Consider the following 144,179-nt stretch of genomic DNA (forward strand, 5'->3'; position numbering starts at 1 on the left):
ACTACAAGCAATCGGCCACAGCAACTGACAGTACTTGTAGTTCATTCATTCACAGAACACTGAAAATAAATTACATGGGCATGCAGGCGGAGCCCCACTGTTTTTAAATTGACTATGGGTGCCAGGAGAAGATCCCCTGCCCGCTGTCACAGGGAGGGGGGATTAGGGAGAGAGGAGGCAGGAGCTGAAAAGTTCCATGTTCCCCTCTAAATACATGTTCCAAAAGTGAACTTATCCTTCAAATCTAAGACCCCGCTCACACCTAGCATAGATGGAATGTGTTTTTTTTTTTTCATGTGTTTTCACGCAACGCACATAAGGCAGCACTTTTTCTGGTGTCTTCCTTTTTTTTTTTTAAAGAGCATTTTGGCATATTTATGGCGATTTTGCTGCAAGCAAAAATGTGCATCTGCTGGCCATATTTGGGGTGTCATGAAAAAGCACAACATGCTATTTTCACGCATTCTGGGAATGCACGTATTTGTAGAACACACAAGTATGAATGCAGCCTTAGTTGCTGGTCAAATCGGGCAAATTTTGGGGTTATGTTTTGCCCCTTTTAACTACAGTAGATTTTAATACTGACAGTCATTGCAGTCAGGGGCTAGTTGAAGCACAACTTGTTTTTGTTTTCAATGTCCGGCAATGGTTTTTCTTAGTCTTTTTTTAGGAGATGCCTCTGTATCTTCAGTACGGTTGTACCACCCAGGGCTGCTCTATAAGATGTATTTTATGGTCTTCATGAACATCCAGAGCTCCACTTCTGTTGTTGGAATGCGTCCATTTATTCCTGTGAAGAATCGGAGTGATGACATCAGTATGATAACATCACTAAGGCCCCTTTCACACGGGTGTTCTGTTTTTTTTCCATCAGTTCAGTCACGTTTTTTTTTCCAAGAAAAAACAGATCAGTTCACATCAGTTATTCATCAGTTTATGTCAGCTTTTCATCCGTTTACATCCTTTTTTTGTCCGTTCTGTTTTTTTTTAACGGAAAAAAACCCTATTTTTCTTCCGTTAAACTGATGTTAACGAATGTAAACAGATGATCATCTGAAATACACGGGTGTCTGTTTTTCATCTGTAAACGGACAGATTAAAAATGGACGCTCGTGTAAAAGGGGCCTATGCGCATTGAACATGTACTCCAGAGAAGATCATGCCAACAATCAGCAGAACTCTAGCTTTAGAGAAGGGAAAGGTAACCCCCTGCTGGGGTCATAGATGGAAATACAGATTATATTGATTTCAGGTAGGATCAATAAATTCCCTATGCAATGCATTTTGATTTGAAAATGTGTGAACTTTTTGTCCTAATTGTATAACATTCTGATGACACAACACCATTCTGTGTATATAGCAAACACTTTATTATGTGTTTTATATTTACATCTATTTACATATTGCACATGTCACTTGGAATGTTTTTATACATGTAATGTACAGGCCGATGGTATCATCAGCCAGGATATGTACAAATCAGCTCCCCCCAGTTTATTGGCTCACAAATGTCTCCATAAAGTGACTGGTATGCAGCACTAATATCATATCATGGTCTCTGCATATAAATGTACATTGTCTCACATGGACAATGAGCAAGGCATTTGTCATGCAGTTATAAAGATCTATGGGTTTATTCAATTAAGCAAGTTAAAAAAAAGAGTGGACATATGCTGAGGTCAGATGGCTGGCTGTATTTTGTTTTTTTTGCCTTACTGAATAAACCCAGTGCTCTGTGACCAGAAATGTGGAACTTTGGAAATATATTTCCAGCCAAATTTTATTTGCATAAGCATTAAATACAATTTTGCACCAGTATTTCAAAGCAGATTCTATGATGGGATTTGGATATACAATTATTAACAGAAATGGTATATAATACATACTCAATATAAAAGCTAACTCTTCTCAAGAAGGTCACAAACTAGTCTTTTTTTGGCAGTAAAACATAACAAATGTAAAAGTGTAACTCATTTTGTATACTGGAGGCAGTTTTCAAACTAATGCAATATGTAGCTTTGATGTTTCACATGGGCAAAATCAGATGTTTGATTTCAACCTATGGGTACTGAACAGGGTCCAGCACATGTCTTCTCTGTAGCCTGGGAGCCGTAAATCCCCACCTTTTACAATTTACAAGGTTTAACGCTTTCGGTTTGTGTTGATTGCTTGCCAATCTTCTTATGTTTTTGTGCCAGTAGCACTGCCCTTTACAGTGATGTAACAATAGGAATATACCAAAGGATCAGAACTAATGGTCAACATTTACTATAAAGCAAGAGTCTCCAGACCTTCTAAACAAAGGGCCAGTTTACTGTCCTTCAGATTTTAGGGGGGTGGACTCTGGTCACTGGAAGTAGAAAAGGTCCCAATATTATCGGGAAAACACAATGCCCCATTTTTTGTGCCAGAAATTGCTGGTGTCAGTGGGAGGAATTGTGCCCCTTCATTGGTGACAGTTGGGGGAATTTTTTTTTTCAGGTACTTGTATAGCACCCTCAATTTATGCAGCACTTTACATATTTTGTACATTCACATCAGTCCCTAACGCTCAAGGAGCTTGCAATCTAAGGTCCCTGGCTCACATTCATACATACACTTACTAGGGCCAATTTAGACAGGAGCCAATTAACCTACCAGCATGTCTTTGGGGTATGGGGGGAACCTGGAGTACCCGGAGGAAACCCACCCAGGCACAGGGAGAATATGTAAACTCTGCAGGTAATGCTGTGTTTGGGATTTGAACCAATGACCCTAGTGCTGCTAGACTGGAGCGCTGACCACTTAGCCACTGTGCTGGCCATAATTTTGCCTCGTTGGTACCAGTGGATAAAATAGTGCCACAGGGGCCATATAAAAGCAAACAAAGAGCCACAGTTTGAAGACCACTGCTATAAGGTGTCAAACCCTGCAGATTCTGGGCTTTCCAGGTGCAGTACAAAATATCTAAAGGTATGTGCAGGCATTGGTTGGTGATAGCATTTCGGTACTGGATTCTGTTTCTGTATCTTATGGCAAGTTGTCATGTCCTATTGACAATTTTCCAAGATAGGATCACTTAAATCATCACTTTTTATTTTCTGTGGGATTTTTCTCTCTCTGGCTGGACTTGCAAAATGTTTCTACATCGCTAAACCCATTTTAGCGAGTTAATTTCTTACACCTCTAGTGTGTTGCCAGCAGCAGAATCACCAGTATGTCATCAGCATTACACTGCTGATGTGCACTCTGCTTGGGATTCTCCTATACTGTACCTCAAAGAAGTCATCTACTCTTGCTGCCCCCTTGCAAACAACAATTGGTACCTCATTTTGATTTTCATTGTTTAGAACAGCCTTTTTCAACCAGGGTTCTTCAGAGATGCCTTGGCAAAATGCATAAAAATTGCCAAAACATTGTGTACAAGCCAGTGGGTGGATAATGTCTGCTTTATGTTACACAAAGCCACAGGTTTTCATTGGGCACTGTGCAGGCCAGCCACCAGGTTCCTAACAACTGCTGTCAAGAATGGTTGATAAGGAGGACATTAGGCACCTGTACAGCATCCTTATTTGACCCCCACCCCTCTTTGTCAGTACTGGAGTCACTTTTAACTGCATGGGGGAGAGAAACTGAGGAAGAAATACTGGAATACTAGTCAGTACCACTGTACAAAAGTGTATTTGCTTTAAAAGAATCACTTCTAATATTGGGTGTTCTATGGGTGTGGATGCTGCTGCTATACGTAAAACTATTAGTTTAGTTTTTACATTTTAGAATGTGGTGCCTCGAGAACGTCCATAACTAAAGGGTGCTTTGACTAGAAAAAGGTTGAGAAACACTAGCCTAGAAAACTGAAGCTCATCAATTGATATTCAATACTTTCCATAGGCAACACTTTAGTACAGTATGGCTGTGAAAAAAGATTTCACCAGCAGCTGGCGCTGTCAACATTATTACAATTGGAGCTTCTGGTGTTGATAAAACCCAGCAGAAACTCAACAAAAATACCAGGATAGAAATATAGGATTTGCAATGGCTTCTCTTGTTGTTTTTATAGTTGCGAGCTTAAGAGCTGTCATTATTACCTATTCGTTACTTTGTGCATCACTAACCCAACCCAAGCATGTGCATATCAGATGTTGGTATATCCAATAAGCAAAAAAACTGGTGCTGTGTCAAAAACAGACGAAATAGTAAAGCAAGGGTAAGGATAACCTTCACAAACAATTCAGCTGTGGCAGCTCCCATTTTCTCATCTTGACGGGTTACTGGTGATTTTGTATAGGAAATATTAATTACGTGTAGCCCTGGATCTGCTCACTCGCATTTGTGAAAAAGATGGCCTACTGCTTAAGTTCACATCAATTATGAAGTACATGCTAATTTGTGTTTTTCAAAATTTTGAATGTTATTTGAAGTCCATCTTTCAGTTGATTTCACTTGGAAACTGAACCACAGTGCTATAATATAGATTCATCTGGTGTGGAATAAGCATATATGTGCATGTCTACAAGAATCTAATTTGCCCTGAAAATGTAGGACCATGCTGGCTGATGTGAGCAGGTCCTCGTGCTTGTATGGGCTTTTGAAGAACCCATGGAACATTTGGGTACATGCTGCCTTCACAGAGATTCTTCTAATTGACTTTGCTAAATGGCTGCTGAAAACCATGCCTGTATTACTTCTTCAATCCCACAAGAATGCCTTGCTTTAGAAGAGAATCCTTGTATGCACAGAGTGGCAACCAACAAAACTGAAAACATTGCAGGAGGCACAGTAGATACATAACCTGTACCAGTACAGGTTCATAAATACCGTTTAGGTGTGAGCAGAGGATTGCGCTAATTTGAATTATAATTTTACATTTAAAAGAAGCTGTCCTTATTACACTTCTTGGTGTGGCTACAAACCTCATACATATTGGCTGATTTACAGTCATTGAGGTGTTAAAAACATGAAACTATCAGTACATTTGGCAGGTACAGTATTTATACACAACATCTGTAAAATGGACATAAAATTGCATGTTTAAAGAGACATGGAAGTACATTATTTTGTCAATATGCAAAAATAAATTTATTTGTTCACAATGGAATATGATATAAGTGTTCCCTGTTAGTTTCCAAGGCACTCTTTTAGTTCTCAGGGTGTTCTGTTTTCTCTCTTATCTGTGAATAAAAAAGACAAATTGTAGTTAATGGTTTTATCACTATATGATGTTTGTTTAAAGCAAGCAATTGGGTATCTGCAATATCTTAAACAGCCATTTACTATATCTTGCAGGAACTTCCAGGTGCCTGAATGCCAGCTTTCATTTCCTTTACAGGGCCCTAAGATAGGTGAGCTCTGATATGCAAATAGCAACCACCTCCTGCACTCCTGGAGGTGCCTGCTTGAAAAAATGTGTCAGCTTAGGATACCACATAGACATGTAAACAAGAATTTGCTGGACACCCAAATCCATTAAAGTATGGCAGTCCACAATAGCAGGTACCACAGTGTCCTCACTTGTACCTTTAAATCTGCCTAAAGATTATTTTGTGTGCGTAAAGATCCTTTGAAACTTCCTGAAGTTGAGAAATTAAAATAACCTTTAATCTGTTAATCAATTAAGCCTCATACTGAACCACTGTGGGAGTAGCAATTGGTATGCACTACAGTACAAAATACTAATTCATGTATCTGTATCCATCTCACTCATGAAATTGTACTAACGGCACATCTTAGGTTGGCCATACGCTAGAAGATTTTTGAAAGAATGTTTGAAAGAAAACTTTTCAATGACTTACCGAATGTTGTACGAATGTAAACATTATATGCTTTTAACCTTAAGTTTGGGAATGAATGGACTTAACTGAATGGAAACCACATTGACTGTTAGAAATTTTCCATCCCGCTCCTTCAAATTTTGTTGTCAGCGTGGTCAAAAACGAACGTTGATTTGACCCCACTAACAATTAAAAAAATCTATCAAACTTTCTTATAACAGAATTCTACTGGTAAATGGCCAGTTCAAATCCTTGGCGCAGGCGCCTTCCAGACCTTTAAGGGGTTTCAGATGCTGGCAGGCGGGGTGGGGTTTATGATTGACTGTCACAGCAGGTCACATGATTGGAAAGCTCCTGATTGGGAGCTTTACATTGGTCACCAGTAACTGTGGCGGGAGCGTGCAGGGAGCACGCTCTCGACACAACTGTGTTTACATTACGGTATGTATATATGCGGCCTCTCTGCATTAAGGCCCACCCACTGAGAGGCCGCATATATGCGTACTGTAGGTGCCAAGGAGTTCAGATACACCAAAGTGTAGAAACTGCCATCTTTGTTTTTCATCATATCTTGTTCCAGGCAGTACTTGTGAAATACCAAGCCCTAGATATCTTAGGGCTACCTACTGACCTAATGAGTTTGCACAAAAGAATTAAAGCAAACCAAAATGTACAATTGGTTAGTTCTTAGGCATGCATAAAATGAGCGCAGGCAAAAATAATGTTCTGTACCCAGAATAACCTAAATTACTTTTAGTCACATTTTGATATAATTAGTTGATTTGTACATACTTTATTACATTCTATAAGGAACACCTCATATAGAACTGATACAATTTAAAGGCCAAATGCTAGCCATGATCATGTCTTGAGGAAGTACACATAATGATATCAAAGCATTTGTGAAAACAAAACTTAAATGAATATGAAGATAAGTTTTACAATTGCAGGTAAAAGGGAAGAAGAGAGAGAGAGCACAGGAAGCAAGGAAAAGAAGGCTTAAACCAGTGCTAAAAAGGGGGCAAGTTATGTTAGGACCCTATGGCTTAGGACCCTATGGCAAGCTGGGTCTGAGGAACTAGTACTCTGTTGGTTAACTTTAAACAGAAATTTGTGGTTAAAGAATAAGTACGACAAGCAGCCCTGTTCCAATTAAGTGCACAAAAGACCAGTTGGTTAATTTTTGAAGACTGGGCTCTGGGTCATTGTGGATCAATGCCTTTTGTGTTAGAGCATCAAATAATATCCAGCATGGCTTTACCCTTCATCTTCAGGTACAGCAAGGGAGGTTGTGTTACCAGATAAGCTGTGTACACATGCCAGGTGCTGCATGTATGTGCATTCCAGCCTCACTGTGCAGTGCTGCTGTCAGCTGACAAGCTGTCATGTACCCAACAAGTCAAATTTAGAAAGGCAAACTGTGGGTCTTTTTTTATGAGCATGCATAAAATGAGAATTGTCTGTTGATCCACAGTCAACCATTTACTATAAAGTGACAGCTAGAGCATGCATAAGAAATGAATGATCATATTTCAGAGATACAGAGCTAGTAAAATATGTGTCCCTAACATGGTAGGGATGGGGAGTTTTGCAGTGCTTGAACCTCTGTAAGAATGGGTCCAGTGCCTAATGTATTGAGGTTTTAAAAATGTCTAAAGTACTTTGCCACTTCTATCACTGACCTTTATGATGTTTTTAAAAGAACCCGAAAGCAGGGTCCAATAAAATATAAAGAAACTGGCTGCAAACATTACTATTTCAATGTAGATGAAGTGTACCAGGAACAAGCAACAGAGAACCCTGCCCTGGGAACTGCTCCTATAATGGGCTCTCTGATGCATTAAATTCCTTTATCTGAGTTGGAATAGTGTGATATGTAGCTGCCTTCTTTCTCTTGCGTGGTGGATCTTTTTTTGAGCTAAGATGATGTCTCTGCATCGGCACCCAATGGTCCGATGAGCAGACCATTTTTGGGGCTTGTGAGTGCTACTCATTCTCTCTTTGTAGCAGGTTTCAGTATGTTGGGCTAAACGTCTTCTCCCCTAGGGTGTAGAGGTAGGGTTCTTTGTAAGTTATTACTGCATCAGTCATGGGGGAGCAGGGGTGGTATTGGCAACCAGTTCCGTCATACAATGGCACAGTACCAGCACTTAGAGTGCATTGATTTTTAATAGCACTCTTTATGCTTAGGTCTAGTGGCTACATCTAATTTGGACTTCTTTATGACATACATATCAGAGAAAGGATACTCTCATTGGGTTCTAAAGGGGAATGTTGATGCCTACATAACCATTTCTCTTGAGTTCCAGAAATGATATCTATTAAATAGGACTTTGACAGTTTTGCTTTAAGGAAATAGGTTTTAAAGTTAGGGACAATTTTCACTAGGATTTTTCCCCTACTGCTGTATACAAAAAAAAATCATAATGGCAAGGTCAATGCACAGACTGGCAGAAATGGCAGAGAACCTTTTAAAAGAAGCTGTGAAAGCAGGCCTAGAACTTAACAATATGAAGTTTGAATATACAGTATGAAAGAATACAAGAAACAAGATGGTGAAATAGTTTTTTTACCGTGCGACTCAGTTCCTATAGAACACAGTATTTCCAATATTTTGAAATGCCAGTAACACATGAAATACAAGCTAGACAATCTGCAGCAGATTGTGGTTATTTTCCACCCTGCAACACATTACAGTTGGCATCTTGTGCCCATAAAGATTACTATATATAGAATGGTGATAAATCCAGTTGTAACGGAAACATAGAGCCTAATAAAAAAAGTCAGCTGGGTACATGGAAAAAAATCTATTGTCCCACCAACATCAAGATGAAAAGATTAAAATAGATACAGTATATTTTTCAAAAACCACAAATAATTAAAATCCACATTGTGTCCACCAAATGCTTTTGCAAACCCAGATTGTAACTTGTAAAAGTAGCAGTGATATCATCACTGTGTTGCACATAGCCTGTGTACAGAGTGGGGCTGTTGGGAGGATCCAGCAGGCTTACCAGTGTCCAATCCTAATAAACTAGAGAAAATTTAGAGGCTTATAAGTATCATTCATCGCTAAACGTAAATTATCTGCCCAGTAACCAAAAAACATACAGCAAAAAAGAGGGGATGCGAAAAGAGATTCACAGAGAGTGGTTACATCATGGACAGAATGCGATACTCAAAGTAATTCTAAAAATGATGCTTTATTACACAGTACAAATGTGGACAAATGAGATAAATACCTCAGTATGAGATAATACAAAGACAGACCTTAAAAACATAAAATCACACATCAAGACCAGTCTAAGTAGTAAGGTGCTGCAGACATAGTGACGATTGTCTAATACATTTGCAGCACCAACACAAAGGTTACGCCGCCAAGCAGGAGGTATATCAAAAAATTGTACCAATATACGTATGGCATGCAGTTCTGTAAATGGCTTATAACCAGTACCAAGTAATGGATATGATTGCCCATGGACCTAAATGTGTAGTGTGGGCTAAAATGCATTTAGATATATAGAGAGAGAGATGCGGTTAGCCTCTATGGTGGCCAAATGAGGCAATAATGACAATGGATAATGGCAAATGTAGGTGGTAGAGTATCAAGCAGCAATATAAACGTCCATAATTATATATAGAATGAGCTGAATAAACAGTATACAGGTCACCATTTGGCTTCCTCAATGTAGTGGATCTGGCAGGGCCCTGCCTTAAGGGGTTTCTTCACCGCAAGATGCGGGTTGTGGACCACCTTAATATTGATGTTGTAATATAGAGTGCTGGACCTTCCGTGCCTTGTAATAAGTGTAGGGTGCCATGCACCTATATGATGAAGCATGATGTCCCCATCCTGAAACAAATACGTGACATGGAGAGTCAATATAGGAGTTCTTGGTAGTAAATATGCAATGGGAAGCATGCACCGTGTTCCCTTTTAGTTATGCTGCTGTTCACTCACCACCCTGGCCATAGGTGATACTCTAACTGAGTTTCCTTCGTCTGGATATCCAGCCACAGTCCCGGAGGCCGCTGCCACCATTGGGACTAATGTCCAACGGGCTCCACTCCCGCCCCGGCGCTTGTTCAGCCTAGCACCGCTGGTGGCCAGCGTGTATGGCTGCCTCCCCTGATGGTCTACGTGTATGGCGCCAATGTGTCCGGCTGGAAGTGACGTATCTGACGTATGACGTCAAAACAATTCGCTGATGGGTGTATCTCACTCAGCTTCATCAGGACCAATGAGATGCCTACCTTCCATACACTATTTATAATGGGCTTGTGACCGCCCATAAATGCAAATCAATTGGTGGCAATTATACTCAGTGGAAGAAAAGCTAAATAAATAGCAAATTGCTGGTCATATAATACAAGTAAAAAGGCAGATACCTGGCTACACAGGGGGGAGAAAATTGCTTTTTCATTAACATAGATGCCTTTTAGAGGAATTATCCAATAGCCTTCCTATTCACCACCAGGTGGCGCAAAGGAATTTTACACTATGAGTCTTCCCATTTTTGCAAAAACACTTGGAGGTCACATTCAATATTTAACCCTTTGGGGGATAAAGTATCACGTTTATATATGTTTTTCACATTTTTCACATTTCAAGAGTTCTCTATCAAAATCACCTCTCCCCTGTGGGAAGTTAAGTGCATATATTCCTTTGACTTTAGTGCCCTCTAGTTTTCCCTCATGGTACTTGGCATAGTGTTGCGCTAAATTACTCTCAGGATCATTTGATTTATCTCTAAAATGTTCACCTATTCGCACTTTAAGCTGCCTTTTAGTTTTACCAATATACATTTTTTTACATGGACAAATCAACATATAGAGTACTCTAGCTGTAGAGCAATTTATAATGCTTTAAATTTTAAAATGAACTTTGTTATTTGAATCAGAGAACATATCAGTACGATCTACAATTTGCAAATTTGACATTTTCCACATTTATACATCCCTTTTGTGCGTGACTTCAGCCATGTTGATTGTTTTAATGGCTGATAATCAGAGTGAATAAGTAGGTCACCAAGATTTGGTGCTCTCCTTGCCACCATTAGTGGACGGTCGCCTAAAATTTTACCTAAATTGGGGCATTGTGTAAGAATCCTCCAGTGTTTTTCCAATACATGTTTTACTTCCCCCCACTGTGCTCCAAACTGGGTTATCATCCTGACCGGTTGTATGGTTTGTTTCCCTTGGCCTTCTTCCTTTTTTGAAGATAGTAATATTTTCCGATCGGTTTGGTATGCTCACTTTCTTGCCCTCCTAATCTGGGAGTGGGAGTATCCTTGTTCCCTAAATCTTTTATAAAGGTCTTGGGCCTCCAGCCTAAAGCGATCAATATTGGAACAGTTTCTTCGACACCTTAGACACTGTCCAACTGGAATCCCAGTGATGAGTGAACGTGGGTGATAGCTTTTAGCTTCAAGTAAAGTATTAGCTGCTGTTGGTTTTCTAAACATTTTGGTGACCAGCCTATCGCCCTCAAGTCTAAGGTCAAGGAAGGAAATGCGCAATTTATCAAAGTTGTATGTAAGTCTAATATTCAGGGGGTTATGATTCAATTCCTCCAAGAAGAGTTTTAATTCCTCCAGTGACCCTCTCTAGACGAGGAGCACGTCATCAATGTATCTCAACCAAATTTGAACATGTGTGAGAAACATTGATGACCTGTAGACAAACCTGTTCCTCCCTAAAGCCCAGATGTAGACATGCATACGCTGGGGCCCACGGTGCTCCCATGCTGGTGCCTCTAATCTGCTGGTAGAAGATATTATTAATTGAAAAAAGTTATGATGCAGAGCAAAATCTAATAGCTCACTTATAAATTCGTTTTGCCCTCCCATTTCAGGATATGACTTATCGAGAAAATGACGAGCTGATCTTAGCCCACATTCATGTGGAATAGACGTATATAATGATTCAACGTCTACTCCAACTAAAATAGAGTTTCCATCAATTTTTAAATGTTCAATCTTTGCTAGTACATCTTTAGTATCTTTCACATAGGAAGATAAATTCGGGACCATATCCTTGAGAAACAGGTCAATATATTTTCCTGTCTTCTCATGGGGACCCTGTATTGCGGAGACTATAGGTCTTCCTGGAGGATTTACCAGATCCTTATGGATTTTCGGAATAATATAAAAGGTAGGATAATTAAATTCCTCAATCTTAAAGTAATCATATTTCTTTTTAGCAAGAAGGCCAGCTTCTTTGCCCAATACTAAAGTAGAATTTAGTTTCTTAACCAAAATTGGAAAGGGATTCACACTTAATTTACGATAAGTGGTAGTGTCACCTAGTTGTCGTTTTACTTCTTTCACATAATTCTGTTCATTTAGAATTACTACATTACCACCCTTATCACTTCTTTTAATAATAATATTTTTGGCTTCTTTTAATTCTCTAAGTGCTCTTCTTCTTTTTTGGTAAGGTTATCACTTATTGGCATTTTCCATTCAAGATTTTTAAGATCTGCTGCTACTAGATCCAGAAATGCTGCTATCCTCATATTGGAACATATTTTAGGCATTTTTGTTGATTTAATATTTAAATCAACTCTTCTAATTATATCCTGATGACTACCTTCTTCCTGATCATCCTCATCATACAGGCCACCCTCTTCCATGAGAGATATCAGCATTTCCAATGCTTTATTGTCCTCCATGGGTGTATCTGAGTTCATCTCACTTAACATTTCAGGTTTGTCATGTACCAGCCTCCAAAATACCTTTCTCAAGAACAGATTAATATCCTTGAAAACCTCAAATTCATCCATGGAGACCACTGGGGAAAAAGACATCCCTTTATTAAGTAATGGAATATGTTCATCTTTGAGTGGAAAATTTGCCAAATTAATAATCTTATTTTGGGGGTTATTAATTACCTCTTTTGACTCCTTGTGCTGCCTTTCTCCTCCTGTCGTTTCCCTTTTAAGGATTCCTCTTTACTCTTTTTGGTCCCTCTTCCGATTTGAGATTGATCAACACAGAGTAAATCCCCATTCTGTTGATCTAAAAAAGATACTGATTTGCCTAAACTCTCTGAATCACTTTCACTAGAGATTGTTTCACCCATTGATCTAGAATGTGAACGAAAAAATCTTTGCCTAGATCGACTTCTACCTCTTTTTATGGTGAAATCAAATATTTCACCTGTTTCCCAATATTTGAGATCCCGCTTAACTCTAGTTTGTTTTTTGTACTCTTTCTGCTGCTTTCCTAAGTTGTTCATTTTGTTTCTCAAAAGTATCCATGTCTTTAAAGGGCTCTAATTCTACACTTTTTTTGATAGCTAAATCTAGTTCCTCCAATTGCAATTTTTCCTCTTCAACAATAAGTTTCATGCCGTTACCCCCCTGTTCAATGCACAGAGCCTTCCATTTATCCAAGAATCTCTCATTATGTAGATGTTCTGCTGGGACTACCTTACTTCTAAGGCCACGTGGAATAATATTCTGTTTGATGTAAGCTTCCAAAAAGCAAACATCCCATTTCCGGTTAAGGTGTTTAATAACTAGTTTTTTATGTTCTTTAAACCTAGTTTTAATTTCCTCATCCTTAGTTGTTATTTTTGAATCCTCTGACATGAAGACCCTGTGCATTTCTAGTTCAATTTCCTCACTGGGAGTAAACGCCATGGAAGATCTCCCCACTGTGTACACCAGGTATCATACAGATAAATTATATGTTCAACACTGAGGTGATGGGTGACCTGATGATTTGTCAAGCCTCTATAGGAATAGGTCCATAGGAACCCAAATATCAATGCTAATAAACTAGAGAAAATTTAGAGGCTTTTAAGTATCATCATCGCTAAACCTAAATTATCTGCCCAGTAACCAAAAAACATACAGCAAAAAAGAGGGGATGTGAAAAGAGATTCACAGAGAGTGGTTACATCATGGACAGAATGTGATACTCAAAGTAATTCCAAAAATTATGCTTTATTACACAGTACAAATGTGGACAAATGAGGTAAATACCATTCACCATCACCTCAGTATGAGATAATACAAAGACAGACCTTAAAAACATATAAAATCACACATCAAGACCAGTCTAAGTAGTAAGGTGCTGCAGACATAGTGACGATTGTCTAATACATTTGCAGCACCAACACAAAGGTTACACCGCCAAGCAGGAGGTACAGGGGCGGACTGACCATTTGGAAACCCGGGCACTGCCCGAGGGCCCGGGGTCAGTAGGGGGCCCCATGAGATGCCCCTGGTACCTTTTTCATAGGCTTTTTTGAGTTTGGGCAAGGACACAGGGGCCCCATGATCCCCTATTTAAATATAAAAGATGTGGCGAGCGCTTCTTGTATAACAATAAAGAATATATAAGCAGCTAAAGCACTGAAAGGAGATCACAACAGCCTCAGGTGAAGATAAATAAATAAAGTGCAGCGCTAAAAATAAACAGAAAATTCGATCTAGAAAATTCTGGTCTAGAAAATTTGATCTAAAAAGTTCGTTCTGAAAATATCAAAAGTTCATAGAATCAGCGATAAAGTAGATATGACACAGCTTATGAGAAATCCGGAACAAATGGCAGAAGTGCGCACTCACCGACCGCGCATAGGAAATGCGCATATGTTTAATCAATTCTGCAGAGTATCGATCTCCCTCAGGAAGGGGTGTTATCATGCGATGGTCAGCTGGGCTCACAGAACCTCCCAAGGATCGGGATAGATCGGCCGGATACAGACTCCAGGTGAAGGCTTCCCTCCTCTGGATGAAGTGGAAAACGGTGTCTGCTGACCCCTCAATAAGGGGCAAAGAGTGGGAGAGTACCCATAGTGTAGTATTTCAAAAGATAATTTTATTGGTAATAAACAGTGCAGGGTATATCAGTAGTGATGCTAGGCAGATGGCCAGACATATAAAGTGAATCACATAAAATTAGATTAAAAAGCAAAAACCACTGACCCTGAATGAAGAAGCCGCCAGACCTCCTCGTGGTCTAGGCGGCAATAAGGCGTCACAGGCTGTCAGTTCCTCCTGAGGCCTTTCGTGCTAAGGCACATCATCAGACCTGGACCTGGTCAGTATCCCCTCTGATGATGTGCCTTAGCACGAAAGGCCTCAGGAGGAACTGACAGCCTGTGACGCCTTATTGCCGCCTAGACCACGAGGAGGTCTGGCGGCTTCTTCATTCAGGGTCAGTGGTTTTTGCTTTTTAATCTAATTTTATGTGATTCACTTTATATGTCTGGCCATCTGCCTAGCATCACTACTGATATACCCTGCACTGTTTATTACCAATAAAATTATCTTTTGAAATACTACACTATGGGTACTCTCCCACTCTTTGCCCCTTATTGAGGGGTCAGCAGACACCGTTTTCCACTTCATCCAGAGGAGGGAAGCCTTCACCTGGAGTCTGTATCCGGCCGATCTATCCCGATCCTTGGGAGGTTCTGTGAGCCCAGCTGACCATCGCATGATAACACCCCTTCCTGAGGGAGATCGATACTCTGCAGAATTGATTAAACATATGCGCATTTCCTATGCGCGGTCGGTGAGTGCGCACTTCTGCCATTTGTTCCGGATTTCTCATAAGCTGTGTCATATCTACTTTATCGCTGATTCTATGAACTTTTGATATTTTCAGAACAAACTTTTTAGATCGAATTTTCTAGACCAGAATTTTCTAGATCGAATTTTCTGTTTATTTTTAGCGCTGCACTTTATTTATTTATCATGATCCCCTATTGCCCGGGGCCCCATGAGTTGTCAGTCCGCCCCTGAGGAGGTATATAAAAAAGTTGTACCAATATAGGTATGGCATGCAGTGGTGTAAATGGCTGATAACAAGTACCAAGTAATGGATATGATTGCACATGGACCTAAATAAGTAGTGTGGGCTAAAATACATTTAGATATATAGAGAGAAATGCGGTTAGCCTCTATGGTGGCTTAAGTCACGCACAAAAGGGATGTATAAATGTGGAAAATGGCAAATTTGCAAGTTTGTAGATCGTACTTATACGTTCTCTGATTCAAATAACAAAGTTCACTTTAAAATTCAAAGCCTTATAAACTGCTCTACAGCTCAATATGTTGATTTGTCCATGTAAAAAAATGTATATTGGTAAAACTAAAAGGCAGCTTAAAGTGCGAATAGGTGAACATTTTAGAGATATTAAATCAAATGATCCTAAGAGTAATTTAGCTCAACACTATGCCAAGTACCATGGGGGAAAACTAGAGGGAACTAAAGTCAAAGGAATATATGCACTTAACTTCCCACAGGGGAGAGGTGATTTTGATAGAGAACTCTTGAAACGTGAAAAAACATTGGATATATAAACTTGATACTTTATCCCCCAAAGGGTTAAATATTGAAAGTGTTTTTGAAAAAATAGGAAGACTCATAGTGTAAAATTCCTTTGCGCCACCTGATGGTGAATAGGAAGGATATTGAATAATTCCTCTAAAAGGCAGCTATGTTAATGAAAGAGCAATTTTCTCCCAGCTGTGTACCCAGGTATCTGCCTTTTTACTTGTATTATATGACCAGCAATTTGCAATTGATTTAGCTTTTCTTCCACTGAGTATAATTGCCATTAATTGATTTGCATTTATGGGCGGTCACAAGCCCATTATAAATAGTGTATGGAAGGTAGGCATCTCATTGGTCCTGACGATGCCAAATGAGATATGCCCATTGGCGAAGCGCGTTGACGTCATACGTCAGATAAGTCACTTCTGGCCGGATACACCGGTGCCATACACGCTGGCCACGAGCGGTGTTAGGTTGAACAAGCCCCGGGGCGGGAGCGGAGCCCGTTGGACATTAGTCCCGATGGTGGCAGCGGCCTCCAGGACTGTGGCTGGATATCCAGACGAAGGAAACTCAGAGTATCACCTATGGCCTGGGTGGTGAGTGAACAGCAGCATAACTAAAAGGGAACATGGCGCATTCTCGCCATTGCATATTTACTACCAAGAACTGCTATATTGACTCTCCATATGTCACGTATTTGTTTCAGGATAGGGACATCATGCTTCATCATATAGGTGCATGGCACCCTACACTTATTACAAGGCACGGAAGGTCCAGCACTCTATATTACAACATCAATATTAAGGTGGTCCACAGCCCGCATGTTGCGGTGAAGAAACCCCTTAAGGCAGGGCCCTGCCAGATCTACATTGAGAAAGCCAAATGGTGACCTGTATACTGTTTATTCAGCTCATTCTATATATAATTATGGACGTTTATATTGCTGCTTGATACTCTACCACCTACATTTGCCATTATCCATTGTCAATATTGCCTCATTTGGCCACCATAGAGACTAACTGTATCTCTCTCTATATATCTAAATGCATTTTAGCCCACACTACCTATTTAGGTCCATGGGCAATCATATCCATTACGTGGTACTTGTTATCAGCCATTTACAGCACTGCATGCCATACCTACAGTTGTATTCAAAATAATAGCAGTCAGACATCACTAACCTGATGACATCACTAACCTGATCAATCACTGTTTTGTTGTAGAAATTATATTTCTACATGGCAAATAATTTACTAGCAGGTGTAGTAGAGTTATAGAAATCCAACAGACCCAACAGTCATGACATGCATGCTGCTGATTCTGTGTAATTGAATCACTAATTGAAAGGGGCATGTTCAAAATAATAGCAGTGTGGAGTTCTATTAATGAGGTCATTCATTCTTTGAAAAGCAGGTGGCAATTATTGCCCTTATTTAAGGAAGGAAGGCAGCAAATGTTGTACATTCTGGTTACAGTACATTTCTCTCTGAAATTCTGCGGAAAATAAGTCGTTCCAGACATTGTCCAGAAGAACAGCGTACCTTGATTAAAAAGTTGATTGGAGAGGAGAAAACATATAAAGAAGTGCAGAAAATGATAGGCTGCTCAGCTAAAATGATCGCAAATGCTTTAAAATGGCAACCAAAACCTGAAAGACGTGGAAGAAAGCGAAAAACTACCATTCGAATGGATAGAAGAATAGCCAAAATGGCAAGGACTCAGCCAACAATCAGCTCCAGGAAGATCAAAGAAGGTGTAAAGTTACCTGTGAGTACTGTTACAATTAGAAGACTCCTATGTGAAGCCAAGCTATCTGCAAGAAGCCCCCGCAAAGTCCCACTGTTGAAAAAAAGACATGTGCTGAAGAGGTTACAATTTGCCAAAGAGCACATTGACTGGCCTAAAGAGAAATTGCGCAACATTTTGCGGACTGATATAAGTAAGATTGTTCTTTTTGGGTCTAGTGGCCGGAGATAGTTTGTCAGACGACCCCCAAACACTGAATTCAAGCCACAGTACACTGTGAAGACAGTGAAGCATGGTTGCGCAAGCATCATGATATGGGGATGTTTCTCATACTACGGTGTTGGGCCTATTTATCGCATACCAGGGATCATGGATCAGTTTGAATACATCAGAATACTTGAAGAGGTCATGCTGCCTTATGCTGAAGAGGAAATGCCCTTGAAATGGCAACAAGACAATGACCCCAAACACACCAGTAAACGTGCAACATCTTGGTTCCAGACCAACAAGATTGACGTTATGGAGTGGCCAGCCCAATCCCCGGATCTTAATCCAATAGAAAACTTGTGGGGTGACATCAAAAATGCAGTTTCTGAGGCAAAACCAACCAAGAAATAGAGAAGAACTGTGGAATGTAGTCCAATCATCCTGGGCTGGAATACCTGTTCACAGGTGCCAGAAGTTGGTTGACTCCATGCAACACAGATGTACAGCAGTTCTCAGAAACAGTGCTTATACAACTAAATATTAATTAAGTGATTCAAAGGAAAGCAAAATCTTCAAACATTTTTCAGTTTATATAGTGAATGTTTGAGTTTGTAAAGAAAAATACAAACACTGCTATTTTTTTTGAACAGTCTAATATTCACTTTTCTTCACTTTTTTTTAGAGGAACAACACAAATTTGATATATTTTTCTTCATGTTTTGATTTGGAATAGAATGTGTAGTGTTCCCAATGCATTTGTGTGTATGGAAATAAAAGCTATTAGAAGGATTTTGAGCTTTATTCACTTTTTTCAACACACTGCTATTATTTTTAACACAACTGTATATTGGTACAATTTTTTTATATACCTCCTGCCTGGCGGTGTAACCTTTGTGTCGGTGCTGCAAATGTATTAGACAATCGTCACTATATCTGCAGCACCTTACTACTTAGACCGGTCTTGATGTGTGATTTTATATGTTTTTAAGGTCTGTCTTTGTATTATCTCATACTGAGGTGATGGTGAATGGTATTTACCTCATTTGTCCACATTTGTACTGTGTAATAAAGCATCATTTTTGGAATTACTTTGAGTATCGCATTCTGTCCATGATGTAACCACTCTCTGTGAATCTCTTTTCACTTCCCCTCTTTTTTACCAGTGTCCAATCGCCTGAAGGTATAAGCCTATAAGTCAGGATTTATAAATACTTTGCCTGTGTCGTGTACTGTACTCCAAGATATGAAATTTACAGGTAAGTCAAAATTTCTCTTTGGTACATTGGTTGTCAGTGGAAAGATTTGTTCTTACATTGGTGGTCAATGGGAAAAAAATACTTCTTATATTGGTGGTCAGTGGGAAAAATGGCTCCAGATAGCTAAAAAGGGCATTGGTCTTACATATGAACCTCTAAGAACCTCTGGAGGAACCCTAGGTTTGCACAAAACTCTGGTTAAGAAAGGCTGCTGTAGGACCAAGCTACAAGCAGTCTGTTTACTACCAAGTTCATTTCAAATTATGCAATACATAGAGTGTAAAAAGCCAGTTTAAAAAAACGTAATGCTGTCAGGGCTTTTATATATTCCCCAATCAATTCTGACATTATACTGACATTCACTGTCAGAATAAGATCTCAAGATAAAATGCATTCAACCTATTACCAGATCACTCTGTAAATAAATTGTTCTGAGATAGAATATAGAATACATCTTGCAGAAAGGAAGGACATTTTAAATATTTACCTTTCAGGTCTATTTAGTACGTTCAAACCGTCTGACAATGATCAATAGTACATATATTGTAAACTGAAGTTATATTTTACCTCTACACTATGACAGGGAATTTCTTAACCTGCTACAGTCACTGAGAAATTCCAGGGCATGTTAATGTGTAAAGCCGGAAAAGTTGATATACGCAATATCTAATCCAAAAATAAACTTTCTCCATGAGCCAAAACATCAAACCAATCAATAGTGAAGCCTGGAGAATGTGGAATGTTAGTGGGGGAAGGCTAAGTAAGCATTCCTGACCTGTGGTCAATACACCAACCTATGTTTTCACATCACACTATTACAGGTACATTTGTTCTGAGCATTCAGTTCAACACAGAAGAGAATCACTAAAATTATGAGCAATATAGTTATTGTAGGTAACCGACTATACCATTCTGCCAAACTGATTATAAAATTGCTAGCAAAAAAGCTGACTATATATTTAATGGTCATTCTATATAACATGGTGGTTGAGAATGTCGCCTTGGCAAACTAAAGTCCTGGTTTAGATTCTAACCAAGCCTCTGTATGCTTCAAGTTTATATGTTACCTCTGCTTTTGAGTCTTCACCTGTGTCCTCTGGGTAACTTAATCCAGTGGAGGAGATGAGAGGGTGAGGGGGTACTGCCTAGTAGGCTTTAAACTAAAAGCTTGCAGGCAGGTAAGGTCACTTAATATAAAATAGACCCTAGGCTATCTCTAACATTGGGCTGAGTCTTGGGGGTCGTGTATGCCCTCTACTGTCTCACTGTCTTTTGGGGCATGCCAACATTGAGCAGCAGTAAGTTTCCCGAGTAGTAACCATGTTGGCAGGATCACGTCACATATAGGATAAGGCTAGGGGGTGCAACAGGCTAGTTGTGCAAACTGAACAAATGTGTGTAACACCATGCTGTAATACTGGTTGCATGATGTTAAGTGGATGCTAGATGGCAGTGTACAGACTCTGTTGAAAAGCTTTGTGAGATTTGTAGGCTGACTGCAGGACTTTTCTGTTTGATGGATAGCTAACTAACATTTCCCCAGAGCAGCTGGCGTGTGGTTGGAGGCCAATAAATACAGAAGCCCAGGAACCTGGGGGCAGGAAGTGAATGGGAGAGCTGGAGATCAGGTGTGAGGAGGAGGCTGTGCGAGACGCTGGAGGTCCAGGCCGGGCCAAGCCACCGAGAGTGCAGGAGAAATAAGGAATTGCTGACCGCTGACATTGCTGATGAGTCTGCTGAACAGCCCTGTGAGCAGGCTGACTGGAGTGCTGTTGCCTGGATCTCTGAAGGAGGTACCACGAGAACACTGGGGCCCCTGTCTACAGCGAGACTGTCCGCTACCTAACCAAGATCGCAGATCAAATGAGAAAGTTCCACTTTCAAGCCATTTAGGTTCAAATGACACTACTCAATTCAGCTACTTTCCACCCAGTTTGACTGACATTGTTTTCCAAGTTACATGTGTTAAGGCCCAGTTGTCCAGCCTACTAGTTATTGCATTCTTAGCATATCCAATCACAAGACCCTACAGCAGTGTTTGCCCTCTGCAGGCCAAGTTGTGCTATTGCTTTCAACATAGCAGACCTCCTTTGCCAAGGAGCTCCTTCATTGCCACAGTTTGCCACTGTGGTCCAAAGAGGAACTAATCCCTATACAAGTGTGTCTGGCCCATTTATTAATCCTTGCCTAATCCTACATCTCACCTTGCAGGAGTTAAAGGGGTACCATCCAAATTTAAATGCCACTTAAAGGGTCAGCTCCTTTTCACTCTCCAAGAAGGAACTTCGACCTTTGCCTTAAGGAAGATTTGAATCTTTATGTGCACCAACTAGGGCCCTGAGGGGTAGTGCTACAGGTGAAAGAGCCAGTGAGCAAGCAGGGGACTGGACTTGTGCCACTAGATGCTTAACATCCTGTCTTTATGTCCCTTACCATCTGATACTGGGGAACTCCCAGTACAAGTTGTTCAGCCAGCTGAAGAAATGTATAGCCTGAGATTGCACTAATTCTATGTCTGTCAAATAGTTAAAGTGTTACTAAACCCACAACAGTAAAATCAGTCTGTATGCAGTAAAGCATGCTTGTTATACTCACTGTGGAACCTAAGGGGTTAATTCTCCACATTGTGTAAAAGGCAGATTGATCCTCTCTTCTCTGATCTTCCCCTTCTTCCATTGTCCCCTAACTATCTCCTGATAGAACAGAGGTTTGGAGTCACTCTGCACAAGCTCAGTTTGGTGTGTATTGCTAGAGAGGTTATTTGTGTTCTTGAGAGAGTGAATGTGATCAGCACAGGGCCAATCAGCACTGTCCAGTCAGAGGTCAGGAGACCTGCATCCTCCCAGAAGAGAAAAAAAACTACTCCTTCAAGCTTTATCCAGTGCTCTGCTGGACATTTATAGAAGTCACAAGACTGCTCCAACTGCTGATGAGAAAAGGTATTTAGCAGTTTATATTTACTAAAATAATTGCGCTTCCATGTTCTGTGTACTGTGGGAGACCAGATATAGTGAATGCAGGGTCCTGGGTTTATTAACATTTTAACTGTAATGCTGTTTCAAAGTCCAGATGTTACTGAAAATATGTGAAACCATGTACATTTCCTTTATATGTATGTATATAATTAAGCTACCTTTGGCAAAACATACACATGTTTAGGCTTGCACACTTATTCAGCTGTACTTATAAATTCATCCATGACGTGTGTTCTACTCTCATAGAGAAGGAACATACATTATCAATTAGAAGATACTTTTTCTGAGTGTTTCTAATGTTCACTGCTTTTTAGATCCAAGTTTAATTCTACATGGGATCATGCTGGCCCAGTTGTAGATAGTTACTTTGGGCTTCACATATTAGGACTATTAGGAGATATTTGTTTTAGGTGTTTTTATGGGTTGGGGTATTATATGTAACCATACTTTGGTCAGACCCTAATCCAGTACTCTGTGCTATGTTTGTACCTTCAGGGCATCTTATTAGTGACTATGGCAGTACAAACTTTTAAAATGATATTGAAGTCTATTTTTTCAGCTGCAGAGGTCCAGACTTGCATTAGATGCTTCTTTTTCTTTGTCTTTCTTCCTTCTTTACCTGGTCCCATTATCACTGCTTCCCATTCTTCTGTGGAGTTACTCCTTACTCTAGCATTGTCCAATGAAGCCCCAACATTGTTACCTGTTCATGTGCTATCCTGTGAACAGACTACAGCCCAGTGTGAAGACACTGCCGGCCCTGACCATGGAAACCAAGGAAGAAGAATGCTTTCAGTCTTAATGTGCACTCCCCTAGTGAAAGTTTGAATAAGAGACTCAAAGGAAATAGTATGATATGTCTGGAAAATAAAGGATATGTTTTCTAGCCTTTACTATAAAAAATCATTTGTTGTAATGTGTTGTTTTAGGCTAGGCAGGTGTGGTTGTGAAGAAATCAGGGAGCAATGAAACCCTAGGAAAGGAAGGTTAGGGACTTATGTGAATGTACAATATATATATATGTAATATGTAAAGCACTGCGTAAATTGACAGCGCTGTATAAGTACCTGTAATAAATAAATAAAATAAGTGTGTAACTCGGGGAGAACAAAAAAGCGTGAACAGGGTAAACTAATGCAGTCATCACATCTGAGGACTGGTATGCGGAAATGTGTTACAGCTTTGTTTTCAGTAACTGTATCTGGACCTATTTACAGCATAGAAAGTATCACAGCACAGCAAAGTGACAGTGAATCCATCAGCTTGTGGTGCAACTGCTTGATGGCCTTTACCTGAGCCTTAACAGTTGCTTAGCAATATGGACGCCCCTAGAAACAAGTGAGTATACTTTCATATTTTATAATTAGCATAACAATTTCCCATTAGAGTACTGTACCCCCAGGGAATGTAACTGTCGCTTTCAGTTATGCTACTAATGTTATAAGGAAACAAACTAACATCTCTTGAGTGTTCACATTGTTACATTCTGTATTAGAAAAAAATCAATATAAAAAAAGTAGGAAAATAATCTCAACAAAATGACTTGCCAGGCTTACCCTGATAGCCATTTTGGACAATGCCAAAAGGATTATACCAACAATCAGAATTCTTTGATCAGGAGGAAACACCCAAACAATGATAATTGCAAATAAGGAGACACGCTTTCAGTCACTAACTTGCATCAGCTATGATCGTTTTGTTATAATGCATTTTCATAAATATTTAAAATATTTCAATCATTACAGATGCATTTGCTTCAAAAACTAGCTAGGTTGATCCAACTGATCTTTTATTTATGAAAGGAAGCCAACACCAATGATTGGCAGCTTTGATGGACCAATGATGGGCAAATGTATCTGGGATTGATTCACCAAATCTCATTCAAAGTTCATCTAACCCTAACGTAGAAGCAAATCCCATTGATGTCTATGGAGGAAATCTTGTAGTTAAAACCTGTACATTTTTGGGGTTAATAGGTAAACTACTGTCAAAAAAGGTATAGGGAGTTTGGCACTGCCATGGGGGGCATGTACCAATGCAAAACAAATTAAAAAACATAATTTCCTGAAATAGCATATTTGGGGGATGTCTTATTCTGTACGTGGTGTTACGCAGTATGAGTTTTATGTACAGTGTCAGCAACAGCATACACTGCTGGCACATATTTGGCTATGAAATTGATTTTTGTCTCTTACAACTAGCTTGGCTTACCAGCAACAGCAATCAAATCTGAGTAATTACAGTACGAAAAAGGTTTTCCAGATGCTTTAGCATCAACAAATGCATATTCAACAGATATTAATAGACCCACTTTGATCAGCGGATATAAATTAGCCAGTAGTTCACTATGGCCATCCCTGTTCTAGCTAATACAAAACTGTCTTCCTGCTGCCATCCACAGTCTTTTAATTCATGTAGTAAAATACCCACCAGTTTTTTACCTAATTCCAAATGAGAAGCTTGATTATAGTAGTGTAACACCCTCCTAGTTTAGCTAGGGGGAACTAGATCCTAATAGTTAGACAGGAGCTGTAAGCAGCTCAGTTGTAATAGCCAGATGGGTCGAATTGTGGTCAAGGCTGCAGAGCACCCCCTCTGGAATTTCCCTCTGCTCTGAGGCTTTCGGAGGAGGGCATTGGAGGCAGTGGGTGGCTGCAGTCTTGAGGGACCTCAGCCAATCCCTAACACAAGGCTTGGCAAGGGGCTGGGACTCTATTGAAAGTGTAAGAGCCTGCTCAGTAACAGGGGTGGGGAGAGTCGGGTGGAGTGAAGAGAACTTGAGGAAGATGTGAGGCTGGAGGAAGAAGGCTGCCAGGAGACCTAGTGGAATGGAGCCTGCCTGTGAGCCTGGAGTTGGAGGGGAGGAAAACTTAGAGCTCACTGGCCTCCTGAGTGAGGACCACCTCTAGGGCAGTGATAGAGCAACCCAGCTGTTAGGACTGATAGCAGCATCCAACCTGCAAGCCGTACAAGAGAGGATCCGAGTGAGTACACCTGCACCCCCTGGGTGAATAGGGGAAGGAGCACTCTGGTGGGAAACCAGATTAGCCCCCTACTAGTGACTGTTCTGACTGTTCACCACTTAAAGGGACAGGAGCAAGATCTCCTGCTCAGGAAAAGTCTCCAGATTGCTGGATGAAGAGGAGTTCATCTAGGGTCAGGGGTGGTACAACTAGGAGATACTGGCTAGCACTCCAACAGAGACTGCATTAGAGAAGAAGAAGCTTGTGAATAGCTCAGGAGGTTGTCATGAGATATCGGTTCCCTTGGGCATCATATACCCCCTTACCCTATCCAAGTGCTAATCCCCTTATTAAAACTACAAAACCAATGCTCTAAGACTGCTTTCTGTCTCTGAATGCAAGCTTGTGTGGAAAATTCAGAAAGACCGGCTGTGCAGGACTATAGGGGGACCCAATTCATCAGCAATCCCTAAGGGGATAGTGCTACAGTAGTGTAAAATTGGCCAGCAGCAGGACATTTTGATTAAGGGAAAATTGGCAGAAATGTAAAAGAGAAAATAAGAGAACAGGCAGGGATTTTACTACATGAATTAGTACGCCACTGATGACACAGCAATGTAAAACTGGCCAACAGCAGGACAATTTGAAATAGCAAGGCTAGGCCCAAATTTACTAGAGAGAGAATGAGCACAGGCTGAGTTTGTACTACAAGAAATAAGATACTGAAGAGCATACAGCAGGCTTCATGCACGGGAGTATTTGCTTAGCTTATCTGGATGCCTTTTCTTCTGGCAAGAGAAAAGCAGCTTTAAAAACACCATATAAGCGAATGAGCTTCTGAGATTTCACGTGTGTTTATGTGTGTATGCACAACAATGCATTTTATTATATTAATAAATGTTAAATTATTCAGGCCACTAGAGTGCATTAACACGCAAATGTGCATAAATGCACCTAGCGTTTAGGCACGATTAAGCTCGTTCCACATTTTTTCTGCCCAAAAGCTCTCTGATACATGGTGGTAATGGTTTTTTGTTCTACCTGTAAATGCTACTCTTCTAATATGCCTATGAACACCTAAGTGTGCATGGACACATAGGCTGACATAGAGGTACTTCTACACAGAAAAACAATACCAAACACCAGTAAAAGCAGCATTTTTTTAAGCCCAGTGTGCCGAAGCCCTTAAATTGCTCAGTAGCAGGACAGTTTTAATTAGGGATAATGGGCCTAACAGGTGTCTGACAAATGTGAATGGCAGTGATATAATGTGAGGGGGTCTGGGTGCACACTGTTATTTACTTACTATTTTTTATCTTCAAATGATGCAGAAGAGAAGGCCAGTAACAAGTAAATGTTCCACTTGGAGCATTCCAAGCGTATAAAAAGCCTTATCAATAAATAATAAAAATTGTAGCACTGCGGTACTCTGTCAGGGTCTAAATAGAGGTTAAACCCAGCATTCTCAACTGAGCAGGTTGATGGGCTCCAGGGGGCTTGCTTAATGCAGAGAAAACTGGCTTTTCAGTTTCCTCATTGTTTTGTAAAGTTTCCTTTTTTGGCCTGGAGCCTGCAGATGTCAAAGTGATCTGGGAGGGATGAAATCTCCAATCCTGGATTCAGGTTTTGTGAAAAGCTAGCATACAACTGGTCAGGTTTGTGCTGGGCTTTTAGTAGTAACCTGACCATGGTTCTGGGCTCCACTCCAGCAGACAGAAGTGGTCAATGCCAGGAGTTAGGAGGGCTCCATTAGGGAGCCAAAAGCAGTAAGGAGATGCAAATTATGTGCACAGAGCTGTATATGAAGACAGTCTGTGGGAGGCAGACAAAGAGCCTAAAGGGTAAGGCCAGAGCAGAGGAGTGCTGCATGTATAAGCCTGGAGGCTGAATATGTATTTTTTTGGATGGAAATACTGAAAATGCCTGTGAGGGAAACTCATTGATTTTCTTTTTTGGAAGTTTGTTGAACTTTGTTTTAATAGACGTGGGCAAGAAAAGCCCTTAAAAAGAAAAATAAAATCAAGTGGCACTGTCCTTTAAAACTTTACTGTTTCATGCTAGTTCTCACAAAATTAAAAACCCCACAAAAAATTATAAAATGACATCAGTGAAAAATAAGCTCACTTTTTAACCACCTCCCGCCCGCCATATAGTCCAATGACGGGCGTAAGGTGGTTCTCTCGTTTTGGGAGGACAGCGTGGCGATTGGAGGTGCAATGTGTCCCTCGGACACAGCGGATCACAGATCCACGGAAAGAACCGAAGACGTCGGCTCGGTCATGTGATCAGCTGTATCCAATCACAGCTGATCACATGTAAACAGGGAAATGTCGGTTATCGGCATTTCTCTCCTCACGAGCTGTTACGCTGGCAGCTCGAGAGTAGAGGAGAGTCGGTAATCGGCATTCTGTGGAGGGGACATCTACACTGATCATCAGGGCACTGATGAACAGTGTGCCCTGATAATCAGTGTGGCCCCAGAAGTGCCACCTGTCAGTGTCCATCAGTGCCTTGTGTCAGTGCTGAACAGTGCCACGTGCCAGTGCCCATCAGTGCCACATCAATGCCACATATCAGTGCCCATCTGAGCTGCCTTTCAGTGTCACCCATCAGTGCCAGTCAGTGCCACCTATCAATGCCAATCAGTGCCACCTATCAGTGCCAGTCAGTGCCGCCTATCAGTGCCAGTCAGTGCCGCCTATCAGTGTGCATCAGTGCCCGTCAGTGCCACCTTACAGTGCCAATCAGTGCCGCTTATCCGTGCTATATATCAGTGTCATACAGTCAGGTCCATAAATATTGGGACATCGACACAATTCTAAAATTTTTGGCTCTATACACCACCAAAATGGATTTTAAATTAAACAAACAAGATGCACTTTAACTGCAGACTGTCAGCTTTAATTTGAGGGTATTTACATCCAAATCAGGTGAACGGTGTAGGAATTACAACAGTTTGCATATGTGCCTCCCACTTGTTAAGGGACCAAAAGTAATGGGACAATTGGCTTCTCAGCTGTTCCATGGCCAGGTGTGTGTTATTCCCTCATTATCCCAATTACAATGAGCAGATAAAAGGTCCAGAGTTAATTTCAAGTGTGCTATTTGCATTTGGAATCTGTCGCTGTCAACTCTCAAGATGAGATCCAAAGAGCTGTCACTATCAGTGAAGCAAGCCATCATTAGGCTGAAAAAACAAAATAAACCCATCAGAGAGATAGCAAAAACATTAGGCGTGGCCAAAACAACTGTTTGTAACATTCTTAAAAAGAAGGAACGCTTCAGTGAGCTCAGAAACACCAGAAGACCACGGAAAACAACTGTGGTGGATGACCGAAGAATTCTTTCCCTGGTGAAGAAAACACCCTTCACAACAGTTGGCCAGATCAAGAACACTCTCCAGGAGGTAGGTGTATGTGTGTCAAAGTCAACAATCAAGAGAAGACTTCACCAGAGTGAATACAGAGGGTTCACCACAAGATGTAAACCATTGGTGAGCCTCAAAAACAGTAAGGCCAGATTAGAGTTTGCCAAACGACATCTAAAAAAGCCTTCACAGTTCTGGAACAACATCCTATGGACAGATGAGACCAAGATCAACTTGTACCAGAGTGATGGGAAGAGAAGAGTATGGAGAAGGAAAGGAACTGCTCATGATCCTAAGCATACCACCTCATCAGTGAAGCATGGCGGTGGTAGTGTCATGGCGTGGGCATGTATGGCTGCCAATGGAACTGGTTCTCTTGTATTTATTGATGATGTGACTGCTGACAAAAGCAGCAGGATGAATTCTGAAGTGTTTCGGGCAATATTATCTGCTCATATTCAGCCAAATGCTTCACAACTCATTGGATGCCGCTTCACAGTGCAGATGGACAATGACCCAAAGCATACTGCAAAAGCAACCAAAGAGTTTTTTAAGGGAAAGAAGTGGAATGTTATGCAATGGCCAAGTAAATCACCTGACCTGAATCCGATTGAGCATGCATTTCACTTGCTGAAGACAAAACTGAAGGGAAAATGCCCCAAGAACAAGCAGGAACTGAAGACGGTTGCAGTAGAGGCCTGGCAGAGCATCACCAGGGATGAAACCCAGCGTCTGGTGATGTCTATGCGTTCCAGACTTCAGGCTGTAATTGACTGCAAAGGATTTTCAACCAAGTATTAAAAAGTGAAAGTTTGATTTATGATTATTATTCTGTCCCATTACTTTTGGTCCCTTAACAAGTGGGATGCACATATGCAAACTGTTGTAATTCCTATACCGTTCACCTGATTTGGATGTAAATACCCTCAAATTAAAGCTGACAGTCTGCAGTTAAAGCACATCTTGTTCCTTTCATTTCAAATCCATTGTGGTGGTGTATAGAGCCAAAAATGTTAGAATTGTGTCAATATCCCAATATTTATGGACCTGACTGTATATCAGTGCCGCCTATCAGTGTCATATATCAGTGCCATATATAAGTGCTGCCTTTCAGTGCCCATCAGTGATGCCTGTCAATGCCCATCAGTGCTACCTATCAGTGTCCATCAGTGCAGCCTCATTAGCACACATCAGTGAAGGAGAAAAATCACTTATTTACAAAATGTTATAACAAAAACTGAGAAGAAAACTTTTTTTTTTCAAAATTTTCAGTGGTTTGTTTAAGAAAAAATAAACCCAGAGTTGATTAAATACCCCCAAAATAAAGCTCTGTCTGTCAAGAAAAAATGATAAAAATGTCATATGGGTACAGTGTTGCATGACCGCGCAATTGTCATTCAAAGTGTGACAGCACTGAGAGCTGGAAATTGGCCTGGGCAGGAAGGGGGTATAAGTGCCCTGTAGGCTAGTGGTTAACCACATGCCGCCCAGCCACTGCAGAAATACGTTGACAGGGTGGCACGGCTGGGCAAAACCATGTTTTAAAATGTGTTTGCAAAACAAGTGGGGGCCGTGCACGAGGTGCGCCACCGCCCTACCTGTCAGTCGCCAGGTCACAGCCGGTCGTTACTGGCTGTGTCCTGGCGATTAGCGGCAATCACTGACAGAGAGCAGGGCTGCAGTAGCTCTGCTTTCTGTCAGTTCCCTGTCAGCTCCTGACATGCTGAGCTGGAGAAGATTCCGATCAGCGTGTCTTCGTGCAGTACACACCCCCGCCCCCTAGTAAAACACTCCCCTCACAAAGTTAACCCTTTCAGTAAATAAAAAGTTAACCCCTGATTCCCCAGTGCCATTAGTACAGTGTCAGTGTTTTTTTTTTTTTGCACTGATCACTGTGTTGATGTCACTGGGGATGTCAGTGACCCCAAGTCAGTCCCCCCCCCCAGTATCAGAATGTCCGCTGCAGTCCCGCCATAAGTCGCTGATCGCCGCCATAAGTCACTGATCGCCGCCATAAGTCGCTGATCGCCGCCATTATTAGTATAAAAAAAAATTAAAAATCCCAGTATCTTTACCGCTATTTGTAAACGCTATAACTTTCACGTAAACCAATTAATTTGCATGTATTTGGGTTTTTTTTAGCAAAGACATGTCGCAGAATGCATTTTGGCTTAAATTTATGACGAAATTTGATTTTTACATTTTTTTTACTGGACATGTTTTATAGCAAAAAGTCCAAAATATTGTTTTTTTTCTCAAAATTGTCAGCTTTTTTTTTATAGCGCAAAAAATACAAAAACGCACAGGCGATCAAATACCTCCGAAAGAAAGCTCAATTTGTGTGAAAAAAGGACACGAATTTCATTTATGTACCGTATTGCATGACCGCACAATTGTCCGTTAAACTAGCGCAGCGCTGTATAGCAAAAAAATGCCGTAATTGAAGTATCTATACCATAGTTTGTAGATGCTATAACTTTCACACAAAGCAATCAATATACACTTATTGGGATTTTTTTACCAAAAACATGTAGCAGAATACATTTTGACCTAAATTTGTAACTAACTTTGAGTTTACTATATATTTTTTATAGCTTAAAGTAAAAAATGTAGTTTTTATTCAAAATTTTGGGGGTTTTTTTGTTTATAGCATGAAAAATAAAAAGCGCACAGGTGATCAAATACCACCGAAAGAAAGCTCTATTTGTGCGAAAAAAGGACGTAAATTTCGTTTGGGTGCAGCATTGCATGACCGCGCAATTATCAGTTGAATTAGTGCAGTGCCAAGTAGCAAAAAGAGGCCTGGTCATTAAGGGGGGTAAATCCTCAGGAGGGCAAGTGGTTAAAGGGAAGCCAGTAAAAAAAAAACAACCAAGCAATTTAACCTAAAATAAAAGTCCTATCAACATAAAAACAATATATTTCCTAAATAGGTGAAAGCCCCAAATTAAAACCCCTGAAACAGAAGCCTTGCAAAAGACAAAAATGATGTGAACGGGACAGCCACACAAAGTGAGTGCTAATCTCAAATTAACCACAAAATAAAATGAAAGACTAAAAATCCCCAATAATGACAAAAAATAAAGCAGAAAAGGGGTTTATTGCCCAAAGAAAGCAGATTTAAAATACAGTTTCCTAACTGACCCTAATGTCTCCAAATGTGCAGTTTGTCTTCTTTCCCTATGTTGCCATGCAATAACTTCCAATTCACTGACACTATGGGGTATATTTACTAAAATTGGAGCACTCAGAATCTGGCGCAGCTATTCATGGTACCCATTCAGCTTCTAACTTCAGATTGTACTGTAACTCCCTCCTCACTGGCCTACCTCATAACAGGCTATCCCCACTCCAGTCCATCATGAATGCTGCTGCCAGCCTCATTCACCTTGCTAACCGTTCTGTATCTGCCACCACTCTCTGCCAATCCCTCCACTGGCTTCCCATTGCCCAACAGATAAAATTCAAAACACTAACACTGACGTATAAAGCCATTCATAACACTGCCCCAAATTACATCACCGACCTTGTCTCTAAATACCACCCAAATCGTACTCTCCGCTCCTCACAAGACCTCCTACTCTCTAGCTCCCTTGTCTCCTCCTCCCATGCTCGTCTCCAGGATTTCTCAAGGGCTTCACCCATCATCTGGAACTCCCTACCCCAAGCTATCAGGCTGTCGCCTACTCTGCTCACTTTTAGGCGCACTCTGAAAACCCATCTCTTCAAGGAAGCCTACCCGGACCCCAGCTAATACTGGAATCCCCTACTCCTCCTACCACTCCACCCCCACAGCTAATTACCTCTTGTACCACTATCCCCTCCCTCCTAGATTGTAAGCTCCAAGGAGCAGGACCTCTAATCCCTCTTGTATTGAACTGTATTGTTACTGTACTGTCTCCCTCCATAATGCAAAGCTCTGAGCAAACTGTCGGCGCTATATAAGTCCTGTATAATAATAATAATAATAATAATTGTTCAATTAAGCTTTGGCAATAAAACCTGGAAGCCGATTGGTTTCTATGCAGAGCTGCACCAGATTTTGCACTCTCCAGTTTTAGTAAATAACCACCTTTGGCTGCTTCGTAAATCGTACTCTTCTTTTAAAGTGAGGGGGCTGGCTTAACCAATCTTTTCTCTGTCAGCCCTTCTAAGCCTGCTGGCTGTAGTTCAAAGGCTATACAGTGTATTATTCAAAAAAGATTTCTTCTGGATGAATCTGCATACAAATTTGCCGGGACTGCAAATTTCAAATCTGTCAGATTTGCAGCAAACAAAACCTTATCCCTTATCAATAAGGTGACATTGTGCAAATTCATATGCAACTAGAATCTGTGACTAATATTGCAAAACAAAAAAAAAAATGTAAAAAAAAAATTTTTTTTGAGCATACCAAAAGGTGACATCATGATTGCAGAGCGTATGCTATTGGAGTATGGATTATGAAGCAGTGGAGGCTACATAACCAGATCTGACCAGACCTATGTGAGAGTGTCTGATGCGTTTTTATGATATACAAATGCGCATAAAGATTGCGTATCTGGTGAGTGCGCAGTCTTTACCTTATTTTCTCACCTTTTTCACGTTTCCGGTTATTGGACGCCTGAAGATCATCAGCGATCTTGTTCACATTTTTTGGACTCATTTAGATTGGTTATAGATCTTTCATGATATTAGCCACATAATATAGTGGCATGTATGCTTGCACAATGTCACCTTACTTATCTATTTATATACAAGGCTCATTAATTTGTGGACGTCTATGTGTCTGTCTGTGATTTCAACCACACTGTCACCTTTTGGTATGCTCAAAATTTTTTTTTTTTTTGCAATATTAGTCACAGATTCTAGTTGCATATGAATTTGCACAATGTCACCTTATTGATGATTAATTATCTATATATGAATTTAGCATATATACATTATATTTGTGATTTTTACCAGAGCTGCACCCTTTTAGTATATTACTGTTTACCTGAAGGTCTTATATGGTGCCTTTGGTGCATGGTCGCTATTCCCTGTGTTGATTGAGCGCTCACTTATTTTCAACTTCCTGTTTAAAACCCTATCCCTGTTGGGGTCATAAGTGATTGATGAGCTTAGAAATCCTGCCCTCTTCACTGTTGTATTTCCCTGGATAAACTGGCATGGGTAGCATCCTCCAATATCCTGCCCACTTCTGAGCACACTATAAAGTCACTTAAACTGGTAAGTTTGATAGGGCCAACATGTAAATTCCCAGAGTATGCTGCTTAGGATTGCCACCTCACCTCTTTAAAACTGAACATATTAATTACACAGGTTCTGTGGGTAATTAAAGTGATAATTAAACTCAGTGCCTTATCTGCATTAAATTAGCGTCAGAACCTGTGTAATTAATATGTGTTCAGTTTTAAAGGGATGAGGTGGCAATCCTAATTCTACTATGCTTTGAAGATTTTATTTTATTTTTTTTACTTCAGTGGAAGCTGGATCATGCGTTCATATCCAACTACTCTATAAAATCCATAACCAGCTTCTTACTTTCACCAAACAACAACCCTAGGTTAGTTTAGCAATACCAGGAGGCAATTAGGGTGCTGCTTGTTATCACTCATGCAGATTTTTTAAATCCACATCACTGGACTGATCCTTCTCTCTTCCCACTGAGAACTGTGCGTATGTGTTGCTTTCTATCCATTTGGTGTGTCACACCAATAACCCAACAGGTCCTGGCAAGTCTCCACCTGTCAGTCTTCTGAATGTCTGCGTCTAGCCTAACCACCAGTACACCTGACCTAAAATAGCCTGAGTGAGCCAGAACTGCTTGTAAAGTTCTGAATAGGAACAACTGTTATCACTTATTAAAGGCATGTTCATAAAAGATTTTACTACAATGTTATCTCTGTAGACATAAGTTCTTTCTCAACTGAGATAACAGCAATGATTACCAGGAAAAGCAAATCATTCATGTTTAAATTGATATCATATGTACATTGGCCATGATGGTTCTATACAGTTAACCATCGTTTGTAAACAGAAGACTATTAGACATGTTGTAATGAGCAAGATTCCACACAGATGGAAGATTGTTCAAATCTTTTTATATACACAATTCCCAGAATTCACCGCAGGTTAACAATGAAAGTGCCTATACTGGCTGCAGTGATTGACAAAGTCGGGTTGATTTATGAAAGGAATCAACTGTGTTTATTTTGGAACATGTATGCTCACTTTGCAAAAAGTAAATGTTTACTTAGTGTAAAGTGGTAATAAAACCCAAAACAAAAAAAAAGGTATATTTGCAGCTTACCAATTCTTTGATGTGGTGACTGTATTCGTTTTCTTTCTTTTTGTTTTTTTTCCTTTATTGTTACTGGGGTGATCATGCCAGTGAGTCCAGCCAGTGTTATTTTGTAAACTTCTGTAAAGTGTTACTAAACCCAGGACCCTGCATTCACTATATCTGGTCCCCCATAGTACACACAACATGGAAATACATTTTAGTAAATATAAACTGCTAAATACCTTTTCTCATCAGCAGTATATAGCAGTCTTGTGACTTCTATCAGTGTCCAGCTGAGCGCTGGTTAATCTTGTAGGAGTTTTCATTCTCCCCTGATTATCCTATGAGGCTGTAGGATCCCTGAGTCTCTGTCTGGACAGTGCTGATTGGCCCTGTGCTGATCACATGCACCCACCCAAAGGAAAAATAAATGCTCTAGCAAACTAAACTGAGCATGTGCAGAATGACTCCTAGAGCTCTGTACTATCAGTAGATGGATTGGGGACAGTAGTAGAAGGGGAAGATCAGAGAAGCCAGGATCAAACAACCTTTTTACACAATGAAGATTAACTCCTTAGGTTCCACAGTGAGTATAACAAACATGCTTTACTGCATATACAGACTGATTTTACTGTTTTGGGTTTAGTAACACTTTAACAGTCCAAGCAGGACACCAAGTGTACCCAATCCATTTTGCACCCATGCTTCACCCTATACTGCATTTATTCCAAATCTAGACTGCACCTATCCCAACGCTATACCGCATTATACCTAACCTTTACTGCCTCTAAACCACATCCGTGCTCGAACCTGTGCCAAGACTATACTATACCTATATTGTACTTATACTGCTTATACTTATACTGCATGCAGGTATACTAGGACTGTTGTTAAGTGCACTGACACTCCTAAAAAGCCACAACAATAGTGGTCAGGAGAACATCTCAAAGGACTGCCCCCCCTTAATAATTATTCTGCAAGCATCTCCTCCTTTCCCCTCCGTATCCATCCTCCCATTCTTTTAAACAGAGCATACCGAGCCAGTCTAGGACTAGTATCACCATAAATGCACTCTGACAATATAGTTCCAGCACTCGGTAGATTAAATTCTGCTACTGCTCACTGCTGCACTTGTTGTGGCCTTGTTACTGTTTATGCTGATCTGGACGCCAAATGCAATGTTATGCCTAGTCCTTACTGATAATCATTTTGTATGGTAAATTGTGGTATTACCATTGTTAATCCATTTCATGCTTGCCTAGTTACCAACTATATTGGGTGACAATATATATTAAGTATGTCTTTACTACCTGGTTTAGTACCTGTTTTTTTATATAACGTTACTACTGGGTGCTAAGTATTACGTTCAGTGATTTCCTGGAATATTGTACGCTTGTACCCTCAACCTGGTGTGTCAGAGGGGCTGAGGTTCTTGAGAAGGTTGAGGTGCAGAATACAGGATCCATCATATCCATCAGCTCTTATGGTAGCGCTACACAAAGATCAGAAAGTTGAGGCACCTAGAAAATAACTGCAGGCGTATAATATAAAATTCCCAGTCATCAGAATAAAGCAGCTGTAATGCATTGTAGCTGAAGTCAACGGATGATATATTTTACATACTTACATTAAACCAGCATGGCACAATATGCCAAGTATATGTATGCATATGTGATACCCGACTGGCCTCTGTGGAAACTGTAAATCACTGTAGTAGCCCGAGCTACTACAGTTAAAGCAGCAGTCTTCTGGGTGCTGTGCCATCTGCATAGTAATCACAGGGGGTTGCTTGCTCGGCTGGGCCTCCATTCAAAAATCCCTTGCATTTTTCTTCATTAATGCAAAGCTTCTCTGACTGGGTCAGGTGGAGATTGTGACATCACCACCCTTCCACTCCACTCCTTTCAATCAGTGAATGCTTTGCATTGATTGAAATAAATGCAGGACATTCTTTGGTTGGTGGCCAGGCCGAATGAGTGACCCCTATGGTTAATATAGAGAAGTTTAGGTCAGGTCAGGTCAGATAGCATGGCACCTGGAAGATCATGACCAATACTATAGTACCTCTGGGTACTATGGTGATTCATAGCTTCCACAGAGACCAATTGGGTATCACAGATGCTTACTTACTGTATATTGTGTCAAGCTGGTCCATTGTCTGTATGAAAAATATATCATTCCTGCAGTTTAGTTTTAATCTAAATGCAAGCTGAAATTACCAACTCCCGGGAAATACTTTCATTTCAAAGAAACCCTGTCACTATCTGTCTTAAGTGAGACTAGCATAACCCTGCAAAGAAAAACTCTTATGCCTTCCTATCCAGGAAGTGGTAAGTTAAATTGTCCTCTATTCTCTTTCATGATCTCTGGGCACCACTTCTATCCGACACTTCCAGGTGTGTCAGAATAGTGTAAAACCAAGTTTCTCAACCAGGATCCATGGAACCCCAGGGTTCCTCCAGAGGTTGCTAGGGGTTCTTTGAGCAATTAGCAATTTCTGCCTCTCAGATAAATTCCCATTCATACCATTGATCGTTTTAACTATCTGTAAGTGGGTAAAGAGCTGTCCATCACACTATCGGATGATGAGTTGTAGCTATAGTCGTTTTTAGCAGGGGTTCCCTGAGACTGGGAAGCTATTTCAAGGGTTCATGCTGCAAATGTTGAAAGAAGATGGTGTAAAACATTTACCTGCCCTTGTCTCTACTAAACTAACAAAGGGAGATTACTCTCGGTCAGCCATCCACGCTAACCAACGTGTATGGATGAATCTCTCCTGCTGGCCATTGTATTTTGGTATCCACAGCTGTCAGAATACATGAATAGTAGCTGCTTCTGATTGGATGCAGCTGCTATTAGACTGACAATTTTCTACCTGGCTTCTGAGATTTTCAGTTGGACTGCTCAAATTTTGTCCAGTTCTTCATGAAGAAGCTGAAATTCACTCTGTGTATGGCCAGCTAAACATTACCAGGATACATAGAATAAATTGCGCAAAATTCATAAAGACTGGAAAAAGGAAAAATTATATGCAGTGGGTGTTAGTGCAATCTTAGTGACACCCCACACAAGCCGTAAATGCAATGCATTTGCCTGCACTAGATTGTATGGTACAAAACAACCATTCAATCTGGTTGCAGCGCTGTTCCAAAATCAGTGCATGCACAACTTTTGTGCGATTTGAGCCTTTCAAAATGAATAGGCTCAAATCGAACCACCCTGAATCGCATGTGAATTGAACAGCAATGAGGGGTGGTTCCTGTGCGATTCATATGCGGGTCATAGTGTGAACTGAGGCTTAATCAATCCAGTTTGGCTCTGCCAGTTATGCTGCGGTACTCACAGTTGAGTCAGAGAGCTGAGGGAGAACCCAGTGAGCATCATAGCATAGCTGCCAGTGTCAGGTTGGACTGCCAGTAACACAACAGCAATGGAAAACTCAGCCAAACCTGAGTCATTAACCATTTGAAGTCCAGGCCTATTCTGACACATCTCTCCTACATGTAAAAATCAGAGGCCCTAGAGAATAAAATGGTGGTTGTTGCAATTTTTTATGTCACGCAACATTTACGCAGCGGTTTTCCAACACAATTTTAAAATGTAAAAAATGGTGTTACGCTGAGTAAATAGATTCCTAACATGTCACAGAATGGCGACAAACTACAATACCTAAAAACCTCCACAGGTGGTGCTTTAAGAACTTTTATAGGTTACCAGTTTAGAGTTACATTAAAACATTCACAGCAATACCTCACATGTGTGGTGCAAACACTGTTTACATATGCATGCGTGACCTAGGTATGTGTTCACCACGAGGGGTGACGGGGGCACTTACAATACTCATTGCTACCAGTCTCCTAGACCAGTGGTCGGCAAGCCGCGGCTCGCGAGCCACATGCGGCTCTTTACCCAGTCTAATGCGGCTCTTCTGTGTGCCGGGCGCCTGCTCCCCTCCCTCCTCTCGGTCGGCCGCTCCCCTGCCTCCTCTCGGTTGGCAGCCCCAAAAGTCCGCGCGGACCTTTTAATCCGGCTTGCGGATGTGGCTGTCAGGATGTGTGTAGGCGGGGCAGCGTGCCGAACGTGAGGGGAGGGGAGCTAGGCTCCTCTCACAGTCCGCCCTGAAGACCCGAACGGCGCGGGAAGACAGCGAGAGGAACGCAAAAGGTAAGTGAATTGACACGGGGGACTTGGCTTACTAGAAGGGGGGGGGGGAATAGTACTGTGGGGGATGAAATACTATATGAGGGATGAATTACTTTATGAGGGATGAAATACTATATGGGGGGATGAAATACTATATGGGGGATGAATTACTATATCAGGGATGAATTACTATATGAGGGATGAAATACTATATGGGGGGATGAAATACTATATGGGGGGATGAAATACTATATGGGGGGATGAATTACTATATGAGGGATGAAATACTATATGGGGGGATGAAATACTATATGAGGGATGAAATACTATATGGGGGATGAATTACTATATGAGGGATGAATTACTGTATGAGGGATGAAATACTATATGGGGGGATGAAATACTATATGAGGGATGAAATACTATATGAGGGGATGAAATACTATATGGGGGGATGAAATACTATATGGGGGATGAAATACTATATGAGGGATGAAATACTATATGAGGGATGAAATACTATATGAGGGATGAATTACTATATGAGGGATGAAATACTATATGGGGGGATGAAATACTATATGGGGGGATGAAATACTATATGGGGGGATGAAATACTATATGAGGGATGAATTACTATATGAGGGATGAAATACTATATGGGGGGATGAAATACTATATGGGGGGATGAAATACTATATGAGGGATGAATTACTATATGGGGGGATGAAATACTATATGAGGGATGAATTACTATATGAGGGATGAAATACTATATGAGGGATGAAATACTATATGGGGGGATGAAATACTATATGAGGGATGAAATACTATATGGGGGGATGAAATACTATATGAGGGATGAAATACTATATGAGGGATGAATTACTATATGGGGGATGAAATACTATATGAGGGATGAAATACTATATGGGGGATGAAATACTATATGGGGGATGAAATACTATACGGGGGATGAAATACTATACGGGGGATGAAATACTATACGAGGGATGAAATACTATACGGGGGATGAATTGCTATGGGGGATGAATTACTATATGGGGGATGAATTACTATGGGGGATGAATTACTATATGGAGGATGAATTACTATATGGGGGATGAATTACTATATGGGGGATGAATTACTATGGGGGATGAATTACTATGGGGGATGAATTACACTATGGGGGATGAATTACACTATGGGGGATGAATTACTATATGGGGGATGAATTACTATGGGGGATGAATTACTATATGGGAGATGTATTTTCAGTTTTAAAAATGTGGCTCTCAAAATAAATTTCAATCATGGTTTTGGCGAGATTTGGCTCAGTTGAAAAAAAAGGTTGCCCACCACTGTCCTAGACCATAGAGAAGATTGGCGATGTTCTGTTCCCCAGTCCCCTCTACAGCCAGCCACATCAACTGCCAGATTGAATGGTGGGCTCTCTGGTTGGATGAAAGAGCCTGGAAAATCACAGAAAAGCTGTGGGCGGGGGGAGGGGAGTGATCTTTCCTGCCACTTGTAAAAGCGACCCATTCTATGCATTAAGGTAAAAATCCTTTTGGGTGCAGCTCCCTTCCCAGCACCCCCTTATACATACTTGAGCCCCATTTTGATCTAGCAATGTGCATGAGAGCAGTGGCTCTCCAGGATCTCTCTCTGCTCATTGGCTCACATTGTCAATCACAACCAGTAAGCCAATAAAGAGAGAGCGGGGGTTGGGGCCCAGCAGGGCTCTGAAGCGTGCCTGTTTGAGTGCCCCCATAGCGGAGCTGGTCTGTGCAAAAAAATTGCACAGAGCATAATAAGCATGTTTGTTATTATTTTTTTTTAAATCTTTCTGTTAGATGTACTTTAATAAAGATGGCAATGTTGGATTGGCCTATGGAAGTTCAGGACTGTGTATATACAGCAGGCTTGGAAATACTAGCTTGCCACCGGCATCCCTGGAAATAGGTAAAACAAGGTGTGAATATAAATAAGTATGCTATTAATATGTAAGTGCTATATAAAAGTTTTTATAAGTGATTAAAAAGCAAAATGTTGGATCTCCCCAGGCCATGTCTTAGTTAGCTTTGTTAAGACAGGAAAGAGAAATCTGCCCAGCAAGACCCAGATGCTAATACAAACTTGAAATACATTTTAATCATTCACCCACTGTAGCCAAATCAAAATCAAAATAAAGTATTTGGCTGGAGTTACACTTGAAGTCACACGTTTTCTTTATATATCACATTCATGGGATATTTATTGGATAACCTGGAAAATACTGCCTGTAGGAGAACACAAATGTTTACCAGCGGCATGTATATGAAACCAAATTAGCAGCAGAATGGGATTTGGCTATCATAAGAAAGAATGTCAAGCAAATATACCCATTTGCCAAAGTTCCAAAGAAGCAATAATGTGGGACTGTTAAAGACTTGACTTTACCTTACTTGTCAATGGCACATTTGTTGCTTTTTTTTTTTAGAGTGGCATATAAGGATTGGTTTACACAGGGTGGTGTTTAAAAAAGAAAATGTGAATAGATATTGCATGGGGGAAAGAAGAAGTTCACTTTATGCAGTGCAGCTTCCCCCACCTCTCCCCCCTCTCATCCTGTCATGGCTCTTTGAAGTTGAGCCACCCAGGATGAGAGGTGGGACTCAGTTGTCACGTGTGCCCGGCTTGCTCCCTTCCCCCTCACCGCACACAGCCTTGAAGCAGGCTGTGCAGGATGAGGGGAGGGGACCACTGTGACCCCCCCTCGCCAGGAGACCCGGGGGGCCGCTGGGAGGTCTCTGCACTCCCCCGGTGGGCGCAGCATGGGCGCAGGGCTTCCTGCGCTTTGTGCTCCCCAGTGACAAAGGCCGCGGTCACGAAAGCAAGGCCCGAGTCAAGGGGGCAACCCAGAAGTGTCCCGCACGGCTTTTAAAAGGCCAGCGTGAGACCAGGCTCACTCTCTCTGTCCCAGAGGCCACCGCTGCCGGGGGAGGTCCCGGCGGGGACCGGGCCCCCGCAGGCATCCCCGCTGCATGCACTGCAGGAGCCCCTTCCCAAAGGTGAGACCCCCAGGCTAAGGGGAGACTGCCTGCCCCCACCTGAGACCCTCCAGCTACGGGGAAACTGCCTGCCCACTATCTGAGACCCCCAACCTAAGGGGAGACCACCGGCCCCTTCCTGAGACCCTCCAGCCGAGGGGAAACTGCCTGCCCACTACCTGAGACCCCCAAGTTAAGAGGAAACTGCCTGCCCCTACCTGAGACCCTCCAGCTGAGGGGAAATTGCCTGCCTGCTATTTGAGACCCCAGTCCAGGGGTAGGTTGCTGCCTGTTGCCCGAGACCCCAGTCCAGGGGTAGGTTGCCCGCCTGTTGCCCGAGACCCCAGTCAAGGGGTAGATTGCCGCCTGTTGCCCGAGACCTCAGTCCAGGGGTAGATTGCCGCCTGTTGCCCGAGACCCCAGTCCAGGGGTAGGTTGCCCACATGTTGCCCGAGACCCCAGTCCAGGGGTAGGTTGCCTGCCTGTTGCCCCAAGCCCCGGTCTGCTGTGCAGTCACGGAGGGAGCCCAGCTGAGGCGGGACTCTCGTGACCAAGCTCTGCCTGGGACCCCCCAAGCCTAGGGGGGGAGATCGCCTGCCTGTTGCCCGAGACTCCAGTCCAGGGGTATATCACCTGCCTGCTGCCCGAGACCCCAGTCCAGGGGTGGATCGCCTGCCTGTCACCGAAGACCTCAGCCTAGAGGGGAGATTGTTCGCCTGCTGCCAAAGACCCCAGTCCAAAGGGGGAGAAGACCGCACAAGCCAGCCTGCTGAGACCCCTCGCCTGTCCCGGACCTCCAACAGGTATCTGTGTCTTACTTTCTTATCCCTGGGGGACCAGACACCCTGTTGGATCCATGGGCACATGCTTTCCCTTGTTTTACCTTAACTGCTTCTGGGTCGATCCCCGTTTTACCCAAACTGTTCCTCTGATGACCCTTACCCCTTGTGGGATTACCATCAGCCGCAGAGACTCTTCCTTTGCCCTTGGTGCTGAACTAAAAGTATCTTAGCCCCTCCTTGCTGTCACCCCCCTATCGGCCAGACCACCCGTGCCAGGACTCGTCCCTAGTTTGCGCACAGATCACCCTTCCTGCCATTTCCCCATTGAGTGACTGTCATTTGTTGTCTCAATAAAGCTTTGTGTGTTCTCCATCCTCTTTGTGTGTTCTGTCCTGCCAATGCTTCCGTCACAAAGTACACTTACATTTTTGGTTGTAACATGACAAAATGGAACATTTCAAGGGGTATGAATACTTTTCTTAAGGCATTGTATCTCTTCTCATGGCCTCCTGCATAGAAAGAAAATAGCTGGCAATGTGGAAAATGTCAGTGAGTCCTTACTACCCCTTATAGATTTTCTTCTTGCCAAGAAATTCAGCTCACTCATTTCAATATACCCATAAAGATGTCAACAGAATATGTGGTTCTCCAGTCATGTTGCATTATCTTAAAAATAGCACACACAAAAAAATGGTAGCTTAATTCCACAGTCTGTAAAAAGCATGAAAACGCATGTAAAAGAGATCTGCAAATTGCATGTCACTTGCACACCATTACCACTTTTTGTTACTTTCTTTTCTCACTGTGCATCAGTTATCCTATTTAATTAAACAAACGTATTTAATATTAATTAAAAAATGTAATGTACATATTTAATGCTTATGAATTTAATAAATAAGCGTTGATTCATAATTTATAAAAGCTGGAGAACTATTCAGACCTATCCTGTGCCAGAAGTAAGGTTCCGGGGGGGGGGGGAATCAGACGCTGTCCCCTTAGGCAGCTAGGTAGAATTAATACCACTAGCAATTGAGATTAATATTTTATTAACTTTTAGTAGAGATTAGCAGAAGGTGTGGTGTTGCTTGGCAACAGATGGCGGAACTCCATTACATAGCTAATAAAGTTGCTTCACGTTACATCTGTGAATGGAAATAAAAAAATTCCAGGATGAATGTAGTCTGACAAGATAATTAAGCGTGGTAAAAGAATAAAGATGTACTAAAAGATATCAGGAAAATTATGTAAATCCTCTAGTGTTTTGTGAATGAAAAAAAAATTCCAAAGTGGGTTCAGTTGTATGGGAATTGTGATTTCCTAATCATATGTCCGTGAACTTTGAAGCTCTCTTGGTTCCATCTGCATGCTTACACCTTTCTTCTTTGAGTGGCATGGCCAGGGGCGGACTGACAACTCATGGGGCCCCCGGGCAATAGGGGATCATGGGGCCCTGTGTCCTTGCCCAAACTCAAAAAAGCCTATGAAAAAGGTACCAGGGGCATCTCGTGGGGCCCCCTACTGACCCCGGGCCCTTGGGCAGTGCACGAGTTTCCAAATGGTCAGTCCACCCCTGGGCATGGCCATGCCTTATCCCTTTCTCGATTGTTAGTCCTGAGATATGGGTGTCTGGGAAAGGGAGGCTACACCTAGGCAAACACATCAAGGTGACAACTGTCCATAGTTACTAAACAAACATTCGGGAGCAGTTTCAATTAGAAAAACAGTCACACAACCTGCGTTTTTCATAGTATTGAAACAGAAGCTTCATTACAACAACCACGATTAGCAAACCACTTCTTAAAGAGATAACTGGGCACATATTGCTGAGTTTAAATATCCCACATTTATAATTAATTCCATTAAAACGCTGACTTAAGTAGTCATAACCTTTATAAAATCCATAGCAATGTATTCACAATTTCAGACATCACAAAGAAGTGGGAAACAATGAGACCTGAGACAGTCGATACACATATTGTGCCTATTGGCACTTTTGGAAGACTTCACATACAGCACATACCTTTATAGACCTAACATAACAGGCTATAGATATCAAACAAACAATGTACAGTAGACCTCCACTTTTTAAATAATTGCCTCACTTTCCCCATCCCATGGAAATATTCATAACTGACCCCAAATCAGCTGGCAGACTCCTATAGCTGCCTTGCCTAGCTTGGACAGCTATAGTCCCTTTTAATGAATTTGGAGCCAAGGTGTACTGACTGTGCGCAGTCATTTTTCCATAGACCCTAATGTAATTTAAAACTCTGCAAGCAGATGTCTTCTGAATTAGGGCCTATGGAGAAACAGACATGCATGCACAGTACACTATGGCACGCCAGCTCACTGAAGTACTAGAGCCACTTGAGACAGCGTAGGCTACAGTCACTTCATAAGCCTTACCTAAGAAAGGAGCAGGGCAGGGTGGCAGTTTGCCCAAACCTGTTTAAAAAGTGGAGTTTCTATGCTCCTTTCAGGTTTGTCAACAGTTTTGTGGCTGACAAAGTGACCAGATTGATGCCTTACCTGATTATATCTGAAATATCTATCTGATTAATTAGCATTTATTAAGCGTTAACACTTGAAATAAAAGCAAACAGGATCCCCCAAATTCACTGAAAGTGTACCTGGGTCCTAACTGCCTTTTATGATCTTTAAAATTTCATTTCATTTGAATTAGTGAACTTACAAAGTTTTCTGACACACATTTCTAGTTTGTATGTTTTTGTGAACTTGCCTGCCCACACTGGAATGTCTTAACTATTCCTTACAGTGAACCAATAACAGTTTCATCAATATAAGGTACATTTTTAAAATATAAAAACCAAGAAGATTGAGAGCAGAAAAAGACCAGCTGATCTATTGAGTTTGCCCTTTTTTTGTCTGAGGATAGAACTAAGCTTAAGTCATCAACCAGCATTTCTTTTGGGGAACATTTCAGGCCAATTTAGTGTATTTGTATCTAGTGTATATTTTTTCTTATGGACAGTCTATTTAGACATGTAGTTTGAGCATTTGCATTTTTTTCAGACTGGTGTTTGACTTTACTTGGATCACGTTGACCTCTCAATGGCTAGCTTGTGCATTAAATGTTATATAAGTGTGTGTGTATGGGGGGGGGGGGTATTAGATAAAAGAGACAGCAACATTGCTTGGTGGCACCAGTTCATACTTTGAACCAGTCATGCAACACCTCAACTTATAAGTACCTAACATAAACAAAAATACATGTTAGCAACATAGCAAATTTGTGTGCATGTCTCTCCTTACCAAACACATTACAATGATGTCCCAAATGGTGAAAGGGGAAGAAAGATGTACTCAGGCTGTCCGTTAAAGCTGGCCCCTCTCCATTACACTTGGGCTGGAAGTAGATGATAGTGCTTCTTCTGCTACGTCTATTGCTATCCAACTGCAGTCCAGGAGTTCAACCATTTATGAAGCTTTAGCGTCTGAGTTATCATTTCAATACTGTTGTCCAGGGTACGGGAAGGCAGCACAAAGTGGAATAACTCATAATAATCGAATTTAATTTTGTTGAGGTCAGTGCAGAGATGAGTTTTGATCAGCTGCTAATGATTATTGCACTTCGCAAATTATTATTGCTCTTTGTGCTGTCTTATTAAATAGGCCAATGTTTTAACACCTGGTACTGTTTCACAATAACTGCATTTTTAACTTAGATTGCCTTGGTGAAAAACATGATGTGACTTCTAAATAATTACATGCAATGTTATGTTTTCATAGCCGAGACGAATTGTTTTATGACATATAGACAAGATTTATGAGAATGAGAGGATTTAATTTATTCCTTTTACAGTCATGATATATACTTTTGATCTCTGGTTACTTGAGGACATTCCCACCAGTGGTGCAGGATGCTTGTGAGACATTGAGCATGTAGTGTAGTTCTGTAAAAGAACATGCACTGAATCATGCCTAGAAAAAGAAGAGAGGTTTGATCCATTTCACCTGTAAATGGCCTGCAGCTAAAAGATTTAAAACAATCAGGATCTAATTTATGTGCTGCAGGATTATTGCTTATTACTCTTTGGTGTATTGTGTTGACTTGCAAAATCATGCTTATATGCATACTATCTATCCTTTTTTTGCAGGAAAATTATTTCTAAACAATATGGGAATTGAGCTGTACCACTTTGACCACACTTTATATGGCTAGATACATGCATTCTGTTAAGGCGGACTATTAATTATGAACGGGATGGCAACACACCAAACAGAACAAAAATCAACAATAAGCCTTTTTTTGGGAACAGCATGTGTGTTGTGATGCACTGCCATAAGTTGGCAGCATGGTGTGTTGTGGTGTCCTTCACAATGAATGGCATTACACCACAAGACACTGTCCTGTTGGAACATGTTTCAGCATTGTATTGATGTGATTATTATTATTATTATACAGGATTTATATAGCGCCAACAGGTTGCTCAGCGCTTTACAATATAACGGGAGACAATACAGCAACAATACAGTTCAATACAAGAGGGATAGAAGGGCCCTGCTCCTTGGGGATTACAATCTAGGAGGATTAGGCCCAAATGAATCAAGATAATATGAGACGCAGAGTTTTAATTCTTTGTAAGACTTAAATCTCTTTGTAAAATTCTCTCAGGGGCGGACTGACCATTTGGAACTCAGGCACTGCCCGAGGGCCCGGGGACAGTAGGGGGCCCCATGAGATGCCCCTGTGCCTTTTTCATAGGCTTTTTTGAGTTTGAGCAAGGACACAGTGGCCCCATGATCCCCTATTGCCCGGGGGCCCCATGGGTTGTCAGTCCGCCTGTGAACTCTCTACACAATGTTTTTTTCTCACTGCAAACCCTTAAAGACAATCTGTCTCTGAAAATCTACTTTAATATTGGCCTCCATTGGAAGCAGCTATACGCAAACCCGAGTGCAGCAACCAACTCTGGAGCAGAGAAAAAAAAAGCCTATATAAAGCCTACTAAGTCATCACCCTGGAAGTAGCGTGAGGCACATAATAGTCAGGCAGTGAGCTTTCACAATGTAGATAATGCTAGATGCAATAAGCAGCGTCAATATCTCCCTTATCTTTATGTAGCTTTAGAAAGAGAGCACCTCCATGTTGGAATCATAGTGCATTTCAGATTAGAATTTAACAAGTTTTATGCCAATTTGACATTTTTTTTAGATTCGTAGAAGGTACCTTTTTAAACCACATGAAAATGCACTTATAACACACCACAACCAATAATGCCAAAAACACAGAGGTGTAAATGTACCCTTACAAACAATTACAAAAAGATTTTTTAAAATTATTTACAGGATTCAGAAATTTTATATTTTCCATTTGTCATGGTACTACAAAGTATACAGGCTAAAATATCCCGAATTTAAAACATCCCCCCCCCCCCTGCTCCTATCAATGCTGCATCAATGCTAAGAAATTACAGTGTAAATACCATTTTTTTTTAATCCTCTTCACATGACCACCCTGCTCCTCTGAATCAATGAGTGGTTCAACAGTGGGGCTGAATTCAGAGTTGTGATGTCACCTACCGGATTCCACTGCTCACCCGTTGTCAACAGGGGAAAAAGTACTCTTTCACCAGTCATGGCAGCCACTCATTGGCACAGAGCTGCACCTGTGTGATCATGTGACCATTCAGAAGAAAATTAAAAAAAAGGTATTTACACTGATTTCCTTCTTCAAATAGTATGCAGCATTGATAGCAGCGAGCAGTGAGGGATAACTTTTGGGGTTATATAGCCTTTCCTTCTACTTTAATAGATATTCTGTAAAAGCAGATGTGGTGAGAATGCTTTGCAATCAACTAGCTGGTAGATTCTGAACTGTATTTTCTGGAGATGTTCAAAAACAAAGATTTTCAATTTTGACCATAGATACCCTGTAAGCGACTTTACTTTAAGGCACTGGAATTCATTAGTGGAACCAGAACGGTTACAACAGGCAACACCACTTCTTTTCTCCTATTCAGGTTTTATCTATATATTATTATAACTAATAATAACAATATTAATAAACATTAAGTACTACTAAGACAGTTACAAGATCAACACACAAAGCAAGTTGAAAATACTCTATCTATCTATCTATCTATCTATCTATCTATCTATCCCATTATAAAAAGGTTAAACACCTGACATATTTTAAACAGACCACAGTAGCAATCATCGAGCCATAAGACTCCTTGGTGTTAAGAGGGTTTTTTAATTGCAAATCAGGTAAGGTCTCATCAGTCTTGTGTGAGTAGTACACTGACACCAGATCAGTCATGGAATGCTTATGTGACATCATTATGGAGTGTCTATAGATTTAGCATCAGTCAGGAAATCTGATATTTTCTGTGTCCTCTTATATCTATCTCAAAATTGTAAAGAAGTGTGGGTGTTTAAGATGGACAAAGATTTAGTGCCAGTAATTCATCTTCACTTCCTTCATCTTCAATGTTATTTAATAAAGTCAGTGTTATACACCTATTTGTCACAATGACATTATAGTGATCAAAAGTAATTATTATATAAAAAAAACATAAGATTGTGACTTCCAAAAATTTACAGAAGGTTGAATATACCCCTTAACATTTTTAATATATGTGATTGTGGGACCATTTTATGATGACAGGCATGATTGTTTTTATTACAAAATGTGAGTGGTTTTAATTGTTTTTTAAGAAAATATGTCAGTAAGCACTATGGGATCCTATGGCAGATGAATACAGTGGTTGCAAATGTCTAAGGAATATTAATTCCTGAAGGGAAAGAAGTGCTGTAAGAACCCCTAAACTTAAGAAGTCCAGCCAAAGAGGTGAGAGCACATTATTTACCATGGAGGGTGTGAAGATTAATGGTTCATAAGATTGATTGTGGCACAGCACTGGCAACGCGCACGCAGATACATTTGCGGTCTTTTTGCACATGTCATTTATGATATATGGACTGTTTGCTGCAAACATATTGTTCTTTTGTATTGTGTGTGTGTATATATACAGTCATGGCCGAAATTGTTGGCACCCTTGATATTTTTCCTGAAAATCAAGTATTTCACACAAAAAAGGTATTGCATTAACACATGTTTTGCTATACACATGTTTATTCCCTTTGTATGTATTGGAACAAATATAAAACAGAGGCAGAAAAGCAAATATGACATAATGTCACACAAAACCCCAAAAATGGGCTGGACAAAAGTATTGGCACCCTTAACTTAATATTTGGTTGCACACCCTTTGGAAAACATAACTGAAATCAGTCGCTTCCTATAACCATCAATAAGCTTCTGACACCTCTCACCCGGAATTTTGGACCACTCTTCCTTTGCAAACAGCTCCAGGTCTCTCTTATTGGAAGGACACCTTTTCCCAACAGCAATTTTAAGATCTCTCCACAGGTGTTCAATGGGATTTAGATCTGGGCTCATTGCTGGCCACTTCAGAACTCTCCAGCGCTTCTTTGCCATCCATTTCTGAGTGCTTTTTGACGTATGTTTGGGGTCATTGTCCTGCTGGAAGACCCAGGATCTTGGACGCAAACCCAGCTTTCTGACACTGGGCCCTACAGTGCGACCCAAAATCCTTTGGTAATCCTCAGATTTCATGATGCCTTGCACACAGTCAAGGCACCCAGTGCCAGAGGCAGCAAAACAACCCCAAAACATCATTGAACCTCCACCATATTTTACCGTAGGTACTGTGTTTTGTTCTTTGTAGGCCTCATTCCGTTTTCGGTAAACAGTAGAATGATGTGCTTTACCGAAAAGCTCTATCTTGGTCTCATCTGTCCACAAGACGTTTTCCCAGAAGGCTTTTGGCTTACTCAAGTACATTTTGGCAAACTGTAGTCTTGCTTTTTTATGTCTCTGTGTCAGCAGTGGGGTCCTCCTGGGTCTCCTGCCATAGCGTTTCATTTCATTTAAATGTCGACGGATAGTTCGCGCTGACACTGATGCTCCCTGAGCCTGCAGGACAGCTTGAATGTCTTTGGAACATGTTTGGGGCTGCTTATCCACCATCCGGACTATTCTGCGTTGCAATCTTTCATCAATTTTCCTCATCCGTCCACGACCAGGGAGATTAGCTACAGTGCCATGGGTTGCAAACTTCTTGATAATGTTGCGCACTGTGGACAAAGGCAAATCTAGTTCTCTGGAGATGGACTTGTAACCTTGAGATTGTTGATATTTTGCCACAATTTTGGTTCTCAGGTCCTCAGACAGTTCTCGTCTCCTCTTTCTGTTGTCCATGCTTAGTGTGGCACAGACAGACACACAATGCAAAGGTTAAGTGAACGTCTCTCCTTTTTATCTGCTTTCAGGTGTGATTTCTATATTGCCCACACCTGTTACTTGCCCCAGGTGAGTTTACAGGAGCATCACATGCTTGTAACATTCTTATTTATCCGCAGTTGTGAAAGGGTGCCAATACTTTTGTCCAGCCCATTTTTGGAGGTTTGTGTGACATTATGTCGAATTTGCTTTCTTTCCTCCCTTTTTTTGTTTTGTCCCAATACACACAAAGGGAATAAACATGTGTATAGCAAAACATGTGTTAATGCAATACGTTTCGTGAGAAATACATGATTTCCTGGAGAAATATCAAGGGTGCCAACAATTTCGGCCATGACTGTATATATATATATATATATATATATATATATCTTGGAATATATATGATATAAATATATATTGTTTTCACTAATGTTATACTTTACCAGATATACAGTGTATGCTATATGATTGAGAAAGAATGTGAGTACATTTTTTTAAGTGAAGGGATAGATGCTGCTCAATCAATCTCAGGAGTCCAATGTAGAGGAATGGCCTCAGCCGCCATACTGGCCACGCCCTCTGACACGTTTTGCCCCACCTGCGGGGCTTGGTCACAGAGGCCATTCCTCTACACTGGACTCCTGGGGTTGGTTGGCCAGTGTCCATCCCTTCACTTGTATTGACTGATACTAGATACTAGACACTAGACTAGATCGCTCGGACTCATGCTCCCCTCTTCACACTTGCCAGTGGGGTGATCCTTTTCCTTCGATCCATACCTTGGAGCAGCGCCATAAGATATACTTTTCACATTTCTTTTAAGGTTATAGCCCTGCACTTTAAATATATCACTGTTTATATATGTGATTCACAGATAAGTGCCAGCTAGCTGTTGCACTGGGGAGAGTTTTAACATCAGAGGTTTACTTATTTGTTCAATGTCAAAGTTTACAACAAAGACTTTGAAGTCAAGTTTCAGTTGGTTACAGCATCTACTGTTTAAGAGGCTGTATTGTTAAAAACTTTTTTACTGCTTGTTAAGAATATGCAAATACTTTAATGTCCATAGTCTGGTCACAAGTGCATTGTAAATAAGCCCCACCAATTGTTTCATGCTTTTCTTACATGCCGGTGGGAGAGGAAATTGGTGTATCAGAGACCAGATATCTCCCAATCACAGAGAGCTTGGATACTCAAAAAATCCATTACTACAATTACTCACAAATAAAGCTACAAACAATTTTATTCATAATAATATTTGTAGTAAAAAAATATACAGAAGATACACTTACTATTTTGTGTTATCCATCCATACACATTGGACTGACTGCCAATCTGGTAAGGAGTCTTGCACATCTTTTATAATCTGTCATAGAAAGAAGAGATCTCTAAATTCAACTTAATTTACAGAAACTTAAAGATAACCCATTATCACCATTACCTTGTCATTTTTGGAGTGTTTATTAAAGCATAACTAAAGTCAAAACTTGTTTTAGTTTTGGACAGAGTAGAAATGGATTATGACATTTATTATGTTTTTTTTGCAGTCTGTACCCCCTGTTAAGGAGACTCACTCTGTCTATTTGTCCTGATTACCATTATCATTGAAAGTGAAAGTAAAAGAAATCCCCAAATTTGGGATTTTCCCCAGAAAATTAATGGGGGGGGGCTTTTCCAATGGGGACACTAGTTCTGGTGACATGGGGTTCCTCATGAAATTCCTTTAATTGGCAGAGATATTTACTCACTGTTTTGGCTATGGGACAGAAAATGAAGGTAAATATCCCTATTGAGACACAGATGGCATAAAATAAGCTGGCAGTGGTCATAACCCTCCCTTATGCCATCAAAAAAATGTTTTGCCTATAGTTCTACTGTAAATTATATCTTATTATATGTAAAACTGTTTATTAACGAAATAAAAAAAATAAATACTAAATACTTGAAGCATTAAAGCACATATTTCCTAAATTTCTATGATGTTGGGTTTAAAGATAGATACAATATACAGCTGCAAGAAAAAGTATGTGAACCCCTTGGGATTACGTGGAGTTTTGCATGAATTGGGCATAAAATGTGCTCTGAACGTCAACTAAGTCACAACAATAGAAGAACACAGTCTGCTGAACATAATACTACACAAACATTAGATGTTGCCATGGTTTAATTGCACATAGCATGTAAACATTCACAGTGCAGGGAGGAAAAAGTATGTGAACCTTTGGACTTAATAACTGGTTGACCCTCCTTTGGCAGCAATAACCTCAACCAAACGTTTCCTGTAGTTGCAGATCAGACCTGCACAACGATCTGAAGCAATTTTGGACCAATCCTCTTCACAAAACTGTTTCAGTGTAGCAATATTCTTGGGATGTCTGGTGTGAATCGCTCTCTTAAGGTCATGCCACAGCATTTCAATTGGGTTGAGGTCAGGACTCTGACTGGGCCACTCCAGAAGGCGTATTCTGTGCTGTTGCAGCCATTGTTTTGTTGAATTACTTGTATGCTTTGGGTCATTGTCCTGTTGCATCACCCATCCTCTGCGGAGCTTCAGTTGGCGGACAGATGGTCGTACGTTTTCCTGCAAAATGTCTTGATAAACTCTGGAATTCATTTTTCCATCAATGACAACAATCCGTCCAGGCCCTGAGGCAGCAAAGCAGCCCCAAACCATGATGCTCCCTCCGCCATGTTTTACAGTGGGGTTGAGGTTTTGATGTTGGTGTGCTGTGCCTTTTTTTCTCCACACATAGTGTTGTGTGTTCTTCCCAAACAACTCAATCTTGGTTTCATCTGTCCACAGTATATTTTGCCAGTAGTGCCGTGGAACATCCAGGTGCTCTTTTGCAAACTTCAAACATGCTGCAATATTCTTTTTGAACAGCAATGGCTTCCTCCGTGGTGTCCTCCCATGTACTCCATTCTTGTTTAATGTTTTCCTTATTGTAGATGTGTCACCAAAAATGTTAGCATGTGCCAGAGATTTCTGTAGGTCTTTAGCTGATACTCTGGGATTCTTCATTACCTCATGCAGCATTCTGCGCTTTGCTCTTGCAGTCATTTTTACAGGACGACCAGGCCTAGGGAGAGTAGCAACAGTGCTAAACTTTCTCCATTTGTAGACAGTCTGTCTTACCGTGGACACATGAACATCAAGGCTTTTGGAGATACTTTTGTAACCCTTTCCAGCTTCATGCAAGTCAACAATTCTTGATCGTAGGTCTTCTGAGAGCTCATTTCTGCGAGGCATGGTTCACATCAGACAGTGCTTCTTGAAACCAGTAAACCCAAAACAGGTGTGTGTTTTTTAAGGGCAAGACAGCTGTCAGCAACACATCCAATATCATCACACTGATTGGAGTCAAGGTTGGCTCACTCCTGGCTCCAATTAGCTCTGGGAGAGGTCATTAAGCTAGGGCCTCACATACTTTTTCCTCCCTACACTGTGAATGTTTACATGTTATGTGCAATTAAACCATGGCAACATCTAATGTTTGTGTAGTATTATGTTCAGCAGACTGTGTTCTTCTATTGTTGTGACTTAGATGACGTTCAGAGCACATTTTATGCCCAATTCATGGAAAACTCCACATAATCCCAAGGGGTTCACATACTTTTTCTTGCAACTGTATACTGCATCTTTCTTCATACGTCTAAAGTAGTGAACTGGCAATAAAAGTGGAACTCCTGAAAAACAGCATAACACAAACAACATAACACTTAAATATACAGTGCTAATTAATTTTAAATGCAAAAGGATTGTCAATTCTGTTCAGTTAATCTTGGAATCACATGCCTCTGCCAAACTGCCTAGTCAGGCAGATAGCACCAATGTTTCCTATTTCAGGCTTCGCTTTAGATCTGATGTCAAGAAAAAAAGTAAATGATAATGGTTCTGATAAATTCTTTATCAATTTTTGTAATGTTTACAATATTATAAACTGATATTTTATATCAACTTCAACATGATAAGCTTTCATTACACCATGTTTTAAAAACAATTCTGGGCTCACTCTTAGACACCCCAAAAAAAGCTGAATGGACAATGGACTAAAATCAGGGAGAGGCTATATTTTCCTCTGATCACTCAACTATATTAATTCTTAAAAGAGCAAGCCACTAGGGGATCAAATTATACTATGCTTGCTGCAGACAGTAAATATGAACTATTTATATGCAATACTTTATATGAAGTATTTTAGTAAAAAGATAATAAAAAAATAATAGTCAAATAGATATAAAATATTAATTTGTTAGTTCTGTAGGTCGTAAAGAATTAATGCAAAAATAATCCTATACTCTTTTTCATTTCAAAAACACGGAAGCAAAGATTTTTGTTTACTGCTGTGCAAAGTGACATTGTAAGACTTCCAATTTTTAATACTTAATTGACAAGCTTAAAATAGAAAATGACAGCCCTAAATGATAGGATTATTAACAAATGCATTATACTTTTTCTGTACATAAAAAAAATTGTTATTGTACCAGTGGACCTCAGTGATTCTATTTACAGTGGCTTAACCAAATAATAAGAATGACTTAATGATATTCATGAATCTGTTTTTTTTCCCAGGAACTGTGGAAAAGTTGAAAGGAAACAGTAATGGCCAGAACACGTTTCTTGGCTAGTAGCTATAATAATAATATAATTCATTGCAAATCAATGAACAAGTTACTTTGTTCTTATGTTGTCTTCCATCTTCTCTATCAAGATAGAAAGGTAAGCTACATTTTCTTAGCCAGAAATAACTTTAACTACAACTAGAACGATAGGCATATAGATGAAACTACAGCTAAGCCAAGGATAATTATGCTTCAAAAATAATTACAAGTACTAATCACATCAAAGAACATTTTATTAATCTGTCTAACAGACCTTGTTGTATCAAGTTTAGTCAAGTGCTTGAGGGTATGCATTGCTTTATATATCTATGATACAATACTTTAATCAGGGTGAGTGAGCTTGTGATAGATGTCTCAATATATTAACATGTAAGCACTCTTCTCTTGCAGCTTTAAATTCAGGTCTCTCTAGTGTTAATAAGCTTTCAAATCAGCCCTAAGGTCAAAGTCCTGTTTCTATGAAGCCACAGCCTCCCACTAAACCTCAGCCACTTGTCCTAACTGCATGGTGACACCACCACATCAATTATTAAACAGAAGGTGCTTGAACTGTCATTCTCCCAAGAGGAAAGAATAATAGTTCATATATGAGCTTATATACACTCACTGGCCACTTTATTAGGTACACCTGTTCAATTGCTTGGTAACACAAATTGCTAAACAGCCAATCACATGGCAGCAACTCAATGCATTTAAGCATATAGACATTGTGAAGACGACTTGCTGAAGAGCATCAGAATTGGTAAGAAAGGGGATTTAAGTGACTTTGAACATGGCATGATTGTTGGTGCCAGACAGGCTGATCTACTGGAATTTTCACACAAAACCATCTCTAGGATTTACAGAGAATGGTCTGAAAAAGAGAAAATATCCAGTGAGTGGCAGCAGTATGGATGAAAATGCCTTGTTGATGTCAGAGGTTAGAGGAGAATGGGCAGACTGCTTTGAAATGATAGAAAGGCAACAATAGCATCTGAATTTGTCATAAACAACATGAAAGCATGGATCCATCCTGCCTTGTATCAATGGTTCAGGCCGGTAGTGATGGTGTAATGGTGTGGGGGATATTTTCTTGTCAATAGCAAGGTGTACCTAATAAAGTGGCCAGTGAATGTATATGTTGTGTTTCAAAAACTAGAAAACCACCTAAACCTGGTCACATGTGGCCAGACCAAGAGCAATGGAAGATCTAAGATCATTTTGACCACTAATGCTTTTATTGATCTAAGGAACTCTCATTTGGTATCCTACCCTATTTTTGCTGCTTGTGATGAGTATTTTCTGCCTGCTCACAATAATCTAAAAATGTATACATTCCCTCTTGAGCATAAATGATTCTGTATAAACATAATAAAAGCTATATATATATATATATATATATATATATATAAACATATATAAATGCATACAGGGGATTCAATCAAAAACATCCAGACTGCTAGCTCTAGGATATAGTACTGGCTTTTTCTCAAATACAGACACACCTCTGTGAGGAAACATGTTCCCATTCGTACCCAATTTTATGCAATCAGTCCTGATTTATTTTAACTGTGCAGGCTGATGTATACAAAAAAATAAGCAGAATGCAGAATTTAGGTGACCTCTGACATCCTTGACACAAGTTAAAGAGTCAGACTCTGGACACTGGAGCAAACATACATTTTTCTAAGTATGCATGCATAAATATAACATTTTCAGTGTAGCACCCTCCTACTTTGGTTGCTAGAGAGATTTAGGTAAATCCCCTGTAATCAGTGGAGATGAGTGTGATTGCTTTTAGCTGTTCTAGGTCTTGCTGGCTGCAGGCTCAACTGCTTTTCCCTGTCTTCTAGTACGTTCTATAATATAGTGGGCTGGAAGAGGCAAACCCTTGGGTCTGAACATGTAGTCTCAGCCAATCCTTGGAGAGCAAATGCTGAGTAGGTGGCTGAGAAGTTCACACAAAGTCTGAGACTTAGAACAGCAGGGTTCTTGTCCAGCAAGAGGAGATCCCATCCTGGAAGGACTGCTTGCCCTTCTAGGCAAGTTAGCTGAAGTCTTCAGGAGTCCACAGAGAACAGCCGGGGGGCCTTTTTTCTGAAACAGGAGTTCAAAGAGATCCCAGCTCGGGGGGGGGGGGGGCTGCTTTTGGAAAGGAGCTGAGATTAATTCAAGGGGAGTCAACTGAGAATCTACCATGATGGCTCATGGTACAATGTCTGTTTGTTTTTGGAAGGGGGCATCCAAGTACACAGGGACATAGTGAGAAAAAGCATGAGAGAAAGAAATCCTAGTGACTGTGTGACTGTTGCTGATTTAAACCTTTGAGCACCTTATTCAGAGTAGCTGATTTGGGACTGTGCTTGTGTCTGAAGTCCCTGAGTTGCAGTTCTTCTATTAAGCAAGAGGAGAGCTATCCTAAAAAGTAGAGAAAAGGCAGATCTTGTCCTCTACTACTTTGTGCACTTTAAATTGTAGTATTCCACAGCCCATCCTTAACCCCATCCATGTTCTCAAAGCAATAAATCCTAAAAAGACATTGCCTGCCTTGTCATTGGGTTAGGAGACTCAGTGTGCTACTGTGTGCCTGGCTGCTTGCACCCACTTGGGAAAAGATCCTGGGACAAACTACGGGACCCGTCAAGGGTCTGTGCGCTGCATATGAATAAATATTTTATGCAAATGTAGTTGCAGCTGCTCTCTTTGAAACGGTGTCTAACAGCATACCGTGTAAAATAAACCTAAAATTCAGATCTCGAGTTCAGTGACACCACCAGCAGGGATTGTGTATGCTCTAGCATCATAACTAGCTTTCAAATAAGCCCCAAGATAATGAAGAGTCCCCTGCAAGCCACACTAACCATACCGGGCATAAAACCCCCCCAGTACTACTATATAATGGAATTTGAAAAATGTTAGTCTGTTGAGACCACTTTAAAATGCTGTGAATCCTTAGCAAACATAGTATATACTGTCACCCACTACCATAAATAAATGTGTAATGACACCAGTGTATTTATAATCAATGGGCCCTTGAATCCTCATTATTTTTAATACTTTAGGGTGTGCTTCCCAGCAGGTTTTTTTTTAGTTTGTTTAGCAAAAAGCTTTGACGTTCATTTCCACACTTGTATACACATATACAGTGAGGAACAGAAGTATTTGAACACCCTGCGATTTTGCAAGTTCTCCCACTTAAAAATCATGGAGGGGTCTGAAATTCACATTGTAGGTGCATTCCCACTCTGAGAGACAGAATTTAAAAAAAAAATTCAGGAAATAACATTGTATGATTTTTAAACAATTTATATGTCTTGCACTACTGAACATAAGTATTTGAACACCTAAGAAACAGCAAGAATTCTGGCTCTCAAAGACCTGTTACTGTGCCTTTAAAAAGTCCACCTCTACTCCACTCATTAATCTAACTTAGTAGCACCTGTCTGAGCTCCTTAAAGACACCTGTCCACCCCACAGTCAGTCAGACGCCAACTACTACCATGGGCAAGACCAAAGAGCTGTCAAAAGACACCAGAGACAAAATTGTGGACCTCCACAAGGCTGGAAAGGGCTACGGGGCAATTGCCAAGCAGCTTGGTGAAAATAGATCAACTGTTGGAGCAATTGTTAGAAAATGGAAGAGGCTAAAGACGACTGTCAGTCTCCCTCGGACTGGGGCTCCATGCAAGATCTCACCTCGTGGGGTATCACTGATGATAAGAAAGGAGAGGAATCAGCCCAGAACTACAAGGGAGGAGCTGGTCAATGACATGAAGAGAGCTGGGACCACAGTTTCAAAGGTCACTCTCGGTAGAACACTACGCCGCCATGGTTTAAAATCATGCATTGCACGGAAGGTTCCCCTGCTCAAGTCATCACATGTCCAGGCCCATCTGAAGTTTGCCAATGACCATCTGGATGATCCAGAGGAGGCATGAGAGAAAGTCAAGTGGTCAGATGAGACCAAAGTAGAACTTTTTGGTCTAAACTTCACTCGTTGTGTTTGGAGGAAAGAGAAGGAGTTGCATCCCAAGAACACCATCCCTACTGTGAAGCATTGGGGTGGTAACATCATGCTTTGGGGGTGCTTTTCTGCGAAGGGGACAGGGCGACTGCACTGTATTAAGGAGAGGGTGAATGGGGCCATTTATGGTGAGATTTTGAGCAACAACCTCCTTCCCTCAGTCAGAGCATTGAAGATGGGTCATGGCTGGGTCTTCCAACACGACAACGACCCGAAGCACACAGCCAGGATAACCAAGGAGTGGCTCCGTAAGAAGCATATCAAGGTTTTGGAGTGGCCTAGCCAGTCTCCAGACCTAAATCCAATAGAACATTTTTGGAGGGAGCTGAAACTCCGTGTTGCTCAGCGACAGCCCCGAAACCTGACAGATCTAGAGGAGATCTGTGTGGAGGAGTGGGCCAAAATCCCTGTTGCAGTGTGTGCAAACCTCGTCAAGAACTACAGGAAATATTTGACCTCTATAATTGCAAACAAAGGCTTCTGTACCAAATATTAACACTGATTTTCTCAGTTGTTCAAATACTTATGTTCAACAGTGCAAGACAAATAAATTCTTTAAAAATCATACAATGTGATTTCCTGAATTTTTTTTTTTAATTCTGTCTTTCAGAGTGGGAATGTATCTACAATGTGAATTTCAGACCCCTCCATGATTTCTAAGTGGGAGAAATCGCAGGGTGTTCAAATACTTCTGTTCCTCACTGTACATATCACTGTGCTCCCCAAAATCACAGTCAGAACCATTTTTAGGACCAGATCCACTGAATCTAAGTTGTAAAAATGATTTGCTAGTGTCTTCTGTGTCTGTTTTCCGGACCCCAGTGGTAACTGTTCAAATCCTGACTGCTGGGACAGGGTCTCTTGAAAGATAAATAAAATGATGACAAGCCCACATATGCAGATATGGACACAAGGCCTACTCTGGTATCAGCTTGCCAAATTGAAAGCCTCTACCTACTTACAATTTTAATAATTTGTTTTACAATTTTTCTGTGCAATACTGTTTCAAATAAAATCTGTGGAAAAGTGAAATTTTCTGTTTGTTTCTGACCAATTTGTCTAGTAATATAGAAAAATATTCCCTTCCAACAGCTCCCAAGCTTCATAAAAAATGTACAATTGCTACTGTACCATCTGGTGGTGAAATCTTCTATCACAAGTGTAGCACTACCCCCTAAGGAATTGCTGAAGATTTGGGTCCCCCCTATAGTCCTGCACAGTCAGGCAACATGCATTTTTCACAGACTTGCATTCTGGAGACAATAAACAGTCCTTGGACTTGTTTATTTGTTTTTGCTCAGAAGGGTTCTCTTCTCTTCTTGGAGAGCTAGCCAGCCTCTCCTGGTGTAGAAATCCATGGACAAGGGGATATAGAGTCTGACTCTTTATAAAGCACAGTCCAGCTGGGGCTAGTCAGGTTTCCCACCCAAATTCCATCTCCCCTATTCACGTCCAGGGGGTGTGGAAGTACTCACTGTCCCTGCTCTGTAAGCTGCAAGTCGGTAGGTGCTTTCAGGCCTTCTGCTGGACTAGCTCCTTCCTTAGCTCCGCAGATGGTCCTCTCTCAGGGGGCCAGTGAGGTTCAGCTTTCCTCCTTTCAGCAAAGGCCCTTCCCTGGGTCTCCTCCCAGTCTCCACTCTCCAGCTCCTGCCCTCACATCTTCCACCTGAACTCTCCTGCTGCGGAGCAGGCTCAGCTATGCTTGAAGGCTGTCCCAACCCCCTGCCAAGCCGTCTGCTTGGGGATTGGTTGAGATCCCTTAAGCATACAGATCAGCCACTCCTCCCCCCCACCCACTGAGTTCTAGATACTTCTCCAAATCTCTAGATCAGGGGGAGGTATCAGAGAGCTGATCTGCAGAGCCTTTCAGCCCTGACCAAAATTTGACTCCTCTGACTATTTCCCCAGACTGTATTCAGCCTCCTTCTAAAAAAATAATTAACTAGCTCCCCCTAACTTTCCTAGGACGGTACTACACAAGAATTGCCATTACCCCTTCATGCCTAAAAGTAAAACAAATGTTAATGCCTAAGCACAATTTTGCAACTTTGACATGTGTTAGCAAAACTGTGCATATCATCACAACTACTTTGAGCATCCAGGTGGATTATACCTTCTTTTTTTCAGGACAAATTGGGCTTTCATTTGGTGGTACATGGTAATGGATATCTCCTGTTTTTATTTGAATTATTATTATCAAAGGAAACCTGGCCCAAGAAAGTAAAAAAAAAATTTCTATAAATTTAGCTGTATATTTCTTGCTACTACCATAACCTACCACCAAAAAACAACCCAAAATAATTTCTCCTGCTCCTGGCAATCGCAGCGATACCACATATGTGTATGTTAGTTGTTGTTTATACCTGTAGTGCGGCCCAGAAACAATAGTGCGCATTTTGCTTTTTTTAATCCTGCCAATAATGGACACTGATACTAATTTAAACATAAAAAATAAGCCTAACCCTTGACCTTAAACCAAACACTAACCCTGGCACTTATCTAGATCAAACCTTGAGCTAGGTATTTTTTTATTATTTTATTTTTTTATTATTATTTTTATTTATGTATTTATTTATTTTACACACACTTGTTTTTTTCTCTCTGAAAGAACAGAGAGAGATACAGTGTATTTTTTTCCTCCATTCAGAGAGAAAATATGGGGGTGGGCTTCACAGTGATGACTGATCACTGTGATAGCCAATCAGAGGCTATGATAGCAACCAGGTGACTCGAAATCGGGAGTTCTGGGTCCCGATCATTAGAATGGCACCCAGGGATTTCAGTGAGACCCCAGTCTCTGTGCTGGAAGCATGCCATGTGGTGTGCTCCTGCCTCAAAAACTGATCCAAAAATTAGCGGCCCCACGGAAAAAAGCCCAGTCCATTGGGGCTGCTAATTTGCGTATGGTTGGCATGAAGGGGTTAGATACTAAGGTTCTTTGAGAAAATCTCTGTATTCCAATGATAAACTTTCAGTTACTGAGTGCTGTAAAGACATATGTATAAGCTGTTTTAAAAAAGATGCTATTTGAGATGGGGATAGAGGAATCCAATTTTCCCTACAAATTCCAATTAAGACCACTAAGGATAGATCCCATAGGTAATCTTAGTTAAAAATGTGTGATACCAGAAAAAAAGCATATCAACTGTGTTATATAAGTAAACTTTTGCTGTACACTGATTGTTTCCTAATGAGAAACTTACAGACAGTAAGACCTAAATGCTTGGAAGTTGAAGCTTCCTTCATTAAATAAACACAGTAATGTTTAATGTAAAGTTGCCCCTTAATGTGCCAAAATAATCTCACTCTCATAAACAGAAAGAAAATTGATACAGGCGGCACAATCTGTGTTTTATTAATAGCCCAAAGTACAACTCCGTGCAGAAGAGCCATGACTGTGTTGTATACATGGTACGTAAACACCATCCTATCACCAGACTTTGCTTATTTAACAACTACTGTAGATGTTCTATTTAAATGAAATCTTATGAGGGTCTTCTAATGAGTATCGATAAAGCAATCTGTAGTATGCTTTTAACTGAGTCTAGAGGTAAATATCACTAAATTATGTCAAGTATTTTTCCAAATCGCAGTGCTTAGTTGAACATTGGAAATTTTGCAGTATGCAATGTATTCATTGATATAAAGTTAAAACACGTTGGGGTACCTTTCAAATCATGTTTGTAGCAGCCTCCTAGATAGACTGCTAAATAATTTAGGTAAATTTAGTGCTTTTTGACTCCTCTGTAATCAGTGGAGCAGCTTGTGATTACTTTGGGTTGTTCTGGGTTTCACTGGTTGCAGGTTTGACAATTTCCCTCTGCCTTCTGGAGGATTCTGGAATGTAGTGTGCTGGGACAGTCAGATTTGCCACCTCAATATTTCCCAGCCAACCTCTAGCAGGGGGGTGTGCATAAAATGTCTGAGGCCTGGACGTTGGGGTTCTTGTCCAGGAGGAGAAGGTCCCAGCCTGAAAGACTGTGTCCTTCTGGGCAGTCCAGCTGTATATCTACATGTCCTCCTGGAGGTCCCAGCTGTGTTAAAGCTGGGGGGCCTATTCTACTGAACTTTGCTGGAACTGATTAAGGGATTTCACTGAGGATCTTGTCTGGAGAGTTCACAGGAGAAATGTCTGGCTGATATTGGATGGAGGCACCTAAGTATCCAGAGACATTTATGAGTATAGACCGGTATGTAGGATCCTAGTGGCTGCTATTATCCCTTGTGAATCAGCACCAGAGTTTTCTTAAATTGGGACATTCCCTTTGGAGTCTCAGTGTTGTTCAGTCCCTTAGTGACTGCTGAAGAGATTATATTAAGAAGCTTGAGAACGTAAGTGTCTCTTTGTTACTACATTATGTTACTGGAGTATCCCAGAGCTCCCCCGATCCCCATCCAAATTTATTCAGCAATAAATATATAAAAAGACATCCCTTGACTGATTATTGAGCAAGAAGAGTAAATGTTGCTGTGTGCTGCTACTACACTAGCCTGGGAACAGAATCTGGGGCAAAACAGCAGGCCCTTTTGGGGGTGAGCACTACATGTTATTGAGATTTCAAATATAAAAAATAATGCAGTATTAGTGGGAGTTAATTAAATGCCAACTCTGTGCAGCTAAAAAAGTATACCTTGCAGTGGGGTTGTCCCTGCACTGAAAGCTCTAATTGCTCATTTCTGTCTAGGGGTAAAAAAAAGATTACTTACTTTCCCAGTCCTCTGCTCCTCCCTGCAGCTAGACCAGCTTCTTCTGCTACCCCACACTCCAGCAGTCTAGGTCCTTGATATCATCAAAACCAATGCAGGGTCCAAAGCCCTGCATTGAAAGTGGTGACGCTGTGGGACAGTCCAATGATAGAGTGTGGGGAACCATCATCTGCTGGGGGAACAAAGGATCTGATAAGTAAAACGGTTTCTCCTCTCCCTTGACAAAGTAGCAGTTGATCCTTATAGTGTGGGAAGAGTGCCACTGTAAGGGATCATTTTACATTTTACTGGAGTTGGGGTTTAACCAAAATATCAGTTGTAGACTCACCACACAGACTAAATCTCCTTTAGATCTACTGACAAATACTGTATGCAGTGCAAGGACCTACACACAAAGTAACTGGAGAGTTTAGGCAGGTCCTCATTACATAGTAGGAGTAAATCTGAAAGAGACTGTACAAAGAATACACAGTCCCATTGTAAATTGTATGGCGAGCGCAAGGCATACCAGAGCTACCGTAGATACCAAGGCATACACACTAGCACATTATGCCCTTGACTTAAAGGTTAAAAGGATTTTTTTTTTTAGATTTTACTACCACTTTAACCACTTCCCGTCCGACCCATGTGCATAAATGGCCGGACGGTGGCAGTGCAGGGGTGGGTGGCAGTTTATAAACATTCTCCCGCTTCCGTGCTTGTGCGCGCTCCCTGGGAGCACGCAGCACCGTGATACGGTGCCCGCTGTGTCCTCTGGACACAGCGGAACACCGATCGCTGTACGGGACCTCTGTGTGAGTCCCCGATCATGTGATCACTGATGGGCCAATCAATGATCACATGAATAGTGGTAAGCAAGATGTCACTTGCTGACATCATTGCTTGCTACTTGTGAAATCTGTGAATGATCACAGAGGTCACATGGTACAAGGCTATTCACAACAGCCTTGTACCATGTGACAAGCTGTGACCAATCACAGCTCTCACAGTATTTCTCAATGGCTGCAAGAGAGAAGAGAGAAGGAGAAATTATTGCTTTTACAACCTTTATGGGTGTAAAAGCAATCAATGTAAAAAAAAGAAAAAAAAAATCTTCATCAACCCCCACAAGTAGTATAGTGTCACTATGGTGACACTGTACTGCTAGAGTGACAGTATGTTAAAAAAAAACAAAAAAAAAAAAACCCCATAAATAATAATATAAAAAATAAAATAAAAATGTAAAAAAAAGTTTTGAAAAATAATTTTTGGTTATAAACTAATTTGGGCTATATTTTTGTACTGAAAAGATAACTGAATACATTTTGGCCAAGATTTATGAAGAAAGATTATTTATTTGCAAAATTTTATAAGAAAAACCCTTTTTTGTTCAAACTGTTTGGACTTTTTCATTTATATACCTTAGATTGTACGCCCCTTGAGGGTTAGGGACTGATGTGAATGTACTATATGTGTATATATATATATATATATATATATATATATATAGATATAAACTCACACACACACATGTAAAGCGTTGCGTAAATTGACAACGCTATATAAGTACCTGTAATAATAATATATAGCAAAAAAAAATAAAAATCCCAGTGGTGAATAAATCCCACCAAAATAAAGTTTTATCTGTCTCAAAAAAATGCTAAAAAGTTCATATGGGTACAGTATTGCATGACCGCACAATTGTCATTCAAAGTGTGATAGCGCTGAAAGCTGAAAATTGGCCTGGACAGGAAGGGGGTAAAAGTGTTCGAACTTGAAGTAGTTAAAGAAAGAAATTACAATTGCCCATCAACAGGATGGAGAAGAAAATATCCATTTCCTTTATATCCAGTCCGGTCACACTATATAGATGTTGATAAACCTAAATGACATTGTACAATCATACTTTACCTTGTGTGGCTGGCTTTATTTATTTTAGACCCCTTTCACATGAGAGGTCCGATTGGGTCCACCTGTCAGTTTTTCAGGCGCACCCAATCGAATCCTCCATTCAGCTCTATAGAGCAGCAGGTGTAAATGGACTTGTGTCTTAACCCTGTAAATGCTAACCACCACACCGCAACTGTGTGAATTACATGCAGCTACTTGTGGTGGCAGTGCTGCCCTATTCACTTAAATGGGTTGCAATCAGTGGCAGTACTACATGCCAAACGCAACAGAGGTATCATTTTTGTCATGGCATGTGTACACCCACATCTGGCTGCCTTTGATAGTATCCTACTATGTGGGTACTGTTTGAGGCTCAAACATCAAATTAGAGGAGGCACAGGAGGACATACTACTCTATTCTGATGTATGGAATGTAATGTTATCACCTGGTAATAAAAGGGAAGGAGCCATGATGGGGCCCCCTGATCTCATGTGAACAATCTGCATCTACACTAACACTACATTCTTTCTGTTATGTGTCCTATCTTAGAAATTTGCTTCCTGCTGTGATGCTTTTCAATAACTACTTTATTTCTTTCCAACATGTATAGCGGAGTCATGTTATGTTCTTAGTAAAAATTATTAAAACCAAATGAAAATCTGGATATTCATTGTTTTTGCACTTTACTTTACTAAAAACTAGAGATTTTTCTGCATAGTTCTCATTATTCTGTGGCTCCTACAGGCTCCAATCACTATTGTAAACATCTGGCCATATCCTATCAATGGACTACATCCACTAAATTCATATTATCCCATGGATTGGCACATGTGATTAGGGCTTCATTGGGCAATTTGCATTGCTGTGTCTTTCCTTATCTCTGTTTATAGTTTTAGCAGCTCTTAATGTAAATTAACTTTACAAATGACTGTTTACTTCTCAGAACCAAGTAGAGCAATTTCTTACTTACGAGCTGGAATCGTACAATCTCTTGTGCTGTTGTAAAGCCTCCGAAAATGTTTATTGCAATTTGGACTTGTGAAGGAAAGTCGACCTGAAACGAAAAAGTATACAATTAAAATGTACTGAAAGAGTATTTATTAATTGTGAGAATGAAAGAAGGGTATGAGGCTTCATGTGCACAGATAGCAGCTCAAAGACATGGGCAAGACAGACTAGATGAGATATTATAGTGCCAAAACAATGTATCATGGCTACAGCTTAACCACGTCCTTCCCATAGGAGGTACCCATATGTCCTCTGGTTGAAGTACAGTTGTCAGCAGGTGGCTGGCAGCATAACTATCAGCTATGAGCACATACCTGCTGCAGAAAGATTTACTGTAGCATTTTTCAGTGCCCTGTGACACTGATATGTAAATAGCAATTTGCTCTCAGTTGCTATTTGCATATAAATAAACATACCTACCCACATGATGATGCCTTGATTTGCTCACAGGTAGCTGAGGCATAAGGCACTACAATATAAGGCATTAGGCACTACATTTTGTCATGGGACAGGGAACATGTCTAATCTCCACTTGAATTCTTATGTCTGTTCTCAGGTAAGAGTTTCAGTTGATAGTGGAGATACATTTGTAACAGCAACCATGTGAAAAAAAAACTTAGAACAGGAGATGTCAACTTATTATCTAAAGGGGGTCTCAAATGTGGCCCCTGACATCACCAAAGGGTTGCCCATAATTTTCAATATACAGTATGTCATGTTTGAGAGGACTGTAAGAAACTGCAGACCTGAAAGAAATGAAAGTCAGAGAGGGTGGACATGCTACATTTTTGGCTAGGGATATGGAGCAGAAAACAATCTGAATCTGGTAACTTGTTACATGCAGCTGACAGAGATCAGTGGAATCACCCTTATCAATATTGCCACTACACACTGCTGAGGTCAGAGGACCATATATCATATGCCAACTGGCAGCATGTGTTTCTCAGGCCACAGTTTTGGCACGAGGGACTTACACCTTCACACATACACTCAGCACTGAAAAAATCCTGTTGGTCCTTAAGCAGTCCAGACAGTCCAAAGACTGTTGATAAAGATTTATGTTAACATATCTAACCAAAAAAATGTATATATAGACAGTACAGTGGCCTAGCAGTTAGCTAAGGCTTTGTGATTCTGGGGTTATTTCCCACCAGGTGTCAGGCTATATTGATTTTTGTGGGGGGTTTTAACAGCACTCTACTCCAACAATCCTAAAAGCTGCTACCATAATGGGTGTGTATAATTGTGGGAATACTTTACACTGTGAGCAATGACATCAGTGATTTTTTATACTGTGTAAAGTTCTGTGAAATAGGCCAGTGCTACATAAAACACCAAAATAATTAAACATAACAATACTATCAGTGACAAAATAGCAAACTCCCCAACTGAACTTTCAGTTCATTAACACAAAAGGTGTATAAAGTCTTACAGTTATTTTTTGATTTTAGGAATTAGCCAAAGCCTGAGAAGAAAAGACTGTCCTCGGGTCTTCTGCCAGCATGATGCACAGAAGAACCCGTGCTCTCTGTGTGGAAGCAGTAGTCTCTCTGCAGAAGTACAACACACCCCCTTCTGAGTCCAATAGTTCTGCAGTTAGTAAAAAGAATGCTGGTGCTTGAATAAACAGAGAGCTCCAGCTGTTACTCGCGGGGATGTATCAGATGACTGTAAAAAAAGGAAAATAAATCTGTTTTGTACTTTGCCTAAAAATATATAATAATAAACTTTATTTTATATAGCGCCTTTTAAGGTAGCTTCTCAAAGTGCTTTTGTCTAAAGAAAACAGTTTAGATTTGAATGAGTTTAGAGAAAATTACTCTCTGATGCTCCATGGAAGTGAATTACAGAGTTTTGGAGCTTAGCAGGAGAAGGCTCTGTCTCCTATCGAGTTTAGTTGAGCAGGGGGGACACACAGAAGACCAGAATTTGAGGAGCTGAGGTTATGGGAGGGGGGAGTAAGTTGATAAAAGTTCAGAGAGATAATGGGGTGCCAAGCCATGAAGAGCCTTACAGGTGAGCAAAAGGATCCTAAAGTCTATGCGAAACCTACAGGTAGCCAGGGCACAGACTCCAGAATAGGGGTAATATGGTCACTTGTTCCAGACCTCGTGAGCATTCTGGCTCCAGAATTTTGTACATATTGTAGTCGATTAATAGTGGATTTAGGTACACCAGCGAGTAGAGCATTGCAGTAGTCATGTCAGGAGAACACAAATGTATGGATCAGCTTTTCAGCTACATAGCACGCATAGTACATGTATGATAGCATAGCAAACAGTCGAGCAATGTTTCTCATAGTTACATAGTTAGTCTGGCTGAAAAAAATACAAAAGTCCATCCAGTTCAACCATAAAACAAAACAAAACAAAAAAAAGTTATAATCCTATACCCACAGTTGATCCTGAGGAAGGCAAAGCATGATCCAATTTGCTCCTGCTGGGAAAAAAATTCCTTCCTGATCCCCCGAGAGGTAATCAGATATTCCCTGGATTCTCTTTACCTATAAATGTTAGTATCCAGTTATATTCTGTGTATCTAAGAAAGAATCCAGGCCTTTTTTGAAGCAGTCCACTGAGCTGGCCAGAACCAACTCTTGAGGGAGTCTATGCCACATTTTCAACCTTTCCGTGATTGGAGATTAAATTTCTCTTCCTCCAGACGTAAAGAGTGCCCCCTTGTCCTCTGTGATGACCTCAGGGTTAATAGCTCTACACCGAGTTCACTATATGAACCACTGATGTATTTATACATGTTGATCATATCCTCCATTAATCTCCTCTTCTCAAGAGAGAATAAATTCAGTTCCTCTAATCTTTCCTCATAGCTGATCTTCTCCATGCCTCATCAGTTTGGATGCCCTTCTCTGTACTTTCTCAAGTTCCCCAATGTTCTTTTTGTGAATTGGTGCCCAAAACTAAACTGCATATTCCAGATGAGGTCTTACTAATGATTTGTACAGGGGTAATATATCTCTCTCTCTGGAGTCTATACCTCTTTTAATACAAGAGAGGATTTTGCTTGCTTTAGAAACCGCAGCTTGGCATTCCATGCCATTATTAAGCTTGTGATCTACCAGAACTCCCAGATCCTTCTCCACCACTGATTCCTCCAGTTGTACTCCCCCCTAGTATGTATGATGCATGCATATTCTTAGCCCCCAAATGCATAACCTTACATTTATAAACATTTCTCAAGTGGAAAAAAGATGTTCTGATAACATTTTGTACATGTAGATCAAAGGTTAAGCTAGTATCAAATATCACCCCTGGATTTTTCAATTTAGACTGAAGTTCAAGTACATTGCCATTGATAGACAGGCTACCAGGACTTGCCTTACACAATTGATGGGGGGTGCCAATAAGCATGACTTCAATCTTGTCACAGTTTAATTGAAAGAAATTATGGACCATCCAAGTTTGTATATCACAAATACAGTTAGATAGGACAGAAGCAGCCAAAGTAGAATCCGGGGTAGTGTGGATATACATTGTATTGCCAAAAGTATTGGGGCGCCTGCCTTTACACATACATGAACTTTAATGGCATCCCAGTCTTCGTCCGTAGGATTCAATATTGAGTTTGTCCACCCTTTGCAGCTATAACAGCTTCATCTCTTCTGGGAAGGCTATCCACAAAGTTTAGGAGTGTGTGAATGGGAGTGTTTGACCATTCTTTCAGAAGTGCATTTGTGAGGTCAGGCACTGATGTCAGACGAGAAGGCCTGGCTCACAGTCTCCGCTCTAATTCATTCGAAAGGTGTTCTACTGGGTTGTGGTCAGGACTCTGCTGACCAGTCAAGTTCCTCCACCCCAAACTCGTCCATGTCTTTTATGACCTTGCTTTGTGCACTGGTATGTTGGAACAGAAAGGGGCCATCCCCAAACTGTTCCCACAAAGTTGGGAGCAGGAAATTGCCCAAACTGTCTTGGTAAGCTGACGCCTTAAGAGTTTCCTTCACTGGAACTAAGGGGCCAATTCCAACCTCTGAAAAACAACCCCACGCCATAATTCCCCCTCCACCAAAATTAACACTTGGCACAATGCAGTCAGGCAAGTACTGTTCTCCTCGCAACTGCCAAACCTAGACACATCCATTGGATTGCCAGACAGAGAATCAAGATTTATCACTCCAGAGAACACCAATCTACTGCTCTAGAGTCCAGTGGCGGCATGCTGTACACCACTGCATCCGACGCTGTGCATTGCACTTGGTAATGTAAGGCTTGGATGCAGCTGCTTGGCCATGGAAACCCATTCCATGAAGCTCCCTATGCACTATTGTTGTGCTAATCTGAAGGCCTTTAGCTATTGACTCTGCAGACAGTTTTTGACTTCTGCACACTGTGCGCTTCAGCATGCGCTGGCCTTGCTGTCATTTTACATGGCTTACCACTTCTTGGCTGAGTTGCTGTTGTTCCCAGTTGCTTTCATTTTGTTACAATACCACTAACAGCTGACCGTGGAATATTTAGTAGCAAGGCAATTTCATGGATGGACTTATTGTACAAGTCGCAACCTATCACGATACCAGGCTTGTATTCAATGAGCTCCTGAGAGAAACCCATTCTTTCACAAATGTTTGTAGAAGCAGTCTGCATGCCTAGGTGCTTATAGTGTATATCTGAGTGTCGTCAGCATAGAAGTGATAATTCAGCCCATGTGACCTAAGCAGTTGGCCAATTGCAAACATGTAAATGCTAAAAAGTAAGGGACCCAAGATTGAACCCTGAGGAACACCGTAATTGTCTGGACTGACTTCAGACCGATATCCACCAAGAGAAACAAAGTCATTAGGAAAGGACCTAATCCATTACAAAGCCAACTCTGAGACTCCAAATATGGTTTCAAGGAGAGAGAGTAAAATATTGTGGTCTACAGTATCAAAGGCAGAATTAAGATCCAATAGAATATGAATAGGTAGTGAGCCCGAATCAGAAGTTAACAGAAGATTATTAGTGACTTTGATCAAGGCGATTTCTGTCCTGTGCAGTTGCCGAAAACCAGATTGGAGGGGTTTAAACAGGTTATTTAAAGCCAGGTGGATATGTAACTGAGATATCACAACTCGTTTGAAGATCTTGGCAAGCAAGATAAGTTAGATATGGGCCGAAAGTTGTTTAAATTGTCTAGAGTCATGTTGGGTTTTTTTGGTAGCGGGTAATAGCGGCAGTTTTAAGGATTGTTGGTACAGAACTGGTGCTAAGGGACTCATTTATGATACTGAGAATAATGGAGCATAGAGAACTAATACAGGATTTAAATAAATGGGTGGGAATAGGATCAAATGTGCAGGTGGAAGATTTCATACATGTCTCAATTTGACCCTTATACAGTCATGTACAAAAATATTGGCATGCCTGCATTTCTGTCAGATAATGCACTACTTCACCCAGAAAGTTGTTGCAATTACAAATGTTTAGGAATTCTTTTGTTTTTGTTGTTGTTGTTGTATTGGTATGACACACAAAAGTGGAGAAATAAAAAGCCAAATCTGACACATTCCATGCAAAACCCCAAAAATGGGCTGAACAAAATTACTGGAACCCTCAATTTAATATTTGGTAACACACCCCTTGGCAAAAATAACTGAAATCAATCGCTTCCTGTAACCATCAACGAGTTTCTTACACCTCTCTACTGGAATTTTGGACCACTCTTCTTTTACCAACTGCTCCAGGACTCTCAGATTGGAAGGGTTCCTTTTTCTAACTGCTGTTTTAAGATCTTTCTACAGGTGCTCTATGGCATGAAGATCTGGACTCATTTGCTGGCCAGCTCAGTACTCTACAGCACTTTGTCTTAAACCATTTCTGGGTGCTTTTTGATGTGTGCTTTGGATCATTGTCCTGCTGTAAGACCCATGACCTCTGACGAAGATCCAACTTTCTGACACTGGGCCTTATGTTGCACCCCAGAATTCTTTGGTAGTCTTCAGATTTCATAATGCCATGCACACGGTAAAAACATCCAGTGCCTCAAGCAACCCCAAAAAAATCAGTGAACCTCCACTATGTTTGACTGTAGGGACCGTATTCTTTTCTTTAAAGGCTTTATTACTTTTTCTGAAAAGAGTAGAATGATGGGCTTTACCAAAAAGCTGTAATTTTGTTTTGCTTGTTCACAGCATATTCTCCCAAAAGGATTTTTGCTTCCTTAAGTACGTTTTGGCAAACTCCAATCGAGCTTTTTTTATGCTTCTGTGTCAGTAGCGGGGTCTTCCTGGGTCTCCTAGAGAGGAGGTAACAGAATTTGCAAATTTGGGGTAACCAATAGTAGCCCAGTTGTGATAATTAACAGATCGAGACAGGAAAGTGTTAGAAACTAGTAATTTCAGACTGAATATAATAGCTAGGTGGTCAGACAGTCCTAAGTCAAGGGAAGAGCAGTCAGAGACTAAGGATCCATTAGCAATGATAAGGTCCAGGGTGTGTCCTTTAACATGCATGGGGGTGCAAACAAACTGAGTTAGGTCAAAACATTCAAGTAAAGCCAAAATCTCTTTAGCTAAACTAGAAGACTCTGAGTCAGTGTAATGCCCAAGGATTATGATTTTCTTAAAACTAAGGCATAACAATGAAAGCATATCAGCAAATTCACCTGAGAATGCTCTACAAGACTTGGGTGGTCGATAACCAGTGACAATAGCAGATCAGGGGGGAGCACAGAGCTTGAGAACAAGGCCTTCAAATGAAGAGAAAGAGGGTACATTAACAGGGGATAAAGTGTACAACAAGCTGTAAATAACAATTATACCTCCATATTTGCCTGAGAGACGTGGGAGGTCAAGCAAACCGTACCCTGGAAGGGTGAGTTGGTTGAAAAGGATGCCATCATTTTGTTTGTGCTAGGTTTCAGTCAAGCACAGAAGGTCCAACTTATTGTCTGCAATAAAGTCCAAAATAAGTAGTGCGAATATTCAAGAGCACTGATCTGGCCTTTCTTGGAGGATTCATGGGAATCAGAGTGGAGTCAGGGACTGTCAGTGAAAGTAGGCATTTGAGGTTGGCGTCAGTGTGGGATGGTCTTGCAGCGTTACATTGATAAGCAGGGATTGAGACAGCACAGGTAATTAAAGGGAGGAGACGGTGTCCAGTGCCACGATGCATGAATCTCTTTGGTCGTAAAATCCCAATATTCTGGCAAAGATCATATGTGCCTTTAGTCAAAAAATAGTTCTGTTTTAGTTGCAGAAGTTGCACTGCAGTGTACCTGAGCAGCATGACTGAGAGTTCCTGGTACACTTGGAGAAAAAACAAATTTCCATTTGTTTACAGTGCAGTGCAAGGAAATGGGTCCAGTGCAGGGCAAGGAAAGAGGTCCAGTGATCCAGGGAAGATTCAGATGTGAGTAGGCAGCAAGCTGGGGCAGATTTTGAAAATGAGGTCTAGTGCAGGGCGAGGAAAGAGATCCAGTGATCCAGGGAAGATTCAGATGTGAGTCAGCAGCAAGCTAGGGCAAATTGTGAGACAATTCCAGAGAACCAAGAGATCAGAGAACTCAATTTAGGGAATCTAGAAATCTGATGTCAGTCCTAGTGGTCAGTGGAGTACAGTTTGAATTTCAGAAATTGAAGTAAAAATTTATAAAAAAAAAGTGAAAAGGTTGAAAAGAAAAAACTGTAATTGGTGTGAGGAGTGGCAGCCATATGCGCCAACATTCCCTCAACAACCAGTAGGAGAGCTCTTTCCACCTCAAAAGCCAGAGGTATACTGTAAATGTACAAAATGATTCTTGGAATACTATAAAACAAAAAAGCCTTGTTCGTCCCCAACACATACTGTATCTGTAGTATTTACTTGTCATAAGTAAGGACAAATTCAGTGCCCAATTAGCAGGCCCTAGCTGAAATATGTGAACTCTTGAGCTTAATTGGTTAATGTTCTCTTTTTTTTCCTTTTTTAGCAATGCATTTTTATAAAGCCAACTTACCTGTTAAATGCTTTAAAAACTTCTCTTTCATCCGAAGATCTCGTGGAACGATTTCTGCATGGAAATAAAAACACACAAATTATTTATAGAAGATCTCCAGAACGTCAATAGTTATCGAAACTGTTCTTGAGCTACTTCATGTACTTGTTGTTAAAATAATAATAGGTTTTCATGTTCTCCCTTACCCCTATTTTTTTTTTATTGGTAGGGAAGCATCTTGAGTTTGGCACATCCTACATTATGGCTAGGGATGTACCAATAAAGTATCGGTATTGGTACCGATTGAGGCATTTGCATGAGTATCGGTACTTATGAAAATGCACCGATACCTGTGTCATCATTGTGAGAGAGCTATGTTCCCCCACATAGCGCCAGTGAGTGCTTACTGTTATTTTCCCTGCTATACTTCTGTTGGTGAGTCCTGTTACATTTTCCTAGCTGTACTGCTGTTGGTGAATCCTGTTACATGTCCATTGCTGTACTTCTGTCATTGAGTCCTGTTATATGTTCCCTGCTGTACTTCTGTTGGTGAGTCTTCAGTGCTGTTACATGTCCCTTGCTGTACTTCTGTTGGTGAGTCCTGTTACATTTTCCTAGCTGTACTTCTGGCACTGAGTCCTGTTACATGTCCCCTGCTGTACTTGTAGTACTGAGTCTTGTTACATGTCTCTTGCTGTACTTCTGGCGGTGAGTCCTGTTACTTGCTGTATATGGTGGTGGAACCATCTCATTCATGTACACATTGTTTAATCATTTAAACATACTGTAGCTGTACATGACGTGATGGTATATTACACCGAGTGTGGTGTATAAGCAGCAAGCTGCTGTTTCACCTTTATGTTGGAGAGGCTGTGGGAAAAAGAATACAATGGCACACATTTGGTGGGATTGCCCGAAAATACAGGAGTTTTGGAAGGAAATAATTCATGATATCCAGGAAATTAGTGGGATTACTATACAAACGGACCCATGCAAGTGTTTATTTTATTCTGAGCTGATAGGCAAACAGTGTAAAAATAGGATACTATACCATTTAATCAGTGCGGCCAAGGGCCTGATATCCAGGTTTTGGCAAGCTCCTGAGCCACCAAGAATAAATTATTGGTTAAACAGAGTGGAAAATATTTTTAAATTGGAGGAGCTGTGTCATGCAGAGGATAATAAAATGAAAGAACTTAGGAAAATGTGGGGTTGTTGGTTAGAATTTAAAACATCTAAGAGATACTTGGAATTGGTCGGGAGTCAGGGGGGAAAAGCCCGGAGAAAGCATGATGGAGAATCTGAAAGTGAAAGTGGGCGTGAGAGGGAAAGGGACATAGATAATGATAGATAAATATAAGAGGAGTAAGAAGTAAGTTAATTAGATATGGACAGGGGTAATTTGGGAGAGAGGTCAGCGGGGGGAAGGGTGGGAGATAAGAAGTTGTAAAAAAAAAAAAAAGAAATAAACATGGCTCTAAATTATACTTTCTTCTTTGCTTCAATAATCATAAAGCTTTATGAATAAGCACCTGTTGTGCAACATGTGTTAAAGTAGAACTAAAAGTAAATCTTTTTTTCATTTTGGGTAGAGTAGGGGAAGGTTATAACCCCTATCAGTTTATTTTATGCCATCTGTGTCCCATTGGGGAAATCTACCTTCACTTCCTGTGCCATAGCCAAAACAAGAAGTAAGGAAATCTCAGCAAATTAAGGGAATTCCCTGTGGACCCCAGGTCACCAGAACTAGTGTTCCCATTGGAAAATTTACTACTTTACTGGGGACAACTCAAAATTTCGTGTTTCTTTACTTTCACCTTTGATGATAATGGTAAATAGCACAAATAGGGTGAATCTCCCAAAAGGGGTACAGACTGCAATATAAACCTGACAGGTGTTCTAATCCATTTCCACTCTATACAAAACTAAAAAATACATTTTTCCTTAAGTTATACTTTTAGATAGCAAGTAACATAGTATATAAAAGCATAATAACCGCAGGGGTGCACCTCCTACTATACAATAAACCTGATTTTTGGAATGCAGTCCAGTAGTACTGTCTTCTAAATTTAGGACATTTGATATTTGTGATGATAATGAGGTCAGATGAACCCCAAATTGAGTTGGAAGAATGCGGCTGGAACAAAGCACCACCCTTATTTCTCCAAAATTCACAAGTCAGCAATAGAATTTAGATTTAAATTTTGTGCACATGTCCAGGCAGAGAACGGACATGTTTTATATAACCGCCATTACATCAACTAACTATAGCAGATCAAGTTGAAGAAATAGTACTTCACAGGCTCAAAAGACTTCTAATTAGGCACCATTGCAATATTGCCATGTCATAAACCCTCTAGCAAGCCCTCCACAGGCTCTAATTTATCCTGGTTGTAATTGGCCATTGTAAAAGCATTGAGATGCAATGCTCATTTGAAGTCCAGCACTACTTTGACCTGAAGCCACCCAGTTCATACATCTCCAGTTCTAAATTTCTACACATAATTCATAATCCCAGTTAGGGTAAAATGACATTCATAACAAGTTATCCAAATGTATAAGAAAATAATGATCAGTTAATTATATCATGCCTGATGTCTATCAAATCATGATTTCATTCTGTGCAACAATTTGTTGATTATTGACTGTAAAATGTGACAATCTGCAAATATTGATATCATAAGAAATTTGAATTGTGAGACTGTCCACTGGAATCTAAATCAGCTCTTCAGCACTCCTACATCACACCTCTGGGCTCTCTTGGTTGGGTGGGTGACATCCTTTGGGGGGTCAACAAAAAGCTTCGGCAACTGGCACCTGGACCACTTTTGCACTAATGGATGGATTGCTAGAGGTCATTCATGAGAGTTAATTACCTTAATTGATCACACTGGACTTACTCTGAGTGAATTGGACTTTGCAGGAATTTTTCATACCCTTTATTTTACTGTGGTTATTATCTATTTTGTAGTGTCTTTTTTGTAAATATTTTCATGCACCATTTTTCTTTTCTTTCATTAAAATTACATTTTAAAAAATCATTAAGTGAAATGTCTGAATGCTCAAACCAGAAAAAAAAATAATTGCCATTGAGAGGGCTACCATATTTTAAACATTCATGTTGGGGTCTGCCAGTGAGTGTCTAAAACATTTCTTACAGTTCAGAATTACTACAGCAGATGCTGTGATTGGTGCATATTTCTGTTAAAACGTGTTAGCAGCTGGAAAATCTCTGTGCAGGGTGAGGCTGAAAGTGTAATCGTTATATTCTGACAGCAGCTGTAGCATTTTAGACCGCTGCCATCAAATTATTGTCTCCGGGTGTCACATTGAGCATGTTTGGAAAGTAATTACCAAGGAGAGTTCCAAGGCTGCCCACAACAATACAGATAGGTTCATTATGTGTAATTAATCAATCCCAGCCTAGTCTTGTTATCAATGTAGCCATTAGGCCTTGTGCATGCTTAAGTGCAATGTGTACAAAAAACTTTTACATAGCATTGTTAAATTGTATAGCATTATTTAGCTACCTTTTGGGAATGTCAAAGACAGATGATGATGGGAATAATGTCTTACACGTTAACAAATGGCAAACAGGCTTTAGTGGTTGTAGCCAAGTGCTTGGCTGAGAATGAGAGCAACACTGGTTGCAGCTGTTCTCTGTTATTTCAGAAAAAGGAGGGAGCTGATGAGCAGGATGGGTTCAATAAACTGAGTCAGGCAGCACTGCACTGTTGGGACTGTAGTCCTGAAGAGAGACTCTACTGTATAATCAGGAGCTTTTGAACTACATTCCCCAGAGAAGAGACTGCTGGAAGGAAGGGAAATAGCTGCATTTTCTCAGGATGTACAAGACACAGCTTCCTCTTGCCATAAGGGAGCCTGTAGAGTGCAAATAGCTGTCCAGTGTGCACCATCACTGCTGCATATCGGTGGCCTGAGCAGGATCTGGAGTGCTGAGTTCAGGGGTGCCGACAGAGTCACCGGGGTGCAGAGCAAACAGTGGACTAACCTCTGTGTGTGACAGGATGGTGAACGGCAATATTGCTGGGACTGGTGAGCTGCTGCTGTGGGATTTACTATCTGCTGCTAGAGAGACTGAGCCCTTTAGGAACTGACCATATAGCCATCTACTTGCCTTTTTGCTGCCTACCCGATTGACTGTGATTGTTCTTATGTGCACCAGTGGAACAGCTGGGTTCCAACGCTATCTGGCTGAAGAGTTAGGACTAAAAACTGCCCTTTGACAGTTGCTATACAGAGACCTTTACCTATTGCTTATGCTAAGAGGTACCTCTCAGGGGACATTGCACCATATCCTAGCCATTCTCCTAGAGTGCACTCTAGACCAGTTATAGTATTATTATTCACATTGCAGTTAATGCTTATCTCCAATCCCAGAGGATGCCATTTTTGGGGGAAAGTGTCAGGCAGAGTCTTCTTGTGACATCACCACGCACAAACCGATGGACCGATACCGCATCCGAACAGTCTTATGCTTTTACACTGTTCTTTTTACTCATCTGAATGTAAGTACAATACTTCAAGTTTTAATAAATCATTTGGTTTTAACTGGGTTGCACTATGAAGTTTCTTCCTGTTTAAACCCTTTCATACATGATTGCGGACAGCGGTATGAAGTGGTTAAGCTGGTTCCTGGTGTGAACACGCATTGGTTTGCTGTATCCATCCATTCTCCTCGGATCTGTCAGTCATGCAGGCCATAGATGGGTCGTTTATCGGCCAAATTTTCGTCCGCATGAAAAATCGGCTGATATTCACGCCGTTAGTGGGGCCAGCCCATCGGCCGTTTTTCGTGGATCTTCTCATTTATTTTTATCGGTCATACTGGAAAATCCACGACAATGGTGGCAGCATCGGCAACGGCACCAACCGATTTTTCGTTTATCGGCCGAGAATTCGGCCAATAAGCGGCCCATCTATGGCCAGCCTAAGAGTGTCAGTGTAGAGTTTGGACACAATCTCCTCATTTGATCTCTACAGTTTGAGATCAATTTGGTCCGGTAAGAGGCTTGCCTGTCTTTTAAGGAGCACTGTTGAGCACAGAAACACTTTATTGGAAGATATATTTGGCACGCAGCAATTTTATTTCACATTGGATTTGGGGACTTATTTATATACAATTTATTTGTATTGTATCACAGCAAATATGAAAATATGATTGTTTGTTGACCTATGAATTTCAGTTTGTACCTTTTTATTTATCTATCATATTTAAAGTGGACAGCGCTATTTTTCAGTTTGGTGTAATATTTTTTATGGTATTCAGGAAGGTAGTAGCAGCAGTTCACTTTTTTCATCATTTTCTACACTATTTGGTAAGCGCACAGATTTTTCCTTGTCATACTCAGTTAACCACTTGAGCTCCAGAGGATTTACCCCCCTTAATGACCAGGCCTCTTTTTGCTACTCGGCGCTGCACTAATTCAACTGATAATTGCGCGGTCATGCAATGCTGCACCCAAACAAAATTTATGTCCTTTTTTTCACACAAATAGAGCTTTCTTTTGGTGTAATTTGATCACCTGTGCGCTTTTTATTTTTCACGCCATAAACAAAAAAAGGCCAAAAATTTTGAAGAAAAACAATATTTTTTACTTTCAGCTATAAAAAATATATAGTAAATTCAAAGTTGGTTATAAATTTAGGCCAAAATGTATTCTGCTACATGTTTTTGGTAAAAAAAAATCCCAATAAGTGTATATTGATTGCTTTGTGTGGAAGTTATAGCGTCTACAAACTATGGTATAGATACTGCAATTTACAACATTTTTCTGCTATACAGTGCTGCGCTAGTTTAACGGACAATTGCGCGGTCATGCAATACGGTACATGAAATAAATTTACATCCTTTTTTTCCCCACAAATTGAGCTTTCTTTCGGTGGTATTTGATCGCCTGTGCGGTTTTTATTTTTTGCGCTATAAAAAAAAAGGCTGACAATTTTGAGGAAAAAAAACGATATTTTGGACTTTTTGCTATAAAACATGTCCAGTAAAAAAAATGCAAAAATCAAATTTAGTCATAAATTTCTGCCAAAATGCATTCTGCGACATCTTTGCTAAAAAAAAAAAAACCCCAATACGTGTAAATTAATTGGTTTACGTGAAAGTTATAGCGTTTACAAAAGGCAGGAAAGATACTGGGATTTTTCATTTTTTTTATACTAATAATGGTGGCGATCAGCGACATATGGTGGCGATCAGCGACTTATGGCGGGACTGCATGACTGCGGCGGACAGTTTGACACTGGGGGGGAACTGACTTGGGGTCACTGACATCCCCAGTGACACCAATACAGTGATCAGTGAAAAAAAAACCCACTGACACTGTACTAATGTCACTGGGGAGGAAGGGGTTAACATATTTAGTGTTTACTGTGTGAGGGGAGTGTTTTACTACGGGGCGGGGGTGTGTACTGGACGGGGGGGGAGGGAGTGGGGAGCTGATCAAGGGAGAGAAACTCTTCTCTCCCTCTTCAGCTTGTAGGGGAACTGTCACAGAGCAGGGCTGTGTGTAAACAATGCAGCCCTGCTCTGTGTCAGCAATCACCGCTCATCAAGGGAAACCGGCCGTGACCCGGCGGCGGAGACCCGCTGCTGACACCCGCGGGACAGGCAGGGCAGGCGCGCGCCTCACGTGTGCCCCCTACCTGTTTTGCAGAACCACGTTTTAAAACGTGGTTTTGCCTACGAGTGCCGCCCTGCAACCGTTTATATGCTGTGGCTGGGCGGCAAGTGGTTAATGCTTATATGCACGGTTTATTGCTGACTTTGCTGATTCATAAACTAATCCCAGTCTAGTGGTAAAAAATTCTATTCTAAGTTACCTTGGCATAGTGATTATACTGTCTAGCAGATTGTGTCTGAACCTACCTTCTGTGTGTTCATTTATGTTCAAACCTCCATTCATTCTAACCCATACTAATACATTGAGCTAATTTACCACTAAACGGTCTTGTGTCTATTTCATGGTAGTAATTTACAGCCAAGTTAAAGGTATCTATACTTGTGTTCCTATAAGTGCCTGCAGTGGCTTTCATTCAACCAGGTGTGCCAGAGGGACTGAGGGTGTTCTTGGAGTTGAGGTGCAGAACAGAGAACCCAAATTACCGAGCGGCTCCTGCGGGGGTAGTGCTACAAGCTAAGAGTGTTTTCAAGAAGTTTCACCTAGTGCTGAAGCTTACTAAAGTCTGCTAACTTGCTTAAAGTTACAGTCAGCACTGCCATCATGATCTGTGTTTAAAGGCTAAGTTCAATTTTAAAAAACAATAAATGCACATGTTTTTGCAGGGGAAAAAAATAGCATTTTTTTATTTGGTTTACAGGAGCCTCCAAAGTATTGCACCCATAATTAGTGGATTGTAGCTGCAATGTCAGGCTCCTGCAGACACTTCCTTCAATCCTCTGCCTGTACCTCCATATGGACTTGCAGCTAAAGAACTGGAGAACGTGTCAATGGACTATGAGTGCGCTGATTATTTTACTTGTGTTCCAAGTCTGCCTGCTGTAGCAGCGGTGAATGAATGGGGGTAGGAAGCAGTGTGAAGGTGGGGTGGAAGGGGGCCAGTTACGTTACACCCTAAATATTGTAACATGGTCCAAAAGGTGAGCTTGGCCTTTAGACTTTTCAAGAAATCTCCTTGAAGCTAGCTGAAAGCTTTGCAAGCTTGCTGTACACATTGGTCTTATACTGTACAAGCAAAAGCCCACTTGTCTATCAGTGTAGAAGTTTGTCTACTTTTACTCTCTGAAAACAACCTGATTAAGCTGCAATTCAGTAAGCGTGTAGGCATACAGCATATTGTATACATACAGGGGCGTGCAGAAGGTACATGTGAACATGTGACCTCTTGACTGGCAGATCACAGTAGTGTAGAGGAAATTCTGCCAAAGAACATAAAGCAAGGAAATCCAGGCTTACAAACTGTTGAGCTATGTCTGTTCCATCATGATCTGTGTAAAAACAATCCTTTCATAATGTGTTTACTGCACCCTCTCCTAACTGCTGCCGGCAAATCACATTGATGAAAGCATTGGGCTTGGTGGCATAAACAAGAGTGGTACTGTACTGCTGACATAAACAACTTATCTATGTTTACTTTACACAGTTTAGGGAAAACTACAGCTAACAGACATGATGTGCCAATGTCTCGCAGTGTGCAGCTAGAAACTAGAAAGGTAGAAGACGTAAATGATCATGATAGACATGTGCAGAACGAAAACATGCCCTCCTGAGGATTTACTCCCCTTCCTGACCAGCCCATTCTTTGCGTTAGGGTGCTGTGTTATTTTAACTGACAATTGAGCAGTCATGCAACGCTGCACCCAAATTAATTTATGTCCATTTTTCCCCACGAATAGATCTTTCTTTTGGTGGTATTTGATCGCCTTTGTGTTTTTTATTTTTTGCACTATAAAAAAAAAAAATGACAATTTTTGAGAAAAAACAATATTTTTGACTTTTTTATATTAAACATGTCCAGTAAAAAAATTTAAAAATCTAATTTCATCATAAATTTAGGCCAAAATGTATTCTGCTATATGTCTTTGCTAAAAAATCCAATATGTGTAAATTAATTGGTTTACGTGAAAGTTATAGCGTTTACAAATGGCGGTATAGATACTGGATTTTTTTTTTTACTAGTAATGCCGGCGATCAGAAACTTATAGAGGGACAGCATTACTGAGTTGGGCATTCTGGTACTGGGGGGAACTGACTTGGTGTCAACTGACATCCCCAGTGACACCAATACAGTGATCAGTGCTGAAAAAAAAGCACTGACACTGTACGAATGGCACTGGGCAGGAAGGGGTTAACATGAGGGGTGATCATAGGGTTAACAGTGTGCTGGGAGTGTTTTACTGGGGTGCGGTGTGTTGGTGCTTCACTGCAAGCACACTGCTCTGGATGGCTATGCTGTGCAGCCAAAAGGGAGGAGGACTGTTAGTAAACAAAGCAGCCCTTCTCCCCGTTGGAGATCCTCAGTAATCACCGGGCACTGGCGGGGAATCACCATCTGGGACTTGGTGATTGACAGCTGCAGCCGCGAATAGCAGCATGGGTAGGGCGCATGCGCACCCCCTACCCGGAGATACAAAATCACGTATATATACACCTGTGCCGCCCTAAAGCAGCATTTCTGCTATAGGGCAGCGGGGAAGCGGTTAAATAATTTCATTTTGTTATAAATTTGTTTAATTTGTTTTTACAATTTGATTTTCTAATTTAATTCAGCATTCACATTCTAATTTATTCTATTTGAAATTCACATTTCGGAAGATGGTTATATTCTTTCTATTTTATTCTTTTCTATTCTATTTTATTGCTTTTTCTGTAATATTCTATTCTGTTATTTTAATTTTTTTTATTGTTTTCTATTCTAATCTATTCAAATTTATTCTATTGAGATTCAAATTTAGGTAGACAGTTATATTCTTTCTATTTTATTCTATTCTATTGTTTTTTTCTATTTTATTATTTTCTAATCTATATTATTCTTTTTCTATTCTATTCTAATCTATTCTGTTCAAATTTATTCTATTAAAAATTTTGCATTCGAAAGACAGTCACGTTCTTTCAATTTTATTCTGTTCTATTTTTTTTATTCTATTCTTTTCAATTCTATTATATTTTTTTCTGTTCTAATCTATTGTATTTGAATTGCGGAAGACAGTTATATTCTTTCTATTTTATTCTATTCTATTTTTTTCTATTCTGTTCTTTTCTATTTGTTTGTATTTTATTCTATTCTATTCTCTTTTGTTCCATTCTAATCTATTCTATTCAAATTTTGGAAAACAGTTATATTCTTTATTTTCTTCTGTTTTTTTTATTCTATTCTATTCTATGCTCTTCTAATCTGTTTTATTCTGTTATATTCTATTCTGTTTTTCTATTCTATTCTATTGTTTTTCTATCCTTATCTGTTCTATTCTTTTCTATTCTATTCTATGTTAATCTATATTCTTCAAATTTGAATTTATTCTATTTTAAATTCAAAATTTTCTGAAAACAGTTATATTTTTTCTATTCTATTTTTTATTCTATTCTATTCTGTTCTATTCTTTTATAATCAATTCTATTCGAATTTATTCTATTCTAAATTCGAATTTTGGAAGACAGTTATACTCTTTCTATTTTATGCTATTGTTTTTTTCTATTCTATTCAATTCTTTTCTATTCAGTTCTTTTCTATTGTTTTTCTATTCTAATTTTTCTGTTCTATTCTTTTACTGTCTATTCTATTATTTTCTAGTCTAATATATTCTGTTATATTCTTTTATGTTCTGTTCAATTCTTTTTGTATTGAAATTTGATTCAAATCCAAGTCGAATACTTATCTGAGTGAGGAGAAAAAATAAGGATAGAAGATTCTCAGCTGCATGTCTTGCTCTGACTGACCTATTTTCTCTAGGGTGCTCGGGAGACAGAGACTTATTCTACAGTAACAATGTTATTCACACATCTAGATATTTGGATACATGTTTTGTTTATTCACAATAAGATATGCAACTTTATGGACCATGCAGTTAGGGTATGTTCACCATTGCAGTTAGGGTAGAACTGGCTATATGTGAAGATCAAAGGATTTACACTTAAGCACATATATATGAATAAATGTTGCAACCTGTTTGGAAACTTCATGCAGCCTGGGTTTACACTGATGCGGTCTGGAATTTACAGCGTTTTCTGTGCGAATTCCGCACCGCATGAGAATCACACTCCATTCATACGAACCGCTGCGGGTGTGTATGCTAAGTTAATTCCCCAAAATCGGTCCGCAAAATTCGGTGTGATGTTCAGAATCAGATCCCATAGGTGTGAATACCCATGAGATCTGATTCTAGTGCGGACCCAAAAAAGGGTCCTGCACCTTTTTGGTGCGGAAGCAGTGCAATTTGAGCCATACATAATGTATGGCTCAAATTGCATCGAACACAATTCGCATGTGATTTGCACAGGAATGCGGTGTGGTTCCTGTGCGAATCACATGCTATGTACCGCACCGCATGAGTGTGAAACCAGCCTTATGCAGAAGCCTCTAATATATGCAAGAGTGCTTCACTGTTAAACTGACAGTGGAGTCATGTGGATTACTTTGGAAAAGTAACTAGATGATAACTCCCCCCCATCCCTTTGCCTCAGAAAAGTGCCCCAGTGCTTGCCTCTGTGTTTAGAGATCTGATATAGAAAAGTTTACATTTAGACTGGAGTTTTGTTTTTTTCAATTTCAAAACCTAAAGTCAGTTTAAGAAAATGTATATCCAGTCCTAATCTTAAAAAATGTCACATTGAATTGGCTGCATTTAATAAAAAGCATCCCAAATGCATCAGAGCTTCTAATTCAAACCCAGCAGAAACATATTATTGATGTGCGCATGCTGTCATTACTAATCTTGTTACATGTAATCTTTACATGTAACTCATCCTCACTAATAAAACCCTAGGAGACAGCAAAAAAAAATCTGTCCAGCTCCTCAATATTAAGGCTCAATGATCATACATTTTTGCAAATCAAAAATGTCACACTGCTTGGAGGGGAGCTTCTGTAGTAGATTATATTATATATTTGCTAGTAAATGTGCTGGGTGCCCCTTTGAGTACACTTTCATTATACTTCAGTCTTTTTTACTTTCTTCCCAGCCCAGCTTCACACAAATACCAAGGATTATACAAGCACACTCTAATAACGTTGTTGGAAAGAGATCTGGAAATATATTAGTAGTGGTAAGTGTAACATATTAAAAGCAATTAAGCAGAAAAATATTTCTGAAGATTGTGTAAACTACAGCTATTCTTGGATCTTGCCAATAAATGTCTAACCTGTTAGTTTAAATTGCTGTTATCATTAAAACTGCATTTGAGTGTAACTTGAGAAAAGTGCAAAAATGTCTTGGAATACTTTTGGATCCAAATATAGATGCTGTGGAGATAGATAGAGAGACAGAGAGAGATAGATAGATAGATAGATAGATAGATAGATAGATAGATAGATGATAGATAGATAGATAATTTTCAGCTTGATTTGTGTGTTGAGCTTGTAACTGTCTTAGTAGTACTTAATGTTTACTAATATTGTTATTATTAGTTAGAGAGACTTTATATTTATTTTATTTTATAAAATGCTAATTTAAATACAGAGACCCTTTAAAGAAACCCTGACACCACTTTACTAAAATTAAACAAAAAAGTTTAACGGAAAAGAAGGATTTTAATACTTACCTATACTGCTACCCGCATCAACAGTCTGTGCTGTATTCAGTTAGGTAGGGGCAGGGTCTCTTTAACCACTTTCCCTCCAGAGGATTTACCCCCCTTGCTGACCAGGCCATTTTTTGCGATACGGCGCTGCGTTACTTTGACAATTGTGCAGTCATGCAATGCTGCGCCCAAATAAAATTTACATCCTTTTTTTACCCACAAATTTTTTATTTTTTGCGCTATAACAAAAAAAGAGCATGATCGGCTGCTTTGAAGGCCAGAGGAGAGATCTGGGGTCTAATGGACCCCAGATCTCTCCATAAAGAGTACGTGTCACAGCCCTTGCTTTCACAAGGGATGTTGTTCATCCTTTGTGAGAGCAATAAAGTAGATGAAACAGTGTAAAAAGGAAAAGTTAAAGAAAATAAATAATAAAATCTAAAAAAAAAATGAAAGCTCCCCTTCCTCCCCATGCTTGCATGCAAAGGCAAACATACAGTATATGTACTGTAGGTCATGCACACATTTGATAACGGTGATTGCATCACACATATGAAGTAACAGAATGAATGTTATAGTGAGAGCAATAATTCTAGCATTTGAACCTGTAATTAAACCTGTAAAGGCTTTTAAAGCATCGCCTATCGAGATTTTCAAGTATCGTAGCTTGGTGTTGCTCCATGAGCGTAGTCCATTTTAAAGTGTGACTTTTTTGGTATCTATTTACTTAGCGTAACATCATCTTCTATATTATATTGAGTTTTGGAGCATTAAAACTCATTAAATTATATATTTTCCCCAAAACCTGTGTATGAAATACCGATGCGCAAATATCACGTGACAAAGAAATACGGAACATCCACCATTTTATTCTCTAGGGCCTCTGCTTTAAATAATATATAATGTTTTGGGGGTTCTAAGTAGTTTTCTAGCAAAAAAATTGCTGATTTTTACATGTAGTAGAGAAGTGTCAGAATTGGCCCAGTAGGCAAGTGGTTAATCAGAATAGTGGCTTTGCACCCATCACAAAAACCTCACCAAAGCTGCCAGAATTGGATCATACAGGTGATTTTTTTTGTGAAATGTATGCTTTAAATTTCAAGTTCAAATTGAGATAAAAAATCCCCAGTCCTTAGTCTCTACGTCACTTCCTTCTCTAAGTTAAAATACTCCACCAAAGTGCCCACTTAGGTTTCTCTGATGACAGAAGCGTCTCGTAGTATTTACATCCCCCATTCTTGACATCTGCACACTAAGTTCCCTTAGACTTAAATGGTCCATACCAAGCCCAGTTCAAGTCTGTGGGAAGTTAATGCACAGGTATAAGATTTTTGAATGTTTCCCTAAGGGCAGCACAGTGGCTAAATGGTTAGCATTTCTGCCTGGCAGTACCAGGGTTGTTGGTTCAAATCCCAGCCATGGTACCTCCTGCCTGGAGTTTGCATGTTCTCCCTGTGCCTGCATGGGTTTCCTTCAGGTACTCCGGTTTCCTCCCACACTCCAAAGTTATGCTGGTAGGTTAATTGGATCCTGTCTAAATTGGCCCTAGTATATGTATGTATATATGTATGAATGTAAGTTTGGGACATTAGATTGTACACCCCTTGAGGGTTACGGAATGATGTGAATGTACAATATACAGTTGTGTTCAAAATAATAGCAGTGTGTTGAAAAAAGTGAATAAAGCTCAAAATCCTTCTAATAGCTTTTATTTCCATACACACAAATGCATTGGGAACACTACACATTCTATTCCAAATCAAAACATGAAGAAAAATATATCAAATTTCTGTTGTTCCTCTAAAAAAATTGAAGAAAAGTGAATATTAGACTGTTCAAAAAAATAGCAGTGTTTGTATTCTTCTTTACAAACTCAAACATTCACTATATAAACTGAAAAATGTTTGAAGATTTTGCTTTCCTTTGAATCACTTAATGAATATTTAGTTGTATAAGCACGGTTTCTGAGAACTGCTGTACATCTGTGTTGCATGGAGTCAACCAACTTCTGGCACCTGTGAACAGGTATTCCAGCCCAGGATGATTGGACTACATTCCACAGTTCTTCTCTATTTCTTGGTTTTGCCTCAGAAACTGCATTTTTGATGTCACCCCACAAGTTTTCTATTGGATTAAGATCCGGGGATTGGGCTGGCCACTCCATAACGTCAATCTTGTTGGTCTGGAACCAAGATGTTGCACGTTTACTGGTGTGTTTGGGGTCATTGTCTTGTTGGAACACCCATTTCAAGGGCATTTCCTCTTGAGCATAAGGCAGCATGACCTCTTCAAGTATTCTGATGTATTCAAACTGATCCATGATCTCTGGTATGCGATAAATAGGCCCAACACCGTAGTATGAGAAACATCCCCATATCATGATGCTTGCGCAACCATGCTTCACTGTCTTCCCAGTGTACTGTGGCTTGAATTCAGTGATTCAGTGTTTGGGGGTCGTCTGACAAACGGTCTCCGGCCACTAGACCCAAAAAGAACAATCTTACTTTCATCAGTCCACAAAATGTTGCGCCATTTCTCTTTAGGCCAGTCAATATGCTCTTTGGCAAATTGTAACCTCTTCAGCACATATCTTTTTTTCAACCGTGGGACTTTGCGGGGGCTTCTTGCAGATAGCTTGGCTTCACATAGGAGTCTTCTAATTGTAACAGTACTCATAGGTAACTTTACACCTTCTTTGATCTTCCTGGAGCTGATTGTTGGCTGAGTCCTTGTCATTTTGGCTACTCTTCTATCCATTCGAATGGTAGTTTTTCGCTTTCTTCCACGTCTTTCAGGTTTTGGTTGCCATTTTAAAGCATTTGCGATCATTTTAGCTGAGCAGCCTATCATTTTCTGCACTTCTTTATATGTTTTCCCCTCTCCAATAAACTTTTTAATCAAGGTACTCCTTTCTTCTGAAGAAATGTCTGGAACGACCCATTTCCCTCAGAATTTCAGAGAGAAATGCACTGTAACCAGCATGTACAACATTTGCTGCCTTCCTTCCTTCAATAAGGGCAATAATTGCCACCTGTTTTTCAAAGAATGAATGACCTCACTAATAGAACTCCACACTGCTATTATTTTGAACATGCCCCTTTCAATTAGTGATTCAATTACACAGAATCAGCACCATGCATGTCATGACTGTTGGGTCTGTTGGATTTCTATTACTCTACTACACCTGCTAGTAAATTATTTGCCATGTAGAAATATCATTACTACCAAAAACAGTGATTGATCAGGTTAGTGATGTCTGACTGCTATTATTTTGAACACAACTGTATATGTAAAGTGCTGCATAAATTGACAGCGCTATATAAGTACCTAAAATAAATAAGTTTAAGCCAAGTACTGATTTTTTTTCTCCTGGCCTGGAGTTGTTCTTTATCCTCAAGGTCAGTTATCTGACACCTGGCCACACTGTGGACGTTGGTTGCTTCACTGTTTTGTTAGTAAATAGACAAAGAACTACTACTTTATATCTATACAATACACTAATCTCTACAAGCTAATTTATCAGAAAGACACACAGAGCACCTAGAAACTGTTTTTTGCTTTACATGTAACACTTTTATTTTTGGCTACTAAGATCTATAAATAGTTTCTATTTAATCAAAGAAAGCCAGAGATTTCATTGGTTTGATGATTACTCCACTGATCAGCCCACTGTGAAATTCTTCTGCAGCTCTGTCATTACTGGTGTTTAAAGTGAACCTGGCCTGAGCTTAAGCACCTCTAAGGTGCAATCAGTATTAAATGCAGACACCACTTGATTGTGGGTGTGGCTGAGCACTGAAAAGGGGTGTGGTTTATTCTAAACTCAGAGAACATGCAAAAAAATTGTTATAAAATATTTTTATCTTTTCAATGTTTCTCAAGAGGAGGTATCACTGCTGACTGCAAGGTTTTTTTGAACAGTGTTAGAGTGAGCCTGTCTCAAGTCTGTCCTCATTAACCACTTGCCACCCGAGCTATAGCCAAATGACGGCTACAGCACTGTTGTCCAGTTCTGGGAGGGCAGTATATGACGTCCTCCCAGAACGTGCCCCCAGCGGAGTGCATCCAGCAATCTCCGTGATCGCTATGTTCTACAGACACAGCTGATCACGTGATCAGGTAAAAAGTCAATCACAGCAGCCTTTTACCATGTGTTCAGCTGTGTCCAATGACACAGCAGATCACCGAGTACACAGTTGCCAGTTATCAGCTGCACTTTCCTCACGCTGTCACAGCATGAGGAAAGTACTACCGCTACCAGGCAACTGTCACAGAGCAGATCGGCACTGATGATCAGTGCCCAGCAGTGCCTCCCACCAGTGCCCATCAGTGCCTTCCACCAGTGCCCAGCAGTGCCACCCATCAGTGCCACCCAGGAGTGCTGCCCATCAGTACCCAGCAGTGCTGTCAGTCAGTGCCACCAGTCAACGCTGCCTATCAGTGCCCATCATTGCTGCATATCAGTGCATCATCATCAGTGCCTCCTCATCAATGCCCACCAGTGCCACCTCATCAGGGCCACCTCATCAGTGCTGCCTATCCGTGCCACCTCATCAGTGCCCATCAGTGCTGTCTATCAGTGCCCATCAATGCTGCATATCCGTGCAGCCTCATCAACGTACATCACTGAAGGAGAAAAATTACCTGTTTGCAAAATTTTATAATAGAAACAATACCACCAAAAGAAAGCTATATTTGTGTGAACAAATTATAAAAATTTCATATGGGTACAATGTTGCATGACTGCTCATTTGACATTCAAAGTGTGAGAGGGCTGAAAGCTGAAAATTGGCCTGGGCACGAAGGATGTAAAAGTGCCCAGTAGGCAAGTGGTTAACATAAAATGCAAGAAGTTAACGTTCTGCATTTTTAGCCCTCTGTTAGGACAGACTATCTTCAAATCTAGTTACAGTTGATGATGGTGATCTCCATACACAGCACAAACAAGGCAGCTTATAGCAAACACAGCTGCCAACCCCACACATAAACAAAGAGAACTACCTAGGATTTCTTCTTGCTGGCTATGTGATTGGGGACATCTAACAAATAAAAATCCCAAGGGCTCCACAGGGGTCAATTTGAAGACTATCAAATGAGCAGTCATGCAACCTGCAAGCCCCGCTGCAGCCCTGTGCTGTTGTTGCTTGAAACATTTTAGTCCAGATCAGGCTCATTTTAAGCACTGCTTTGCTGGATACCAGGTGGGTTACAGTGGAACTATTCTCACCTTGGCTCCAGCAATGCAATGTCCCATTGACATCTTTGAGGGGCCAGCTTCCAGGTCTCGATTGCTGGCTGTCTTCATTGGTCAGGCAGGGATGATGCCACTCCCGTGCAAGCGTGAGAATTCTGTCAGCTTTGGTATTGCATTGCATTTATTTTACATAAAGTTCCACTTTAATGAATTTTAAATGAACCTGTGAGGACAGGAACAATGGTGTATTAAACCTGATCCTGACCTCACTACCTAGTGACTAGGTAGTGACCATAAACATGTATAAAAGTCTAAAAGATTTGAAGCCATGATCAGATTTGCAGTCCTGTAGTCTGAACTTTTTTTTCAAATTTAATTTTATTATAACAGGGCAGTATCCATAATAGACAATGTATACAGGTAATGTCCAAAAATAACAATCATGTCAAATGTCAAAGGGGGCAGGGAAAGCAAAAACAAAAAGGGGGGGGGGCCATAAAAATGGTTCAGTCCAGAAGGGAGGGTATAAAATGCCTTCTCGCTCAGCAGAGCCCATCTCAAAGAGGGCTTAACCCTCCACAGATTAGACAAACATATTTCACAAACTCCATGAAACTTTCATGAGCAATAGCCTTATGGACGGAGGTTGTGTACTTTTTCATTTAAGGAGAATACAAGATTTAGCAATGTTAAGAAGGTAGTGGTGTATTGACTTTTTGTATACATTGGCCAGCATGGTAGAGGCATGCAGGAGGAAAAATGGTCGGATCGTCTGGATCTACATAATTGATAAATTTTTGATTCAACCTACGAACCTCTCTCCAGAAACCAATCAGTTTGGGACAGGACCAGAAAATATGTAATAATGTTCCTTGCTCCCTTTGTCATCGCCAGCATTTGTCAGTGGCAGTTGGGAGATACTTAAGTAAAAGGGCAGGGGTATGATACCATCTGATAAGAATCCTAGAATTAGTTTCCTGATACTTCATGCAGAACGAAGATTTCAGGGCAAAACGAATAATGTTCACTAAACTTTTTTTTAAAGGTATGGCAACTCCCATATTCCTATCCTCATCGTTCCCTTTTCAGTTTTATTAACGAGAACATATCCATACTTTCAGCCTGCTTGGTAAAACGTCTTCATTGTGGCAGCATTTTCAGACAATGCAACCGCGCTCAATAGAGTACTTTTTTAACCTTGTTATCTTGAAACTCTGTAGCTCCAAGCAATGGTAACACAGGAGCTTCTTGGTAGCTATCCCTAAAGTAGATTTAAAGCTAAAACCTTGTGTAGGGGGGCCATTGCTGTTTCCATTTTAAAGAACTGTTTCCCTTTTAAGACTGCATGTTGTCAGAAAGGGTTTAATCGGCTCAGGTCTCAGCAGTACTGGAGTGTTTGTGGAAGTTGCAGTTTCATCACAGAGGCAAACAATGTAACTTTATACTGCACAGGACTACAGGACCAGGATGCTTTGCAAGGAGGGGGGGGGGAGAGCCATGTGTGCCTTTGCAGAGGACATGTGGGAGCTAGTCTGCAGCCCCTACTGTTGAAGTACACTGACACTGTTTCCAGAACAGCAGAGGTTGCTAAGGACAACGGTTATCTACAGCAGCTGAAGTCAGGAGCAACTGTGATCATTGGTACCATTCACCCGCGGCGGCAGTTACCGACAGCAACAACTTATCCCAGAAGAGAGGTCAGAGTGTTGGATTTCGCAGAGGAAGCATGTGACCATCCCAGGTGAGGCACCTCAGATATTGCTCAGCATGGACAATTGACAACAGGAAAAAACTAGCCAGAGAGACAGAGCCCCATTCATCATCCCTTCAAGGAGTTAACCCCTGGAGACTGTTCTTCTTGGATGTGGTGAGCAACTGCTAACCAGTGACATGTCAGTCCTTAAGAGCACTCCACTGATTCACTAACACAGGCCTGTGCAACCCATAGACTCACACTGTGTTACAATCCTACAGCATACAAGTGAATTTGGGACTGAGCCTAAAGAGATGTCAGTTTAGCTGGGGACATATTGCTGCTGTATTTGCAGGGGGTCAATTCTGATCTATAGCTATACCAGTATATACGTATATACATGAATATTGTGTTTATTGATGTTATTGTGCCAATTCTAGGTTTGTGTATTCAGTGCATTTAACTGCTATTTTCCAAGTTAATTTGCAGTCTATTTGCAGAGTTTTACCTGTCTTATTAAACCTTTTATAAAACTTCACACAAGGTGCAAGTTGTACTGGTGTGCTGTGGATCCAATATATATATGGTTCATCACTGAAATAAGGAACAGAAGTGCGCGTTAATTCCAGCGGCTCCTTCGGGGTGAGCGCTACACTTATATGAGGGTTGAAATGTTAATGGCATTTCATAAGTTGGTTTCAAACTCTTGAACCTGCAGCTTTTATTAAAATAATACCTGGTGATCATGCCATATAGGTCTTTGTTCAGACATGTCCTTTCACCTACCTACAAGGTAATTATGATTTTACACTATGGAATGTCCATTTTTGTCTCTATTTTAATGCTGATACTTCCCATACTGCCTGTGGAGGAGAGGAGGAATTCAGTTTTGATACAGCCCCCCCCGTGAAGCAGCACTGGTACTATTAGCAACGCTGTATAAATCCTGGGAAGGAACATCGGTTACCACTAGCAATGCTGCATAGCCCCTGGGAAGGATTCTTGGTTATTATAACAAAGCAGCACGCTGGGATAGCCCCAAAAAAGCGCAATAGACCATCCTAGAGATAGGTGGTCCTGGGATGACAGTGAGTGCAAATCCATGTGGGGTACTGTTTTGAGCACAGTGGAGCACCTGTCACTTTATTAGGGAGTACACAAATCAAGCATTTAACACTTTATCTTCACATACTGGGAATGAATATTATTACCAGTATAACCAATATGTGTATTGACTTTCACAACCATTTATATTTTTTGTCACCAAGTGTATTGTTTGTACAGTATATGCGCTGTCCATATGGTATTTATTTAGCCATGCCGTATTATCTGCCATCAGGAAGCTGGCTTAGATAAATGACATTCAGCTGAAACAAGAACGCATGCATGTAGACAGGACCTGGAAGACCATCAGCAGCACTGAGATGCACAAGTAATTTAAACAAATGTAAAACAGTATTTTCGAAAATAGAAAAACTTTGTTAGAATACACAGTTCTGGTATCCTTCTTTTTTCTCACTTACATTGAGAAAAAAAACATTGCCCTCTGAGAGATCAATGTACATTGCAGAGATTTTAAGAAATTTGTTGCAGATTCCTACCTTTTGTTATTCTGAAGACATAGCTGTTTGTTTGTGTCCAAAAGCAAAGTGAATGTGAATGGGAGTGATTATATAATTTTCAATCAGCTTCTGCACCTGCAGGGCTCTAATGAGGAAAATTGCAGGGTCTGCATCCTTTTAGATGTGATTTCCCTTTGGGATTATCTCACCGAAAAGGATTTTTTTTTGTTTCAGGGAATGCTCAAAATCTGACTTGTATCTTAGTGCAGACTTCTGGTAAAATCAGTAAGCCAATCACACAAGCAGGAAATTATATTTCTGGGGGACTATCTGTGTACAGAACAACTCCAGGATGCCATTTTGCATTGCATTTTAAAGAAAATTACAATGCTGCAGATTGAAAAGGAAAGATTTTTTTTTTAAATAACATCCAATTACAATATGACATGTGTAGCAACTATATACACTACATTATTTTTTTATTAGCTATTTTGTTTCCATAAATGTGGAGTTACCCTTTAAGTTGTCATTCTTTCGTTTGCAATTGGACAGGGTAATATCAATTGCTAATTAGATATTATGGGACTTGTAGTAGTTTATTGAAGTGCAGAAAAGACAATCAGCTTCTTTCTGTGGGATTCATAAACAACAAACAAGATGCATGGGATGGAACAAACATTCTTCTGTGTACAGAGGTGGTGTGTATGGATCAATGATACATGTGTACTGCAAATCTTCCTTGTGTGTAAAAGTCAGGTGAACATGACTATTTCCACCTTAAATGGCCTTCTATGGCTGCAGGTTCAGGGATAATCTACTTTGTGGACAACATTTTCTTGAAGACAGCTATTGTTGGTATTTATGTGGAGACAGAGGAAGCCATTGCACTATAGACATTCCTGCAGAATTCTTTGGTATATCTACCTAGAGCTGGCCATAGACAGTTATTTTTTTGTTCAATCAGTCATCTGAACAGATTTCTCCTTCCACACAAACAAGGTGATAGAAGGAATTCCCCCACCGAGACATTGTACTCTGAAAACGGACCCACCACTGTCAAAATACACTGATCAGTGGCCGCAGCCGATTGGTGATCAACAAAAGCCTTTCCAGCATGTCCCTTTGACAGAAGTCAGTTGAATGAATGTTGAGCAGGGACAGCCACACACTGTCAAAATTAATCCGGTCCCTGCTGAACCATCTGAATTCCGATCAGTGTATGGCCAGCTTTTGCTAGCTACACTGGTAGTCAAGCAAAACCAACTTTAACAGCCCATTCACACCAGGGCCATCCATGATGTCACTAGTTAACATCAATGGCATTATGGCAGCCATTTTATTTAAATTAACCAAAATGAACAGAAAATTGGACCTACTGCTTTTTCTCTAGCTTAGCATGCTGCAATGCATGGACGGTATGTTGCAACACAGGCACCGCACTTCACCAATGGATGTCACCTCAACACACAAGTATGTATTGGTCCTTAGGAATTTAAATGTGCTGCCTTGTTAATCGTATTTTAGTTTAAGTGTAATATGTGTACAGAACTGAAAGTTGTCAGATTAAAATGTTTTGCCTACAATATCATGTTATGATTAATGGGGCATATTATAAAGCAGTGAATGTGGTATTCACCAAACATGCACTGCAAGTGAATCAAGCACTATTAACTAAAACACATTAAACAGGAATATACTGTACAGCTGCAGTGAATATTTGGTGACTGTCACTTTTACTGCTTTACAAATACATTTCATAATGTCTCAGACCTTGGCTTTCCCATCAACTTTCAATCGGTTTTATTTTAGAGAAATTGGCCATTAAATTCAAAGAACAATAATTAAAGTGTATTTGCAGATATAAACACTAGGGTATAATAATATAATATACAGTATAGTAAAAACTTCTGGCTACACATGTGGTTAGGAGATGGGATGCAGGGGTACAGAATATGTGTCCAAAAATAGGATATGTCATGTTTGACCTGAAGTGTTTTATCTAGTTCACAAGCATTTGATACATATTTTACAAGCTGTTCGAATTTATAAAAGCAATACAAAGTGTACAGAAAACATTGGTAAAGTTAAAAAAGAATTTTGATTGATTAATGTAGGTTTCAGTACGTTGGTCATGCTTATGTTGCTAAGCACATGTTTAAAGACAGCAAACATAGAGGTTGTCATTGCTGACCCTCTTCCTAAAATGCAAATTGTTTTGCCTATTGTTGTTGTAATATCTTCTGAAGAACAATTCCAGACCAGGTATGAAATAAGGTGGTCAGAATGAACTCTGGACACCTAATCAGCAGGGGGATTCCTACTGTAAGCCAAGTTTAGCAAGCAGCCTTAGGTTGCACCTATGGAAGTGGTGGTGCTGAGACTGGGCTCAGTAAGGCCAATTTTATCACAGACCTGTAGGCAAGTACCAAGTGTATTCTTTGGGCATTGTATTTGTGATGTGCTGTTCGATACTATAAGGGTTAATATGCTGGGGTGTCCACCGTTTGGCACGTGATGATTCCTGTAGTACTTATATGTAAGTAGGAAGGGGTTGGGCCATAAGGAGGTTGGAGAGTGGACCATAGATGGAGAGACTTAGCGCTGCACCTAAGTAGGGTCACCCCTTGGCAGTACCCTAATGGGTAAGACACCTTTTGGTGGGAATTTTCACAAGTTGAAAAGGTTTAAGATACCACAGTATTGCCCTAAAGCTCTGCCAAAAGTTAAAAAAGAGCTCTGATTATTAACGTAACCTGTTGCACTGCCATGTGTTTGCTGGAATTGAACTGTGGGAAGAAATGTTGTATTGCCATACCATTTACTTAAACAAGATTGCTGGTTAAGTGAATCATCTAATCTGAATTATTAGACATAACAAGAGAGTGAAATCCTATAGTGTATGGGAACGGAGAATGAAGTGTGTGTTTATATTTTAACTTGTGGAGTAATGGAGAAAGACCAATAAAAAAAGAAGGAGAAGCAGACAGTTTGGGAGTGGAGGTGGTGGTGGCCAGTGACAGAGGTTTTATGCGGGGGTGAATTGGTGGCTGTATGGTTCTGCTGTGCAGGGCCCGCTGCACAGCAGAACCCTTCCGTGGACTGGCTCTGGACCATGAGTGTGCAACGCATTGTGAAGTATACAGAAGCTATCTTCCATGCCTGCTGGCTGAAGAGAAAGGGTTTCAAGTGTACCATGTGAAGAACTGGTGGAGGAAAATCCGTGTCTGACACTGTTTCCCTCAAAATAGTTTTGTAATTAGTGCTGGGTCAAATATCATTGGTTGGTGTAAAGGACGTTATCCTTTTGGTGTGCATCCCAGTGTAACAGTTTGGCCTCCAGCCATGGATCACACATTAAGTGGCACCAGAATACAAACACCTGAATAAATATAAAGATCATAGCATGTAGTTCCGCATGCTAACAAACTCCCTGCACAGCCACTGATTTGCTCCCAGATGTGCTCTTTCTAATCAGCCTACTTCTTTTGGGCCAGGGACTCAAAACATATAAACCAGAGGACAAGCATGATAGACAAGCAACTCAGAAGCAAAGGAAACCACTTTAAGGGTGACTCTGTGTTTCCACATTAAGGGCCAGTTCACACTACATGCGTTTCAGTAGCTTTTTTCAGCATCCAAAATGCACAGAAAGTAGGTTATTAGGTTGTCAGTGTCATATTTCACATCAGTGCTTGCAATTCCAGTTCATTGCAGTTGCAGAAAAAAAGTAGAGCAGGCTGCATTTTTCCTGCACAGAACTGTACTGGAACATGGTAAAACGCATAAAAAAAAACGCACTTCAATGCACGAAAACCACACGGGAACACACATCTCTATTTATATTGAAGAAAAAGAGAGGGAGAAAAAATGAACCGGAATGTGCCAAAAATGCACCAGAACACGTCAAATACGAACATGCGGAAACGCATCTGAAATGCACCTGGACTGAGTTTTCTATGGTTTGAACCAGCCCTAAAGGTTTCCTTTCATGCACTGCCTTGTTTTGCCAATAGTTCCAGATGAACTGGACACACCAGCCTCTATATCAGTACTTCTTGAAATGACTATTTTACACATTCTTCATTTTTCATTATTTTTTCTAAAAAAAAAGCCTGTCAGTGCGATAGTTATAATAACTGGTTATAATAGGGTATTATTACATCAGGTGTAGTTTTTTTGCATTTTTCCTCTGAATATTTTGTAAATGTGATATGCTGCTGTCTATGACAGGTGCACTTAGCTAATGGAAAACTCTGAACTCTTGTCTAGTTAAAAAAGAAGGATGTTGTTTTAAAATAAAGAGCTGAAGATATAAATCTCCTGATAGGAAAATAAACCTGAGTTTTTCTTCCTGGTATAGAAAGGATATAAAAAATCATATACAATGTGGCGCTCCTATTTCTGAATGTATATCTCTAATAACTTCAAAAAATATATAATGACACCAAAATAGACAAATGTACATACAGATAACTAGATGACTGAAGAAAATCAAATGTGCTTATACAAATCCAAACACATCCAGGGCAGTGGAGCCACTGATCCATTCAACTCACCAGGAAGGAGATAGAGAATCATATAGGAACTCCTTGTCCCTAAAAGTAGGAAAAGCACAGCTAGACCTGATTAGTTGTTGGGTCTATGCTCTAAGGTGCAAGGTGACGGGCATCACAGAGTGTGAGGTGTTTATACTGTATATGAAAGAAGGAAACACATATTTGCATCATTTTTCTTATGAACTTTGGGGTGAGCGGGAAGTCCTTTGATAGGTTGCCTGAGAGGTCAGGTGACCTTTTCACCCCTAGAACCTTCTGGAAGCCCAATATAGGGCTATAAAAAGAGGGTCCGTTCACCCTCAGAACAGTCACCTCAGAAGGCATGGTCTTTGGAGCTCCCTCCCTCTTTCCCTGCCTGTCGTGTCCATTTTTTACGTTGTATTGTCACCTTTGAGGATTAAAGGGGGACAATTTTGTTACAAAAAACCTAAGTTGTAGTGGTTGGGTTTTCTAATTTGAGCACATTGATATTAAAGAAGTTTGTTTATGTTAAATCTTATAGATATTTTAAGTTGTGAGTAATTCCGGCTTGAGCTGCAGTGGCCAAGCTGGCATGAGAGTTTATTTGATATTTTGAATACATTTATGAAAAAATTGTACTTGTTATCTTGACTTTAAACCAATAATAAAATGCCCGTGAACTATTTTTTACCCAGCTTGTTGTAGTTTGTGTTTTATTTATTTAGCTGCAATTATGATTGTGTTTTTTATTTATCTATATGCTCATTAGATTCTCTTGAGTACATTTGTTTATTTTGCATATCTGTACATTTGTTTATTTATATCACTTATTTTATATTGTTATAAATATAATAATAATATATAATATAAATATAATATTATTGTATATTAATTATATTATTTATATTTATATTATATTTATATTACATATCTGTACATTTGTTTATTGGTGCCATTTTATATTTATTGAAATTGTTAGAGATATACATTCAGAAAGAGGAGCTCCACATTTTATATACTGTATGTATATATATATATATATATATATATACAATTATTATTATTTTTTTCTTCATTTATATTTGGTAACACATTTATGTGAGCAAGACCTTAATTACCACAATTTTATAAGACTGGTTCCCTTTATCTAATTTTTCACAGGATATTTTAAAGGTATTTTAGCACAATGAGCAGGTATCAGCACAATGAGCAGGAATAGAAGGCAAATAACCAGTCAACTCAGTTAGGACTTTTTTTGAGTCTGAGCTGATTTTGTTTGCCATACAAGTCAATCCAAATGGAAATGCAGCTCAGAAACAGTTTGGAGCAACTCAACCAGCAACTCAATGGCAACACTATGCACCTCATATGCACCTGAAATCATGCAGGTGACTTGCTTTTGCAGTTGACTAGGTTATCCAAGCGAATGTTCAGTTCCTTCCTTTTCTGCCTGCAGCCTCTGGGGACATGTCACAGGTCCCAGAAGGCTGCAGGACGATTCGCAGGGCGCAGCACTGCTTGTGCATGTACAGTAGGAAGCTGCCTGTGTAGGCATAAGACTCACTTCCATTGCTCACTTACAAACCCTGTTCAATAGGCACAGACGTACAAGTTTTATACCCTTGTACAAAAATGCTTAATAAGAGAAATTGTTTGGTGATTGGATTGGATGTGCTTGGGTATTCCTATATAACTATATATATATATATATATATATATCTGTCTGCACGCATCTCCCCCATCATGCTGATTATACCACTGATCTGTAAAAATCCTACTCAGGTATGAGAAGCATGCCACAAGTTACCTACCTCCCCACAATGTCGTGCTTGGAGCCTGAGCTAACTGACAGGCCCCACGTGGGAGTGAAGATTACCATTTAGTGCACAATTGATGACAACTCCAGGTCTCATCTACTAGGGGATTTTGTTTTGTGATTGGTATGGGGAATGTCTGCATTCAAGAAAGGGATCATTTTGGGGGTCTTTGTAATGTGGTATTTTCATTTGGTGTTTCTTACAGCACAAATTAAGGGGACCCTTTTATTTTCTTTATAAAGTAAAAAATAAAAAGCCAGTGTTTATTAAAAACCACTACAATAAAGATATAACTGTCTAAAAAATGTGTTTACTTATTTTTATTTTTTTCAGGTACTTATATAGCGCCATCAATTTACGCAGCGCTTTACATATATATTGTACATTCACATCAGTCCCTAACCCTCAAGGGGCATACAATCTAAGGTTTACATTTATACATACACATACTAGGGCCAATTTAGACAGGATCCAATTTACCTGCCCATATGAAAGAAAAATATATTTGAAATATATTTTTAAAATATTTTTCCCAAATATATTGACATATATTTGAAATGCTACAATTTTAGCCATATTCAATATGTTTACAAATATATTTATATATATATATATATATATATATATGTACTGCATATTGAAATGCTCTTTTTATGTGTTACAAATTATATGAAAAATATTTTAAAAATATATATTTTTTAAAATATGTTCTTCGGATTTTTTTTTAACATGTAAAAAAGTCATTTTAACATATATTTTTACATATATTTGTAAATGCATTCCAAAAATGTAGATTTGTATTTGTAAAGACATATAGTATATTTGAAATGTATTTTTAAAAATATTTTACATTTATTTTGTAATAAAAACGCATTTCAACATGTAGTATATATATTGAATATGGCCAAAATTGTATCATTTCAAATATATGTCAATATATTTGTGAAGAAAATTTTTATAAAATATTTCAAATATATTTTTCTTCCATGTGGGTACCGACATATCTTTGGAGCGTAGGAGGAAACCGGAGTGCCTGGAAAAAATTATATAAAATACATTTGGGTACAGTGTTGCATGACTGAGTAATTGTCAAACCATCACAGACTGTAAAACAGGAATTGTTCAGGTAATACAGGGGGTGAAGCATGCTTGTACTGAAGAGGATAAAAAAATAATATTATGCTTCTGAAACATCAGAAGTGCATTAAAGTAGAACTACAGGCACTTTTTTCATTTTGGGAAGAGTAAGAGGCGCTTATAACCTTTGTCAGGTTTTTTTTTCCATCTGTGTCCAAATGAGGAGATTTCCCTTCACTTCCTGACCCACAGCCAAAACAGTGAGTGACAGGAAATCCTTCCAATGTGAGGGAATCCATGGTTTATTTTATTTATTTATTTTATTTATTTCAGGTACTTATATAGTGCCATCAATTTGCGTAGCGCTTTACATATATATTGCACATTCACATCATCATGCCCCCCCCCTCTTGACACGCCAACCAGCAGGTCTGTGGATTGCTCAGCAAGCCAGACCTATTGCGTGACCTGCAATTTACAAGCCAGGAATATCATTATAGCCACAGGTATCAGGTTAAAAAAAAAATTGGGTTTAGGAAAGTGTAGCGTTTCTCTGTGAATTATGTGTTTGACGTTAGTGGACTTTACTTCTACTTTCGGCTTTAATGTGGCTTGTTAACACTTGTTATAACTGAATGCAGCTCATAAGCTAATAAATGGATGGGCAACTCTCATGAGGATCGCAAAGAGATTGTTCCAACTTTTGGATTGTCAGAGTATGGTTCTATACCCATAGTTATCCTTATTCAAAAAATGTCATCACTGATTAATTGGGAAAAGATGTAACCTGCACTAAATGAAGGACAGCAAAGAAAGATTGTATGCATTACTGCTATCATACATATTGAAACCTTATGATTTTCTGTTATGCATCAGACACAAACATTTTATAGAAAGAAAACATCATTTACAAGAGGTTTGTTCACAGAAGTTACTGTTGCACAGTAAAAAAGGACAAATCAATTTCAAGAGCATTTAAAAAATATCAAAAAAGGTATAATGCTATATCTGCATTATTTTTTTTATTAAGCATTAAAAATAATACATTACTTAAAGAATATTTTCAGACATTATATATTTCTACAGAGTTACATTAGTCCAGCTTGGACCATTATAACTATGTACATAAAATACCTGGCTGATGCTCCTGGAAGCTGGAAATCACTGAAGCAAACACCACCGTTCTAGTGATCTCCACTGGCTTTCCGGTCTTGTGCTGAGTGGCCAGCCTGATGCACCGTGAACACAGAAGCCACTAGAAGTGTCACTAGAACTACTGTCCTCATTGGAAGATTTCCCCTCCATTCCTGTTCTGGTGACAACCCAAATTTGGGATTTTCTTTCACTTTCTGTGATAAAGGTAAACAGGACAAATGGGGGGGGGGGGTGAATCTCCATAGCAGGGACACAGACAGCAATAACAACCTTACAGGCGTTCTGAATCCTTTCTACTCTATCCAAGTTTTTCCTTTAGTTATACTTTAAACACTTCTTCCAACTTTCAAGTAGGGACTAATGCACACCACTCTATTCGGAGAAGTAGAACTTTGCACAGCAATTATTTGCAGATGATTCGCTTGAGCATGAATACATTGTGCTGTGTCCTTAAAGACACAGCTGGTGATGTTAGGTTCATAGCCCCTTGTTATTGTCCATATTTTTTAGATTACTGACCATGAATGGATATATAGCACTAAATACCGTATCTTCCAGCGTATAAGACAACTTTTATACTTAAAAACATACACCAAAAATTGGGGGTGATCTTATACGTGGGGTATACAGTGTGAACCTTTAGTTCATTTGGGCCAAGCTGGCTCAAAACAGACATCCCTAATCTGTCAGCCAGCTGGATGTGCGGTAATACTGTATGTACGGTAAGTTCGGCTACATACAGTATACCGCACTGAGCCAATCACGGCAAGTGATGCATTCTATTAATGAATATAAAGCCTGCTCGGATTGGCAGAGGTTGCATCATCAGCCCTCCTCTCTGACTTGTATTCATTAACCTCCCTAGCGGTCTGATTATGTCCATATTTCTGTGCTGGTAAATTTTTTTGCATGGAAATATGTTGTTTTTTTATTGTAGGCCTGTAATTTTTAGGAATAACTCACTGAAATCTGTCCGAACAAGAGTCTAATAAACATCCCGGGTATGATAAAATTTGAAACATGAAATCATAAAGTATAATATGATAAATAATCATTAAAAAAAATAATATTATAATAATAAATGTAATTCAATAATGTAATCAAACCAAAAACACTGAAATTTGAAATATAGCGCCAAGTTCGCACATCACTGAGCAAAGTCGCAGAATCGTTTTCAGTGTCTGATGACGAATTTCCCCACGAATCATTATCACTCAATTCTGCAAGTGGTTCTGATTTACTATCGCTGTTCTCTAGCTGGTCTAAAACCGCTTTTGACCTAAAGGGGCGCTTTTTGGATGCCATGGACATTTCTAAGTTTCCAGACAGAAAGAACAGTAAAAATGCAGGCAGGGCACAGGACAAAGCACTAGAAACAAAATGAGTGAAATGTTATGATACAGTAATGTTTTACTATGTGATTTTTGTGTATTTAGTGAATGTCACTTTTTAACATTTTTGAATTTCCCGCCGGTTCCGTCCCCGTACATCCTGTTTGTCCCGATGCTCGCAGGGACTGGAACCCGGAAGACGGATTCCGGCATTGGCTGGAGGAGATGCCGGGGACGCTGCAGGGGGGACATCGTGGGAGCGCAGGACAAGGTAAGTGCTGGAGGGAATCCCAGAGCAACGCTGCAGGGTAATCCCTAGTGTAGCTCGGGGCTACCGCTTCTGGTACTGAAAGTTAACCTCGAGCTACACTCGGGAATACCACCAGGGGGATTAATAGAATACATCGCTTGCCGTGATTGGCTCAGCACGGTATACTGTATGTAGACAAAGCTACCGTATATACAGTGTTACTGCACATCCAGCGGGCTGACACATTAGTGGGTGTATTTAAACAAAATGGCTGGTAGGCAAGACCCCATCATGGCTCCAGCAAGAAGAAGGAAATATGAAGCCAGTTTCAAACTGAAAGTTGTAAACTTTGCCAAGGAACATAATAACTGTGCTTCTGATGTCAGAGGATGAACATGATGAGGATTTTGAAGGATTTTAAGTACCGGTAAGTCATAACCATGTTAATTAAAATTATTTAAATCAAATCTGATGTTTTTAAATGGTGTTGCCTCAGAAGGGGGGTAGTCTTATATGGCAAGTATAGCCCAAAACCTATGTTTTAACTGGAAAATTAGGGGGTTGTCTTATACACCCAGTCACCTTATACACCGGCAAATAAGTAAGTTACTTGTGTGTATTTGTTTATTAAACAATGCAAGGTTTAAAGTACCGATCATAATAATTCTATAGCTTCTAAATTAGAACTTGGAAGTCCTCAAGCTGGAGCCACACTAGTGTCTATGGGCAATGCACCTTGCACATGGTACTCTGTTCCTTGAATTGTTTTACTGACTAAACCCAATGATCTTCCTACTCCTACATGCTATAATAACTAGAAAAATGCTATGATTTCCAAAAAAAAGACAGAAGACAAGCACTGTGATATTGGGCTAGAGCCCTACAGCAGCATTTTTCAATCAGGGTTCAGTCTGGGTTACCCTGCGATGTCGCAAGCATGTTTGCCAAGAATCAAGGTAGCTCTAATGTACAGGGGATCTCTGATGTATAGGGGGCTCTGATGTGTTTGGGGCCTTCTAAATGAAGGGATGACTCTGACGTGAAGGGGGTACTCTGAAATGATGGGAGGCCTCTGATGTGATGGGGAACCTCTGATGTCATAGGGGAACCACTGATGTGAAAGGGGGCTTTTGATGTGAACTTCATTTCATTAAGGCGGTTGCGTGCATTGGCTCAGGCTCAGGTTTCCCAATGACAAGGAACATTTAAATTTTTCACATCATAAACTGGAGTGAGTAGAGATTTTACATTGTTTTAAAGGGTGCTGCAACAGTAAAAAGGTTGAGAAATGCTGCCCTAGAGTGCCATCATCCTAGACTAGCAAAAAACTACATTTTTGTTTTGTTGTCTGTGAAATGGAACCCTCAGTGTATTGCAAGTAGTTGTGTTTGTAGTGAGTCAAATAAGAGTATTAAAAGGAACATCATACACATTCTTTTAAACTTTTTTACACTGTGAATAATAAAGCTGGAATTTTTTTTATATATCTATCGCATGTGTCTAATTTATATTCTCTAAGTGCCATGCTAGAAAGTCTTTCTTTTTCTGTGGATCATAACAAGAGACATACCCTGCTTATCTCTAATATTTCAAGTTCAAATAAAGCAAAGGGAGCTCTTGTACATACAGCAGTGCTAATGTGGAGAGTCCTGGATGGAGTATACCCAGTGAGGGTTAGACCATTTTGCTGAGATAGTTAAAATGAATGATTCCAACTTCTTGAGTAGTTCCATACCCTGGCTTACATACTTGGCTGAGGAATAGAGGTAGACAGACCTACACAAGCTGGAGCATGTGAGAAAAACAGTATCCAGAAACACACAGCCTCCAGGACCAGCTTACACAACACCCAGGTAATGCCAACAAGCATGATCTGTCTACTTTTACCAATCCTATGACCTAGATGTAATATAGCCTATATTGTATGATATGGCAGTTCAAGCAACAAGCAGCAGCTGTAACAAAGCATTTTAATATGGAAATCTTATTTTTCTGTCCCGGAGTCAAAGACTTTCCATTATACCCCCTACTTAAAGCAGCAAAGATTTAGTGTACAGCAAGGTTTTTTTTTCACCATAGAGATGAATGTCCTGGAAATCGCTAAACTTAGTCAGAGGTTCCAAAAAATATAAATATATATTGGCTTATATGTAACGGCCATTTTGGTAATTCAGATTGATGTTTCACTAATTTGATTTTGATAAACTGAAAACCAATTGGTTGCTTGATTGGTTATCCATAATCACTACCCTTAGCTCTTGGACTGGTCAAGTAAATATTACTAGCAATTTAAAACACACTCAATAAGTTTCAGTGCCATATGGATAGAAATATTCAAATGTTCAGCTTTTATGGTGGAGGAGCCCTGATCCGTATAGTGATCTTTGTCATCAAAACCTGGTTGAAATTGCTAGGCAACTATGAAATTTATCTATTAAAAGGCAAATGGTCTTTGCACTTTACAAGATAATTTTCCCTTAGTCTAACGTATGGGCTGAAGGTCTGCTGATTTCCATCATCCAACGATGTGCAAGCAAAAATACATCTCTTTTTATTATTTTCCTTGCACGTGATTTGGTATTCTTTGCAAAGTGAATTTTCACCTCATTCAATAAACTAAGTTCAGGGAAGATTCACTTTCATAGTGAACAGCTTTTTTTCCTTCAGTTAATCAACCCCTATGTGTATTTGTCTGGCCCAGACCTTGCTTGACATAATAAAACCAGCATACAGCAATGGCTAAAGTTGTAGGATACCTACTTCTTAGAAGACAAAACTCTATTTTTAATGAGATATGTATCCATGGCTAGGTAGGCAACATGTGAGCAAGGCCAAAAAATAAGTTTATATTAATGCTAAGATTGGCATATTATTTGTTTAGGGAATCGGTCCTTAAAGTAACACAGCACAATAACCTTATGCTTCAAAAACAATCCATACACCTCCGCTACTTAATGGCTATCTATGTAATCTGTTTTTATTAAATAGTCTTTTAAAGCAGTATTAAACCATAAAGCAAACATTTTTTATGCCGCAGCTTGCAAATTCTTAGCTGTGATTGCTGCATTTCTTTTTTAGGCTTTCTTTCAGTCTTCTATTTTTGGTTATCCAGCCAGCAAGTTTGTTAAATTTCAGAAACTCAAGCTCTCCAGCAGAATGTATCAGTTTACATGCATGATACAAACCACTTAACGCTGTAAAATCTTTATCCCAAAAGGAAAACAATCTGTTTCAGTTTGTTTAGTGTATTTAAATCTACTAATACATTTAACACTACCCTCCCCCCAAGACTAAAAATGCTGCTGTCTGCGGTGCCTCTTGTGCTCATTCTTCTAGATTGGTGTCTCACTAATACAGGAGGTGTGTTTCTGGCCTTATCACCATGTGAAAACAAAACGAAAAAAGCCAAAGAAAAGAAAACTGATGCAGTCATCACCTCTAATGATTAGTAACCTGCAGTATAATACATTTTTTGGTTTTGGGTTTAATACTGCTTTAATGTCTTTTTCTACATTCTGTTAACATCCTCTGTGAGTCCTCTAACCTCTCATTTTCCCCTTCCATTTGTTTGGAACGAGCAGTGCATGTTAGTTGCAGTCATGTGCACTACTCTGTAAACACTACAAATCCCATAGTACATGGACCATCTCTGGAACGATGAAGAGTGACTACGTTCCAACACACAAAGGGACCATGGAGAATGAATGTAGCCACCTTCTAACAGAAAGTTGCAGCTATAATATCACACTAGCAAATATAATAAAATCTGGAGATTTGGAGGAAACTGAGAGCAATAGAAGGTACTTTTTGAGGTAAGAATATACTCTTACTGGCCACTTTATTAGGTACACCATGCTAGTGCCAAAACAATATCCCCCACACCATTACACCACCACCAACAACCTGAATCATTGATACAAGGCAGGATGGATCCATGCTTGTTTTTTCATGCCAAAATCTCACCCTACCATCTGAATGTCTGCCAATTCTCCTCTGACCTCTGACACCGACAAGGCATTTTTGTCCACACAACTGCTGCTCACTGGATATTTTCTCTTTTTCAGACCATTCTCTGTAAACCCTAGAGATGGTTGTGAGTGAAAATCCCAGTAGATCAGCTGTTTTTTTAAATACAGAGATCAGTCCGTCTGGCACCAACAACCATGCCATGTTCAAAGTCACTTAAATCCCCATTATTCCCCATTCTGATGCACGGTTTTAACTTCAGCAAGTCTTCTTCAGCACATCTTGATGACCAAATGCATTGAGTTGCTGCCATGTGATTGGCTGATTAGCAATTTGTGTTACCAAGCAATTGAACAGGTGTACCTAATAAAGTGACCGGTGAGTGTATACTTGAATACAATTTTCTTTTTTTAAACCAAGTCACTTAGGGGTTTATTTACTAAAGCTGGAGAGTCCAAAATCAGACTCCCTTCTGCATAGAAACCAATCAGCTTCTAACCTCAGCTTGTTCAATGAAGCTTTGGCAATGAAACCTGGAAGCTGATTGGTTTCTATGCAGAAGGGAGTCTGATTTTGGACTCTCCAGCTTTAGTAAATAAACCCCTTAGTGTCACTTTAAGCACCTCTACTAATGAGCCACTAGAGCAATGTTCTCAACCATTTTACCATGGAAGAACTCTTCAAATAATTTGGTGTCTCAAGGAACGCCTGCTAAAACTTATTATGACTAAAGCTCACTAAAGAAGAAAGCTGGATACTGAAAAGTGTTGTATCCCAGGAAAATTGCCACCTTAAATTGGCAGTCATTGGGAATGTAACCCCCCCTCTCCCCTTACATCAGTAATCGGTAGGGGAAGGGCCCCTTAAGCTGGGTACACACAGTCAGACATTCGGACCATGTGTACTGCTGTTCTTTTAACCACTTGTCCTCCAAAGGATTTACCCTCCTTCCTGACCAGGCCATTTTATGTGATACGGCGCTGTGCTACTTTAACTGACAATTGCACGGTCATCCAACACTGTACGTAAATAAAATTTATGTTCTTTTTTTTCCACAAATAGAGATTTCTTTTGGTGGTATTTGGTTACAAAAAACTATTCTGAAAAAAAAAAAACAATATTTTTGACTTTTTGCTATAAAACATATCCAATAAAAAAATTAAACAAATCTAATTTTGTTATAAATTTTGGCCAAAATGTATTCTGCTACGTCTTTGCTAAAAAAAAAATCCCAATAAGTATAAATTAATTAGTGTATGTAAAAGTTACAGTATCTACAAATGGCGGTATATATACTGAATTTATTTTTTTTTTTATACTAGTAATGGCAGCGATTAGTGACTTATAGCGGGACTGCGGGACTGTGGCGGGCATTCTGACACTGGGTGGGAACTGACTAACTGCCACTGAGATCCCCAGTGACACCAATACAGTGATCAGTGCTAATAAAAGCACTGACACTGTACTAATGACACTGGGCAATGCGGGGTTAACTTTTGAGCAATCAAAGGGTTAACTGTGTGCTATGTGATTTTTTACTGTGTGTGCTGTTTTACTTGTGAGGCATGCTGCTTTGTATTTCTCTGCTGTACAGAGAAATACAAAGTAGCATATCCTTGCTGGCAGGAGAGAGACCAGTGTTGTTTACACACAGGTCTCTACCCTGTCAGCTTTGCACAATGATCGCCGGGTGCCGATGGAGAATCTCCAGCCAGGACCTGGTGACTGACATGCCTAGCTGCCAATGGCAGAGCAGGTAGGGTGGCGCGCGCTCGTGCGCCCCCTACCCGGAAATGTAAATCAGGTATATATATATATGTGTGCTTTTGCGCAGCCCTGCCTCCCTGTAACAGTAGTTCTACTATAGGGCGGTGGGCAAGCGGTTAAAGGACGGCTTTTGTCAAAGGGACATGCTGGAAAAGCAGCATCCAATCAGTGCTCACAGCTAATGGCTTTGAGCACTGATTCGTGTGTTCTGGCGGGGGGACAGTCCCCCTGTCAGAACACAAAGGCACAGCAGGAGAGATCACTGCACTAATATTGAATAGTTAGTACAGCGCTCTCGCTGGGTTGAACAAATGAAAGATTCAAGTGTATCCCAGCTTAAAAGAATACTGGCATCAGTGGCTGCTTACCTGTGAGATTAGCTCCACTGATCCCAGGTCATTGGCTCAGACAAATTATTATTATAACTACAGGTATTTATATAGCACTGTTAATTTATGCAGCACTTTACATATTGTACATTTACATCAGTCCCTAAATCTCAAGGGGCAACCAATCTAACATCTCTAACTTATATTCATATTCAAGGGCCAATTTAGACAGGATCCAATTAACCTACCAGCATGTTTTTGGAGTATAGGAGGAAATTGGAAAACCCGGAGGAAACCCACACAGGCACAGGGAGAACATGGAAAGTCCAGGCAGGTGGTGACATGGTTGTGATTTGAACCAATGATCCTAGTAATGCCATGTGGAAGTGCTAACCATTTAGCCACTGTACATGTGCTGCACATGTGCTACTGGTGCTGTCACTGTTCAGGTACCATCAGGCGGGAGATAGATCCACCACTGTTCTTTGCTCAAGGAATCCCTAGTAACCTATGGAAAAAGCAAAGGGTTCGACCGTTCGCAACACCCTGACTGAGAAAGGCTGCACTAGAGTGTCATCCACTGTGAATGTCCTCTATAGCCAGGCCAACCATACAAACTAATAAACAGGCAATGCCATACTAGCAACAACTTTGTAGAAAAGATTTGCATCACCTTCAAATCCCCCTAAACTTTTTCTTTGATGATTTGTAGCTGGACATAGAACTGTTTGTTTTTTTATACAAATTGATGGTGTTCCCTGGTTATCAGCAGTTGCATTGGATCCCCTGAGCAGCTCCTGAAGGTGGCAATGCAATTGCTCAACCATTGAACTACACATTGATGGAACTGTTGTAACACTGACCTTTAGGGTCCATGCACACTGGGCTTAAAAATGCTGCTTCTACAATTTAGCATTTTTTTCTGCCTGTAGAAGCTGCTCAGTGTTATCCCATATGTCTATACACATTAGGATGTTTATAGGCATATTTTAGACTCATCATTTGGAGGCAGAAAAAAACCTTCTGGATTGTGTTTTTGAGAGGAATTTGCTAGCAGAAAAACTCTAAATGCGCCTAAAAATGTGTAAAAAAAACGCTCTGTGTGAGCGTTTTTTTCTACCCAAAGTTTTTTTTAAGCCCAGTGTGTATGGATCCTTCATAAATTACAGTATTTTTTTCTTAGCTATAAAAAGTCTAATCAAGGTATTTAACTATTACAAAATCACATGACATTATGAGGCATAAAAAAAGCTAAAATGTAAAAAGCAATACTGTGTAACCTTGTGTGTAAATATATAGAGTTTGTTTTCTTTTTTACATTTTTATTTTGCTTATTGTCTTTGGATATACATATTACTTTAATATCACAGTGTAAAAGTAATCTAACTTTGTCGCTTACCAACAGTGAATAACTAGCTCATATGTGTGAACGTACAACATTATGTAAAGATCGTGGTAATAGGGGAAATACATAGAAAAGTGAACAGTGGAATGTCAACAAAGTTATGTCAATCAGCCTTTATTTATTACATCATTAATTTATTTCCTAAATTAGTTTGCCCTAATATATAAAGTTGTTGGCAAACCACAAGTCAATCATCCTACACTATTGGATTTCATCAAAACAAAGGCTGCTTGTAAGGCCAAAATAAGAAACAAATACCAAAAAGATCAATAGCATAAAAGTAAAAAAAAAACTTCTACCTTGTAACTAATATACTCTAAACAAATGCCTCATTTGCCCTTATATGTTCAACATAGTCTCAGCAAGCCATCGCTCACATACAGTACATTTGTTGGAAAAAAAAAACGAAATGTGATCTTTAGGAAAAACAATAAAACGCACTCAGGAGGTAACTTGATATTCCGGATAGTCAATAAAAGAACTTTACAAATTACTTTTTGTAACATTATGTTTGTAAACAGTCCAGACATCACTCTGTTCCCAATCAGGAATGTTCACTTCTTGAGAATTGTGGAAACAATGTAATGCTGTGCTGTGTAAAAATGTACTACTGTCATTAAAAAAAAATAATTATATATATATACAGTACTTTCCAGCATTTACCCAAAAGTTATATCAAAAGACCAAAGAAGCATAATATATAAAGCAAGGTCATTAATATCATTTATAAAATGTATTATTTGTTACCCTGCTTTCCAGTACAAAATATGTCATAAGGTGGTGGTACTCATTTAATACCCTTACTCCATGGATGTGATGCCTTAGGCAGTTCCCTGGTTTGGCATTTTCCTATCCTGCTTTCCAGAGCCAAATCTGTCATAAATGTGGAGGCACACTTTAAATGACCTTACATGAATCTATTGCCTTAGGCATAGCCATATTGTCTTAGGATATACATTTTACTGTAATGTCACGGGGTAAAAGTAATCTAACTTTGCTGTCTAAAATTGTGAACTGGCCCACATGTGTGCCTAGGCAAACTTAACTGAAAACCAGAAAGTCAAGAAAATTAACATCAATCAGCTATTATTTACTATTGTTATGCCTGAACTAGTTTGCAATAATAAATCCAAAGTTGTTGGCAAGCCACCAGTCAAACATGATACAATATTAGATTTTATAGTAAAAAAGGCTGCAAAAGCCAAAATAAGGGCATTCCAGTATTACCCAAAGGAGATAACATAAGGCAATAAAAGCTTAACATAAAAAGCAAGGTCAGGAATACCATTTACAAAATGTTTTACTTTGATACCCTGCTTTCCAGAACCAGATCCGTCAACAAAATTGATGATACTAATTAAATATCTCCATAAATCCAATGCCTTATTATGCTTTCTGGCACCATTTTTTTCTTAGAAAGGTGAAGGTACTAATTAAAGTATGAGTAAACTTCCTTTATCTGCTCCCTTTGCTCCCTGCTCATTTTACATTTACCATTGAAAGTGTTTTATTATATCTGTCTGACCAAAAGAAACAAAAACAAGAATAGCTGTTCATCGATCCAGAAAACTTGTGAGCTGATAATTTCCTGCACTCTCTGCCTCTGTATTAGTTAGTATTGTTCCCTGCTATCTCTATGAACTACAAAACCTTTCCCTTGTTATGGAGCAGAGGGAGGTGTTATGTAGTCCTGCCTGCCACATTCCTTGTTGTAGGGTGAAAACATTGCTCAGTGCAGTAGAAGAGTGTTAATGGCAGGATAACCAGAGTAAAATAAAGGAAAAAATTGTGGGAAAAAAAGAAAAAGAAAATGAATGCAGACACCACATCTGGGACTGGTAGACTGCAATACTATCAATTTTTGTTCTTGGACTTAGATATGCTTTAAATAACCTTACTCCCCTGCTTTCTGGCTCCACATTTCCCATAAAGGTGGATGTACAGTATAAATGACTTTAAATGTGATGTCTCAGGCAGCTCCCTGGTCAGGTTTCTTGCTATCTTGCTTTCCAGTGCCAGATCTGTCATCAATGTGGAGGTACACCTTAAATGAACTTGCACCATAAAGGCATGGGGACTTTGGCAACTGCCTGGTTTGGCTTTGTGGTATCCTTCTTTTCAGCACCAAATTTCTTATCAAAATACAACCTGATGTAGTAGCACAGTGGCTTAGTGGTTAGCATTTCTGCCTTAAAGCACTAGGGTCATCAGTGTGAATCCCAACCATGACATTGCCTGCATGGAGTTTGCATGTTCTCCATTTCCTTGCACTGGTTTCCCCCCTCACTCCAAAAACCTGCTGGCAAGTTAACTGGCCCTAGTATGAATGTGATGTAAGGACTTTAGCTTGTATGCTGTTTGAAGCAAGGAGGGTGTGCCTGTACAAAAATATGTAAAGCTCTGCAAAAATTCCTGGTACTATATAAATACCTGTAATAAATAATAGAATGCCTTAAAGTGTTATTAAACCCAAAAGCAAACATTTACCATATTACAGTTTACCAATTCTTAAATGTGGTGGCTGCATTAGTTTTCCATTTTAGGCTTCCTTTCTATTATTGCACCTTGTGATCCTAACAGTAAGCCTGTTATTCTTTCAATAGGACCAGCTGTCCTTCAGATGTAGTAGTTAGAGGGATGAGACAAACCATTTACCACTGACAGGGGTGCTTACAATTATCAGCTTTTATTCAGTTATAAACAACATTTATCCCAAAAGAAACAAAAAACAAATGCTGAAACTTCTTAAAGAGTGTGAGCTGGAGTTTGGCTTTAATTTGTTTGGTGAATCTGCTAGAGCATCTAGCACTCTGTTCCACTCAGATTAACAGTACTGATGTCCAAGAGTGTTTCTGTGCTCCTTCATCCAGAGTGGAGGCACTCTGATACAGGAGAGGAGTTACTAGTCAAATCACCAGGTGAAAAGAGGAGGGAAATTCTGAAAAAGAAAATAAATGCAGCCACCACGTCTAAGGATTAGTAAACTGCAATATATTACATTTTGCTCCCAATTTGACTTTCTGCCATCCCTACCATCACCATGAATCTGTTGTCTTAGGCATCTGCCTAGTTTGCCTTTTGCATTGAGTGAAGCACTGAGAACAGCACCAGTCATAGCTAGCAGGCTATTCCACTTCCCTAGCCAAGCACTTACCTACTCTCTGCTCCTGGTAGGCTCCATACTCCACATCCTCCTTTTCCTCAGGGTAATAACTTTGTTTGGAGGGATATTGCACTTGATTCTCCTCTTCCAGGTTATACTTCTTAAAGTCTTTGATGAGTTTCATGATAAAATTGAGCAGGGTCTTGTCTGTGAGGTTACTGGAGTCAGTCCTGTCCTTGCAGTATCCAGAGGAGAGCAATAGGAGCAGAATGGCCAGCACTGCGCTGTACCTGACACCCCTCATCTTCTCATCCAGCAGTCAAGTGAGGTCCACAACTCTATGTTAGGTTGGGGGGAAAGAAAGTAGACTTCTATCAGTGTGGTTGGATGTGACAGTGAATCTGAGCATCCTTCAGGGCTAGCTCTGCAAAGTGGAAAGTGTCAGCAGCCCAGCACTCTTTCTACCCCCTTGCTCACATCATGCATTAAAGTACACAGCAGCACTAGCAGTCATAAGCACACACAGCTAGAAGTTGTCAGAGACAAAGTGACAGCAGGCACCTGCAGAGCAGGATGGATCAGCACAGTTACCTTGCTGGGTGGGCTCAGGCTCCCCTTTGGCAGAAAGCTGACAGCAGCAGCAAGAAGTTTGCAGCTCCTCCAAGTCACTGTGAACCATACCAGTCCCACCACATGGGTCTTATATAGAGTTTAGCTTGTCCATGAGCTGGCTGCTGGATCTGATCAGATCGAATTGGATGTGGGAGGAAACAAAAGTCAACTTGAAGAAGAGTGAGTTGCTATGGGGGGTCTCCCCTGTGAGCTGTGGCCAGGAGATCCCGACAATTAGCAAGGCTTTGCCCTCTTCCCGATCATCATCACAGCCCTGTGGGTACTGGGAAGTCCAGGCAGGGCTCCTCTATGACAGCGATCATTTTACACTGACTTCCCAGTAGCAACTTTCTGTCTTCTCATAATCACACAGGGAAGGTTACAGGAATCCATTAAAGGGGACTGGCTCCACTGTTACCTTGGCAGATCTGTCACCTTGTATGGAGGGCAGAGAACTCCAACCTGGCCAGGGTGTCAGGGGAAGAGACCGTTCCCTCCTGTCAATCAGGGCCAGGGAAAAGGGGGGATGAGGATGGAGTAATCTGATCTGCTTGAACTTTTCTATTTGCTCGGATCTGTGTGCTTACCACTCCCAGCAAAGAGCAAATACAAGGCTGATTGTCTGCAGGTGAAGAAAGAGGAAGAATGGAAAAAGGAGAGCAGGGCACAAGTGATTTCGGCACGGAAAGGTTCAAGCTCTCGTTTCTTCTATTGCTTTATATAACAATTCATCACATCGCTGCTGAAGGATTAAATGTCCTGCTCGTTGTCACTACAGCCACTTATTGGCGGCTCATCTACCGCCACCTACTGGCCACAAGTGGCACTGTGGCAGCGATCCTAATTAACTGTGTGCAGAGATAACACTTTCTTTTTCTCTAGCTTAGCATACAGCAGGGCTCTCATAGCTTTTCACTGCGAGGACCACTTTATATATTTTACAAATATTTACAGGCTGAAAAATTACTAGGTTTTGTAAATGACTTAATTACATTTAAAGGGATTCTAAAGGTTCTTTTTTTTGGGGCAGAGGGTGGGGGTGGGGGGATAACAAACGTGTGTATACTTACCTGCTGTGTGCAGTGGTGATTTTGCACAGAGCAGCCCAGATCTTCCTCTCTGCAGGTCCCCCGCTGGCGCTACTGGCTCCTCCTTTCTGTCAGGTGCCCCTACAGCATGCCGCTTGCTATGGGGGCACCTGCTACTCCATGTGTTCATTGACACACAGAGCTGCGGCTTGGCCCCGTCCTATCTCTTATCTCATTGGCTGACTGGCTGTGATTGACAGCAGTGAGAGCTATTGCTGTCTCAGCCTATAAGGAGGCAGAAACCCAGGACAGCTAAGGCTGTCATTCACATCGCTCGATTGCGATGGGGCTCAGGTAAGTATTGAGGGGGCTGGGGGAGCTGCTGCACAAAGAAGGTTTTTTGCCTTCATGTACAGAATGAATGAAGGTAAAAAAACCATCTGCCTTTGCAACCACTTTAAATTAATGCAAATGAACTTTAAATTACGTTTTACTTTTTATGTAATCAGGATAATATGATTCAGAACAATAGAGAAAGAACTCAAAGAGCCCGTTCACCAGTGTTAACGGATAAGTTTACCTTTAGGAACATGCAGGGGCGGACTGACCATTTGGAAACTCGGGCACTGCCCGAGGGCCCTGGGTCAGTAGGGGGCCCCATGTGATGCCTCTGGTACCTTTTTCATAGGCTTTTTTGAGTTTGGGCAAGGACACCGGGGCCCTATGATCCCCTATTGCCTGGGGGGCCCCATGAGTTGTCAGTCCGCCCCTGGGAACATGTTACATGCTTCACCCCCTAGGGTGGAACAGGTAACATGTTCCCAATGCTGCAGCTGCTGCTCGATGCCCCCCTCCCTGTGACAGAAGTAGAGGAGATGTTCCCTGTACTAGCTGTCACTTTTTATAAAAAGGCATGACTGCGTGGGGCTCCACCCACACAGCCACATCATTCTGTGTTCTCTGAATGAATTAACTCCAAGGATAAGTTCACCATAAAGGATGAGTTCACCTTATTATTATTATTACACAGTATTTATATAGCACCAAAAAGTTTGCTCAGCGCTGTACATTATAGTGGGAGACAGTACATGGGACAATACAGTAACAATACAATACACGAGGGGTTCGAGGGCCCTGCTCCTTGGAGCTTACAATCCAGGAGGGAGGGGATAGTAGTACAGGAGGAAATGGCTGTGGGGGATGGAGTGGTAGGAGAAGTAGAGGAGATCGACTGTTAGGTGAGGGCGGGGTAGGCTTCCCTGAAGAGATGGGTTTTCAGGGTGCACCTAAAGGTGAGGAGGTAGGTGACAGTCTGATGGATTGGGGTAGTGATTTCCAGAGGATGGGGGAAGACCTGGAGAAGTCCTGGAGTCGGGCATGAGAGGAGGAGACCAGGGAGCTAGAGAGTAGGAGGTCTTGTGAGAAGCAAAGAGTACGTGTTGGGTGGTATTTGGATATCAGGTCAGTGAAATAGTTTGGGGAAGTATTATGAATGGCTTTGTACATCAATGTTAGTAGTTTGAATTTTATGCGTTGGGCAATTGGAAGCCAGTGGAGGGAATGACAGAGGGGGGTGGCAGATACGGAGCGGTTGGTAAGGTCGATGAGTCTGGCCGCTGAGTTCAGGATAAACTGAAGTGGGGATAGTCTATGATGAGGTAAGCCGGTGAGGAGGGAGTTGCAGTAGTCGAGTCGTGAGATAATAAGGGAGTGAATGAGTTGTTTAGTAGTGTCTGGGGTTAGGAACGAACGTATTTTTGAGATGTTGCGGAGGTGGAGCCTGCATGAATTTGTCAGCGATTGGACATGGGGCTGGAAGGACAGATTGGAGTCTAGAGTGACGCCTAGAACTTTGGCTTGTGGGGTGGGACTGATGGTGGCGTTATTGGTCGTGATGGTGAGGATAGTGGGGGGGGGGGGACGTGGGCTGGGGGGAAAACTAGGAGCTCAGTTTTGGGAAGGTTTAATTTGCGGAAGTGGAGTGACAAGTGGAGTACGCATGGCCTAGATCTCATAGACCAGATACAGAAAAGCATTCACCATGGTACTGCTTTCCAGCCAGTTGGGATTGGTAAGACTCAACCATCTACACACAAGGCTAATTCTTTCTCCACTTCATACACAAAAGGGCGTATCCTTGCAGTGACTGGGATTGTGGATTCAAATATGTAGGAACCGCCCCCATGACAGCCATTGAATCTAACATCTTTACAATTATACACTCATAAATGCAATTTATACAGGTGGAGATATTATTGCAGGACTGAACAAGCAGACTTTTTACTCTCTGTGATTATCTACCTTTTTACAGCTTCAGGAGGATGAAAAGGTGTGAGGAATTTATAATTGAAAACTATGTACATATGTACCCTGGGGATTGATATCCATTTTTTATATGATTTAACTGACTACAGGCTCAGTCGCAGGAACAGCTGTTTTTGTATGGGATGGAGAGATACATCGGCCTATAGATATTCCAGGTATGATTTGGAAGTCACTTTAAGAGGAGCTAAATATTCAAGATCTCCATATACAGTTATATATTGCATCTGAGCCTGCAGCAACTCTCCCTTCTCCTTAGACCCACAATTGAATGTTAATCTGATGTAATGTAGCATGTTTTAATAAAAAAAACTTTTGTTAGATTTATTTATGCACTAAATAGAAATTTTGTACAGATCACTCTGGCTGCTTAGACTTTAATAATAAGGATGAAGTCCAGCAGCTACGGGTTTACATAGTTACATAGTTAGTCTGGCTGAAAAAAGACAAAAGTCCATCCAGTTCAACCATAGATAAAAAAAGCTATAATCCTATACCCACAGTTGATCCAGAGGAAGGCAAAAAAAAAAAACCCAGGGTTTGTAGTGAATCCCCAGAATTTAGCCTTTGCCCTGGTCAGCTGACTCACAAGGGCCAATAATTTAAATAAATATAATTTAAATATGTTTAAATAAATATATTTGAAAGGATGGTCTAACAGCAGACATATTGCCATAGTGTATTTGAGCTTTTAGGGAAAGCAGACAGTTCTGTGTAGGGAGATGTACTTTTTGTCATTTGCACATGTCTCCAATGCAGTTCCTGACTATTCATGACTTTTTTTTTACAACAGCTTGCTTATTAGCCCTACATATGGCCAAAAGTGAATAAAAGACCCCCCAACACCACCACCACTATAGGCTTTGATTGGGATAACTGCAAAGTTTGTAGCTTCGAGTAAGATTTGCAAAACTGCTCGTGGACCAAACCAGGCAGGTTCACTCATCTCATTCATAAAGTGGTTGTAAACATCAGACAGAAATTAAGAACAAAGCATATGCTTCTATAATGTGTATTTGTCTGTATCCAGAGGACTATGTGTCATTTCCGTCTGCTGCCCCATTCATCTGCTATCTGCATTAGTTGCTTCTGACAAGTTTTCCTGACACCAAAGGAAAAAAGGTGACAGGGGAGGGACCTCCAGCAGAGTGACAGCCTCAGCTCTGTTCCTGTCTGCTGTGTGAAGGGGGAGGTGTCCCTATCCCTCCAATCCTCTCAGAGTGTAACACTTTGAGTGAACGTAGAGAAGAAAAGATTGCAGATAAACAGGTACAATTTATGTAGAAGTGTTTTTTCCATCTCTCTGTATCACTTGAGGCCAGCCATTTAATTGGTTTACAACCACTTTAACTCTCAGGTACCCATGGCCAAATGTATGTCCTGGAGTGTGGCCCAGGAAGTCTAACCAGGAACAATCTCCTAAGTTTTAACTAAATATCTTGATGCAAAAACTTTAATTGCATCTAAACTATATTGGTTTTCTTTTTTAGTCTTTGTTACTTTTTTCACTTGATAAAGTAAGTCTGTTATTTTTCAACTTTCTTTAACAGACCAACGTGTCCAGCAAAAGTGGCAGTTAGATGGTTGAAACAGACAATTTACAGGGTTCTTACTATAGTCAGCTTTTATTCATTTATGTAAAACCTTTATCCCAAAAAGAACATTTTTCTATGTGCCCTGTTCACACCACATCACTAGTATCACATGCAGATTTTTTGAGTGCAGGAATCTGCAACATGTATAAAACTCATTGAAGCATAAAAACTGATATAGACTGATGTTTTTGCAAGTGAAATCTTCATGTCAGTTTCCATCAGTTTTTCTGCACATATATTGTGAACGAAGCCTTACTGCTTGAAAAATGTAAGCTGGAGTTCAGCTTTAGTTTGTCAGTCAAGTCCATCTAAATATCTAAATCTGCTAGTACATCTAACACTACTCTAACCCCAAATTCACAATGCTGCTGTATAGGTTGACTCCATTGCACCACCATCCAGCCTGGAGACCCCCAAAGACAGGAAGTGTGTTACTGGCCAGACCACAATCGAGATAAAACTAAAGAACCTAAAAAATGAACAGAAATGCAGTGACCACATTTAAGGATGGGTAAACTGCAATAAATTAAGTCTTTGTTTATGGGTTTAGATACATGTTAACAAGAGGCATGCTATTCCTCTTATAACAAGCTTTTATCAACTTGTCAGCTTGTGTAAGTGTGAACTGCAAGAGGCTCAGCAGAACAGAAAATTTATGAGAAGGAAAAATAAATGCTCTTCTTCTTCTTCTTATGCTGCCCCTCTGATTTAGAGGAAGACATGACCATCTGCACCCTCTGCATTTCAAATGATTTGAGGCTCCCTCTGATCTCACAATCAGCAGCAGGGGTGCAGACTATGACCTTGTACAAATATGTATTAGCTGCTCTCGAACTGAAGGGAAATTGATAAAAGTCTGAAGCAGACATAACTGGGCAATAGTTCTGCATTTTATAAAAGAAACTTGTTTTATAATTAGCTCATAGTGGAGCAAAAAACCTTTCAAACTCCCAAGCCATCAGTAGGATTATACAAAAATAGGGTACTTTATCTCTTAATCAGTGTGGCTAAGGGTCTGATTTCCAAGTTTTGGCAAATTCCTGAAGCACCAAGAATTACCGAATGGATAGAGTTTTAAATATTTATAGGATGGAATAACTATATCACATAGATGAGGATAAAATGGAAAAATTTAGGAAGATATGGTGCAGCTGGTTAAAATTTAAAACCTCTAAAAATATACATAGAACTGGTCGGAGTTGAGAGGAAAACTAGAAGTTAGGAGAGAGCCTAATGGAGAATTTGACAGAGAGTAGTGTAAGATATAGATACATAATTATGAGAGAAGATATAGATTAGGAAGGAGGATGTGGATGGGAAAATGGGTTGGGGGGAGGGTGGGTGGAGTTAAATGCTGGGGTAAATGGAAATACGTGTATTTGAAATATTTTTGCAATTAAGTTGCTGTTTTTTTTTGTATTGGAAAACCAAATAAAAGTTTAACTAAACAAAAAAACTCCCAAGGAGTCCATTATTTTGTGTGGTTGTAGTTAAATAGGGATCTGTGTCATCGTGATTGTGGTCATAAACAAAAATGAATTGTTTACACCAAAAATACATACTTGGTGGCTATATGTCACTCCATCAGTTTAATTTTGCAGTGAATCCCACTGTAGTTTATACGGGACGAGGGCATATCATTTTGTTAAATTCCATTTTTAGGTCTATAGGTCTATAAGCAAACTACTGCTTAAAAAGCATACAAAGCAGCCATTGCCATGGGAGAAATGTGTCAATGCAAAAATATTTTTAAAAAATAGAGTACAGCATTAGCAGCAGTTAGAAATTGGCTAGTAGTTTACTAGTTTACTGTATCTGGCCCTGCTCTTGGTGATGCAAAACTTTCCTGCTCATGGCCAATTTCTGTCAAACTCTCATTAAGAGTTAAGAGACCCCAGATGATAAAGCGGTGTAAAATTGTATATTTTTAATGAGTGAGAATTTGCCAAAATGTACTAGAAAAAAAAGAGTATAGACTGGTGTTTTGTTTCAAGAATGAAGAGATGACAGATGACACAGCAGTGAAAACTGTCCAGCAACCAAACAATTCTAAGTAGCGAGGCTATGCCTAAATTTACAGAAGATAAAGGGCATAGGCAGTTGTTTTACTACAAGAGTTGAGATACTGTAGAGGCTACAGCATTGTAAAATGGGCCAACAACAGAACAAGTATAATATGTCTAACATGTGTATGCCTAACTTTTTTTTTTATCTATGGGGATAGGGAGTACAATTAATCTGATTGATGTAATGAGAGGTAGTTTAAGTACACATTGTCCTTGTACCTTTTTTTTTCAATCTGTGGCGGTCTGCTGAGAACAAAAGAAGAGCCAAGACGAGATGGTCAGTAAAAAGAAAATGCTGGACCTTGAGCACCCCAAACCTAAAAAAAGAAACCTGTTAACATAAAAATTAAAAAATTCAAAAGAAATGAAAATCTAAAAATACCATATACTGTATGTAAAAAAGCCATTTACTTAAATGGAAACCTTGCAAGGAAAAAAAATGGGATAGCAGCAAAAAGTAACCGCTGACCGCAAATCTCGAATACATGGTATTGGTGAACCCAAACCACGTCTCTGTTCATGGAGAACTCAAGCTCTACCAGAGGGTGGTTGTACTTGTATGAATGGCTGACTGTCCACTTTCTCTAGGCACCTTTGGAAGAGAAGCAGTAGAGCAATGTCATGTTCAGCACTACAAAACAGCAAGCAGAGCCTGCATATGAAATGTGCAAATGTGGCTGATCCATGTGCACATAGGATTACAAACTAATCTTAGAGAATGGTTTTTAAAATATTAACACTCATTCCCTGCTATTATTTACATTAAGGTGAACATATCTGCATTCATATTTTGTAAAAACTCATAAAGTCTACAAATTCCCCAAATTTCCTTGCAATGAATATCCCATATAATAAATGATGTAAATGAATGATTATTTTATAGCCTCTTTCATAATTCTTACTACTATAAAGTGCTGGAATCTGAAACCACATTATTTCTTTCAGTTAAAGTCCAATTCAAGCCTATAACCTTCCATTTTTTTAAATTTAGGTTAGGCAAGGAAGGTTAAAACCTCTGTCAAGGTTTCATTGCTGTATCTGTCCCTGTTTGGGAGAATGTTCCTCCCTTAAATGGAACAGCAAGTTTGGGACAATCTCCCAATCTCCCAGCTTCCTGTCTATTGGAAAGGTAGGTGGTAGGACAAGAAGTTGGAGAAAACTCCACAATGGGAACACAGACAACAGCAAATGCATGCAAGGAAGGCTTAGAACTTCTGCCATGAACTTCTTGCTGCATACCCTACAGGTAGATTTTACCTGGCACTTTGTTCAGTGCCCTCCCTTTCCTGTACCAGACCAAATTACATGCTTTTCAACATTGTTGTTGGTGGTGGTGGGGGCAAAGCCCTTGCAAGCACCTTGTCCGGGTGATGAAGGTCAAGGGTCCCGTACTGACATCTGACACCTCAGTAAGTATGTGTAGGTAATGGTTGGGGACCAACTGTGGAACATGGAATAAGAGGGAGCCCAAAATCTTCTGCCCCTTCCCAGGGGCGTGAGTGCAGGGGTGCTTTAGTACTACTTACCCATTCACACTAATAGGAAAGACGTAAATGAACACATCAACACCAAAAAAAGTCTTTCAATAACAATAATAAAAAAATACAATAAAATGAATTGTCCCCACTGTAAATAAATGTTAAACATGATTCCCAGGGTATGCACGTTGCATTCCTGTAGCTAAATGACAGATCCCTGGCAGTAAGATAAATACAGCATCAGTGATCTCTGGCTACGTCATTCACCAAATATGGCCAATGACATGCAGAGCTGTGTTTATATTAAAGCAGTCATATGTTTTGATTGGCAAATGGCTGCATTAGTTTGGTGGGTACGTGCACTTTGAATAGTCTGGGTTCACCTTGAACCCACATTTGCCCAAACCCAAAACTCATTCCAAGTATTGTGGCACATTTGAGTAATGCTTGGACATACATTTAAGTTGAACTCCAGAAAACTTGACATTTCTTCCTTGCACTGGAGCTATGTCTTTACTGCAAGGACAAACTGCTCATTTAGGTCTACAGGGCATGGAAAAGTAAATTTACTTACCTGATCCGTCCATCCTACAGGATCCTCTGCGCTGCTTTACCAGTCCTTGCAATATCTTTGCCCCTATGGTCCTGCATCCCAAGGTCCTGAAGTTGTCAAGACCAATGCAGGGTTCATAATCTGGCATTGAACGTGGGAATGCAGATGGACGGTTCATTGCTGAAGCATGGGGGAGTGCTCTCTACAGGGCAAATGGAAGATCGGGTGAGTAAAATTACTTTTACCATCTCATAAATGAGCAGTTGACTTTTGCAGTGCAGGCACAGCTCCACATCAAAAAAGAATTTTCAGGTTTTCCAGAGTTCAGCTTTAAAGCCACAGAAAGGCAGCTAACACTTTCAAAAGGAAATATCAGCAATGCCTTCAAGTTTTTCTCAAGACAAGTTTCCTTTAAATCTGTTCAGTTCTATGAGTTCTATGAGCAGTGGATGAGAAAGAATCTGGATCAGTCCCACCAGCACTGAATTGAGACATGTATCTGCTTCATCTATATCTACCTACTGAGTATAGAAATCTTTGACTTTTTCCATTCGCACTTGTCACAGATTCCTGACTAGAGAATACATTTGGGGCACAAAGTGGAATTTTCAAATATTTACCAGTGAGCCCAGGCTTTTCTTAGCTCTGCTGCCTTGGAGACTATTTTTTAAACCTGCACCTAAGCTTTGGGCCTCACATATTTCACTATATTTACCCAGGTGTAAGCAGGCTGGTTCACCTCTAATCACAGTTGATTTATAAGCTTTTATGTCCAGGAACAAACAAATAAAGTTCTTGCTGCTTAGTTACTGAAGGAACAGTTTTCCCTTAGCATGTGTTCACATCAAATACCCAACCAGGACCCCAAGCAATTTCTAATATTTTAAAGTTCCTTTACACCTGATTGGGTATTTCAACTAAACACAGACCACTGTAAAAATGACCAATCAGTAACTCAGCTGCTTTGTGCAGATCTGTCAATAGAAGAAATGTATAAAAATTTGCACGTCATAAGGTGGCAATAGATGACTTGTTTTTTTATTATGTTCATGTCTTGCTTTTCAGAATGCATCCATATCAACATGCAAATGTTGACATTCTGAAAGTCAGACACACCTTACACACGTCCCACATGGCAATAACCCAGGCTCTCAACCAGTCATTCAGTCTCCAGCATTGCATTGTTGCCTGTGGTGGGGACATTCATATGTTCTAACTTTCAACTTAGTAGGTACATATGTATGTGGGCGGGGCCTTCTTGCCTAAACACACGCTCATCATGCCTGGGACCAGGGGGGGCCGCGTTCACGTGACATCAACATTATGGCAGTACACTGCCTTAGAGATGAGCTGTGCACTGGTGTAGTTGATGTGACCTGTAGAGTTCCTCTGTAAAGCCTTCCATCCCATGTCACTACATACCTTCCTCATAGTATCTCACAGTTAGGAGGGACACTGCTGAGCCTGTGCCCTCTCAACCTGTCCAGCGTACGTCTGTCACCTCACTTTCAGTGACAGAATGGGGTCCTGCAAAACACCAGCGTGGACCTCATGCCTGCTCTCAGTTAACTCCTTCAGCTCTCCCGTACCACATGGCTAGGCTATGGGTCTCCATAATGTGGATTTGGTCCCGATGCCTTTGGGGAACTGACCGATGGTGAGGAAGCCAGATTACTGATCCTGTCACCAAGCCAGGTGCCACGTTTCATAACAGGCTGTTGTACATTCTCCACCAGTCTTTGGTTACCCATAGCAACATTTCTTTTCCTCCATACCTCCTGAGTTAACCCCTTTGTATTGGGCTTTCTTCATACCCCTTATGTGCTTTACTGGCCCTGTTCTTTCATATGCCAGAAATCACCATGCACCCCTTTGAATGACTTCAGACTAGGCTTTGGAACAGTTTAACAACTTTACTGTAACTCTTCGCATTGGAACAGATAACAAACACAGCCTAGTCCAGACCCTAATCTAACGAAAGGAGGTGGCTGCCCAGGCTTATCTTTGCATGAGTTGGTCCATGACTGGTGATCTCCAATGACTGGTAGTGTCCACCGGAACCTCGGTATCTTATGGGATTACATGCTGGCTCTCGAACACCGGGGCCCCATGTACCTGGTGTGTTTTTTCTTAAACTCTTTCTTGGGGCTCCCCCCTCTCTCCCTTGAACTGGACATTCCCCCCTATTTATTTATAACATTGGGCCATGCCTGCTTAGTGTGTGTTGGCATTGCTGCTTGTATCCTCCTCCAGGGAAGCATGTGTGACAACATAAGAGCACAATTGGGAGGCAGTTGTCACCCTATACCAGGAAGTGCCTTAACAGAGACTTCATGGAAGGATCACCATATAATATTTTACTGAAAGCTATAAATATAAAAAGATTGAAAACCCTTTCTGAAGTTACATTACCATGGCAAAGTATATTTGTGGTTTTGGCTATTGAGTTACATATATATTTAACAAACTTTTCATTCAGCAGGTGATATGTGAATGGCTGCTATGGGTTATAGTACGCCATGCTCTTTCATGTTAAAGTGGAAGTAAACTCATTGATTTAAATGATTCTCAAACCATCAAATGGCTATTGTCATAACTGATCACATGTGCAACACCATGGTAGTTACAGATCAAACAGAGGCTAAGATACTATTGCTCTCTTGGCTGTAAAGGATAGGAGGGTTAGTTTTGCTTTACAGTGGAACTACAGTTGCAAGAAAAAGTATGTGAACCCCTTGGGATTACGTGGAGTTTTGCATGAATTGGGCATAAAATGTGCTCTGAATGTCATTTAAGTCACAACAATAGAAGAACACAGTCTGCTGAACATAATACTACACAAACATTAGATGTTGCCATGGTTAAACATTCACAGTGCAGGGAGGAAAAAGTATGTGAACCTTTGGACTTAATAACTGGTTGACCCTCCTTTGGCAGCAATAACCTCAACCAAACGTGTCCTGTAGTTGCAGATCAGACCTGCACAACGATCTGGAGTAATTTTGGACCACTCCTCTTCACAAAACTTTTTCAGTGTAGCAATATTCTTGGGATGTCTGGTGTGAATCGCTCTCTTAAGGTCATGCCACAGCATTTCAATCGGGTTGAGGTCAGGACTCTGACTGGGCCACTCCAGAAGGCATATTCTGTGCTGTTGCAGCCATTGTTTTGTTGAATTACTTGTATGCTTTGGGTCATTGTCCTGTTGCATCACCCATCCTCTGCGGAGCTTCAGTTGGCGGACAGATGGTCGTACGTTTTCCTGCAAAATGTCTTGATAAACTCTGGAATTCATTTTCCCATCAATGACAACAATCCGTCCAGGCCCTGAGGCAGCAAAGCAGCCCCAAACCATGATGCTCCCTCCGCCATGTTTTACAGTGGGGATGAGGTTTTGATGTTGGTGTGCTGTGCCTTTTTTTTCCACACTTAGTTTTGTGTGTTCTTCCCAAACAACTCAATCTTGGTTTCATCTGTTCATAGTATATTTTGCCAGTAGTGCTGTGGAACATCCAGGTGCTCTTTTGCAAACTTCAAACATGCTGCAATATTCTTTTTGGACAGCAATGGCTTCCTCCGTGGTGTCCTCCCATGTACTCCATTCTTGTTTAATGTTTACCTTATTGTCTATGTGTCAACAAAAATGTTAGCATGTGCCAGAGATTTCTGTAGGTCTTTAGCTGATACTCTGGGATTCTTCTTTACCTCATGCAGCATTTTGTGCTGTGCTCTTGCAGTCATTTTTACAGGACGACCACGCCTAGGGAGAGTAGCAACAGTGCTAAACTTTCTCCATTTGTAGACAGTCTGCTTACCGTGGACACATGAACATCAAAGCTTTTGGAGATACTTTTGTAACCCTTTCCAGCTTCATGCAAGTCAACAATTCTTGATCGTAGGTCTTCTGAGAGTTCTTTTCTGCGAGGCATGGTTCACATCAGACAGTGCTTCTTGAAACCAGTAAACCCAAAACAGGTGTGTGTTTTTAAGGGCAGGACAGCTGTCAGCAACACATCCAATATCATCACACTGATTGGAGTCAAGGTTGGCTCACTCCTGGCTCCAATTAGCTCTGGGAGAAGTCATTAAGCTAGGGCCTCACATACCTTTTCCTCCCTGCACTGTAAATGTTTACATGTTATGTGCAATTAAACCATGGCAACATCTAATGTTTGTGTAGTATTATGTTCAGCAGACTGTGTTCTTCTATTGTTGTGACTTAGATGACGTTCAGAGCACATTTTATGCCCAATTCATGCAAAACTCCATGTAATCCCAAGGGGTTCACATACTTTTTCTTGCAACTGTAAATCCTCCTATCCTTTTAAGCCAAGGAAGCTGCCCTCTTATCCTCTGTTTGGTCTGCAACTGCCATGGTGCTGCACATGTGATCAGTTATGACACCAGCCGTTTGATGGTTTGGCAGTTTGGTTGAGAGCACAAGCAATAGTGACAATTAGCATTCCCAGCATGCCGGTAATGTAACTATTTTTTTATTTATTTTAAATCGATGGGTTGAGTTCTGGTTTTAAACCCAACTCCAGTTTGGAGTATGACCATCTGCAGAATTCCTTCCCCCACCCCAGTCCCTGTACCACCATCCTCACCACCACAACCACAGTCTAAAAAATTCCAATACTGATACCATTTTTCTGATGCCTTCTGGTCGGATACTTAACACGTAGAGGCCCCTTTCCATTTCTCATTTCCTCCAATCCTTACAAGAGAAACATCAGGAAGGACAGGAGAAGAGCACTGGAGCCTGAAGAGTAATTTCTGGAGGTGGGTGTAAAAATCTGTTAAAGTGTATCTGTAGCCAAGAAAATAAATGTTTATAGGCCATTTCTTGTACTAGACAAATGGTTTTATTGATTTTATATGGGAAACACTACATTTGGTCTATAGATAAGCATAAGACACTAAGCATCATAGTAATTTCCTTTTGTACTTAGTGCCGTCTAATGGCCAAATGCAGTATTTTCTGTTTTAAATCAGTGAAACAGCTCAGCTCTAATAACATTCGTCTTTTTGCCCCATCCACACAGAACAAATGTACATGCACTGGGTGAATTGCTATGCAATATTTTAAATAAATACACCCCATGCTGATAATTGGTCCATTTCAAGCAAAACAGATTGATTTCATTGAAATTATTCAAACTGGTTTGGATGCAAAATCCAATCATACGAATGTAGATAGATCGATATGATTGTTACTTATATGGCACATTGAACAATCTTTTCATGTGATTAATGTTATTTAAAATATTGTTAATTTTATTAACTTTTTTTTGAGGGGGGTGTAATGATTAAAAAAAAAATAAAGCCACATTTGAAAGCAATGTTTAGTAAAAACAAACAGCATTTGCAAATTTTTAGAAATATTTCCTTTTTATTTGCATGTAACATATTAATGCTGTGAATCAAATATGTATTTGCACATGGAAATATCTTTTGTAAAAAAAAACAAAATAAATTGTAAGAATGACAGTTGATTTTTACCAAAAATAAAGTCATGTACATCATTATATAGATACCTTTTTGCTAAAGTTTTTTTTTGTAGATTACAGAAAGTCACAATAGATTGGAAAGGGTCAATCACTTCCTATTTCAAATTTGTGTTTGATCAATTTTGAGAGTATGATCTGATCATATTAAACATTTTAATGAGCACATTGGTTCCTGATCATATCAACACAATTGTATAATATTATTGTTCCGTGTAATACCACCAATACATAGATGTATTTAAACGCTGTGTCAGCACAGAGGCAGGTATCAGGTGAAGTTGATATTCCTGCTGGTTTCTATCACTCACTGGGCTTCACATAAGTCTTCAGGATTCTAGTGCTATGATCTCTCTGTCTGCTGGAATGAATTCTCATCTATCACCCTAGAAATCTCTCTCCTCCTGCTTCATCATATGTAGTGCTACCCCCATAGGGGCTGCTGGTATTTAACTGGTTCATTCACACTCGGCACATGTGTCAAAATTCGGCCCATTAGGCCAGTTCATGTGGCCCTTGCACCTCTCTTGTACCTCCTTCATCTCAGCTCCCCACCTTGTCTCAGCAGTCAGCAGCAAAGAGGAGGACAGAACTGCTCCTTTGGATCCTATGCCTCTCTGTGCATTTGCAGCACCATCTCATATCGCCTCCCCAGGTTTTAGCATTCAGCAGGCTCCAACAGCTGACCCCAGCCCTCCTCTAATCCTGCTGCAGAAGCAGCACAAGATGAGGGTGCAGTGTGATGTACGGGAGGTAGGGGGACTGTTGACTTCTGATAGTGGGGGGGCTCTTAACATCTGATGCAAGTGGGGGTGGGGTGCTCTGGACATCTATTTATAATTATTATGAGTATAAAACAATTCTATGCCAGTTGAAAAGGAGGCTTACACACCACTAGTATCATCCACAAGAAAGTTTATTGGTGACTGCTCAGACAAAAGACCATGTCAGAACTATGGTGTTTCTTGTGGATGATACCAGTGGTGTGCGACCCTACTTTTACTATGGGAGTGTGAGTGGGCTCTGTCCCGGTCTGCATCTGCCCTTCACGGCTTAAGTCTTACGCTATTACTAAAACCAGTAATAATTGAATGCAGAGGCAATTGTTTAATACAGTAAAGAGTAGATACAGTTATATAGTCTTACAGATACAACTGGCCCTTTGAGGACAACCATAAAGCTAATGTAGCTTGTGATGAAATTGAGCTTGACACCCCTGGTCTAGGGGATGTCTTTTGGTATTTTACTGCTTGAATAACTTTAACAGCAGAGGGGAACTTGAGCATGGGATACTTCAAAATGCTCGACAGTTAGTAATTAGAGGACAATCTTCTCTAAGAGTAGTAGCTAGCGTTGGACAGTCTAAGGCCCCACAGCTGAAGACCAGGCAAGTGCTTGAGTTGACTTCTGGTGACAATGTACCAATGTACTACTGCCAGTGTACGGGCAGTACAGTGGCTAAATGGCTAGCACTTCTGCCTGGCAGTACTAGGGTAGTTGGTTCAAATCCCAACCACAGCACCACCTGCCTGGAGTTTGCATATTCTCCCTGTGTTTGCGTGAGTTTCCTCCAGGTACTCCAGTTTCCTCCCACACTCCAAAGACATGCTGGTAGGTTGATTGGATCCTGCCTAAATTGGCCCTAGTATGTGTATGAATGCAAGTTAGGGACCTTAGATTGTATGCCCCTTGAGGGTTAGAGACTGATGTGAATGTGCAACTTCCATACAAGTCACAGGCAACAGTTTTAAGGCCACTGCTCACAAGTCAGCTGCCACCCTCCAGCTTCTTGAGTGGGACGGCACCACACAGAATCAGATTTCCTGTCGTGTGGTTCTAAAATCAGCCCAAAGTTTAGTTATCTTATTGCTGAGTCCCCAAGAGCAGCTGTTCAGTCTGCCTGCAGCCTGCGGGCATTAGCCATCTGTTTCTGAAACCTTTCAGGGGAGAAGGAACCCTGCTCTAGTGTCTCAGACTATTTATCTCTATTCCAGCACCCTACTGGACACTCCATTCCAGGGATTGGCTGGAACCAGATAAATATTCAGGCTGGTTGATTTGAATCTCCTTTTCTCTTTTGAATCTTCTCAGGAAGCTTCTTCAAGAGCCAGTGGAAACAATTAAACTCCCGCCTGTGAGACCCTGAACAAAGCAGAACAAACAGTTACTGCTTCCCTGATTGCAGAGTGAGCAAAGAACCAAATTTACCTAGCATCCTACGGTAGGCGTGTGCAACACATATATAAAAATAAATGGGCCACACAGCAATGAGAGGTAGAGCTGGGGACTCTGGTGCACAGACTGCCAGTTCCCCCATGACGTATCTGGACAAAAAAATATCAGTTTTAGGAGCACAGACCTTTCAGTATATTGCTTTTTGTAAGTAATTAGTCTTTAATTTTTCTTAGACATTTGTCTGCACTTGCATTTTTCATTGGCATATTGAGTGTGAATAATTACATAGCAAGCTAAATCCCAATCATAAACATTAATGCCAAACTTCCTAGGTGACAGCAATTTTATGAACAGCAAAACAACTGATATATTTATAACTTTGCAGTTCCATGTGGAAACAGTATTGTAACCCGTTATTAGAGTGTCTGAGAGATAAACCAGATGCTTCATCAACACAGTGTGGCAGTTTGTGAGGTTACATCTTGGCCATATATCCAGTATAATGAAGTGCTCGAAGCGTAGATTTTACATATTTCATTAATTCTTAGCCATTGAATCAGTGAACCTGCTGGATTTTTACAGTTATACCTACAAGTCTACTTTATTTCAGCTAAGGCTCTTTCTATGCTTTTTGCTTTATTGCCAGGGTGCTACATTTTGCCATGGTATCCCCCTATCAGCATATACTTCTGATGAAACCAGCCAGAGTATAATAACTGCAGGCTCCAAATGATTTCTGCCAATTACAATACTGCTGCTGTCAATCACAGCCACTGGGCCAATGAGGAGAGAGCGCTGCTCTGTGTGTGAATGGACACACACTGGAGCGAGCCTGCCTGAGTGCCCCTATAGCAAGTTACAGGAGAGAGCGGCCAGCAGCACTAGTGGGGGATCCGTGAAGAGGAGGATTGGGGCTGCTCTGTGCAAATCCACTGCACAGAGCAGGTTACATAGTTACATAGTCTTGCTAAAAAAAGACAAAGGTCCATCCAGTTCAACCATAGAAAAAAAAAAAGCTATAATCCTATACCCACAGTTGATCCAGAGGAAGGCAAAAAAACCCAGCAAAGCATGATACAATTTGCACCTGCTGGGAAAAAATTCCTTCCTGATCCCCCAAGAGAACTATAAATGTTAGTATCCAGTTATATTCTGTGTATCTAAGAAATAATCCAGGCCTTTTTTGAAGCAATCCACTGAGCTGGCCAGAACCAACTCTTGAGGAAGTCTATTCCACATTTTCAACCTTTCCGTGTTTGGAGATTACATTTCTTTTCCTCCAGACGTAAAGAGTGCCCCCTTGTCCTCTGTGATGACCTCAGGGTGAATAGCTCTACATCGAGTTCACTATATGAACCACTGATGTATTTATACATGTTGATCATATCCCCCCTTAATCTCCTCTTCTCAAGAGAGAACAAATTTAGTTCCTCTAACCTTTCCTCATAGCTGAGCTCCTCCATGCCTCTTATCAGTTTAGTTGCCCTTCTCTGTACTTTCTCCAGTTCCCCAATGTTCTTTTTGTGAATTGGTGCCCAAAACTGAACTGCATATTCCAGATGAGGTATTACTAATGATTTGTACAGGGGTAATATGATATCTCGCTCTCTGGAGTCTATACCTCTTTTAATACAAGAGAGGATTTTGCTCGCTTTAGAAGCCACAGCTTGGCATTGCATCCCATTATTAAGCTTGTGATCTACCAGAACTCCCAGATCCTTCTCCACCATTGATTCCCCCAGTTGTACCCCCCTAGTATGTATGATGCATGCATATTATTAGCCCCCAAGTGCATAACCTTACATTTATCAACATTAAATCTCATTTGCCACATAGTTGCCAAATTAAACAGTGCATTGAGGTCAGCTTGTAAACTGAAGACATCCTGTAAGGACGTTATTCCACTGCACAGCTTGGTGTCATCTGCAAAGACTGCAATGGGATTCTTAATCTCAGACCCTATATCATTTATAAATATATTAAAAAGTAAGGGTCCCAACACTGAACCTTGGGGTACACCACTGATGACTCTAGACCAGCAATGGGCAAACTACGGCCCGCGGGCCGTATACGGACCGGCGGACCTTTTAATCCGGCCGGCGGAGCATGATACTGTCAGGATGGCTGTCAGGATGTGTGTAGGTGGGGCAGCGTGACGAACGTGAGGGGAGCTAGGCTCCTCTCACAGTCCGCCCTGAAGACCAGTGTAGCATGAAAATCTGTCTCCTATGAGGATCTGTCCCCCTCGACATATCTGCGCATGTGCCGGAGATCGCCGATCGGCTGCTAATGCCTGAAACTGGCACATGCGCAGATACGTCGAGGGGGACAGATCCTCATAGGAGACAGATTTTCATGCTACACCGGAACGGCGTGGGAACACGGCAAGAGGAACGCGCGGAGCAAAGGTAAGTGAATTGACACAGGGGGGACTTGGGGACTTAATATGGGGGATGAATTAATATGGGGAATGAATTACTATAGGGGGGATGAATTACTATATGGGGGATGAATTACTATGGGGGATGAATTACTATGGGGGATGAATTACTATATGGGGGATGAATTACTATGGGGGATGAATTACTATGGGGGATGAATTACTATATGGGGGATGAATTACTATATGGGGGATGAATTACTATGGGGGATGAATTACTATATGGGGGATGAATTACTATGGGGGATGAATTACTATATGGGGGATGAATTACTATATGGGGGATGAATTACTATGGGGGATGAATTACTATATGGGGGATGAATTACTATGGGGGATGAATTACTATATGGGGGATTAATTACTATGCTTACTATGGGGGAATATTACTATACTTACTATGGATGACACATACACATCATTCATCTACTCTTGGTCCGGCCCCCGGGTCCAATATATGAACCCATTGCGGCCCTCAAGTCAAAAAGTTTGCCCACCCCTGCCCTAGACCATTCAGAGTATGAATCATTAACCACTACTCTCTGAATACGATCTTTTAGCCAGTTTTCTACCCATTTACATACAGATTTTTCCAAGCCCATAGACTTTACCTTACAAAGTATGATATGTATGTTTTTTTTTTTAAACTTGCCTTTAATATCACTTTAAGGTGAAAGTAGGGGTAGGGCCCCTTTGTACTTATCTTATTTTAGGTTAAAGTGTCATCATATTTCTGTAGATGGCTGTGTATTTATCTTTTACGGGGTCCTGTGGAACTAACCTGTCACTCTGGGGTGTATAAATAGTAATAATGTGTCTATGGATGTACATAGCCCGCTTGTGTGCCCCTATAGCACATTGCTACCTATGAGGGCACACGGAGAAAAGGAGGAATTGGCCGCTGTGTGCATTATCCTTTGAGTAGGTAAGAACACACTTCTTTTTTATTTTAGGGGAAAAAAAAGTTTATATTACCATTTTAACAATCTTGTGCAGAAAAAAATAATAAAATCACCACAATTTAGTTTTAGCGTTACCTTCCTCAATAAATACACCTCTGATAGGCTCCATTCACACTTTGCGATTTGGAAGCCAATCAATTCCAAATGGCATAGCAATTACTGCACAATGCCTGTCGCACATTTGAGTGCCATTATCCTTCAGTGGCACCACAATCATGATTGTTGCATTACAGGATCGCACTCAAATCATGGCAAACCTCACTTTTAAAAATCACATTAAGCTTGTCGCCCCCGAAAAGCAGCAGGAGCTTCTTTTCGGGCAACAAACATGCATAAGTCAGCCCATTCAAGTAAATGGCCTGGCCCTTTGCAGCAAGCAGAATTGAGTGAAAATCACATTGTCAAACTCACATAGTGGGAATGAGCATAATGTAAATGGAGCCTAAGTCCACTCTGATTATGTAACACTGTATCCTTCCCTTCTCCTTTAGAAAAGATTTCCTCCGCTGTGATATATGTACACACCATGTTTAATGATCTTAATTGCAATAAGTCTAAAAAGCTTCTTTTCAGTAGTAAACTCTTCCTATGTGTCTTTAAAAAGTGTCTCCCTTATATCTAATTCAGCCCCAGAAAAAGAGAAAAAGTACTTGAAATAATGTAATAATGTTTAAAACATTTATTATAAAACTTTAAAATCAATGCACTTACATTTAATTGTGCTCATTTCACACTTTAAATATACATTTAAATATCCATTGGAAATCACTGTTCCATTAACCCAGCTCACCAGCAATCACAGTATTGTCAGTTTCTTTCCATCCCATCTCCTAGCTGCTTGTAAACTAGTCACACTAACAAAGACAGAACAACTGTAATCCTATCTGCATTCATATATCCACATACATTCTGATTTCCCCATGTGTGGCCTTTTTTACATCACTAAATCTGTGAGAGATTCCGACTCAGATGACAGATTGCTATTTTCTAAAAAAAAAAAAAAAACCCATTAAACATTAAGACATTACAATATGGATTATAACATCAATATTCTGGAAGCAATGATTCACTTTAACATCAAGCAGTATACAACACTGATCATTTGATCAAATAAAGGCCAAGCAACTCAAAAAGCAGAAGTGACCCTTAGAACTGTGAGTCAAGCCTTATTATGGTAAGGAGGCCATGGAACATAATAAGATAAATCCTAAACAATTGATGTGTTCCAGAAAAAAAAATTGTTTGTTTTCTATTTTCATCTTCTACCCATTTTCTCAATTTAATATTTATTTTTACATTCATTGCATTTGCTGCAAGATCAAGGGCAATTTCAGCCAAACAGTTAAAAAAAACAGTTGGAACCTTTTTTGTTTATGACCTGTTTTATCTGCCTGCCAATGTATTTGTACGGTTATTCCAGTAAGGACAGTACCTGCACGGAGTTTGCATGTTCTCCCTGTGCTTGCGTAGGTTTCTTCCATACTCCAAAGACATGCTAGTTGGTTAATGGCTCCTGTCTAAATTGGCCCTAGTATGTCTGTGTGCAGGTATGTATATACGCAAGATGGGGAACCTTAGATTGTAAGCTCCAGGGACTGATGTGAATATACAAAACACTGTGTAAATTGTCAGTGCTATATAAATACTTGTAATAAATAAATAAATTAATAACAAACACACCATTGTAGTGTACCACCATCTGCTGTACTGTATTGTTCTGAAGCATTGGGAAAGGGACACCATATATCAGATCCCACAGTTCCACAGGCATTGCCTTTTCTAATTTCTGGCCATTATATTTAGCAGTGAACATCCCTACAGTTATTACATCCATGCTGAGTTCTCTCTGAAATGAACTGGAGGGCTCTGCTAACTCCAGTCAACTTTTGGTCATCCCTATCCACATCCAGTTGTGGTCACTGCAACTTCTTTTTGGGGCTAGATGCACACCTTCTAACTGTGTTGCTGCACCCTCTGCTGGCTGAAATGTAATATGCAGCCCCATGGGAGTGTTGCCCCCTCCCCCATGATCAATTTTGCTGGGTATGACCAATGTAACTGCATTGTGAAGATATAAATAATATATGAATACTGTTAACCTTTAGGTTGGATAGTTTTGCTATGGTTCCACTTTATTTTTCATGGCCTGACTGTGGTGAATTGCAGGGCAGAATACCAGGTCAAGCTTCTGTAACCACTGTACAGGTAGTAAAGAGGATATCCAGAGATGTGGCATCTGCACAATCCTAAATGTATTCATCTGTGAAAATCCTTTGCAAGCAGCAAGCTGATTGCAATCATGTTGTCTAGCATCTATATAAATAAAATAGCAGTTTTTTCTGCTATAGTCACTTTCAGTCTGAGGTTGTCCACTGGAGTACTTCTTCTCTGCCACAAACAAACCTTAGTGAAAGTATGGAGAACCCCCCTGCCTAACCTGGTCAAGACTAAAACAGAGTGACTCAAGAAATGGTTCATGCTAGGCTTGAAGCCGTACTATAAGATAGGATCACTAAATACTCTAAGACCTGGTAACCATCTGCGGACCATTACCTCCCTCCATATTTTGAAAGCACACTGTTGCTACCAAGCTGACTCCATCAAGCTTATTGGTACTACACTGGTTATATGCACCATTCCCTTGGGACCCCTTACCACATCCCTGAACTCCCCCCCAGCCCCTCTTTCTCCCCCTACCCCTTTATCATTTCCTCTGCTTAACTGTAGGTGGTATGGGTTGCCATTGTAGCCATTTAATAATCCTTTGAATATTCACACACGGCTGACCGTTTACTTAAGCTTATACCATTCAACTCCTGGGCAGATCCTCTCTGATATTTTGTTTATGTCAATACCTATGTTGACCAAGACTGAATGATTCCTTACCCATTTTGACCACACGTGTTAATCTGTTATCATTCTGACTTTTTAAGCTGAGTGGTTGTTTTATACTCCCTGAGTGGTTGTTTTATACTCCTGTAACCCATTAGGCTAACAGCCACTGCAATTTGACTAAAATCCAATAAACATTTTGAACAAGGATTAAAGATAGCCAGCCTCATTCATCCCCTTTTCTTTTGAATTGCGCAGCTTTCACACATCGTTACATGAGTGCTGCTTAGTCCAGGAAGAATGATGCAGAAGAAGGAACCATAATATCACTGAACCATGTGATAACGGCAAAAAAAAGGTTGGCAGGTATAGGGTGTTTTCTAAAAATTAAATATGAGGAGGGCTTCAAAGAGGGATGAAATAGGGAAGGAAAATCTAGAGTTCTGCTTTAACTATTTGATTGTATCTTTAATGAGGTGGATGGAAAAGATACTTTTTGTATTTGGTGAAACATTTTACAGTCACTGTGGCTTGAGTAAAAAATTACTCAGGCCCTCAGAACCTCTTTTCTATGTTTTAATTCCTTAGTCTGTTATTGTGTTATTTGAGTTAATTCTATTTATATTTAACCCCAAGTGCGAAGACCATCAAAAGGCAAAGCCAGTATGTGACTGTAGCGCTTCCCCCTTAAGAGCCGCTGAGTAATTTTGGGTTTCTTGTATGTTCTGAGCTTGATTTGAAAGCATGACCCCTGCTGACATCACCACAAGACCTAGACCAGGAGAATCCCCTGGCCCTGGAATACAAAGTAATCACACAGTGTAAAGGCTAAGTTCACCTATGTTAATCTTTTGGGGGTTTTTTTCAATTCCAGATGCCCTGTGTTCTAATATAGCTTTAAATGAACGATCTATGAAAGATGAAAGTTAAGGTACAAAAAAAAATCAATGCTTGTGTATTTAGTGAGAACAGTGATCACTGACTGATTGCATTTCATTAAAAAAAAGTGCACCTGGAAGTGGGTGCTAGGTAGGAGGGTAGATGATGCAGGGCGTGTGCTAATGAGGTCAGCTTGTCAACTCCTTCCTGTGTCATGACCCAAAGTCTGTCCAGGAAGTAAGGGAAAAGTAACAGAGAAGTTTTTTTACACAGCCATGTGGACACTGGAAGTAAGGGTGTTTAGAACTGAAAGCTTTTTTTATTTCTGCAAAAGAAGTACATAAATGCTATATTGGTACATAGAGGAGATGGAATTTAGAAAAAAAAGGTGAACAAAGCTTTAAGGTGAACCAATATTTTGATTGTATTGAGATCCAAGAAATGATGAAAACACAAAAGAAAATACAGTAATTGTGTACAGTTGCTAGAAACTCTGCAAGGCTCCGCCAAATAATCAAACACAGTGCTCCTTTAAAACAAACTCAAAATGTCCTGCAGGACCCGAGTTTAAACACCAATCCCCACACTGAGATATCTTTCCCCAAAATTAGCTGTAGTATGGTTTTCAAAAATTTGGGCTAACTCATGTTTGGATTCTCAGTTGTCTGGGAACAGGGTTTAACTAGAAGATGAATATCCAGATGTTAATGTCCCCTTAGATAACACCCCAGAAAAAGAATATAACTATTCTGCGTGCTTTTTGGGGCCCTAGTCGGTGCACATTAAGGTTGAGGTCCAAGAACAAGATTTGTTGAGGAAGGAAACTTAGTAGTGGGAAAAGTCTTCTCCTAACTGCTGGTGGCAAAGTTAATGAGAGAGTCCTTTAGTGGGAGTGGGTGAAGGCAAGGATCAATATAGATGAAGGAGGGGCAGGAGTGAACTCCAAGAAAAAATTTGTATTCCAATAGATGGGAAATTGACTTGATGAAGCAAGCTCCTTTATGGCTATAATATGTTGGAGATGAGACATTAACGGTGCTGCTATCCTACAAGAAACATGTACTGCAGGAGCAGTCCTGTGTTCAGAGCAATAGCAAAGAGGAACAAAAGCTGTAGACCTCAATACTGAATTGGGCTAAGAAGTCTGTGTTGTAGGTGGTAAACTGTTATGCAAAATGTGCTGCACTGATATTCCAGTTTGTTGAGTATGGGGCTGCGTGGCCACAGACCGGTCAGGGTACCCATGCTGACCAGTGTCCACAGCCAAAAGTACCTACAGTGGGCACAAGAGCATCAGAACTAGACCACAGAGCAATGGAAGAAGGTGGCCTGTTCTGATAAATTATGCTTTCTTTTACATCGTGTGGATGGCTGGTTGTGTGTACATTGCTTACCAAGAGATAGCACAAGAATGCAGCATGGGAAGAAGGCAAGCCGGTGGAAGCAGAGTGATTCTTTGGCCACCTCCTAAACATTGTTGCTGGCTAAGTACACCGCTTCATGGAAACGGTATTTCCTGAAGGCAGTGGCCTTTTTCAGCAGGATAATGCGCCCTTAGCACACTGCATGGTTCAAGAATGATTTGTGGAACACATCAATGAGTTTGTGTTGCTGACTTGGTCTCCAAATTCTCCAGATCTCAGTCCAATTGAGCATTTGTGGGATGTGCTGGAAAAACAGTCCAATCTGTGGAGGCCCCACCTCATAACTTAGAGGATCTGCTACCAATGGCTTGGTGCTAGATACCACAACATACCTTTAGAGGTCTAGTGGAGTCCATGCCTCAACAGGTCAGGGCAGTTTTGGCAGAAAAAGGAGGATCTACTAAATATTAGCTGGGTGGTCATAAGGTTATGGCTAATCGGTGCACATATATAGTGTGTGTGTATATATATATATATGTATATATCGAGAGAGAGAGAAACATGGTGTCTTTTTAAGCTATGATGAGTGGGATAATACTTTGCATCTCAAGCTGCTAACATCCTGCTATGTGCTCTCTGTCACAGTGGGTGGCACCATTATTTCATTGGCTGAGTTTATGCAATAAACCATTTTGTAGATACTTATGTCTTACTTTATCCTTAAGTATGCTTTAGTATGTTTTAGTATCCTTTAGTATGCTTAGTATGCCAACTCTGGAATTTTCTTAGATTTTTTTTAATGCTCATAGCATCTCTGTTATATAATTTTGTTTAAAATTGACATGAAACATTCCATTTTTCAGTGTGGATGCATAATCCAAAACAATACAAGTCTCGGAAAGGATGACATGTTCTTGAGTGTTCGCTTACATTTACATACATTGTAGGATATACTGTATCATTGTGTAGACCAAACACTGTAATAAAAGATTGCACAGTAATCTCTTGATTATATCAGCTGTAATGTATTTCAAATCCCTGGTGATAGATTAGAGAGATTGTTCTCATCAAATGTCAGTTAAATCATGACTAACATTATATTGTAAATATAGTTCTGTTGTCATATGTAAAATCATTCAACCTCAGTTGACTTTGCCTAGAGAACAGGCTGTTCAAACAAAATGACAGTAACAAGCTATTAGCTCTCCTTCTCCTAGCCTAAAACCAGCAAAGTTGTTAAACTGGCCAGTAACTTTACATTGCCGAAGTAATTCAATACTTCTGAAACATTTTTTAAGTTTGGGTTTAAGTAAAAAAAAAAATGATACTCACCTAGGTGGATGCCGCATCGGTCTGCACCTGTCCTCTGCCGGCTCTCAGGCTCCCCATGCCAGTCACCGGCTCTCTGCTCTGCCCCTCCAGCAATCACTGGAACTCTGAACTGTAGAGGGGGTGGGAGCAGCTGGCTCAGAATCTCAGGGGCTCATTGAGAGGCTGAACTAGCTGCCTGTACAGGCATCTGGGTGGATCCCGACCATATTGTAGGGATCTTTTCAGAGCCTGGACTGGCTCTGTGATGTCAGCCAACAGAGTGGTTTAGCTCACTGTCGGCTAAATCTGAGTCACAGAAATGCAGAATGAACTGCACTCTTGTGATCCATAGCAGAAATACGGCAAAAAAAGCTATGGCTAAACTTCTCCTTTAAAGACCATGCTATAAAAATCAGGGTTAGATCATTCAAGTGGCAAAAGTTAGGAAAAATAAACTGTCAGCGCTTATTAGGTCTAAAACTGTCTA

At 40.3% G+C, this 144,179-nt stretch overlaps 1 protein-coding gene across 1 annotated transcript; it reads right to left on the reverse strand.

Annotated features, from left to right (window-relative positions):
• Positions 1–1,346: 1,346 nt before the first annotated feature.
• Positions 1,347–117,888, reverse strand: ALKAL2 (ALK and LTK ligand 2). Its single transcript, XM_089671975.1, has 6 exons — positions 117,160–117,888; positions 116,620–116,906; positions 75,200–75,253; positions 67,230–67,313; positions 52,349–52,422; positions 1,347–5,150 (listed from the first exon to the last, which is right to left on the reverse strand). Exons 2-5 carry the CDS (start codon positions 116,870–116,872, stop codon positions 52,358–52,360), a joined length of 456 nt encoding a protein of 151 aa, XP_089528101.1. The 5' UTR covers positions 116,873–116,906; positions 117,160–117,888; the 3' UTR covers positions 1,347–5,150; positions 52,349–52,357.
• Between the last annotated feature and the right edge of the window lie 26,291 nt (positions 117,889–144,179).

This window comes from Staurois parvus, unplaced genomic scaffold (genome assembly GCF_062004578.1).
Source record: "Staurois parvus isolate SC_StPar_1 unplaced genomic scaffold, SC_StPar_1.0 ptg000116l, whole genome shotgun sequence".
NCBI classification, from domain to species: Eukaryota; Metazoa; Chordata; class Amphibia; order Anura; family Ranidae; genus Staurois; species Staurois parvus.

Excerpts from the sequence above, each read along its gene's own strand:
- ALKAL2 (XM_089671975.1), bottom strand. The coding sequence starts at position 116,872 with ATGAGGGGTGTCAGGTACAGCGCAGTGCTGGCCATTCTGCTCCTATTG. Across the intron at positions 75,254-116,619 it reads CTACCAGGAGCAGAGAGTAG|AAATCGTTCCACGAGATCTT; the intron begins GTAAGTGCTTGG and ends ATTTCCATGCAG. Across the intron at positions 52,423-67,229 it reads AGATTGTACGATTCCAGCTC|ATTATAAAAGATGTGCAAGA; the intron begins GTAAGTAAGAAA and ends TTTCTATGACAG.